General features: G+C 48.9%; 1 protein-coding gene across 2 annotated transcripts; it reads left to right on the top strand.

Annotated features, from left to right (window-relative positions):
* Nucleotides 1-20,210: 20,210 nt before the first annotated feature.
* Nucleotides 20,211-120,031, top strand: LOC134965743 (anoctamin-7-like). Of its 2 annotated transcripts, none has more exons than XM_063942090.1 (24): nucleotides 20,211-20,355; nucleotides 26,388-26,571; nucleotides 29,881-29,986; nucleotides 33,141-33,316; nucleotides 35,094-35,201; nucleotides 35,407-35,543; nucleotides 37,203-37,260; nucleotides 38,754-38,864; nucleotides 39,785-39,950; nucleotides 40,332-40,422; nucleotides 40,513-40,609; nucleotides 40,700-40,843; nucleotides 41,141-41,278; nucleotides 57,996-58,094; nucleotides 59,229-59,331; nucleotides 65,096-65,207; nucleotides 65,761-65,815; nucleotides 73,132-73,229; nucleotides 74,675-74,811; nucleotides 96,738-96,943; nucleotides 97,049-97,191; nucleotides 97,980-98,070; nucleotides 98,520-98,654; nucleotides 113,341-120,031. In XM_063942090.1, exons 2-24 carry the CDS (start codon nucleotides 26,446-26,448, stop codon nucleotides 113,365-113,367), a joined length of 2,664 nt encoding a protein of 887 aa, XP_063798160.1. In that variant the 5' UTR covers nucleotides 20,211-20,355; nucleotides 26,388-26,445; the 3' UTR covers nucleotides 113,368-120,031. The 2 variants fall into 2 exon arrangements, with proteins under 2 accessions (XP_063798160.1, XP_063798159.1); XM_063942089.1 differs by having other exon boundaries at nucleotides 98,520-98,679.
* Nucleotides 120,032-124,913: the final 4,882 nt, after the last annotated feature.

The following is a 124,913-nucleotide window of genomic DNA, read 5'->3' as shown; positions in this document are numbered from 1 at the left end:
GGACTGTGACATGTCATACAGGGGTGCGGAGCGCAGGACGGGACTGTGACATGTCATACAGGGGTGCAGGAGGGGACTGTGACATGTCATACAGGGGTGCAGAGCGCAGGAGAGGACTGTGACATGTCATACAGGGGTGCGGAGCGCAGGAGAGGACTGTGACATATCATACAGGGGTGCGGAGGGCAGGAGAGGAGTGTGACATGTCATACAGGGGTGCAGAGCGCAGGAGAGGACTGTGACATGTCATACAGGGGTGCAGAGCGCAGGAGAGGACTGTGACATGTCATACAGGGGTGCGGAGCGCAGGACGGGACTGTGACGTCATACAGGGGTGCAGGAGAGGAGTGTGACATGTCATACAGGGGTGCAGAGTGCAGGAGAGGACTGTGACATGTCATACAGGGGTGCGGAGCGCAGGAGGGGACTGTGACATGTCATACAGGGGTGCGGAGCGCAGGAGAGGACTGTGACATGTCATACAGGGGTGCGGAGCGCAGGACGGGACTGTGACATGTCATACAGGGGTGCAGAGTGCAGGAGGGGACTGTGACATGTCATACAGTGGTGCGGAGCGCAGGAGGGGACTGTGACATGTCATACAGGGGTGCGGAGCGCAGGAGGGGACTGTGACATGTCATGTAGGGGTGCGGAGTGCAGGAGAGGACTGTGACATGTCATACAGGGGTGCGGAGTGCAGGAGAGGACTGTGACATGTCATACAGGGGTGCGGAGCGCAGAAGGGGACTGTGACATGTCATGCAGGGGTGCGGAGTGCAGGAGAGGACTGTGACATGTCATACAGTGGTGCGGAGCGCAGAAGGGGACTGTGACATGTCATGCAGGGGTGCGGAGTGCAGGAGAGGACTGTGACATGTCATACAGGGGTGCGGAGTGCAGGAGAGGACTGTGACATGTCATACAGGGGTGTGGAGCGCAGGACGGGACTGTGACATGTCATACAGGGGTGCAGGAGAGGACTGTGACATGTTATACAGTACTGCGGAGCGCAGGAGGGGACTGTGACATGTTATACAGTACTGCGGAGCGCAGGAGGGGACTGTGACATGTCATACAGGGGTGCGTAGCACAGGAGGGGAATGTGACATGTCATACAGGGGTGCGGAGCGCAGGAGAGGACTGTGACATGTCATACAGGGGTGCGGAGCGCAGGAGAGGACTGTGACATGTCATACAGGGGTGCGGAGCGCAGGAGGGGACTGTGACATGTCATACAGGGGTGCAGGAGAGGAGTGTGACATGTCATACAGGGGTGCGGAGCGCAGGAGAGGACTGTGACATGTCATACAGGGGTGCGGAGCGCAGGAGGGGACTGTGACATGTCATACAGGGGTGCGGAGGGCAGGAGGGGACTGTGACATGTCATACAGGGGTGCGGAGCGCAGGAGAGGACTGTGACATGTCATACAGGGGTGGGGAGTGCAGGAGAGGACTGTGACATGTCATACAGGGGTGCGGAGCGCAGGACGGGACTGTGACATGTCATACAGGGGTGCAGGAGAGGAGTGTGACATGTCATACAGGGGTGCAGAGCGCAGGAGAGGACTGTGACATGTCATACAGGGGTGCAGAGTGCAGGAGAGGACTGTGACATGTCATACAGGGGTGCAGAGTGCAGGAGAGGACTGTGACATGTCATGCAGGGGTGCGGAGCGCAGGAGGGGACTGTGACATGTCATACAGGGGTGTGGAGCGCAGGACGGGACTGTGACATGTCATACAGGGGTGCAGGAGAGGACTGTGACATGTTATACAGGGGTGCAGAGTGCAGGAGAGGACTGTGACATGTCATACAGGGGTGCGGAGCGCAGGAGAGGACTGTGACATGTCATACAGGGGTGCAGAGTGCAGGAGAGGACTGTGACATGTCATACAGGGGTGCGGAGCGCAGGAGGGGACTGTGACATGTCATACAGGGGTGCGGAGCGCAGGAGAGGACTGTGACATGTCATACAGGGGTGCGGAGCGCAGGACGGGACTGTGACATGTCATACAGGGGTGCAGAGTGCAGGAGGGGACTGTGACATGTCATACAGGGGTGCGGAGCGCAGGAGGGGACTGTGACATGTCATACAGGGGTGCGGAGCGCAGGAGGGGACTGTGACATGTCATACAGGGGTGCGGAGCGCAGGAGAGGACTGTGACATGTCATACAGGGGTGCGGAGCGCAGGAGGGGACTGTGACATGTCATACAGGGGTGCAGAGTGCAGGAGAGGACTGTGACATGTCATACAGGGGTGCGGAGCGCAGGAGAGGACTGTGACATGTCATACAGGGGTGCAGAGTGCAGGAGAGGACTGTGACATGTCATACAGGGGTGCGGAGCGCAGGAGGGGACTGTGACATGTCATACAGGGGTGCGGAGCACAGGAGGGGACTGTGACATGTCATACAGGGGTGCGGAGCGCAGGAGAGGACTGTGACATGTCATACAGGGGTGCAGGAGAGGACTGTGACATGTTATACAGTACTGCGGAGCGCAGGAGGGGACTGTGACATGTCATGCAGGGGTGCGGAGTGCAGGAGGGGACTGTGACATGTCATACAGGGGTGCGGAGCGCAGGAGAGGACTGTGACATGTCATACAGGGGTGCGGAGCGCAGGAGAGGACTGTGACATGTCATACAGGGGTGCGGAGCGCAGGAGGGGACTGTGACATGTCATACAGGGGTGCGGAGCGCAGGAGAGGACTGTGACATGTCATACAGGGGTGCGGAGGGCAGGAGGGGACTGTGACATGTCATACAGGGGTGGGGAGTGCAGGAGAGGACTGTGACATGTCATACAGGGGTGCGGAGCGCAGGACGGGACTGTGACATGTCATACAGGGGTGCAGGAGGGGACTGTGACATGTCATACAGGGGTGCAGAGCGCAGGAGAGGACTGTGACATGTCATACAGGGGTGCGGAGCGCAGGAGAGGACTGTGACATGTCATACAGGGGTGCGGAGGGCAGGAGAGGAGTGTGACATGTCATACAGGGGTGCAGAGCGCAGGAGAGGACTGTGACATGTCATACAGGGGTGCAGAGCGCAGGAGAGGACTGTGACATGTCATACAGGGGTGCGGAGCGCAGGACGGGACTGTGACATGTCATACAGGGGTGCAGGAGAGGAGTGTGACATGTCATACAGGGGTACAGAGTGCAGGAGAGGACTGTGACATGTCATACAGGGGTGCGGAGCGCAGGAGGGGACTGTGACATGTCATACAGGGGTGCGGAGCGCAGGAGAGGACTGTGACATGTCATACAGGGGTGCGGAGCGCAGGACGGGACTGTGACATGTCATACAGGGGTGCAGAGTGCAGGAGGGGACTGTGACATGTCATACAGTGGTGCGGAGCGCAGGAGGGGACTGTGACATGTCATACAGGGGTGCGGAGCGCAGGAGGGGACTGTGACATGTCATACAGGGGTGCGGAGCGCAGGAGAGGACTGTGACATGTCATACAGGGGTGCGGAGGGCAGGAGGGGACTGTGACATGTCATACAGGGGTGGGGAGTGCAGGAGAGGACTGTGACATGTCATACAGGGGTGCGGAGCGCAGGACGGGACTGTGACATGTCATACAGGGGTGCAGGAGGGGACTGTGACATGTCATACAGGGGTGCAGAGCGCAGGAGAGGACTGTGACATGTCATACAGGGGTGCGGAGCGCAGGAGAGGACTGTGACATATCATACAGGGGTGCGGAGGGCAGGAGAGGAGTGTGACATGTCATACAGGGGTGCAGAGCGCAGGAGAGGACTGTGACATGTCATACAGGGGTGCAGAGCGCAGGAGAGGACTGTGACATGTCATACAGGGGTGCGGAGCGCAGGACGGGACTGTGACGTCATACAGGGGTGCAGGAGAGGAGTGTGACATGTCATACAGGGGTGCAGAGTGCAGGAGAGGACTGTGACATGTCATACAGGGGTGCGGAGCGCAGGAGGGGACTGTGACATGTCATACAGGGGTGCGGAGCGCAGGAGAGGACTGTGACATGTCATACAGGGGTGCGGAGCGCAGGACGGGACTGTGACATGTCATACAGGGGTGCAGAGTGCAGGAGGGGACTGTGACATGTCATACAGTGGTGCGGAGCGCAGGAGGGGACTGTGACATGTCATACAGGGGTGCGGAGCGCAGGAGGGGACTGTGACATGTCATGTAGGGGTGCGGAGTGCAGGAGAGGACTGTGACATGTCATACAGGGGTGCGGAGTGCAGGAGAGGACTGTGACATGTCATACAGGGGTGCGGAGCGCAGAAGGGGACTGTGACATGTCATGCAGGGGTGCGGAGTGCAGGAGAGGACTGTGACATGTCATACAGTGGTGCGGAGCGCAGAAGGGGACTGTGACATGTCATGCAGGGGTGCGGAGTGCAGGAGAGGACTGTGACATGTCATACAGGGGTGCGGAGTGCAGGAGAGGACTGTGACATGTCATACAGGGGTGTGGAGCGCAGGACGGGACTGTGACATGTCATACAGGGGTGCAGGAGAGGACTGTGACATGTTATACAGTACTGCGGAGCGCAGGAGGGGACTGTGACATGTTATACAGTACTGCGGAGCGCAGGAGGGGACTGTGACATGTCATACAGGGGTGCGGAGCACAGGAGGGGAATGTGACATGTCATACAGGGGTGCGGAGCGCAGGAGAGGACTGTGACATGTCATACAGGGGTGCGGAGCGCAGGAGAGGACTGTGACATGTCATACAGGGGTGCGGAGCGCAGGAGGGGACTGTGACATGTCATACAGGGGTGCAGGAGAGGAGTGTGACATGTCATACAGGGGTGCGGAGCGCAGGAGAGGACTGTGACATGTCATACAGGGGTGCGGAGCGCAGGAGGGGACTGTGACATGTCATACAGGGGTGCGGAGGGCAGGAGGGGACTGTGACATGTCATACAGGGGTGCGGAGCGCAGGAGAGGACTGTGACATGTCATACAGGGGTGGGGAGTGCAGGAGAGGACTGTGACATGTCATACAGGGGTGCGGAGCGCAGGACGGGACTGTGACATGTCATACAGGGGTGCAGGAGAGGAGTGTGACATGTCATACAGGGGTGCAGAGCGCAGGAGAGGACTGTGACATGTCATACAGGGGTGCAGAGTGCAGGAGAGGACTGTGACATGTCATACAGGGGTGCAGAGTGCAGGAGAGGACTGTGACATGTCATGCAGGGGTGCGGAGCGCAGGAGGGGACTGTGACATGTCATACAGGGGTGTGGAGCGCAGGACGGGACTGTGACATGTCATACAGGGGTGCAGGAGAGGACTGTGACATGTTATACAGGGGTGCAGAGTGCAGGAGAGGACTGTGACATGTCATACAGGGGTGCGGAGCGCAGGAGAGGACTGTGACATGTCATACAGGGGTGCAGAGTGCAGGAGAGGACTGTGACATGTCATACAGGGGTGCGGAGCGCAGGAGGGGACTGTGACATGTCATACAGGGGTGCGGAGCGCAGGAGAGGACTGTGACATGTCATACAGGGGTGCGGAGCGCAGGACGGGACTGTGACATGTCATACAGGGGTGCAGAGTGCAGGAGGGGACTGTGACATGTCATACAGGGGTGCGGAGCGCAGGAGGGGACTGTGACATGTCATACAGGGGTGCGGAGCGCAGGAGGGGACTGTGACATGTCATACAGGGGTGCGGAGCGCAGGAGAGGACTGTGACATGTCATACAGGGGTGCGGAGCGCAGGAGGGGACTGTGACATGTCATACAGGGGTGCAGAGTGCAGGAGAGGACTGTGACATGTCATACAGGGGTGCGGAGCGCAGGAGAGGACTGTGACATGTCATACAGGGGTGCAGAGTGCAGGAGAGGACTGTGACATGTCATACAGGGGTGCGGAGCGCAGGAGGGGACTGTGACATGTCATACAGGGGTGCGGAGCGCAGGAGAGGACTGTGACATGTCATACAGGGGTGCGGAGCGCAGGACGGGACTGTGACATGTCATACAGGGGTGCAGAGTGCAGGAGGGGACTGTGACATGTCATACAGTGGTGCGGAGCGCAGGAGGGGACTGTGACATGTCATACAGGGGTGCGGAGCGCAGGAGGGGACTGTGACATGTCATGTAGGGGTGCGGAGTGCAGGAGAGGACTGTGACATGTCATACAGTGGTGCGGAGCGCAGAAGAGGACTGTGACATGTCATGCAGGTGTGCGGAGTGCAGGAGAGGACTGTGACATGTCATACAGGGGTGCGGAGCGCAGGAGGGGACTGTGACATGTCATGCAGGGGTGCGGAGTGCAGGAGAGGACTGTGACATGTCATACAGGGGTGCGGAGCGCAGGAGGGGACTGTGACATGTCATGCAGGGGTGCGGAGAGCAGGAGAGGACTGTGACATGTCATACAGGGGTGCGGAGCGCAGGAGGGGACTGTGACATGTCATACAGGGGTGCGGAGCGCAGGACGGGACTGTGACATGTCATACAGGGGTGCAGGAGAGGACTGTGACATGTTATACAGTACTGCGGAGCGCAGGAGGGGACTGTGACATGTTATACAGTACTGCGGAGCGCAGGAGGGGACTGTGACATGTCATACAGGGGTGCGGAGCACAGGAGGGGACTGTGACATGTCATACAGGGGTGCGGAGCGCAGGAGAGGACTGTGACATGTCATACAGGGGTGCAGGAGAGGACTGTGATATGTTATACAGTACTGCGGAGCGCAGGAGGGGACTGTGACATGTCATGCAGGGGTGCGGAGTGCAGGAGAGGACTGTGACATGTCATACAGGGTGCGGAGCGCAGGAGGGGACTGTGACATGTCATGCAGGGGTGCGGAGTGCAGGAGAGGACTGTGACATGTCATACAAGGGTGCGGAGCGCAGGAGGGGACTGTGACATGTCATACAGGAGTGCAGGAGAGGACTGTGACATGTCATACAGGGGTGCAGAGCGCAGGAGAGTACTGTGACATGTCATACAGGGGTGCAGGAGAGGACTGTGACATGTTATACAGTACTGCGGAGCGCAGGAGGGGACTGTGACATGTCATGCAGGGGTGCGGAGTGCAGGAGAGGACTGTGACATGTCATACAAGGGTGCGGAGCGCAGGAGGGTACTGTGACATGTCATACAGGGGTGCAGAGCGCAGGAGGGGACTGTGACATTTCATGCAGGGGTGCGGAGCGCAGGAGGGGACTGTGACATGTCATGCAGGGGTGCGGAGCGCGGGAGGGGACGGTAACATGTCATACATGTTAGGATATGGTACCCTCTGTACTTGTCTCGTTCTGAATAACAGTCTACGGGAGCATTCCCTAATGTCAGACCTCTAGTGCCAGGAGTCACTGGGAGGCGGAGTTATATTATGATGCAGTTCATGTTCCGCCATCTCAGAGAGAGTGAGGAGAGTGTGACACACACACAGAGACTGAGAGACAGAGGCCTGGTGTACAAGTGTGCAGAGCTGACACTGGGAGCAGATCTCAGCTACAGAGACTCCAGTGCATGCATCATCTTCTCTGCAGTAGGAGTCAGACTGCACGGCTCTGCAGTCCTCCATGCTTCACCACCACAGACACCTCCTGATAAGTACCACTACCTAATGCTGTTACCTTGTGTGATATATGGGCTCCTGATTACCGCTATCAGTGTTACATCCGATTCACCTGTGTACACTAAATAAACCTGCGTTACTGTTCAAGTCACAAAGTGTGTGGACTGACGTCACTGCACCAGATAGCCCAGAACACCCTGCCAACAATACAGGGGTGCGGAGCGTATGACGGGACGGAGACATGTCATACAGGGGTGCGGAGCACAGGAGAGGACTGTGACATGTCATACAGGGGTGCGGAGCGCAGGAGGGGACTGTGACATGTCATGCAGGGGTGCGGAGCGCAGGAGGGGACTGTGACATGTCATACAGGGGTGCAGAGCGCAGGAGAGGACTGTGACATGTCATGCAGGGGTGCGGAGCGCAGGAGGGGACTGTGACATGTCATACAGGGGTGCGGAGCGCAGGAGAGGACTGTGACATGTCATACAGTGCTGCGGAGCGCAGGAGGGGACTGTGACATGTCATGCAGGGGTGCGGAGCGCAGGAGGGGACTGTGACATGTCATACAGGGGTGCGGAGCGCAGGAGAGGACTGTGACATGTCATACAGTGCTGCGGAGCACAGGAGGGGACTGTGACATGTCATACAGGGGTGCGGAGCGCAGGAGGGGACTGTGACATGTCATACAGGGATTGCAGAGTGCAGGACGGGGCGGTGACAAGTCATACAGGGGTGCGGAGCGCAGGAGGTGACTGTGACATGTTCTACAGGGATGCAGAGCGCAGGAGGGGCCTGTGACATTTCATACAGGGGTGCGGAGCATAGGAGGGGACTGTGACATGTCATACAGTGGTGCGGAGCGCAGGATGATACGGTCACGTCATACAGGGGTGCGGAGCGCAGGATGGGATGATGACATGCCATGCTGGGGTGCAGAGCACAGGAGGGGACTGTGACATGTCATGCTGGGGTGCAGAGCACAGATCTCCCTGGCTTGGACGGTGACATGTCATACAGGGGTGCAGAGCGTAGGACGGGATGGTGGCATGTCATACAGGGGTGCGGAGCGTAGGACGGGACAGTGACAGCTCATGCAGGAGGTGGAGTGTAGGACGGGATGGTGACATGTCATGCAGGGGTGCGTTGCGTAGGACGGGACGGTGACATGTCATACAGGGGTGTGGAGTGTAGGACGGGACGGTGACAGGTCATGCTGGGGTGTGCAGCGTAGGACAGGACGGTGACAGGTCATGCTGGGGTGTGCAGCGTAGGACGGTGACAGGTCACGCTTTGGTGCGGAGCATAGGACGGTGACAAGTTATGCTGGGGTGCGCAGCGTAGGACAGGATGGTGGCAGGTCATGCTGGGGAGCGGAGCATAGGACAGAATGGTGACAGGTCATGCTGGGGTGCGGAGCGTAGGACGGTACGGTGACTGGTCATGCTTGGGTGCACAGCGTAGGACGGAATGGTGACAGGTCATGCTGGGGTGCGGAGCGTAGGGCGGGACGGTGACAGGTCATGCTGGGGTGTGGAGCGTAGGACGGGATGGTGACATGTCATACAGGGGTGCGGAGCGTAGGACGAGACAGTGACAGGTCAGGCTGGGGTGCGGAGCGCAGGACGGGATGGTGACATGTCATACAGGGGTGCGGAGCGTAGGACAGGACGGTGACAGGTCATGCTGGGGAGCGGAGCGTAGGATGGAACGGTGACAGATCATGCTGAGGTGTGGAGCTTAGGATGGTATGGTGACAGGTCATGCTGGGGTGCGGAGCGTAGGATGTCGTGGTGACATGTTATGCTGGGCTGCGGAGCGTAGGATGGGACTGATAAAGCTAAATATTTATCTTATATAATACCCTTTATGAGGTCTAAGAACACTGTACGCTATTTACATATGGAGTACCGTAAGGGTACGCACGTTGCGTAACAATCGCTTAGCCGTAGTCGAGACGCTCAAGCGTCACGTTCGCTCACGGCCAAGAGATCACAGGCAGGCACGCTATTGGCTGCCGACTAACGTAATGATTCGCTATAGCGTAGCGGACGCTCGGGACCACGAGGAGATCACCAGCGGCGCTGACGCTCACAATGTTAAACCTTTATATCTAAACCATAAACAGTGTATTATGCAGTAAGACCTTAGTGTAGTGATAGAGTGTAAATGCAGCACAGTATAACCTTATTAACTTAAAAGCTGTTCGAGCGTCACCGACGCTCTGAGAATACTTAACACTATAAGAAATACACAGATACCGTGCTTAGGGTCCAACGCCTTATATATATATATTATGAATGTTATACTTGCAAAAGAATTAATACAATACAAGTCATACACTACAATATAACATAGACTAACTAACCAAATAACTACACGGGAAATACAATACAATACAATTACATTTTAAGGGAAAATAAGAGAGAAAGAGGAGAAGAGAGAGAGAGAGAGAAATGGCTCACAATAACAGTAAGATCAATATGATTGCGGAGAAAACTTACGCACAAAGGGGAACGATCGCATGCGCCTCTGGACATCCAGCTCCCGATTATCAGCAATGAGCACCGTTGAAGAGTGAGCTGGATGTGATCGGCTTGTCTATTTATGCCCCACACACAATACAATTCAATGGTCCCTACAATCTCATTGTTCATTGGACACAGGAATTCCTCCTCGCATTATAACAAAAGGTCATAGGTTGATTCATACAGGTGGGCTGTGACAATTTCCAACTGCTCAGGTGGGTGGGAAACTAGGTTTCCCGCCGCATGGATAAGTAAGTGCAAATAATAGTAAATGGACATAAACTTCTTATGTCCATAACTATTCGCACGAGCGATTAATCCGCTCCAAACCAACACCGGAATATTGCTAATTAAATACTCTTCCGAGGGATACTAAACATCACTGTATGACCTCTGTTGGACCCTTCGTACAATACAAAGAGGGATCTCTCTGTCCAGGAACATGCTACATTAACTAAACTTTCAGAATCTATCAAAGGGACCATGATCTACAAAATACATTATATAGTGAAAATATGTAACGATTGAGTCGCACGCTACGATCACATAAACTCTACCGTAAATGCGCACATCGTGCGCCTGCGGGTGCACGCGACAGCGAGTATGCGCACGCACGGGAGAGTGTACGCATGCGCAGCACGGACCTGTATGAGGTGCAAATATGGTAGTGTGCATAGAGATATTTTTCTGACTTTGACAGTCCACCCTTTGGCAGTCAACAATAACTGCCACCTTCTAAAACATTTCAAAAAGAGACAAAATATATGTCAGGGGTTAATACATTTCCATGGTTGGGTAAGGGAGGAGAGAGGAGAAGGTGTGAAGAGGGTATGACCTAGTGAGATAGCCGAAGCATGTGTGTATGAATCCATGTTTGGGGGGGTCGTGTATCATCGTGCCGTACGTGTTGTACATCAAGCTTCGAGGTATTGCGAAGTATACATTTGAATTCCTTCTTATCCCGTGGTACGGGTCTGTGGATGGGCTGTCAAACTTTACCGAGCTCTTTTCGGCTGTGGTTGTAACAAAATGGGGAGCACATTTTAGTTGATGATACATGAATGGGGGAATATGTGATTGCTGATATCTGTGCCTGTATTCCCTATCGGCTATGTGTGTAATTACCTGAAGGTTGTAGAGATGAAGAAAAGACATAATTACGGTAAATGCAGTGGTATTCTATGTCAGGTTAATGTACATTTGTTGGTTGAGGTCTTGTTCGGTGTCTGTTGATTGCAGTCTTCTTTGTGCTTTTGCCCATAAGGTGCGAGCAAAAACTTTGTTAATGTCCATAGATTTACAAAAGTGTTGGGCTAGCGTAATTTTAAAATTTCTAGGGAAACTGGGGATCTATGGCATAGTTCATCAAAAATCTGTGTATAAGGTTGTCAAAACTTCTTCTTTAATCCATCTGTTGTCTGTATATCGGCTCATCAAATTCCTCGTCCAAGTGGGTCTTTTTACCTTGGAGGAAAACGGAAAAACAGGTGAAAGAAACGGACCGTAGAAATCGCATTTTCATCACATCATTGTTTCTACATTTGGGTCATAAATCAAATCCATTGGAATTACAATTTCCTCACTCCTTAAACTCATCACCCTGGTACTTCGTTTACACTTCGTTAAAGCCTGACCGCATCTAAATATCAAGCCAAACGTTATGATAACACCTAAGATACATAGGAGAAACTTCCCAACATCCATTATGACTCCTTGAGCCCATTCTCCTAAACCAGAGAACCAATTTCGCGGGTTCAACCATGACACCCAACCAGTCAGCTCATTACCTACAGCAGCAAGAGTGAGATTGTGTCTCCTGCGAAATTCCCACTTCAATTGGAGAATATCGTCCATCTTTTGGTCTATGACCTCGACCGGGTCCTCGGTACTATTTGTAATATATGTGCAACATTTCACGCCGTACTGCGTTGCCAGTGTGACACAATATCCACCTGTCACTGCCGTGAGATAATTGAGAATCATTCTATGCTGAACCAGTTCTGTTTTATAAGCTTGAAGTTCTCTTCCAGTATACCTAAACGTGTCATCATACATTTCTGTGATATTGTCTAACAAATTTGCGAGCGCAGATATGTATTTATAATTCAGCACTCCTCTAGCGGTGCGAGTGATGTCTAACGCGATTAGAAACTGAATCCCGGTGGATTCATGGATCATGTCAGAGGCCGGATGCTCTGTTCTTTCTATCAGGTGCCGTTTAACTACGTGCTCGTAATGGGTGTGAGTATAAGGAGCTTGGGCAACACGGTGTATATCTTTCATTTTGGCATGTGATACAGTCATTACTTCAGGCAATACTTTTCCAATATAACACAATCCTTCAGAGTTTGGGGCAAGCCACTTATACGCCTTCCTCCCGCATATGAAATATGCATCATCGGGGAGAACATATGGGACGGAGTAAGACATAACCATATTACACATCCTCCATGTGAAATCTCCTACCCCTAATTCTCCCATTTGTTTAGTACACGTATCAGTTTGTACGATATGTGCGCAGTATCCTGGTGATACCTCTCCAACTCTCGTAATCCTACTTCCTAGGGTATACCTATATCGGAAAGATTTTTCTCTACTGGCTATGTGGCGTATAAGCTCTGTATCTGTCGGCATTCTATCTGCTCTATATGAAAAGGTCATGGTTTGGTTACTCCATGACACTTCCCAATTTCCCGGCTTTCGGGGATTGGAAATGTTAAAACATATGAGGGATCTATCCACATGATATTGGTGGAGCTTCAAACTAGGAGGACTGGAGATATTAAACCTCCTGTCCACCGGCCTCCCACCACTTAGCTCAAGTACCTCCCCTATCGGTAAAGGAAATGGTACTAGTCCTGATTTGCTATGACCTTGAGGTACTTGAGAGCATACCCAACAATCTGTTTGATTTAGCACACTACCCACTAAGGAGTGATAGTCACTCAAGGGATGCCGGTCCATGTGGATATTAAAACTGGATTGGCATTTCTTGATGCATCCATCCTCAACTACATTGTCACAGAGCCTACAGATACAGTTTTCTTCAGCTAACAATCCTTCACAATTCCTTCTATGGTCAATGCTATCGGATCGTTTTCTGATACTCGCCTTTGCTTGTTGATTATGTTGTTCTCGGAAAACTACGCCTCCATCTCTGTCATCAGAACCCATTCCAGAACCTCTCTCGACCTCCATGGTACTCTCGCCGGAACAGACTGCTCTGGTCAACGTCATGGTCAACAGGAAAATCCATATCACAGTCTCTTGTGGCAAGTCCATCTTACAGGAGGAGAAAAGAAGAAATTTGTAATGGGGTACAGAAAAACAGTTTGAGGGGGAGAGAAACTTGTTACGATAATTAAGTTGTTGTTCTTCTTTTTCTGCTGTCATCTCAAAGGTGCTGTCTCTCAGTCTTCCAAACGAACATTCCGGTGATGCAATATTTCTTCCAAGCCAGCGATCTTTCTGTAAGGAGCAAAAATCTTGCATTACCATTTGTCTAGCTGATGTATGACATACCATCTTTAAACCATGAAAACATGAGTGAGAAGAGAGGAAAATAAAAAACAAAAGAGAGAGAACAATTCATATGCATATATATATTACATAAATCAACAATAACCAGCAATAGGAAAAGAGAAAAAAAAAAAATTTTTCGAACATTTTTTTTTTAAACATTGTCAGATCATCAGGCTGTCATATCTACATGTCCAATGGTTTCCTTGCGCAGTCCCTCCCCACCAGCACCTGCATTACTCCACTGTCTGTATCTGGCCAGGATACATTGATGCGGATAGGTCATGCTGGGGTTTGGTAGACTTCTGCAAAGACCAAGCGGATATGCAATGTTTAAGTCCTTACTAATAATCGTCAGAGATGGGGAGAGAGAGAGAAAAAAAACATTTTTCACAAATACATTTACAACGTTTCACCTTGTCATTCCTGTGTCTTCAGTGAATGACCTCCCAATTTATTAACCGTTACCTCAGGCTTACCATCAGTCCTAATGATCACCTTTCCTGACTACATATCATGGGTGTGGCCCAAAATTCTTCCTAAAAGATCCCTGATTATAATTGTGTGTGTTATAATTTTGCTCATTTCTTGGTCTAGGGGGTCTGACTTTATGTGGGTTATTACAGTTGCTGGCATAATGCCCTTCTCTTCTACAATGATAACAAATCCTTGGCTTTCTCCATGTGCTAGGGGCCTGGGGTTCCGGTCGACTTGATGCCTCCTCTAGTGCTTGGATGCTCAGTACCATCAACCGCTCTCCCTGTGCTTCCCTGGTTCTTTGGATATTTTGGTCATGCTCGATAGCGGACTCTCTTAATGCAGCCACCGAGATACCTCTCCAATGAGGTATAGAGGTTTGTACCCTAATTTTTAGTGTGTCTTTTAAGCTGTCCATTAATACAGACACAGCTACCTCTCTGTGGTGTACGTTAGTTTCAATGTCATCTATACCAGTGTACCTAGCCATATCCTGCAGAGCCCGGTGAAAATACTCTGATGCGGATTCACCTTCTTTTTGTTTTATTGTAAAGATTTTATTCCACTTTACTACTGCAGGAAAATATTCTTTCAACTGTAGATTGATTCTTTTTACATTATCTTGGTTATACTTGTCTGTTAGTGGTACTTCCTCATCTAGCTTACAATCAGCGATAAATTTCAATGAATCAACATCGGGGGGTAAACATGCCCTCAAAACTGTCCTCCAATCTTTGTTATTTGGCTCTGCAGTGTTTCCTAGCACTCTAATGTATTTTTGACAAGCAACTAAGTCTTTCCTGGGATCAGGAAATTCAGACAGAATTGTTCTTAATTCTGTTCGGGAAAAGGGGCAGTACATGGCGATGTTCCTGACAGGAGTGACTCCTGAAGAGTCAGTTTTCCCATTTGGTACTGCAATTACCCTGACAGGATTAAGTCCAGTAACGTCATTCTGAATTGATTCCACGATATGAGGTACATTTGTTTGTGCGTGATGTATAATACCATACGTACCTGTGGACACGACCTCACCTGACCCTCCGTTAGGGGGTTTGATTACAGTCTTTACCGATTTGGTCGCGTCCACCTGGATGTCCTGTGTGATGGCTGCTGGAAAAGGCTCCGACATTGTGCTGGGCTCACTTTCTTGTTGGTGTTCCTGAGGAAAGTTTAACAAGGGGTGCGACTTGCATGGGTTAATAGTTGTCCATTTAACACTTTCATTTTTATAAACCTTATTACGTTTGTTACATTCATTCTTAATATAGTTACTAAGTGCACTTTTATCGCACCCCATTGTGCCTTTCTCCGCAACCTTAATCCTCTCCATTGCCATGTCTCTCCTCTCAAGATGAAAGTTAGGTATGTAAGTTACATTTCTTTGCATGTCACTTTCCTGTAGCCATAACTGCAAACAATCATCATGTTTAACTCGTTGTTTCCAGGATTTTATGAGACAGATCCTTTGCCTTAAATAATGCAATACCTCTAAGTCAAAACTACCTATCCCGGGAAATGGTGCCTTATCCCCCGCAGTCATTCGTGTCCATTCATCACAAAAGGTCTCAGTGTGGGGACCATACCTCCTCCACATTACTAACCGAGCAGACCCTCGGGGTCTGCAAGCCTCTGCAGTCTGAACCCTGACTGCTGAACGTCCCTGTGTTGTGCACTTGGCTTCCATTGTGGACCTTACACAGAAAAACTTCCTAAAATGCACCAAACACAGTCTACGGTGGGAGTTTTCCAAGCTCTTCCACCAGCTTCTTCTGCTCCGGGTATCTCCGGTCCGCCTTCTAGCAGACACGTGTAACCGTTGCAGGCCCTATCTCTAGAGATTTTCCTGTGACCAGTGAAAATTCCCTTCCTTTTTCTTTACACAAATCACGCTTGCATGTGCTTCCCACAACACGTATGAGGGCAATTTACCTCGTATCACGTTGCGTTATTGGTCACACCTACAACCGTGCGGTCCAATCGTACCACTTATAAACACTTGTTGCCCATAAATGGTAGGATCATTGGAGTCTCCCTACTGTGCTCCAAAACAGCCAGAGCGTAATACAACGAAAACTTTATCACACTCTGTTGCACGTTTTCACTCAGACCGTGCTCATCACGTTCCACCAAGATCACCCAGATCACTCAGTTCACAAAGCGGGATTCAATACACTCATACCGTTTTCAACCCACTATCATTCTTATAGTTTTCTGATCAGAAAAAATCATTTCCCGTAGTCTGATAGCTGTCCCCAGAGGCATTACAGTAAAGTAAGGTATTTAAACTAAGTTTTGGAAAAACTGAAATCAATTTGTGCTATTATCACGTGGCTATGCTATACCGCCCCCACTAAAACAATGCTATTGTGCGATTTGAGTTTCGGTGGGCGTACCCAGACGCTCCGTTGCGTAATATACGCTGCGTGCGCCGGCCTTTGGGTTGTGTTCGCGAGTCTCAGCCTTTTGTTAGAGACACGTGTACGCTGGCCACAAAATACAATTAGCACGTTTATCAATTATACAATGGCAAACAGGAGAGTGATATGAATATACACAAAAAAGGAATGCAGATATATGCGTGTGTATACAAAACAGAAATAAACAGTTTTAAAAGACACTAGTGTGTTGTTCTTACCTCCGGTTCCGGATTCCTTCAGCACCCTTTACTAAGAGAAGCAGACGCTTATCCCGTCAGCACTGCGAAGAATATGATCTCCCGCCCTTTGCTGATGGATAATGTCTGCTGAAATTACCTAGCAGAGATATGTGAAGGACTGGACGAGCAGCCAATTGATAAAGCTAAATATTTATCTTATATAATACCCTTTATGAGGTCTAAGAACACTGTACGCTATTTACGTATGGAGTACCGTAAGGGTACGCACGTTGCGTAACAATCGCTTAGCCGTAGTCGAGACGCTGAAGCATCACGTTCGCTCACGGCCAAGAGATCACAGGCAGGCACGCTATTGGCTGCCGACTAACGTAATGATTCGCTATAGCGTAGCGGACGCTCGGGACCACGAGGAGATCACCAGCGGCGCTGACGCTCACAATGTTAAACCTTTGTATCTAAACCATAAACAGTGTATTATGCAGTAAGACCTTAGTGTAGTGATAGAGTGTAAATGCAGCACAGTGTAACCTTATTAACTTAAAAGCTGTTCGAGCGTCACCGACGCTCTGAGAATACTTAACACTATAAGAAATACACAGATACCGTGCTTAGGGTCCAACGCCTTATATATATATTATGAATGTTATACTTGCAAAAGAATTAATACAATACAAGTCATACACTACAATATAACATAGACTAACTAACCAGATAACTACACGGGAAATACAATACAATACAATTACATTTTAAGGGAAAATAAGAGAGAAAGAGGAGAAGAGAGAGAGAGAGAAATGGCTCACAATAACAGTAAGATCAATATGATTGCGGAGAAAACTTACGCACAAAGGGGAACGATCGCATGCGCCTCTGGACATCCAGCTCCCGATTATCAGCAATGAGAACCGTTGAAGAGTGAGCTGGATGTGATCGGCCTGTCTATTTATGCCCCACACACAATACAATTCAATGGTCCCTACAATCTCATTGTTCATTGGACACAGGAATTCCTCCTCGCATTATAACAAAAGGTCATAGGTTGATTCATACAGGTGGGCTGTGACGATTTCCAACTGCTCAGGTGGGTGGGGAACTGGGTTTCCCGCCGCATGGATAATTAAGTGCAAATAATAGTAAATGGACATAAACTTCTTATGTCCATAACTATTCGCACGAGCGATTAATACGCTCCAAACCAACACCGGAATATTGCTAATTAAATACTCTTCCGATGGATACTAAACATCACTGTATGACCTCTGTTGGACCCTTCGTACAATACAAAGAGGGATCTCTCTGTCCAGGAACATGCTATATTAACTAAACTTTCAGAATCTATCACAGGGACCATGATCTACAAAATACATTATATAGTGAAATATGTAACGAACGAGTCGCACGCTACGATCACATAAACTCTACCGTAAATGCGCACATCGTGCGCCTGCGGGTGCACGCGACAGCGAGTATGCGCACGCACGGGAGAGTGTACGCATGCGCAGCGCAGACCTGTGTGAGGTGCAAATATGGTAGTGTGCATAGAGATATTTTTCTGACTTTGACAGGACGGTGACAGGTCATGCAGGGGTACGGAGCGTTGGACGGGACGGTGACAGGTCATGCTGGAGTGCGGAGCGTAGGACTGGATGGTGACAGGTCATGCTGGGGAGCAGAGCGTAGGACGGAACGGTGACAGATCATGCTAGGGTGCGGAGCGTTGGACGGGACGGTGACAGTTCATGCTGGGGGTGCGGAGCATAGGACTGGACCGTTACAGGTCATGCTGGGGAGCGGAGCGTAGGGCGGGACAGTGAGAGGTCATGCTGGGATGCGGAGCGTAGGACGGGACAGTGACAGGTCATGCTGGGGTGCGGAGCGTAAGACGGGACAGTGACAGGTCATACTGGGGTGCGGAGCGTAAGACGGGACAGTGACAGGTCATGCTGGGATGCGGAGCGTAGGACGGGACAGTGACAGGTCATGCTGGGATGCGGAGCGTAGGACGGGACAGTGACAGGTCATGCTGGGGTGCGGAGCGTAAGACGGGACAGTGACAGGTCATACTGGGGTTCGGAGTGTGGGACGGTGACATGTCACGCTGGGGTGCGGAGCGTAGGACGGCGTGGTGACATGTTATGCTGGGGTGCGGAGCATAGGATGGGACGGTGACAGATCATGCTAGGGTGCGGAGCGTTGGACGGGACGGTGACAGTTCATGCTGGGGTGCGGAGCATAGGACTGGACCGTTACAGGTCATGCTGGGGAGCGGAGCGTAGGGCGGGACAGTGAGAGGTCATGCTGGGATGCGGAGCGTAGGGCGGGACAGTGAGAGGTCATGCTGGGATGCGGAGCGTAGGACGGGACAGTGACAGGTCATGCTGGGATGCGGAGCGTAGGACGGGACAGTGACAGGTCATGCTGGGATGCGGAGCGTAGGACGGGACAGTGACAGGTCATGCTGGGATGCGGAGCGTAGGACGGGACAGTGACAGGTCATGCTGGGGTGCGGAGCGTAAGACGGGACAGTGACAGGTCATACTGGGGTTCGGAGTGTGGGACGGTGACATGTCACGCTGGGGTGCGGAGCGTAGGACGGCGTGGTGACATGTTATGCTGGGGTGCGGAGCATAGGATGGGACGGTGACAGGTCATGCTGGGGTACGGAGCGTAGGACGGGACAGTAACAGGTCATGCAGGGGTGCGGAGCGTGGGACGGTGACAGGTCATGCTGGGATGCGGAGCGTAGGGCGGGACAGTGACAGGTCATGCTGGGGTTCGGAGTGTGGGACGGTGACATGTCACGCTGGGGTGCGGAGCGTAGGATGGCGTGGTGACATGTTATGCTGGGGTGCGGAGCGTAGGATGGCGTGGTGACATGTTATGCTGGGGTACGGAGCGTGGGACGGTGACATGTCACGCTGGGGTGCGGAGCGTAGGACGGCGTGGTGACATGTTATGCTGGGGTGCGGAGCGTAGGATGGCGTGGTGACATGTTATGCTGGGGTACGGAGCGTGGGACGGTGACATGTCACGCTGGGGTGCGGAGCGTAGGATGGCGTGGTGACATGTTATGCTGGGGTGCGGAGCGTAGGATGGCGTGGTGACATGTTATGCTGGGGTACGGAGCGTGGGACGGTGACATGTCACGCTGGGGTGCGGAGCGTAGGACGGCGTGGTGACATGTTATGCTAGGGTGCGGAGCAGGATCTCTCTACAGTCTGATAATACTGAAGTATTGTTACTGAGATAAGATGCTGCAGCAATGACACCTGAGGGCGCACTCGCCTTCCTGCAACATGAACACCAGCTGCTCACATACCAGTCCCATAGGCCTGTGGCCCTGATTCCCTGACATGCCGAGGGTCACTCCTGCAATAATATAAGGGAATGGGATATTCTTCTTCCCACCATAGCAGGCCTGGCCTGCGCAGACATCTGCTGGTGATATGTGCAGTACCACAGGAAGAGGTGACTATTGTAATGAGGCTGCAGATCATTGTGCAGAGAGAGGAGGGGGCTCATCTGCTGACACACCGAGGTCTCCTCCTCCAGCGGTGCTGGGAATACTCCCTGCTGTAGTATCTCTGCAATTACTGAGCTGCTGCCTCCAGAGACAGGACTGCAGCAGACGCATCGCAGATACATACTTCTCCATCGCTGGATCCCAGGTGAGGAAGATACAGGACTGCGAGTATTATCTCCTGTCACCCCCCCCCCCCCTATCACCCTGTCCTATCCCCCACACCCCTATCACCCTGTCCTGTCACCGCCCTATCACCCTGTCCTGTCACCCCCACCCCTATCACCCTGTCCTGTCACCCCCCCCCATCCTGTCATCCCCTCCTATCACCTTGTCCTGTCCCCCACACCCCTATCACCCTGTCCTGTCACCCACACCCCTATCACCCTGTCCTGTCACCCCACACCCCTATCACCCTGTCCTGTCACCCCCCATCATCCTGTCCTGTCCCCCACACCCCTATCACCCTGTCCTGTCACCCTCTCCAATCACCCTGTCCTGTCACCCCCCATCACCCTGTCCTGTCATCCACACCCCTATCACCCTGTCCTGTCACCCCCCCATCACCCTGTCCTGTCCCCCCCAACACCCTGTCCTGTCACCCCCCTATCACCCTGTCCTGTCCCCCACACCCCTATCACCCTGTCCTGTCACCCCCCATCACCCTGTCCTGTCCCCCACACCCCTATCACCCTGTCCTGTCACCCCCCATCACCCTGTCCTGTCCCCCACACCCCTATCACCCTGTCCTGTCACCCCCCCATCACCCTGTTCTGTCACCCCCCCCCCCCCATCACCCTGTCCTGTCACCCCCCTATCACCCTGTCCTGTCACCCCCCCTATCACCCTGTCCTGTCACCCCCCCATCACCCTGTCCTGTCCCCCCCAACACCCTGTCCTGTCACCCCCCTATCACCCTGTCCTGTCACCCCCCTATCACCCTGTCCTGTCACCCCCCCATCACCCGGTCCTGTCACCCCCCCCATCACCCTGTCCTGTCACCCCCCCATCAACCTATCCTGTCATTCCCTCCTATCACACTGTCCTGTCACCCCCCATCACCCTGTCCTGTCCCCCCCAACACCCTGTCCTGTCACCCCCCTATCACCCTGTCCTGTCACCCCCCATCACCCTGTCCTGTCACCCACACCCCATTCACCCTGTCCTGTCACCCCCCCATCACCCTGTCCTGTCCCCCCCCAACACCCTGTCCTGTCACCCCCCTATCACCCTGTCCTGTCACCCCCCCTATCACCCTGTCCTGTCACCCCCCCCATCACCCTGTCCTGTCCCCCCCAACACCCTGTCCTGTCACCCCCCTATCACCCTGTCCTGTCACCCCCCCATCACCCTGTCCTGTCATCCGCTCCTATCACACTGCCCTATCACCCCCTCCTGTCACCCTCTCCTATCACCCTGTCCTGTCATCCCCTCCTATCACACTGTCCTATCACCCCCTCCTGTCACCCTCTCCTATCACCCCTCCTATCACCCCCCCATCACCCTGTCCTGTCACCCCCCATCACCCTGTCCTGTCATCCGCTCCTATCACACTGCCCTATCACCCCCTCCTGTCACCCTCTCCTATCACCCTGTCCTGTCACCCCTCCTATCACACTGTCCTATCACCCCCTCCTGTCACCCTCTCCTATCACCCTGTCCTGTCATCCCCTCCTATCACACTGTCCTATCACCCCCTCCTGTCACCCTCTCCTATCATCCTGTCCTGTCATCCCTTCCTATCACACTGTCCTATCACCCCCTCCTGTCACCCTCTCCTATCACCCTGTCCTGTCACCCCCCCATCACCCTGTCCTGTCCCCCCCAACACCCTGTCCTGTCACCCTCCTATCACCCTGTCCTGTCACCCCCCTATCACCCTGTCCTGTCACCCCCCATCACCCTGTCCTGTCACCCCCTATCACCCTGTCCTGTCCCCCACACCCCTATCACCCTGTCCTGTCACCCCCCATCACCCTGTCCTGTCCCCCACACCCCTATCACCCTGTCCTGTCACCCCCCCTATCACCCTGTCCTGTCACCCCCCTATCACCCTGTCCTGTCACCCCCCATCACCCTGTCCTGTCATCCGCTCCTATCACACTGCCCTATCACCCCCTCCTGTCACCCTCTCCTATCACCCTGTCCTGTCACCCCCCCATCACCCTGTCCTGTCCCCCCCAACACCCTGTCCTGTCACCCCCCTATCACCCTGTCCTGTCCCCCACACCCCTATCACCCTGTCCTGTCACCCCCCCATCACCCTGTCCTGTCACCCCCCCCCCCATCACCCTGTCCTGTCACCCCCTATCACCCTGTCCTGTCCCCCACACCCCTATCACCCTGTCCTGTCACCCCCCATCACCCTGTCCTGTCCCCCACACCCCTATCACCCTGTCCTGTCACCCCCCCATCACCCTGTCCTGTCACCCCCCCCATCACCCTGTCCTGTCCCCCCCAACACCCTGTCCTGTCACCCCCCCCATCACCCTGTCCTGTCACCCCCCTATCACCCTGTCCTGTCCCCCACACCCCTATCACCCTGTCCTGTCACCCCCTCATCACCCTGTCCTGGCCCCCCCAACACCCTGTCCTGTCCCCCACACCCCTATCACCCTGTCCTGTCACCCCCTATCACCCTGTCCTGTCCCCCACACCCCATTCACCCTGTCCTGTCACCCCCCCATCACCCTGTCCTGTCCCCCACACCCCTATCACCCTGTCCTGTCACCCCCCCATCACCCTGTCCTGTCCCCCCCAACACCCTGTCCTGTCACCCCCCTATCACCCTGTCCTGTCCCCACACCCCTATCACCCTGTCCTGTCACCCCCCCATCACCCTGTCCTGTCCCCCCCCTATCACCCTGTCCTGTCCCTCACACCCCTATCACCCTGTCCTGTCAGCCCCCCCATCACCCTGTCCTGTCACCCCCCCATCACCCTGTCCTGTCACCCTGTCCTGTCATCCCCTCCTGTCTCCCTCTCCTATCACCCTGTCCTATCACCCCCACCCCTATCACCCTGTCCTGTCACCCTCTCCTATCACCCTGTTCTGTCACCCCCTCTATCCTGTCATCCCCTCCTATCAGACTGTCCTATCACCCCCTCCTGTCACCCTGTCCTGTCCCCCCCAACACCCTGTCCTGTCACCCCCCTATCACCCTGTCCTGTCACCCCCCTATCACCCTGTCCTGTCACCCCCCCATCACCCTGTCCTGTCACCCCCCCCTATCACCCTGTCCTGTCACCCCCCCATCAACCTATCCTGTCATTCCATCCTATCACACTGTCCTGTCACCCCCCATCACCCTGTCCTGTCCCCCCCAACACCCTGTCCTGTCACCCCCCTATCACCCTGTCCTGTCACCCCCCATCACCCTGTCCTGTCATCCGCTCCTATCACACTGCCCTATCACCCCCTCCTGTCACCCTCTCCTATCACCCTGTCCTGTCATCCCCTCCTATCACACTGTCCTATCACCCCCTCCTGTCACCCTCTCCTATCACCCCTCTATCACCCTGTCCTGTCACCCCTCCTATCCCACTGTCCTGTCACCCTCTCCTATCACCCTGTCCTGTCACCCCCACCCCTATCACCCTGTCCTGTCACCCCCCATCCTGTCATCCCCTCCTATCACCTTGTCCTGTCCCCCACACCCCTATCACCCTGTCCTGTCACCCACACCCCTATCACCCTGTCCTGTCACCCACACCCCTATCACCCTGTCCTGTCACCCCCCATCATCCTGTCCTGTCCCCCACACCCCTATCACCCTGTCCTGTCTCCCTCTCCTATCACCCTGTCCTATCACCCCCACCCCTATCACCCTGTCCTGTCACCCTCTCCTATCACCCTGTTCTGTCACCCCCTCTATCCTGTCATCCCCTCCTATCAGACTGTCCTATCACCCCCTCCTGTCACCCTGTCCTGTCCCCCCCAACACCCTGTCCTGTCACCCCCCTATCACCCTGTCCTGTCACCCCCCTATCACCCTGTCCTGTCACCCCCCCATCACCCTGTCCTGTCAACCCCCCCTATCACCCTGTCCTGTCACCCCCCCATCAACCTATCCTGTCATTCCCTCCTATCACACTGTCCTGTCACCCCCCATCACCCTGTCCTGTCCCCCCCAACACCCTGTCCTGTCACCCCCCTATCACCCTGTCCTGTCACCCCCCCATCACCCTGTCCTGTCATCCGCTCCTATCACACTGCCCTATCACCCCCTCCTGTCACCCTCTCCTATCACCCTGTCCTGTCATCCCCTCCTATCACACTGTCCTATCACCCCCTCCTGTCACCCTCTCCTATCACCCCTCTATCACCCTGTCCTGTCACCCCTCCTATCCCACTGTCCTGTCACCCTCTCCTATCACCCTGTCCTGTCACCCCCACCCCTATCACCCTGTCCTGTCACCCCCCATCCTGTCATCCCCTCCTATCACCCTGTCCTGTCACCCCCTCCTGTCACCCTGTTCTGTCACCCCCTCTATCCTGTCATCCCCTCCTATCAGACTGTCCTATCACCCCCTCCTATCAGCCTGTCCTATCACCCCCCCATCACCATGTCCTGTTACCCCCCACCCCTATCACCCTGTTCTGTCACCCCCTCTATCACACTGTCCTATCACCACCTCCTGTCACCCTGTCCTATCACCCCCTATCACCATGTCCTGTCACCCCCACCCCTATCACCCTGTCCTGTCACCCCCCCCCATCCTGTCATCCCCTCCTATCACCCTGTCCTGTCACCCTCTCATATCACCCCCCCCCCATCACCCTGTCCTGTCACCCCCCCCCATCACCCAGTCCTGTCACCCCCCATCACCCTGTTCTGTCACCCTGTCCTGTCATCCCCTCCTATCTCCCACTCCTATCACCCCCACCCCTATCACCCTGTCCTGTCACCCCTCCCCCCATCCTGTCATCCCCTCCTATCACCCTGTCCTGTCACCTTCTACTATCACCCCCCCATCACCCTGTCCTGTCATCCCCTCCTATCACCCTGTTCTGTCACCCCCTCCTGTCACACTCTCCTATCACCCTGTCCTATCACCCCTCCTGTCACCCTGTCCTGTCACCCCCCCTATCACCGTCCTGTCACCCCCTATCATCCTGTCCTGTCACCCCCCTATCTCCCTCTCCAATCACCCCCTCCTGTCATCCCCCCCTATCACCCTGTCCTGTCATCCCACCTATCACCCCCCAGTCACCCCCCCCCCCTATCTCCCTCCCCTATCACACTGTCCTGTCACCCTATCCTGTCACCCCCCTATCACCCTGTCCTGTCATCCCCTCCTATCTCCCTCTCTTATCATCCAGTCCTATCACCCCCTCCTGACCTGTCACCCCCCCTATCACCCTGTCCTGTCATCCCCTCCTGTCACCCTGTCCTGTCACCCCATCTCCCTCTTCTATCTCCCTCTCCTATCACCCCCTCCTGTCACCCTGTCCTGTCACCCCCCTATCACCCTGTCCTGTCACCCCCCCCCCATCACCCTGTCCTATCACCCCCTCCTGTCACCCCCCCCATCACCCTGTCCTGTCACCCCCTCTATCACCCTGTCCTATCACCCTGTCCTGTCACTCCCCATCACCCTGTCCTGTCAACCCTCCTATCTCCCTCTCCTGTTACCCTCTCCTGTCACCCCTCCTATATCCCTGTCCTGTCACCCCTTCTGTCACCCCTCCTATCTCCCTCACCTATTACCCCTCCTATCACCCTCTCCTGTCATCCTCCCCTGACACCCACTCCTGGTGCCCTCCCCTGACACCCTCTCCTGGTTCCCTCCCCCGACACCCTCTCCTGGTGCCCTCCCCTGACACCCTCTCCTGGTGCCATCACCCGACACCCTCTCCTGGTGCCCTCACCCGACACCCTCTCCTGGTGTCCTCACCCGACACCCTTTCCTGGTGCCCTCACCTGACACCCTCTCCTGGTGCCCTCACCTGACATCCTCTCCTGGTGCCCTCACCAGACACCCACTCCTGGTGCCCTCCCCTGACATCCTCTCCTTGTGCCCTCCCATGACACCCTCTCCTTGTGCCCTCCCCTGACACCCTCTCCTGATGCCCTCCCCTGACACCGTCTCCTGGTGCCCTCCCCTGACACCCACTCCTGGTGCCCTCACCAGACACCACACTGCTTCTCTCAGCCAGATTATCTCCTTCCTACCCAGCTGGCGCCCCATCTGCCCCCGGCTCTCATATGCAGGGCATGTAGCAGAGCTGGTGGAAATGTATCGGAGGAAGCTCTCAGACTGGTCGGACCTTGACACAAGTTCTTTGGTGGATTTGGAGACAGAGGAAACAGAAATTCTTGGGGAATCCCCTGGCTGTGTCCAAAATGGTGCCAGCGGCTATGTAAGGATGCTTATTCTATGTACAATTATAGAGAGGGCAGGAGACAGGAGAGGGGTATCAGTACTCCTATGTAAGCACTATGCTGGGGTGGGGAAGCATCACTGCCCCTTATAAGTACTAGGTGGGGAGGCCTCAGTACTCCTGTATAAGCACTAGGCAAGGAAGCATCAGTACTCCTGTGTAGGCACTAGGCAAGGAAGCATCAGTACTCCTGTGTAGGCACTAGGCAAGGAAGCATCAGTACTCCTGTGTAAGCACTAGGCAAGGAAGCATCAGTACTCCTGTGTAAGCACTAGGCAAGGAAGCATCAGTACTCCTATGTAAGCACTAGGCAAGGAAGCATCAGTACTCCTATGTAAGCACTATGCGGGGAAGCATCAGTACTCCTATGTAAGCTCTAGGCAAGGAAGCATCAGTACTCCTGTGTAAGAACTAGGCAAGGAAGCATCAGTACTCCTGTGTAAGCACTAGGTGGAGAAGCAACACTACTCCTATATAAGCATTAGGTATCAGTACTCCTATATAAGCACTGGGCAGGGAAGTATCAGTACTCCTATATTAGCACTGGGCAGGGAAGTATCAGTACTCCTTTATTAGCACTGGGCAGGTAAGCATCAGTACTCCTATATATGCATTGGGCAGGGAAGTATCAGTACTCCTATATATGCATTGGGCAGGGAAGCATCAGTACTCCATACTTGTCTACCCTCCCGGAATGGCCGGGAGGTTCCCGAAAATCGGGTGACCCTCCCGGCCCCCCGGAAAGGTGGGCAAGCCTCCCGTTCTCCCCCTCGGCCGCCCGCAGCAGAGAACGTGCGGGCGGCCCGAGGGGGTCCGATGACGCGATTCGCGCTGAATCGCGTCATCGTAGCTCCGCCCCCCGCTATGCAGCGCCTCGTTTCTCGGCACAGCACAGCGGGGGGCGGAGTCACGATGACGCGAACGCGAAGCCACGCCCCGGACCGCCCATTCTACTGCCGGCCACGCCTCCGAACCGGCTCTCCTGCTGCCAGCTACGCCCCCCATACACCTACAACGCTTCCTCCTCCTGGAGGAGGAGGCAGCAAAGTAGGTAAGTATGCAGTACTCCAATATAATCACTGGGCAGGGAAGTATCAGTACTCCTATATATGCATTGGGCAGGGAAGTATCAGTACTCCTATATTAGCACTGGGCAGGGAAGTATCAGTACTCCTATATATGCATTTAGCTGGGAAGTATCAGTACTCCTATATTAGCACTGGGCAGGGAAGTATCAGTACTCCTATATAAGCACTAGGTAGAGAGTATCAGTACTCCTATATAAGCACGGGATCCGGTCTCTAGGTCGACAGTAACTAGGTCTACAGGGTTTCTAGGTCGACAGGGTCTTTAGGTTGACAAGTCAAAAGGTCGACATGAGTTTTTCACATTTTTATTCTTTTTTGAACTTTTTCATACTTTTTCATACATGTCGACCTAAAGACCCTGTCAACCTAACATCCCTGTCAACCTACTTACTGTCGACCAATAGTGGTTGACCTAGGCATTGTCGACCTAGTTACTGTCGACCTTACATACCACACCCATAAGCACTGGTCAGGGAAGTATCAGTACTCCTGTATAAGCACTGGGCAGGGAAGTATCAGTACTCCAATATAAGTACTAGGTAGGGGAGTATCAGTACTCCAATATAAGCACTGGTCAGGGAAGTATCAGTACTCCAATATAAGCACTGGTCAGGGAAGTATCAGTACTCCAATATAAGCACTGGGCAGGGAAGTATCAGTACGCCAATATAAGTACTGGTCAGGGAAGTATCAGTACTCCAATATAAGCACTGGTCAGGGAAGTATCAGTACTCCAATATAAGCACTGGGCAGGGAAGTATCAGTACGCCAATATAAGTACTGGTCAGGGAAGTATCAGTACTCCAATATAAGCACTGGTCAGGGAAGAATCAGTACTCCAGTATAAGCACTGGTCAGGGAAGTATCAGTACTCCAATATAAGTACTGGTCAGGGAACTATCAGTACTCCAATATAAGCACTGGTCAGGGAAGTATCAGTACTCCAATATAAGTACTGGTCAGGGAAGTATCATTACTCCAATATAAGCACTGGCCAGGGAAGTATCAATACTCCAATATAAGCACTGGTTAGGGAAGTATCAGTACTCCAATATAAGCACTGGACAGTGAAGTATCAATACTCCAATATAAGCACTGGTTAGGGAAGTATCAGTACTCCAATATAAGCACTGGTCAGGGAAGTATCAGTTCTATATTAGCACTGGTCAGGGAAGTATCAGTTCTCCTATATAACCACTGGTCAGGGAAGTATCAGTACTCCAATGTAAGCACTGGTCAGGGAAGTATCTGTTCTCCTATATAAGCACTAGGTAGGGGGAGTATCAGTACTCCTATATAAGCACTAGGTAGGGGGAGTATCAGTACTCCTGTATAAGCACTGGGAAGGGAAGTATCAGTACTCCTACATAAGCACTAGTTGGGGAAGTATCAGTACTCCTATATAAGTACTAGTTAGGTGAGTATCAGTACTCCTATATAAGCATTAGGTAGGGAAGTATCAGTACTCCTATATAAGTGCTGGGCAGGGAAGTATCAGTACTCCTATATTTACACTGGGTGGGAAAGTATCAGTACTCCTATATAAGTACTGGGCAGGGAAGTATCAGTACTCCAATATAAGTACTGGGCAGGGAAGTATCAGTACTCCTATATATACACTGGTCAGGAAAGTATCAGTACTCCTATATAAGCACTGAGCAGGGAAGTATCAGTAGTCCAATATAAGCACTGAGCAGGGAAGTATCAGTAATCCAATATAAGCACTGGGCAGGGAAGTATCAGTACTCCAATATAAGCACTGGTCAGGGAAGTATCAGTACTCCTATATTTACACTGGGTGGGAAAGTATCAGTACTCCTATATAAGTACTGGGCAGGGAAGTATCAGTACTCCAATATAAGTACTGGGCAGGGAAGTATCAGTACTCCTATATATACACTGGTCAGGAAAGTATCAGTACTCCTATATAAGCACTGAGCAGGGAAGTATCAGTAGTCCAATATAAGCACTGAGCAGGGAAGTATCAGTAATCCAATATAAGCACTGGGCAGGGAAGTATCAGTACTCCAATATAAGCATTAGGTAGGGAAGTATCAGTACTCCAATATAAGCATTAGGCAGGGAAGTATCAGTACTCCAATATAAGCACTGGGCAGGGAAGTATCAGTACTCCAATATAAGCACTGGGCAGGGAAGTATCAGTACTCCTTATCACACTCACGCTGTCTTCTGTGCACAGAACAGAGAGAATGATGATGATGAAGATCCGATATACATCCCATGTTCAGATCTTTACATTCCTGACTTCATCAGCAACGTGTTCAAAGATGGGAATACCCCAGTCGGTAAGATGATGAAATATAATTGAGGTATACTGTAGAGATGCTTGTATATAGAAAGATACTGAGAATTGCATACAGATAGGATAAGAGTGGTACTGTGCGTGTTGTCTATCAATAAAGAATAAAAATGGGTGTAGTATGGTATGCCGACGGCCGGGATCCCGGCGCACAGTATACCGGCGCCGGAATCTCGACCGCCGGCATACCGACAGCTGGGCGAGTGCAAATGAGCCCCTTGCGGGCTTACTGCGCTTGCCACGCTGCGGGCACAGTGGTGTGCTACGTTATTTATTCTCCCTCCAGGGGGATCGTGTACCCTCAAGAGGGAAAAAAAGTGTCGTAATGCCGGCTGTCGGGATTCCGGCGCCGGTATACTGTGCGCCGGGATCCCGACAGCCGGCATACTGAAGACCAACCATAATAACATATCCCAAGAGTTACATTCAGCATACAGATAGAACAACATCAGTGGTACTATGCGTGATGTCTACCCATGCAGATCAAATAGGACACGAGGAGTGGTACTGTGTATGTTGTCCATCTGTACAGAATAAGAACAGATCCTGAGAATTACCCCCAACATACACCTAGGACACGAGGAGTGGTACTATGCATGTTGTCTTTCCATACAAAATAAGAACAGATCCTGAGAATTACCCCCAGCATACACTTAGGACACGAGGAGTGGTACTGTGCATGTTGTCTATCCATATAGAGTAAGAACAGATCCTGAGAATTACCCCCAGCATACACTTAGGACACGAGGAGTGGTACTGTGCATGTTGTCTATCCATACAGAGTAAGAACAGATCCTGAGAATTACCCCCAGCATACACCTAGGACACGAGGAGTGGTACTGTGCATGTTGTGTATCCATACAGAGTAAGAACAGATCCTGAGAATTACCCCCAACATACACCTAGAACACAGGAGTGGTACTGTGCATGTTGTCTATCCATATAGAGTAAGAACATATCCTGAGAATTACCCCCAACATACACCTAGGACATGAGGAGTGGTACTGTGCATGTTGTCTATCCATACAGAGTAAGAACAGATCCTGAGAATTACCCCCAACATACACCTAGGGCACGAGGAGTGGTACTGTGCATGTTGTCTATCCATATAGAGTAAGAACATATCCTGAGAATTACCCCCAACATACACCTAGGACGTGAGGAGTGGTACTGTGCATGTTGTCTATCCATATAGAGTAAGAACATATCCTAAGAACTACCCCCAACATACACCTAGGACATGAGGAGTGGTACTGTGCATGTTGTCTATCCATACAGAGTAAGAACAGATCCTGAGAATTACCCCCAACATACACCTAGGACATGAGGAGTGGTACTGTGCATGTTGTCTATCCGTACAGAATAAGAACATATCCTGAGAATTACCCCCAGCATACACCTAGGACACGAGGAGTGGTACTGTGCATGATGTCTATCCATACAGAGTAAGAACAGATCCTGAGAATTACCTCCAGCATACACCTAGGACACGAGGAGTGGTACTGTGCATGTTGTGTATCCATACAGAGTGAGAACAGAGCCTGAGAATTACCCCCAGCATACACTTAGGACACGAGGAGTGGTACTGTGCATGTTGTCTATCCATATAGAGTAAGAACATATCCTGAGAATTACCCCCAACATACACCTAGGACATGAGGAGTGGTACTGTGCATGATGTCTATCCATACAGAGTAAGAACATACCCTCAGAATTACCCCCAACATACACCTAGGACATGAGGAGTGGTACTGTGCATGTTGTCTATCCGTACAGAATAAGAACAGATCCTGGGAATTACCCCCAGCATACACCTAGGACACGAGGAGTGGTACTGTGCATGATGTCTATCCATACAGAGTAAGAACAGATCCTGAGAATTACCCCCAGCATACACCTAGGACACGAGGAGTGGTACTGTGCATGTTGTGTATCCATACAGAGTGAGAACAGAGCCTGAGAATTACCCCCAGCATACACCTAGGACATGAGGAGTGGTACTGTGCATGTTGTCTATCCATATAGAGTAAGAACAGATCCTGGGAATTACCCCCAGCATGCACTTAGGACACGAGGAGTGGTACTGTGCATGTTGTCTATCCATATAGAGTAAGAACAGATCCTGAGAATTACCCCCAGCATACACCTAGAACACAGGAGTGGTACTGTGCATGTTGTCCGTCTGTACAGAATAAGAACAGATCCTGAGAATTACCCCCAGCATACACTTAGGACACGAGGAGTGGTACTGTGCATGTTGTGTATCCATACAGAGTGAGAACAGATCCTGAGAATTACCCCCAGCATACACTTAGGACACGAGGAGTGGTACTGTGCATGTTGTGTATCCATACAGAGTGAGAACAGATCCTGAGAATTACCCCCAGCATACACTTAGGACACGAGGAGTGGTACTGTGCATGTTGTCTATCCATACAGAGTGAGAACAGATCCTGAGAATTACTCCCAGCATACACCTAGGACACGAGGAGTGGTACTGTGCATGTTGTGTATCCATACAGAGTGAGAACAGATCTTGAGAATTACCCCCAGCATACACTTAGGACACGAGGAGTAAGAACAGATCCTGAGAATTACCCCCAGCATACACTTAGGACACGAGGAGTGGTACTGTGCATGTTGTGTATCCATACAGAGTAAGAACAGATCCTGAGAATTACCCCCAGCATACACCTAGGACACGAGGAGTGGTACTGTGCATGTTGTCTATCCATACAGAGTGAGAACAGATCTTGAGAATTACCCCCAGCATACACCTAGGACACGAGGAGTGGTACTGTGCATGTTGTCTATCCATACAGAGTGAGAACAGAGCCTGAGAATTACCCCCAGCACACACTCAGGACATGAGGAGTGGTACTGTGCATGTTGTCTATCCATACAGAGTGAGAACAGATCTTGAGAATTACCCCCAGCATACACTTAGGATACGAGGAGTGGTACTGTGCATGTTGTCTATCCATATAGAGTAAGAACAGATCCTGAGAATTACCCCCAGCATACACCTAGGACATGATGAGGAGTGGTACTGTGCACACATACAGATCAGGAACAGGCATGTTGTGTTGGCCTATTACGGCATTGCGTGTACATGTTGCGCTCCTTGTGCTCCTGTACAGACTTTGTTCTGGTTTGGGAAGAGAAACTTCATTCCAAGAAGCAGAAGACAAAGAGCTCAGCACACGGGTCGGAGCAGCGAGAGCCGCACGCCAGAGGACGGGGTAAAGTCGCGTATGATAATTTCCGCAGACGTTTTCACCGCAACTTGCTGAAAGCTGGACTGCTCTGTGAGAAGGTGAGACTGCCAGTATACTCTTATGTAGTGTATTACACATCTGTACTGAGCTATCTCCTATATAATAGCCCAGATCTGTGACTCTGTGCCTGTGTGGATAACGCTGGCCGTGGCTAGGAGCTCTCATTGGGTTAGCAGCAGGTCTATCACACCCAGTCCCCATCTGATTGGGCGAGAAACGCCCTCCCACACAGGTTACATCCAATGGGAGGCTCTGCCCTTTGGCTGCTGTGTGTTCTCAGAGCAGGATTAGCAATGGGGCTGGTGGAGCTGCAGCTCCAGGCCCACACTCCAAAATAGGCCCACTGCATCTGCAGCAACATACCCTCCAACAATTTACACATAAAAATCGCTACAAATGCCAAAAGGGTGCGTGGCCATGGGTGCAGTGGCGTGGCCTCGCCCCTTTTCCTATACTTTCCATTTAAGTTTGGAGAGCCAAAAATCGGTACAGGCCATAAAAAAAAGGTCCTGTACCTGCCAAATAGGTGCAGCTGGAGGGTATGCCACTACATCTGCAGCAAGTCTCTGCGCTGTACATAGGGAAAAACATCCTTTTACTGCAGCGTCCTATGTCCTGCTGCCAGTCCGCCTGCCCCCTCCGGCATCAACAATCCCCACTCCCTAGCTGCGGCGCAGGTGGAACAAAAGCTGCTGCAGCCACCGGCATAGATGTGTATGAAAGCGGCGGAAAGCTTTCATAGCCCTCCCTGCGCCGGTCTGCGCGTGATGTCACAGAAGTGCCTCCCCGCAACAGCCGCGCCCAGATCTCCAGAGGCCCTGACTCCGCAACACAGCACCTGGCCTGCCGGCCTGGAAGCCCAGGCCCCATCCGCGGCCCCCCCCTTCCCTTCACCACCCGCGGTGTCGCCAAACCCCCTCCCACCCGCAACCGCTCCTCCCCCACCGGTGGTGACTCCGGACCCCCTCCTCCACCCACGGCACCACCGCACCAGCCCCACAACCACCTGTGGCACCCCTGAAACCGCCCCTCCCCCACCCGCATCTCCCCTGGACCCCCTCTCCCATCTGCATCTCCCCCGCACCCGCCACTCCCCCAACCACAGCACCTACTAGGTGATTCATCAGGCCCTGCGTGCGCTGTTCACGCCGTTGCAAGGGGCTACGACCCCTTAACTATCGCACGCCCTTTGTCCGTGCAATATTTAACCACTCACACAATTATGATTGGAGGTAATACTCCATATAATAAAAATATTGCACGCCACAAGGGCGTGCAAGGGTTAAGAGGGCATAGCCCCTTACGACGGTGTGAAGAGCGCCCGTAGGGCGCGATGAATCACCTAGTATCTCCATATACTGCAGTCTGTATCCCTTTACTCACTCCTATCATCCACATGTGTACTGAGATATACCGCCATTTACTAGGGCCATATATCTATTTATACCCTTCTGCCATCCACATATCTACTATGCTGTGCCTCCATATACAGTATACTATATCCGTGTATTCGCCCCTATGAATCTACACAAGTACTGGACTATGCCTCCATATACTGCCTACTAGATTATTTCATTCACGCCTACCATCCATAGGTGTGAATAAATTGATCTAGTAGACAGTGCTGTACCTCCATATACTGTTTGCTGTATCCTTTTATTCATACTTTCATAAATTAGCTCTGTTTACACCTATCAAGCCACATGTGAACTGAGCCGTACGTCCATATACTGTATAATGAATCCCTTTATCCGCAGTTGTGTGACATCACGGGAGGTGTATTTATTGGCGCACGTCTGTCTGTCTGTCCCGCAGGAGCAGACACTGAGTGAGCGGAGGTCTCTGCATTACCTGAAGGTCAGCGCCCCCTGGGAGGTGTTGGTGTACTACGCGGAGGAGCTGTGTATGAGAGCCCCCCTCCAGGTCTGCTCCCACAAACACCTTACCATAGCGATACACACATCCTGTCACCCATATACCTGGGAAATCAGGGCGTCCAGGTGTAGCCATGCTCATCTTACTGCGATGCGGCACGCTGCGTGCTACATGGAAAATCGCAACCCCCATCCCCGCGTTTCCTCCTCTGAAAGTTCCACTTTTATTTCCTTCTCTCTATCTCGTCCCATAGGCTCAGCCCAACCCGGACAGCAACACTTCCGACCGGTTCCTTCAGAAACTGCACATCCCCAACCCCATGTACCAGCGTGTGCCCAACAAGCCGCTGGATTACTACACGTGCGCCTTCCGCAGATCCAAGCTGCAGAGGTGAGAGGGACAGAATGAGGTACCGGGACACACGTGGCATGCCGCAGACACGTGACCTGAATTCCATATACATTTGTAAGGGCGACATATGTATAATGCGCCAAATACTCATTTTACCTGAATTACTGAAGCTCCCTCTACCCATCAGCCCAACACCGCTCTCATAGTAACCAGGAGGCACCTGATCACCGGCCTCCCATTGGTTATTATGCCGGCAGTAGCACCTGATCACAGGCCTCCCATTGGTTATTATGCCGGCAGTAGCACCTGATCACAGGCCTCCCATTGGTTATTATGCCGGCAGTAGCACCTGATCACAGGCCTCCCATTGGTTATTATGCCGGCAGTAGCACCTGATCACAGTCCTCCCATTGGTTATTATGCCGGCAGCACCTGATCACAGGCCTCCCATTGGTTATTATGCCGGCAGCACCTGATCACAGACCTCCCATTGGTTATTATGCCGGCAGCAGCACCTGATCACCGGCCTCCCATTGGTTATTATGCCGGCAGCAGCACCTGATCACTGTCCTCCCATTGGTTATTATGCCGGCAGTAGCACCTGATCACAGGCCTCCCATTGGTTATTATGCCGGCAGCACCTGATCACAGACCTCCCATTGGTTATTATGCCGGCAGCAGCACCTGATCACCGACCTCCCATTGGTTATTATGCCGGCAGTAGCACCTGATCACCGGCCTCCCATTGGTTATTCTGCCGGCAGTAGCACCTGATCACAGGCCTCCCATTGGTTATTATGCCGGCAGCACCTGATCACAGACCTCCCATTGGTTATTATGCCGGCAGCAGCACCTGATCACCGGCCTCCCATTGGTTATTATGCCGGCAGTAGCACCTGATCACAGGCCTCCCATTGGTTATTATGCCGGCAGCAGCACCTGATCACAGGCCTCCAATTGGTTATTATGCCGGCACTAGCACCTGATCACAAGCCTTTCATTGGTTATTATGCCAGCAGTAGCACCTGATCACAGGCCTCCCATTGGTTATTATGCCGGCAGCACCTGATCACAGGCCTCCCATTGGTTATTATGCCGGCAGCAGCACCTGATCACAGGCCTCCCATTGGTTATTATGCCGGCAGCAGCACCTGATCACAGGCCTCCCATTGGTCATTATGCCAGCAGTAGCACCTGATCACCGGCCTCCCATTGGTTATTATGCCGGCAGCAGCACCTGATCACAGGCCTCCCATTGGTCATTATGCCGGCAGTAGCACCTGATCACAGGCCTCCGATTAGTCATTATGCCGGCAGTAGCACCTGATCACAGGCCTCCCATTGGTTATTATGCCAGCAGCAGCACCTGATCACAGGCCTCCCATTGGTCACTATGCCGGCAGTAGCACCTGATCACAGGCCTGCCATTGGTTATTATGCCGGCAGCACTTGATCACAGGCCTCCCATTGGTCACTATGCCGGCAGTAGCACCTGATCACAGGCCTGCCATTGGTTATTATGCCGGCAGCACCTGATCGCAGGCTTTCCATTGGTTTTTATGTAGTCTTGTAACAAACTGTCCTCCAATTACAGACGTAACTACAATCACCGCCGTGTGTAATGTGAGACCAGTTTGGGCTCAATATGTTGGAGCAAAGTGATAGAGAGACGTGTTTCATCTTCCATGTGTCTTTCAGGTTCCTGGGCAGCGAGAGTCACGCCACATATTTCACAAACACCCAGAGAAGTCGCATCGTAAGTAGCCATGTCTGAGATCCGGAGGGACCGCCATTCCGACCAGACGCATTTCACCTTAGGAACCAACACTGTCTGATTAAGGGGTAGGGGGAATTAAATCTGCACGACGCCAGACGCACTTTACGGCGGCGGGATCTCACTCAAATCTGGGAATAGAGGAGTGAATCAGCCGGGTGAAGGGTTTGCTGTTGCCGGCGCTAAAAAAATACAGCTGCCACAGCGATTCGCACCCCTCGCCCACAATTGAATTCCCCCTGTAGAATCTAACATTAAAATACAAAAATATACTAATTGTGCTGCACTGTGTAATAATAGTGCAGCGCTGCGTAATATAATATAATGTAATGTAATATTAGATAATAGAAAAATATTGCATAATATAATTAAATAATAATTGTACAGGACTTTTTAATATAATATACGGTAATAATGGTATTTCACTGTGGAATATAATAATATAATAATCGTACAGTGCTGCATAATAATTATAGTAATAATAATAACAACAACGTAGCAATAATAACAGCAAAGTACTGCAGTATATAAATTAGAATCTAATATATAATAATGGTATCTCACTACATATAACGATATAAATATATAATATAAGAATATAACAGATTATACAATGAACACTGTCCATATCATGCTAGATTATATATATATATTTGGGAAATAGTTATGTTTTAGACATCATCCCTCTCACGTAATAACAGGGTCAGAGGAAGCAACAGACAAAAGTTCCGTTCCTCTCTCATTATGGGCGGCACCCAATTAGCTGCGATAGTGCCACGGGCGCAAAAAATTAGTGGTTTTTGCAGGTTTTTCGCAGACCTATAAATCTTCACAGAATTTTTCACATAAAAAATTGTCACTTATTGGGGATTTGGCCCTGTCTGCCTGAGGCAAGCGAAACCAATTCCGTTACGTGCCAGCATCTCGGGATAAGACGGTTATCGAGACCCCTGGAGAACCAATTAGCTAATTGGAAACCGCCATATAGGGGTTATTCAGGGTTGTTAGCAAACCAAAAAAAGTTATCAATTGGGCAAAACCATGTGCACTGCACGTGGGGCAGATGTAACATGTGCAGAGAGAGTTAGATTTGGGTGGGTTATTTTGTTTCTGTGCAGGGTAAATACTGGCTGCTTTATTTTTACACTGCAATTTAGATTACAGTTTGAACACACCCCACCCAAATCTACCTCTCTCTGCACATGTTACATCTGCCCCACCTGCAGTGCACCCACCTGCAGTTACATCTGCCCCACCATGGTGTCACCCAGTTGCTAATAAACCCATATGTGACACTTTATAGTGCGCGGCCCTCCATACACCTTATTATGGAACATGTGCTGCACTCTCCCTGACATGTGACAGGAACAAACGCCATTTTAGAGCAGGTTTTGTGCTGCTACATAGAACCACCTGAATAAATGATAAACCAGCGGGTAATTTCCCCTGTACCCCTCTTCTGCTCCACCATGCAGCTCTATGAGATCCTGTCACGCACTCAGTACGGGAAGCGCAAGCACGCAGAGGTTGGCATTGAGCGGATGCTGAAGGATGGAATTTACACTGCGGCCTTCCCCCTACATGAGGTGAGAGGCACCACAGAGTACCTCGGGGGAGGAGAGGCAGACTGGTAGCTGACTGACAATGCCAGGGAGACCGCCGTATCTGGATGTCAACGAAAAATGTGCTGCTGCCACCCTGCAGAATTATACGCAGCAATGTGGAGTGTTAGCTTCTTGGGCCTATACTGATCATTAGGCCTGGTTACACTGCTGTTCCGGCCCCTTCCTTGTAGTAACTAAGGGGCGACGCCAACCCAATTTTAAAAAAATGATCATGTTACTGGCACCCGGAACCCGTTTGCAAAGCACGTAGAATTTATGGAGTAATGTGTTTGGGCCTTTCCATTGATAGGAAGGGTAATAACGGCCCATCGTTCTAACCCGGGGTAATTGCCCTTTTATTAATGTGGCTCTGGTCTTCCTCTCTGGCTCGTCCCTATGTCCCCAGTTTTGGCAGTGGGCAGAGCTAGAACAATCTGTAACCCACCACAGCAGCACAGAATATGTCAGGAGATGAGTGTTCTGATCTTGTGTGAGGCAGTGACCTTAATTACTAAGGTGCGCTAGGTGGGCGCTGTGGGCGGAGACACATGACTTCAGTACTAGGGTGGTAGATAGGTAATAGAGGCCCTCTGAGTGATAATAGTTATTTACATATCATTAATCACAATTAACATATGCTGGAATATGGCTTTATTGGGTCAGTTTATTCCTGCATACAGGGTGTGTATTGCGTAGGTGAGCCGAAGGAGGGGGCTGCAAAGAACAACTGGTCTGTTGGTGCCAAAAGCATCAATCTGGGTCTGGGTGTTGAGGCGCGAGGTGAGAGGTGGCATGTCACTCAGTTTAGGCCAGCAGGACTCTGTTCCAGCGCTAACAGTTCAGACAGGAGCGGTTCTATAGCACAAATTATTGGATGTGACTTTCTCCCCCCTCCTATACAGGGCCCTTATGAATTGCCGGAGTACGATGTGGCCCCCGAGAGACTCAATCCACGCCAGATCCTCTACCGGTACTGGGCACGGTGGTCCCAGTGGTACAAGTATCAGCCGCTGGACCACATTCGGGAGTATTTTGGGGAGAAGGTGGCCATATACTTTGCCTGGTTAGGTAGGTGTCATGTAATAATTCTGCAGGTGACATATGTAGCAGCAAGCAGGGCAGGGATGTTATATTATGTCTGTAGAATTCACCAGTCATGCACATGTAATACTGCGTAGCTCCCACTAGATGGCGCTATGTACTAAAGTAAAGCAACACCTAATATGGACACCTAAGGGAAGCTGTAGGGGCCAGTTGTTGCCCAGTTTGTGTGTGTGTGTTATGGGGTCTCTGAATGTCCCCCTTGCTACGTATAATTGGGTAAGTATGAAGTGATGGGAGGACAATGCGCTTACTGCATCCAGCTAATGGCCCGGCAGAGCTAGCAAGGTTATGGTCAGGAGAAATATATCATTGTCCATTCCAGTCAGTCCATCCCTCCTCCTCTAGGGTTCTACACGACCTGGTTACTTCCAGCGGCTGTCGTCGGCACCTGTGTCTTTCTCTCCGGCCTCTTGACCATGGGCAGTAACACAGCAGCGTGAGTGTGAAGGATCTGCCATGTCTTGCATGACTCCGACGGCTGCTACAGGTGAGAGAGTAACAGAGGACTCTACGTTATGCCCTGCAGGCAGGAGGTCTGTCAGAGTGAGAAGAAGTACCTGATGTGCCCATTGTGCGACACCTGCGACACTTGGTACATCTCTGAGATCTGCCCCATGGCCAAGGTAGGTGCGTTCTGGCCGCTCGTAGGGCCTGAGCTCCCTGTGTGTCTCTCCTGCAGAGCCACCTCATGTCTCACACATTGTGCTCCACAGGTGGGGTATCTGTTTGATCATCCAGGGACCGTGTTCTTCAGCATCTTCATGTCCTTCTGGGCTGTCACTTTCTTGGAGTACTGGAAGAGGAAGAACGCAACGTTGGCCCACCACTGGGACTGCATGGACTACCAAGAGGATGAGGCAAGTCTGACATTTATTCTCGCCTGCTCCTGAGGAGGTTATAGACTGCTTTCCAAGCCACTACCTGGCCAACGCCACCACCACATGGGGGTGATAAGTACGATTTACAGACCACTAATGACTGAGGTAAGGTAGGCACCTGGAAATAAGGTGGAGACGTTATCAGCTAGGGGTAACTATGGAGGCCTAGGAGGTACATACCCAAGGATGGTGATGACCTCCTGCAGTGTGAGTGGTATATCCCGCGCTTTCAGTTTGGTTGAACCTCACGTGATCTTCTTGTCTCCCCATGTCCAGGAACGTCCCCGCCCGGAGTTTGCTGCTATGGCTCCACAGATGGAACAGAACCCGGTGACAGGAGTGAAGGAACCATACTTCCCAGAGAAGGACCGTCTCTCCAGAATCCTCACTGGGTCCATGGTGATTGTGATCATGGTGAGACTGTTACAACCTCTTCCACCAGAGTAATTAGTGATCCAGGGGGAGGTGTATCAAGCCTTGGACAGAGATAAAGTGGAGAAGTTTCACAAAGCAGCCGATTAGCTAGTAACTCATTGGCTGCTGTGGGCAATCTCTTCACTTTATCTCTCTCCCAGCTTTGATACATCTCCCCTCCTACAGCGTTACCAACAAGACTATGAGCCAGGGTGGTGACACTAAATCTACAGCAGAGTTTTAGGACATAATTTAGAGGGCGATTATTGAGATGTAATAATGGGGGCATGAGACAGAACTGAGGGTCCCAGACATAAACCTTACTAGTGATGAGGGTTAGGGGCGGCAGCTATGTATGAAGTGCCAGCATATTAATGTGTCCTTGCAACACTGTGACGTATGTTTTGTCAGCATGTCCCCATGTTCATAGTGTGGAAATGCTAGGCATCTTGACATTGACCACGTCGACATTCATTGTGTCAACACTAATGAAATGTAATCGAAAAGTTCCTGGTGCTCTCGCAGTGACTTACCTGGTTCGGCGGCGATAGCGACTCCAGCAGTATTTCCTGGGGCAGCAGTGACTACCTGTTGACCTAACCTCCCCTCCCGCAGCCTAACCCCCCATAGTGTAACCCCTATATATAACCCCTCCCCATAGTGACTAACCATAACCTAACCTCCCGCAGCCTAACCCTCCCCCTAGTGACTAAACCTAACCTAACCTCCCACACCCTAACGCTCTACCTAGTGACTAATCCTAACCTCCCCTCCCGCAGCCTAACCCTAACCCTCCCCTTAGTGACTAACCCTAACCTCCCCCCCCACAGCCTAACCCTCCCCCTAGTGACTAACCCAAACCTAACCTCCCGCTGCCTAACCCTCCCCCTAGTGACTAACCCTAACCTCCCCTCCGGCAGCCTAACCCTAACCCTCCCCTTAGTGACTAACCCTAACCTCCCCCCCGCAGCCTAACCCTCCCCCTAGTGACTAAACCTAACCTAACCTGCCACACCCTAACCCTCTACCTAGTGACTAACCCTAACCTCCCCTCCCGCAGGCTAACCCTCCCCCTAGTGACTAACCCAAACCTAACCTCCTGCATCCTAACCCTCCCCCTAGTGACTAACCCTAACCTAACCTCCCGCATCCTAACCCTTCCCCTAGTGACTAAACCTAATCTCTTGCATCCTAACCCTTCCCCTAGTTACTAACCTTAATCTAACCTCCCCGCATCCTAACCCTCCCCCTAATGACTAACCCTAACCTCCCCTCCTGCAGCCTAACCCTCCCCCTAGTGACTAACCCAAACCTAACCTCCCGCAGCCTAACCCTCCCCCTAGTGACTAACCCTAACCTAACCTCCCACACCCTAACCCTCTCCCTAGTGTCTAACCCTAACCTCCCCTCCCGCAGCCTAACCCTCCCCCTAGTGACTAACCCAAACCTAACCTCCCGCAGCCTAACCCTCCCCCTAGTGACTAACCCAAACCTAACCTCCCACACCCTAACCCTCTCCCTAGTGTCTAACCCTAACCTCCCCTCCCGCAGCCTAACCCTTCCCCTAGTGACTAACCCAAACCTAACCTCTCGCAGCCTAACCCCTAACCCTCCCCATAGTGATTAACCCTAACCTAACCTCCCGCTGCCTAACCCTACCCCTAGTGACTAACCATAACCTAACCTCCCGCAGCCTAACCCTGACCCTCTCCCTAGTGACTAACCCTAACCTAACCTCCCACATCCTAACCCTCTCCCTAGTGACTAACTCTAACCTAACCCTCCCCTTAGTGACTATCCCTAACCTAACCTCCTGCAGCCTAACCCTCCCCCTAGTGACTAACCATAACCTAACCTCCCTCAGCCTAACCCTAACCCTCTCCCTAGTGACTAACCCTAACCTAACCTCCCACAGCCTAACCCTAACCCTCTCCCTAGTGACTAACCCTAACCTAACCCTCCCCTTAGTGACTAACCCTAACCTCCCCCCCCGCAGCCTAACCCTCCCCCTAGTGACTAACCCAAACCTAACCTCCCGCTGCCTAACCCTCCCCCTAGTGACTAACCTTAACCTCCCCTCCCGCAGCCTAACCCTCCCCTTAGTGGCTAACCCTAACCTCCCCCCGCAGCCTAACCCTCCCCCTAGTGACTAAACCTAACCCAACCTACCACACCCTAACCCTCTACCTAGTGACTAACCCTAACCTCCCCTCCCGCAGCCTAACCACCCCCCCCTAGTGACTAACCCAAACCTAACCTCCCGCTGCCTAACCCTCCCCCTAGTGACTAACCCAAACTTAACCTCCCGCTGCCTAACCCTCCCCCTAGTGACTAACCCTAACCTAACCTCCTGCATCCTAACCCTCCCCCTAGTGACTAACCCTAACCTAACCTCCCGCATCCTAACCCTTCCCCTAGTGACTAAACCTAATTTCCTGCATCCTAACCCTTCCCCTAGTGACTAACCTTAATGTAACCTCCCGCATCCTAACCCTCCCCCTAATGACTAACCCTAACCTCCCCTCCTGCAGCCTAACCCTCCCCCTAGTGACTAACCCAAACCTAACCTCCCGCAGCCTAACCCTCCCCCTAGTGACTAACCCTAACCTAACCTCCCACACCCTAACCCTCTCCCTAGTGTCTAACCCTAACCTCCCCTCCCGCAGCCTAACCCCCCCTAGTGACTAACCCAAACCTAACCTCCTGCAGCCTAACCCTCCCCCTAGTGACTAACCCTAACCTAACCTCCCACACCCTAACCCTCTCCCTAGTGTCTAACCCTAACCTCCCCTCCCGCAGCCTAACCCTTCCCCTAGTGACTAACCCAAACCTAACCTCTCGCAGCCTAACCCCTAACCCTCCCCCTAGTGATTAACCCTAACCTAACTTCCCGCAGCCTAATCCTACCCCTAGTGACTAACCATAACCTAACCTCCCCCAGCCTAACCCTGACCCTCTCCCTAGTGACTAACCCTAACCTAACCTCCCACAACCTCCCCTTAGTGACTAACCCTAACCTAACCTCCCGCAGGCTAACCCTAACCCTTCCTCTAGTGACTAACCCAAACCTAACCTCCCGCAGCCTAACCCAAACCCTCCCCTAGTGACTAACCCAAACCTAACCTCCCGCAGCCTAACCCTAACCCCTTCCCCTAGTGACTAACCCTAACCTAACCTCCCGCAGCCTAACCCTAACCCTCTCCCTAGTAACTAACGCTAACCTAACCTCCCGCAGCTTAACTCTAACCCTCCCCCTAGTGACTAACCTTAACCATCCCTCCCACAGCCTAACCCTCCCCCTAGTGACTAACCATAACCTAACCCCCCGCAGCCTAACCCTCCCCCTAGTGACTAACCCTAACTTCCCCTCCCGCAGCCTAACTCTAACCCTCCCCCTAGTGACTAACCTTAAACATCCCTCCAACAGCCTAACCCTCCCCCTAGTGACTAACCATAACCTACCCTCCCGCATCTAACCCTATCCCTCCCCCTAGTGACTGACCCTAACCTCCCCTCCCGCAGCCTAACCCTCCCCGTAGTGACTAACCCTAACCTCCCCTCCCGCAGCCTAACCCTAACCCTTCCCCTAGGGCCTAACCCTAACCTCCCCTCCCACAGCCTAACCCTAACCTTAGTGCCTAACCCTAACCTCCCCTCTCGCATCCTAACCCTCCCCCTAGTGCCTAACCCTAACCTCCCCTCCAGCAGCCTAATCCAAACCTCCCCTACTGCATCCTAACTCTCCCCTAGTGCCTGCCCCTAACCTCCCCTCCCGCAACCTAACCCTAAACCTAGTGCCTAACCCTAACCTCCCCTCCCGCAGCCTAACCCTAACCCTAGTGCCTAACCCTAACCTCCCCTCCCGCAGCCTAACCCTAACCCTAGTGCCTAACCTTAACCTCCCCTCCCGCAGCCTAACCCTCCCCTAGTGCCTAACCCTAACCTCCCCTCCCGCAGCCTAACCCTAACCCTAGTGCCTGCCCCTAACCTCCCCTCCCGCAGCCTAACCCTCCCCTAGTGCCTAACCCTAACCTCCCCTCCCGCATCCTAACCCTCCCCTAGTGCCTAACCCTAACCTCCCCTCCCGCAGCCTAACCCTCCCCTAGTTCCTAACCCTAACCTCACCTCCAGCAGCCTAATCCAAACCTCCCCTACTGCATCCTAACCCTCCCCTAGTGCCTGCCCCTAACCTCCCCTCCCGCAGCCTAACCCTAAACCTAGTGCCTAACTCTAACCTCCCCTCCCGCATCCTAACCCTCCCCTAGTGCCTAACCCTAACCTCCCCTCCCGCAGCCTAACCCTAACCCTAGTGCCTAACCCTAACCTCCCCTCCCGCAGCCTAACCCTCCCCTAGTGCCTAACCCTAACCTCCCCTCCCGCAGCCTAACCCTAGTGCCTAACCCTAACCTCCCCTCCCGCAGCCTAACCCTCCCCTAGTGCCTAACCCTAACCTCCCCTCCCGCAGCCTAACCCTCCCCTACTACCTAACCCTAACCTCCCCTCCCGCAGCCTAACCCTCCCCTAGTGCCTAACCCTTACCTCCCCTCCCGCAGCCTAACCCTCCCCTACTGCCTAACCCTAACCTCCCCTCCCGCAGCCTAACCCTAACCTCCCCTCCCACAGCCTAACCCTAACCCTAGTGCCTAACCCTAACCTCCCCTCTCGCATCCTAACCCTCCCCCTAGTGCCTAACCCTAACCTCTCCTCCCGCAGCCTAACCCTAACCCTAGTGCCTAACCCTAACCTCCCCTCCCGCAGCCTAACCCTCCCCTAGTGCCTAACCCTAACCTCCCCTCCCGCAGCCTAACCCTAGTGCCTGCCCCTAACCTCCCCTCCCGCAGCCTAACCCTCCCCTAGTGCCTAACCCTAACCTCCCCTCCCGCATCCTAACCCTCCCCTAGTGCCTAACCCTAACCTCCCCTCCCGCAGCCTAACCCTCCCCTAGTGACTAACCCTAACCTCCCCTCCAGCAGCCTAATCCAAACCTCCCCTACTGCATCCTAACCCTCCCCTAATGCCTGCCCCTAACCTCCCCTCCCGCAGCCTAACCCTAAACCTAGTGCCTAACCCTAACCTCCCCTCCCGCATCCTAACCCTCCCCTAGTGCCTAACCCTAACCTCCCCTCCCGCAGCCTAACCCTAACCCTAGTGCCTAACCCTAACCTCCCCTCCCGCAGCCTAACCCTCCCCTAGTGCCTAACCCTAACCTCCCCTCCCGCAGCCTAACCCTCCCCTAGTGCCTAACCCTAACCTCCCCTCCCGCATCCTAACCCTCCCCTAGTTCCTAACCCTAACCTCCCCTCCCGCAGCCTAACCCTCCCCTAGTGCCTAACCCTAACCTCCCCTCCCGCAGCCTAACCCTCCCCTAGTGCCTAACCCTAACCTCCCCTCCCGCAGCCTAACCCTCCCCTAGTGCCTAACCCTAACCTCCCCTCCCGCAGCCTAACCCTAAACCTAGTGCCTAACCCTAACCTCCCCTCCCGCAGCCTAACCCTAACGCTAGTGCCTAACCCTAACCTCCCCTCCCGCAGCCTAACCCTAACCCTAGTGCCTAACCCTAACCTCCCCTCCCGCAGCCTAACCCTCCCCTAGTGCCTAACCCTAACCTCCCCTCCCGCATCCTAACCCTAGTGCCTGCCCCTAACCTCCCCTCCCGCAGCCTAACCCTCCCCTAGTGCCTAACCCTAACCTCCCCTCCCGCATCCTAACCCTCCCCTAGTGCCTAACCCTAACCTCCCCTCCCGCAGCCTAACCCTCCCCTAGTTCCTAACCCTAACCTCCCCTCCAGCAGCCTAATCCAAACCTCCCCTACTGCATCCTAACCCTCCCCTAGTGCCTGCCCCTAACCTCCCCTCCCGCAGCCTAACCCTAAACCTAGTGCCTAACCCTAACCTCCCCTCCCGCATCCTAAGCCTCCCCTAGTGCCTAACCCTAACCTCCCCTCCCGCAGCCTAACCCTAACCCTAGTGCCTAACCCTAACCTCCCCTCCCACAGCCTAACCCTCCCCTAGTGCCTAACCCTAACCTCCCCTCCCGCAGCCTAACCCTAGTGCCTAACCCTAACCTCCCCTCCCGCAGCCTAACCCTCCCCTAGTGCCTAACCCTAACCTCCCCTCCCGCAGCCTAACCCTCCCCTAGTGCCTAACCCTAACCTCCCCTCCCGCAGCCTAACCCTCCCCTAGTGCCTAACCCTAACCTCCCCTCCCGCAGCCTAACCCTAACCTCCCCTCCCACAGCCTAACCCTAACCCTAGTGCCTAACCCTAACCTCCCCTCTCGCATCCTAACCCTCCCCCTAGTGCCTAACCCTAACCTCCCCTCCAGCAGCCTAATCCAAACCTCCCCTACTGCATCCTAACTCTCCCCTAGTGCCTGCCCCTAACCTCCCCTCCCGCAGCCTAACCCTAAACCTAGTGCCTAACCATAACCTCCCCTCCCGCAGCCTAACCCTAACCCTAGTGCCTAACCCTAACCTCCCCTCCCGCAGCCTAACCCTAACCCTAGTGCCTAACCCTAACCTCCCCTCCCGCAGCCTAACCCTCCCCTAGTGCCTAACCCTAACCTCCCCTACCGCAGCCTAACCCTAGTGCCTGCCCCTAACCTCCCCTCCCGCAGCCTAACCCTCCCATAGTGCCTAACCCTAACCTCCCCTCCCGCAGCCTAACCCTCCCCTAGTGACTAACCCTAACCTCCCCTCCAGCAGCCTAATCCAAACCTCCCCTACTGCATCCTAACCCTCCCCTAGTGCCTGCCCCTAACCTCCCCTCCCGCAGCCTAACCCTAAACCTAGTGCCTAACCCTAACCTCCCCTCCCGCATCCTAACCCTCCCCTAGTGCCTAACCCTAACCTCCCCTCCCGCAGCCTAACCCTAACCCTAGTGCCTAACCCTAACCTCCCCTCCCACAGCCTAACCCTCCCCTAGTGCCTAACCATAACCTCCCCTCCCGCAGCCTAACCCTCCCCTAGTGCCTATCCCTAACCTCCCCTCCCGCATCCTAACCTTCCCCTAGTGCCTAACCCTAACCTCCCCTCCCGCAGCCTAACCCTCCCCTAGTGCCTAACCCTAACCTCCCCTCCCGCAGCCTAACCCTCCCCTAGTGCCTAACCCTAACCTCCCCTCCCGCATCCTAACCCTCCCCTAGTTCCTAACCCTAACCTCCCCTCCCGCAGCCTAACCCTCCCCTAGTGCCTAACCCTAACCTCCCCTCCCGCAGCCTAACCCTCCCCTAGTGCCTAACCCTAACCTCCCCTCCCGCAGCCTAACCCTAGTGCCTGCCCCTAACCTCCCCTCCCGCAGCCTAACCCTCCCCTAGTGCCTAACCCTAACCTCCCCTCCCGCATCCTAACCCTCCCCTAGTGCCTAACCCTAACCTCCCCTCCCGCAGCCTAACCCTCCCCTAGTGACTAACCCTAACCTCCCCTCCCGCAGCCTAATCCAAACCTCCCCTACTGCATCCTAACCCTCCCCTAGTGCCTGCCCCTAACCTCCCCTCCCGCAGCCTAACCCTAAACCTAGTGCCTAACCCTAACCTCCCCTCCCGCATCCTAACCCTCCCCTAGTGCCTAACCCTAACCTCCCCTCCCGCAGCCTAACCCTAACCCTAGTGCCTAACCCTAACCTCCCCTCCCGCAGCCTAACCCTCCCCTAGTGCCTAACCCTAACCTCCCCTCCCGCAGCCTAACCCTCCCCTAGTGCCTAACCCTAACCTCCCCTCCCGCATCCTAACCCTCCCCTAGTTCCTAACCCTAACCTCCCCTCCCGCAGCCTAACCCTCCCCTAGTGCCTAACCCTAACCTCCCCTCCCGCAGCCTAACCCTCCCCTAGTGCCTAACCCTAACCTCCCCTCCCGCAGCCTAACCCTCCCCTAGTGCCTAACCCTAACCTCCCCTCCCGCAGCCTAACCCTAACCCTAGTGCCTAACCCTAACCTCCCCTCCCGCAGCCTAACCCTCCCCTAGTGCCTAACCCTAACCTCCCCTCCCGCATCCTAACCCTCCCCTAGTTCCTAACCCTAACCTCCCCTCCCGCAGCTTAACCCTCCCCTAGTGCCTAACCCTAACCTCCCCTCCCGCAGCCTAACCCTCCCCTAGTGCCTAACCCTAACCTCCCCTCCCGCAGCCTAACCCTCCCCTAGTGCCTAACCCTAACCTCCCCTCCCGCAGCCTAACCCTAACCCTAGTGCCTAACCCTAACCTCCCCTCCCGCAGCCTAACCCTCCCCTAGTGCCTAACCCTAACCTCCCCTCCCGCATCCTAACCCTCCCCTAGTGCCTAACCCTAACCTCCCCTCCCGCAGCCTAACCCTCCCCTAGTGCCTAACCCTAACCTCCCCTCCCGCAGCCTAACCCTCCCCTAGTGCCTAACCCTAACCTCCCCTCCCGCAGCCTAATCCTAACCCTAGTGCCTAACCCTAACCTCCCCTCCCGCAGTCTAACCCTCCCCTAGTGCCTAACCCTAACCTCCCCTCCCGCATCCTAACCCTCCCCTAGTTCCTAACCCTAACCTCCCCTCCCGCAGCCTAACCCTCCCCTAGTGCCTAACCCTAACCTCCCCTCCCGCAGCCTAACCCTCCCCTAGTGCCTAACCCTAACCTTCCCTCCCGCAGCCTAACCCTCCCCTAGTGCCTAACCCTAACCTCCCCTCCCGCAGCCTAACCCTCCCCTAGTGCCTAACCCTAACCTCCCCTCCCGCATCCTAACCCTCCCCTAGTGCCTAACCCTAACCTCCCCTCCCGCAGCCTAACCCTCCCCTAGTGCCTAACCCTAACCTCCCCTCCCGCAGCCTAACCCTCTCCAGAGGCGGAACTACCATTGGGCAGCAGGTGCATTGCACCTGGACTCCTGAGGATTAAGGGGCCCCCTGCTGCCCAGACCAGCAATGAGTTACCCCCTGGCCCCCCTGCAGACCATTTAGAGCAATGTGGGATGAATGGTCAGTGCAGAGAGCAGGGTGGGCCCAGCTGTCTGAGGGACCTGACCCTTACCTTAGGTAGGTGGGGCTGACCTTGTGTGTGCTGGACTGATAGAGGAGTCCTGCCACCTATCATCACTGATGATCACAGCCACTTACTGTCTCTAATTACCAGTCTGCTGTACATGATCCTGACTCACTGCTGTCTGTGTATTACAGGCAGCTCACACCCACTGTAACTGGCACTGTCAGAGTCTTCCTTTCCAAGTGCCAAACTGAGGAAAGTACAAGGGACGGGGGTCCCTGTCACAGACTGTGTTCCTGCCCACACCAAGGAACTTGCCCCCTGTTCTCCACACCGTGCAAGACATTTTGCTTGTACCCCAGTCACCCACTGTCTCTCCCTGCCGCCCACTGCCTCCTGTCACTCACTGCCACCCACTTCCTCTCCTTGCCTTCCTCTGTCATTCTCTGAATCCTCTTGCCTTCCGTTGTCACCCTCTGCTGTTCTATGTCACTCTCTGCCTCTCCCTGTCACCCTCTGCCTCGCCCTGTCACCCTCTGCCTCCCGCTGTCACCCACTGCCTCGCCTTGTCACCCTCTGCCATTCTATGTCACTCTCTGCCTCTCCCTGTCACCCTCTGCCTCGCCCTGTCACCCTCTGCCTCGCCCTGTCACCCTCTGCCTCCCGCTGTCACCCACTGCCTCCCCGTATTTCTGCTGTCACCCACTGCCTCTCTATGTCAACCTCTGCCTTCCATTGTCTTGCTGTCACCGTATTTCTGCTGTCACCCACTGCCTCTCTCTGTCACTCTCTGCCTCTCCCTGTCACCCTCTGCCTAGCCCTGTCACCCTCTGCCTCCCGCTGTCACCCACTGCCTCGCCTTGTCACCCTCTGCCATTCTATGTCACTCTCTGCCTCTCCCTGTCACCCTCTGCCTCCCGCTGTCACCCACTGCCTCCCCGTATTTCTGCTGTCACCCACTGCCTCTCTATGTCAACTTCTGCCTTCCATTGTCTTGCTGTCACCGTACTTCTGCTGTCACCCACTGCCTCTCTCTGTCACTCTCTGCCTTTCCCTGTCACCCTCTGACTATAGTGGCATATTTTGAATTTGGGCTGGGGTGCAGGAGGGGGGCCCAAATTATATTTTTGCACCTGGGCTCAGCACTCACAAGTTGCGCCACTGACCCTCCCCTCCTCTCCCAAAGTCTATCACCTATCCTCCTCCCCTTACCCTCCCCTTCTGAAGCCAGACCCTAACCTTCCCCCTAGTGCCCACCCCTGAGCCCCCTCCCCCTAGTTCTTTACCCACTGGGGGGCATATTTTAGCAATTGGTGAGAACAATGATTTGCACACGTGCATGTGGCTAATTTGTAGTAATGACCTCGCAATAAGCATTGGATTTTCTACATATTAGCTCTGCCCCGTTCATACGCCATGTAAAACAACACAGACGATGGCAGTAGAGTCACGTACACACATTATCATGCAGTATATAGTATGTAATTATAGCCCAGGACCAGTGTGTACAAGCAATGCAATCAGGCCGCCAGCGGCTGGCTGCTATATAAGGCATTGGACCTCATTCAGATTCAATAGCAGACACTGCTACTGGTCCCGCCCAGCACAGGGCAAGACTGCCAATTCAATTGTGATTGCATCGTAGATCAGGCAGACTAAAGAAGCCCCCTGCATGATGCAGCCCACTTGCGTATGTAGGTGCTCCGCCACCATATTTTGCCTGTGACATCACGCAGCTGCCTGGAAATGGTCCGGACACACCTGCGTTGTCCGGACCACTCCCCCAAAACGCTGCGTCAATGCCCCCCAGCGGCTGCCGCTGTCAACCATACTACGATCGCATCTTTCCAGGATACAATCGCACCGTGAAGGTCCGCGCACGCCCGCTGCGGACGCTGTGCATGTGCAGACGGCTGGAACACAACTGTCTGCATTAGTTGCAGTTTTGTATCTCTTACTGAATGATGCCCATAGGACGCTCTCCTCTATAGAAGCACAAATAGTATTTCATCTCTTAGAGCAGAAAGAATGCATGTAACATATACAAGCACATAATATATAATAATAATACTGGCATGTAACATATACAAGCACATAATATATAATAATAATACTGGCATGTAACATATACAAGCACATAATATATAATAATAATAATACTGGCATGTAACATATACAAGCACATAATATATAATAATAATACTGGCATGTAACATATACAAGCACATAATATATAATAATAATACTGGCATGTAACATATACAAGCACATAATATATAATAATAATACTGGCATGTAACATATACAAGCACCCGGTATATAGGCGGCTTGTGTGATAATAATAATACTGGCATGTAACATACACAAACACCCGGTATATAGGCGGCTCATGTGATAATACTAGCATGTAACATATACAAGCACATAAAATCTAATAATAATACTGGCATGTAACATATACAAGCACCCGGTATATAGGCGGCTCATGTGATAAAAATACTGGCATGTAACATATACAAGCACCCGGTATATAGGCGGCTCATGGGATAATAATAATACTGGCATGTAACATATACAAGCACCCGGTATATAGGCGGCTCATGTAATAATAATACTGGCATGTAACATATACAAGCACCTGGTATATAGGCGGCTCATGTAATAATAATAGTACTGGCAAGTAACATATACAAGCACCCGGTATATAGGCGGCTCATGTGATGATAATAATACTGGCGTGTAACATATACAAACACCCGGTATATAGGCGGCTCATGTGATAATAATAATACTGGCATGTAACATATACAAACACCCGGTATATAGGCGGCTCATGTAATAATAATAGTACTGGCAAGTAACATATACAAACACCCGGTATATAGGCGGCTCATGTGATAATAATAATACTGGCATGTAACATATACAAACACCCGGTATATAGGCGGCTCATGTGATGATAATAATAATACTGGCATGTAACATATACAGACACCCGGTATATAGGCGGCTCATGTGATAATAATAATAATACTGGCATGTAACATATACAGACACCCGGTATATAGGCGGCTCATGTGATAATAAAACTGGCATGTAACATATACAATCACCCGGTATATAGGCGGCTCATGTGATAATAATAATACTGGCATGTAACATATACAAGCACCCGGTATATAGGCGGCTCATGTGATAAAAATACTGGCATGTAACATATACAGACACCCGGTATATAGGCGGCTCATGTAATAATAATACTGGCATGTAACATATACAAGCACCCGGTATATAGGCGGCTCATGTAATAATAATACTGGCATGTAACACATACAAGCACCCAGTATATAGGTGGCTCATGTGATTAATAATACTGGCATGTAACATATACAAGCACCCGGTATATAGGCGGCTCATGTAATAATAATACTGGCATGTAACATATACAAGCACCCGGTATATAGGCGGCTCATTTGACAATAATACTGGCATGTAACATATACAAGCACCCGGTATATAGGTGGCTCATGTAATAATAATACTGGCATGTAACATATACAAACACCCGGTATATAGGCAGCTCATGTGATAATAATAATAATACTGGCATGTAACATATACAAGCACCCGGTATATCGGCGACTCATGTGATAATAATACTGGCATGTAACATATACAAGCACCTGGTATATAGGCGGCTCATGTAATAATAATAATACTGGCATGTAACATATACAAACACCTGGTATATTGGCGGCTCATGTAATAATAATACTGGCATGTAGGTTCAGGGGAAATTTAAGGAAAAATTACTTCACAGAAAGGGTAGTGGATAAGTGGAATAGCCTCCCATCAGAGGTGGTAGAGGCTAAGACTGTAGAGCAATGTAACATGCTTGGGACAGGCATATGAATATCCTTACAAAGAATTAAGGTTAAAAAAGGGTTGAGATTGCCTAAAGGATAAAAAAAAGGGGCAGACTAGATGGGCCAAGTGGTTCTTATCTGCCGTCACATTCTATGTTTCTATGTTTCTATGTAACATATACAAGCACCCGGTATATAGGCGGCTCATGTGATAATAATAATACTGGCGTGTAACATATACAAGCACCTGGTATATAGGCGGCTCATGTGATGATAATAATACTGGCATGTAACATATACAGACACCCGGTATATAGGCGGCTCATGTGATAATAATAATACTGGCGTGTAACATATACAAGCACCTGGTATATAGGCGGCTCATGTGATAATAATAATACTGGCGTGTAACATATACAAGCACCTGGTATATAGGCGGCTCATGTGATGATAATAATACTGGCATGTAACATATACAGACACCCGGTATATAGGCGGCTCATGTGATGATAATAATACTGGCATGTAACATATACAGACACCCGGTATATAGGCGGCTCATGTGATAATAATAATACTGGCGTGTAACATATACAGACACCTGGTATATAGGCGGCTCATGTGATAATAATAATACTGGCATGTAACATATACAGACACCCGGTATATAGGCGGCTCATGTGATAATAATAATACTGGCGTGTAACATATACAAGCACCTGGTATATAGGCGGCTCATGTGATGATAATAATACTGGCATGTAACATATACAGACACCCGGTATATAGGCGGCTCATGTGATAATAATAATACTGGCGTGTAACATATACAAGCACCTGGTATATAGGCGGCTCATGTGATGATAATAATACTGGCGTGTAACATATACAAGCACCTGGTATATAGGCGGCTCATGTGATGATAATAATACTGGCGTGTAACATATACAAGCACCTGGTATATAGGCGGCTCATGTGATGATAATAATACTGGCATGTAACATATACAGACACCCGGTATATAGGCGGCTCATGTGATAATAATAATACTGGCATGTAACATATACAAACACCCGGTATATAGGCGGCTCATGTGATAATAATACTGGCATGTAACATATACAAGCACCCGGTATATAGGCGGCTCATGTGATAATAATAATAATACTGGCATGTAACATATACAAGCACCTGGTGTATAGGCGGCTCATGTGATGATAATAATACTGGCATGTAACATATACAAGCACTCGGTATATAGGCGGCTCATGTGATGATAATAATACTGGCATGTAACATATACAAGCACCCGGTATATAGGCGGCTCATGTAATAATAATACTAGCATGTAACATATACAGACACCCGGTATATAGGCGGTTCATGTGATAATAATACTAGCATGTAACATATACAGACACCCGGTATATAGGCGGCTCATATGATAATAATACTGGCATGTAACATATACAGACACCCGGTATATAGGCGGCTCATGTGATGATAATAATACTGGCATGTAACATATACAAGCACCCGGTATATAGGCGGCTCATGTGATAATAATAATACTGGCATGTAACATATACAAGCACCCGGTATATAGGCGGCTCATGTAATAATAATACTAGCATGTAACATATACAGACACCCGGTATATAGGCGGCTCATGTGATAATAATACTGGCATGTAACATATACAGACACCCGGTATATAGGCGGCTCATGTGATAATAATAATACTGGCATGTAACATATACAAGCACCCGGTATATAGGCGGCTCATGTGATAATAATAATACTGGCATGTAACATATACAAGCACCCGGTATATAGGCGGCTCATGTGATAATAATACTGGCATGTAACATATACAAGCACCTGGTATATAGGCGGCTCATGTAATAATAATACTGACATGTAACATATACAGACACCCGGTATATAGGCGGCTCATGTAATAATAATAATACTGGCATGTAACATATACAGACACCCGGTATATAGGCGGCTCATGTAATAATAATACTGGCATGTAACATATACAGACACCTGGTATATAGGCGGCTCATGTGATGATAATAATACTGGCATGTAACATATACAGACACCTGGTATATAGGCTGCTCATGTGATGATAATAATACTGGCATGTAACATATACAGACACCTGGTATATAGGCGGCTCATGTAATAATAATACTAGCATGTAACATATACAGACACCCGGTATATAGGCGGCTCATGTAATAATAATAATACTGGCATGTAACATATACAGACACCCGGTATATAGGCGGCTCATGTAATAATAATACTGGCATGTAACATATACAAGCACCTGGTATATAGGCGGCTCATGTGATGATAATAATACTGGCATGTAACATATACAGACACCTGGTATATAGGCTGCTCATGTGATGATAATAATACTGGCATGTAACATATACAGACACCTGGTATATAGGCTGCTCATGTGATGATAATAATACTGGCATGTAACATATACAGACACTTGGTATATAGGCGGCTCATGTGATAATAATAATACTGGGATGTAACATATACAGACACCTGGTATATAGGCTGCTCATGTGATGATAATAATACTGGCATGTAACATATACAGACACTTGGTATATAGGCGGCTCATGTGATAATAATAATACTGGGATGTAACATATACAGACACCTGGTATATAGGCTGCTCATGTGATGATAATAATACTGGCATGTAACATATACAGACACCTGGTATATAGGCTGCTCATGTGATGATAATAATACTGGCATGTAACATATACAGACACCTGGTATATAGGCGGCTCATGTGATAATAATACTGGCATGTAACATATACAGACACCTGGTATATAGGCTGCTCATGTGATGATAATAATACTGGCATGTAACATATACAGACACCCGGTATATAGGCGGCTCATGTGATGATAATAATACTGGCATGTAACATATACAGACACCTGGTATATAGGCTGCTCATGTGATGATAATAATACTGGCATGTAACATATACAGACACCTGGTATATAGGCGGCTCATGTGATGATAATAATACTGGCATGTAACATATACAGACACCTGGTATATAGGCGGCTCATGTGATGATAATAATACTGGCATGTAACATATACAGACACCTGGTATATAGGCTGCTCATGTGATGATAATAATACTGGCATGTAACATATACAGACACCTGGTATATAGGCGGCTCATGTGATAATAATACTGGCATGTAACATATACAGACACCCGGTATATAGGCGGCTCATGTGATGATAATAATACTGGCATGTAACATATACAGACACCTGGTATATAGGCGGCTCATGTGATGATAATAATACTGGCATGTAACATATACAGACACCTGGTATATAGGCTGCTCATGTGATAATAATACTGGCATGTAACATATACAGACACCCGGTATATAGGCTGCTCATGTGATAATAATACTGGCATGTAACATATACAGACACCTGGTATATAGGCTGCTCATGTGATAATAATACTGGCATGTAACATATACAGACACCCGGTATATAGGCGGCTCATGTGATGATAATAATACTGGCATGTAACATATACAGACACTTGGTATATAGGCGGCTCATGTGATAATAATAATACTGGCATGTAACATATACAGACACCCGGTATAGAGGCGGCTCATGTGATAATAATACTGGCATGTAACATATACAGACACCCGGTATATAGGCGGCTCATGTGATAATAATACTGGCATGTAACATATACAGACACCCGGTATATAGGCGGCTCATGTGATAATAATACTGGCATGTAACATATACAGACACCCGGTATATAGGCGGCTCATGTGATAATAATACTGGCATGTAATAATGAGACTCCTTCTCTCCCAGCTATGTGTGGTGATGATCTTCCTCGTCTCCGTCATCATGTACCGTGGGATAGTAAGCATGATGATGTACCACACGGGAAACATCATCCTCATGACACAGGTATGACACACGGGCACAGCCACATATAGATTTGTTGGTAGCATGGACTGGGCCAAATAGAATATACCAGTCACTTACCTTCCTGTGCAACAGGTAGCATACCTTTATCCTGGTGCATATCACCCCATATGAATCAGTGCTATATTGTCTCTTATATAGATACACAGTTATATCACCCCCATATGAATCAGTGTTATATCGCCCCCTAGATAGATACAGTTATATTACCCCCAGATGAATACAGTGTTATATCGTCTCTTAGATAGATACACAGTTATATCACCCCCATATGAATCTGTGTTATATCGCCCCCTAAATAGATACAGTTATATTACCCCCAGATGAATACAGTGTTATATCGTCTCTTAAATAGAAACACAGTTATATCACCCCCATATGAATCAGTGTTATATCACCCCAATATGAATCAGTGTTATATCACCCCATATGAATCAGTGTTATATCACTCCATATGAATCAGTGTTATATCGTCCCCATATGAATCAGTGTTATATCACCCCAATATGAATCAGTGTTATATCACCCCCATATGAATCAGTGTTATATCACCCCCATATGAATCAGTGTTATATCACCCCATATGAATCAGTGTTATATCACCCCATATGAATCAGTGTTATATTGCCCCCATATGAATCAGTATTATATCGCCCCCATATGAATCAGTGTTATATCACCCCTATATGAATCAGTGTTATATCGCCCCCATATGAATCAGTGTTATATCACCCCTATATGAATCAGTGTTATATCGCCCCCATATGAATCAGTGTTATATCACCCCTATATGAATCAGTGTTATATCACCCCTATATGAATCAGTGTTATATCGCCCCCATATGAATCAGTGTTATATCACCCCAATATGAATCAGTGTTATATCACCCCTATATGAATCAGTGTTTTATTGCTCCATAGATAGTTATCTCACCCCCTAGATGAATGTAAGCATTTGGATTTATTTTTAACAGTTATTTCTATAATGCCTACATATAACAGTTCTATAATTCCCCAGATGAATGTATTGTTATTATATCGCTCCCGGGTCAGTGCAGCGTTATATTCCCCCTAGATCAGCGCTTCCTGTGATGTATTATCTCTGTGTATGTTTAGGCTGGGAACATTGCTAATATCAGCAGCTCAATGGTGAATTTAGTCCTTATCCTCCTGATGAGCCAGGTCTACACCTCGCTGGCAGAGAAGCTGACACGATGGGGTGAGTAGTGCCCAGCTGCCGTGTGATTGGGGTGAGTAGTGCCCAGCTGCCGTGTGATTGGGGTGAGTAGTGCCCAGCTGCCGTGTGATTGGGGTGAGTAGTGCCCAGCTGCCGTGTGATTGGGGTGAGTAGTGCCCAGCTGCCGTGTGATTGGGGTGAGTAGTGCCCAGCTGCCGTGTGATTGGGGTGAGTAGTGCCCAGCTGGCGTGTGATTGGGGTTAGTCATATATATTTTACCGATAATGACGTATTACACATTTCATACAAGATGGTATTTGTAGTATACATATCAGACACGGTGGGATGAGTAGTCAGAGCTGATGGTGATAGTAGTATACAGTCCCTGCCAGACCCATTAGAGGGAGGAGTATCAGCACCCACCACTACGTTGTGCTGCGTTGTCTTGGAGGAGATTCCGGGTCCCCTGTGCTCAGCGCGGTGTCCCCAGTGTGTTTGCCGTTCAAGGGGGTTTGGGGGTTCGTGTGTTGGCCCGCCATGTTGGATTGGGTCAGCTGACCACATAAGCACCAATGGGAATCCAGCTCTTTCTCATGTGACCTTCTCTATCAATACCAGTGCAGCTCAGGGGATAAAAGGACAGCAGAGGCACTAATGAATGGCCAGAACAACGTTGCTTATCCAGCCACGTCCTTGGCTTCCTGATATCTGGTAGTCAGGCTCTGTTTCCGGCTTCATTGGTTCCTTTATGCAGAGTGCTATAGACATTTCAAGCATGCTGATTCTACTGCTTGTGGAACTACTAGTCCCAGCCATCCATCAACACTCCTTGTGCCTCACACCATCTGTGTTTTGATTACAGGATTCTACCAGGTGGCAGTACTACCTAAGTGGTTCCAGTGTCCATTGCCATTGTGCTTGTAGCATTAACCGGTCCCAGCCCGGTGTTCATGTTACTGCCGCTCCGGTCCGGCTCCAGTAACATTAACCGGTCCCAGCCTGGAGTCTGAGTTACAACCAGTTCCAGTTTGTACCATACCTGTCATCATTGCCAGTTCAACCTATGAGCAGGAAGTATATACGTCCACCCCGCTTCCTGCACACCAGCGACTGACACCGTTTCGCATACGCCATGTGCGGAAATATAGTTTTGCTGGCACTTTTTAGTAATTTATGCCCATTCTGCTACCAGCCCCGCACCTGCGCCAGTATGTTCTACGCTGTGAATTCCTGCACCCCCATGGCAGCGTAAATACCAGACACACAAACGCAGGTGACGGCACTCACAGAGGAGACCGCGGCCAGCTATGTGCGGGATGACAGAATATAGACACAGACAGGTCTAGGTTAGTAAATCTGGCTGCATCATCTGCTATCGGCTCACAGCGCTCACCTCTCAGAGATGGAGGGCGGATGGGGCTCCATTACTCTCAAGATTCCCCTGACGTGCAACCCCCAGACACACGACTCTCAGCTGTTAGCGTCTGATATTTACAGGGACATCCACAGGCAGGTCCAGCTAACCGGGAGTAGCAGCGCAGCGTGACCGCCAAGGGGTAGCTGTCCATTATACAGCCTGGTGCTGCTGTAATAACTCACAATGAGGGTGTTATAGTCCCGCCCACACACAAGTCCTCCATGACCCTTAAAATGGACCCTAGAAACCTGTCCTGAAATTATGTTCAGGCTCTCCCACTGAATTAGTTTACTGGGCCTGATTCAGAAATGGAAGCAGAGGTAGCCGCAGCTGCAATTATTGGCGGTCATCAGCCTGCGCCTTTATGCAAATGCTGCTACAAAGCCCCTCCCTGCTGTACATCTGTGCGCAATAATGCTCTAGGCCTGAGACGCCCCCATGAGCATCTGTAGACGCAGCTATACCGCTTGCTAGGGTGGCCAATTTCGGGCCATTTTTTCAATCCTGGGAATCGGGATTAAAAAATGATTGATCCCAGGATACCCGGGATTGGTTTCTTTTCAATATGTGAACCCCCCCCCCCCCCCCCTGCCCTGCCCACATAACTCACCTCATCCTGATGGGTGGGAGGGTAAGTCTACTTGCTGCGGGGAGGTGAGGGGTGGTGCAGTGCTGGCGGTGAGGTCCGGGCGGCGAGCGGCTTCACGTCACGCTGCGTAGTGCGCACAGTCGGGAGCAGGGGGAGCCGGGCAGCGTCTGATCCTCCTGAGGACGCTCAATGCTGCCCGGTGTTGACAAAACAAAGGGGCTGGCTAATCCCGAAATCCCCGGGATTGGAGCTTTCCAATCCCGGGAATGTATCCTGGACAATTTTTGGACAAAATCCCGGGATCTCACCAATCCCGATCCCGGGATTGGCCACCATACCGCCTGCTGTATCCACCATCGAAACTTCCACATGCCCCATTGCTGATGCAGATTCTCCATCTGAGTATGGCCTCCAATGTGAACGATGTAGCGTCTGTGTATGCGACACACTTCCATCAGTTCCGTGTCACTCCCATACCACGCCCATAACACGGAGCATCTCCATGCATCAGCCACCTCCCAGTCACTGCCAAGGAATGCCCAGTATATTTTACACCCCGTGCATGTGAATCGCTGCTGCGCCTCTGTACGTGTACAGCGCACAACGCATGCGCCGTAGAAACAATCGCTCAACTCCATGAACATCAGCGTTGCGTCGGCTCTGTATCAGTGCTTCCATATTAAGGGAAGGCGCAGCTTCTACCAAACGACACTCGGGTGGTCATTCCGAGTTGTTCGCTCGCTAGCTGTTTTTAGCAGCCGTGCAAACGCTATGCCGCCGCCCACTGGGAGTGTATTTTAGCTTAGCAGAAGTGCGAACGAAAGAATCGCAGAGCGGCTACAAAGATTTTTTGTGCAGTGTCAGAGTAGCTTCAGACCTACTCAGCGTTTGCGATCACTTTAGACTGTTTAGTTCCGGATTTGACGTCACACACCCGCCCTGCGTTCGCCCAGCCACGCCTGCGTTTTTCTGGGCACGCCTGCGTTTTTTCGAACACTCCCTGAGAACGGTCAGTTGACACCCAGAAACGCCCACTTCATGTCAATCACTCTGCGGCCACCAGTGCGACTGAAAAGCTTCGCTAGACCTTGTGTGAAACGACATAGTTCGTTGTAATAGTACGTCGCACGTGCGCATTGCACCGCATACGCATGCGCAGAAGTGCCATTTTTTTGCCTCATCGCTGCACAGCGAACAAATGCAGCTAGCGATCAACTCGGAATGACCACCTCAATCCAATAATATCAGTAACCTCAGCTGTATTGGGAGTGTCAGTGGTCTTGGTGTCCCTGTGGTAGATTATTGTACATAGACGTGCTGAGGGCGTGTTATGCGTTTCGTAGCTGCGCTGCCCACATCCTCAGCCCGTGGTAGGAGCAACTCCCACGTCCGTGTTTGAACTTTAATCCCGGCACAATCAGAGTGGATGATGCATCTTTCTGTGTTCAGATCAGCGGCCGTGCAAAGGGTCAAACAATGTAATATTACTATCTCTCTCCTCTCACTTAGCTGATCATCAGGTTTGCAGGGCATGCTAGGACTTGTAGTTCACCACAGACAGTTGACCAAGCTGTGCTGGAAAGGGAATCAGCAAAACATGAGACCTGATTGTATATTGTACATCACGTGTGAGTGTGACATGTAACACCCAGCTGGGGAGAGCACTGTGACATTCCGGCATGACTGCGTATCCCCAGCTGGCGCAGTGTGACTGCACAGTGATATGACCATGTAATGTCCTTGTGCAGTGAATTAGGATAGTCTTCCCTGCTCTGGGCAGTGGCAGAAGCTGATTATGCCAATTCTAATGAATAACTGGATAATACCCAGGAACCAGAATAATGGAGATATAAAATACAGGTACACAATCAGGTGGAACCGCACAGAGGTTACTATTGGTTCCAGCCATTAGATGGCGCTACTCATTATTGCTGTGAATGGAGGCACAGACAGATAGGGTTGGAAATGACGACAGATGGGAGTGTGAAGTTTATTCTGCAGGAACCTCTTGCGTCACTGCAGACACTCTGGATCCTCCGGGTTGTGGCTCCAGGTTTGTTCTTCACTTTCACACTGCGCTGCGATCTCAGCCTTTGCTAAGTGGTAAATGTCAATAACGCAGAGGGGAAGGGCAGAGACTGGAAAGGGCCGACAGGTCACACAAATGGGGCCCAGGCCAGTCAGTGAGCAGAAAGACTCACTAACATGACATTTATAGAGATGACACCAAACACCAGTATTTATACACATACCCTTAATCCGCTGAAAAAGTAAAATAAAAATAACACATCTTACACACTTAATGTATTGCCTCGGCAGATGCCACCCTGAAACGTGCATTAAATGCTATTTTATCTTCTCTCTTTGTTTATTGTTGTGCTTAGATATGACACAGGTCAGATCTGTTTACTAGAAACAACGTTGTTAATGGAACGATTATGGGGGTCATTCCGAGTTGATCGCTCGCTAGCTGTTTTTAGCAGCCGTGCAAACGCTAAGCCGCCGCCCACTGGGAGTGTATTTTAGCTTAGCAGAAGTGCGAACGAAAGGATCGCAGAGCGGCTACTAAAAAAAAAATTGTGCAGTTTCAGAGTAGCTCCAGACCTACTCAGCACTTGCGATCACTTCAGACCGTTCAGTTCCGGATTTGACGTCACAAACACACCCTGCGTTCGGCCAGCCACGCCTGCGTTTTTCCGGGCACGCCTGCGTTTTTTCGATCACTCCCTGAAAACGGTCAGTTGACACCTAGAAACGCCCACTTCATGTCAATCACTCTGCGGCCAGCAGTGCGACTGAAAAACTTCGCTAGACCCTGTGTGAAACTACTTCGGCTGTTGTGAAAGTACGTCGCGCGTGCGCATTGTGCCGCATACGCATGCGCAGAAGTGCAGGTTTTTTGCATCATCGCAACGCAGCGAACATTTTCAGCTGGTGATCAACTCGGAATGACCCCCTATGTGTGGTATCCAAGACCTTTGTGAAAAACCTTGGAGGAGATCAGATACAGTGAAGGTTGCACAAACCAATAAGCTAAAGTTGTCCGAAGGCGGAATGATGATGTGGTATCACTGTGCTCTGTGCAGATAACTGGATGGCCGTGTAGGTCACTAGTGTTCTAGATGACTGTGCAGGTCACTAGTCTTGGATGCTGGTTCTGGATGGCCATGCAGGTCTTGTTTAGGAATGCTGGTTCTGAATAGTGATGCTAGGTCTACTTTAGGAAAGCTGGTTCTGGATGGCCATGCAGGTCACTAGCGTAGGAATGCTGGTTCTGGATAGTGATGCTAGGTCTAGTTTAGGAACGCTGGTTCTGGATGGCCATGCAGGTCACTAGCGTAGGAATGCTGGTTCTGGATAGTGATGCTAGGTCTAGTTTAGGAACGCTGGTTCTGGATGTCCATACAAATCACTAGTGTAGGAATGCTGGTTTTGGATGGCCATGCAGGTCACTAGTCTTAAAATGCTGGTTCTGGATATTGATGCAGACCATTAGTCTTGGAACACTGGATCTGGATGGCCATGCAGGTCACTAGTCTAGGAATGCTGGTTCTGGATAGTGATGCAGATCACTAGTCTTGGAATGCTGATTCTGGATGGCCATGCAGGTCACTAGTCTTGTAATCCTGGTTCTGGATAGCCATGCAGGTCACTAGTCTTGCAACCCTTGTTCTGGATGGCCATGCAGGTTATAGTGATGCAGGTTGGTGGTCTTGGATGCATAGTCTTGGAGGAACCTGCAGATGATGTGATTAGGCCACTGGTCACCTTGTATAATATTCAGTTCTCCTGCATTACAGAGATGCATCGTACTCAGTCCTTACATGAAGACGCCTTCACCTTCAAGGTTTTCATCTTTCAGTTTGTGAATTTTTACTCATCTCCATTCTACGTGGCCTTCTTCAAAGGCAGGTGAGTTGGGTCTACATCTGTGTATCATTGGGAATGGACAGGCAGACAGAGGACGGGGTAAAGAGACAGTCTTACCAACGCAGTCACAGCTTTAGTAACTTTGCTAATGAGCAGTGATATCTGTCTTATTGTATTTCATGTGTTTTGGTGGCATTGGCTTGTGCTCCTTATGATTTGGATGAGGTGGCCCTATAAGCGTGGCCCTGTATGCTTGTCAGTTTATAGAAATTGAGCAGGCGTGTTCCTCCTTACTATATTCAGGTGCTGATTACAGAGTGCGCTTATAGACTTACCTAGAGCAGACCCAGTGAGTGGTGTTGGGTTTATTAAGCTGGGACACGGGTCCCGCCTTTTGTGGGTCATTGCTTTCAGCACTCTATAACTCTAGTATAAGAAATGCGCTGAAACATCAGTTCAGAATGAAGCGCCAATTTCACGTTGTATACAAATGACAGGAATTAGCTGAGTGACATTTGGTTATGAAGAAGGAACCGTGTAGTCACATCTAAAGAGGAATAGCGCCAAGTGTTAACTATCTGCCTGTGCCCCGCAGGTTTGTGGGATACCCCGGACAGTACGGCAAACTGATGGGCATGAGAAACGAGGACGTGAGTAACGCTAGATTTTCTCTATTTGTCTAATAAGAGATGAGCAGATAAATGATTCTTATTACAGGACGTTACCTAGCGTATCCAGGGGATAAGTATTATGGATTGTGGCCTAAGTCATGTATGTATACAATGGCGGTGTTCACGCAACAAGGCGATTATCAGCAGACTGCCCATGTGATCGCACAGCGCACGGGCCGAGGTGCCTTTGCTCGCACTGAGATTTCAATTCATACGCAGAGTGATTGACAGGAAGGGACCGTTTGTGGGCGATAACTAGGAGGGGTGTCAAAAACGCAGAGGTGTCTGGGCCGTTTTCGAAGCATGTACCTGCCGTCGGCTGTGATCGTGTACGTAGAGAAACATGGCGCCAGCATCGCTACTGCCGCGGCCAGTCTGCCTAGCCATAGGCCAACCCTTGGAGTAGATTTTCCTCGTAGTTGCATCAGTGCTGCACATAAGCGCGCAATTGCTGAGACTTCGCGATGGCTCCGGTGGGCATCTATCTTCTGGATGACAGCATCCGGCACCACACAGCCCGGGATCCCTGCTCAGCAAGCCGAGCTTTCTGTCAGATGGCCTGGCCAGAGCAGCTCCACCCTCCACCTCAGGCACCTACAGATCCCAATGGTCATTGCAGTTCCTCTGTAGCCTGCAGTCAGTGACGGTCCGCTTCCCGCCGGCAGTACAGCGCACGCACCGCCTCTCTTCCCCACACTTACTGAATCCAAAACACATGTCCCTCTTTCTGTGCCCGAATGGAATAGTCTTTTCCTGCTTGCCCGCACCGCAGTCCCATCGGACCAGCCTGCACCAATTCCCCTCTGTGAGGGGGCACATATTTGCCACACCTCCCTTCCATGAGGGGTACGTGTACATATATACAAATGAATGTTACCATGGCGGCAGTGCCAGTATCTGTATACAGTAATTGTTATGCACACCAGTGCCTGCAGGAAAGTACTGGTGTCAGAACTGTTATGCACTCCAGTGCCTGCAGGAATGCACTGGTGTCTGAACTGTTATGCAAAACAAATGGACTCACAGACAGACTGGGGAATATGACACAACGCACACAGAAGGTGATAGGGTAACAAAATACACACAAGGTGAACAGAGAAGCCCAGAGGCTAAGGAACTGGGTATCTCCCTTGTATTAGAACTGCTCAGATGGGAAAAGCAAGATGTTGTGTTTTAATACGTAGAGAACCCGAAATGCTGTTGCTAAGGGCAACAGCAAAACCCTAAAGGGTTACCAACGGGTGTGGCAGTAAACTCCTTGGTCAGAGATGGAATGATAGACACAAGGAGAGTCTCCACAATCCTAATTCTCACTTGCAGTGCACAGGTTCAGCTTACTGCCACTAAACTGACCCCTGACACCTAGCACAGTGAGACAGGATTAGACAGGCAAGTCTTAGAATACAGCCGCAAACTTGCTAAGTTCACAGAGTAGTAACAGAACCCCAGCAAGCTAAACGACTGACTCCAGTCTTACTGCTAGGTCTGGATTGGCAGAGTGTAATACCAAATCCCCAGGCCTATTTGCAGTAAGCAACAAACAAATACAAAGCTACACAGTACTGGTTAACTTTCAGGAACTGACTAACCAACAAAGATTCAGCAGCATCTGCTTACCCTGAGAAGAGGCCTTATAAAGCAGGTGCTGTCCACGCCCCACTCAGACCTCACAGACTGTGAGCACAAAAACCAGCACCGGATCCCCTGCCGTGCACAGAGCCTATAACCACTGCACAGCAAAAGACCCGAACCGGAGTATCAGCTGCGCTCAGGTTACTCCGCTAGCACTTGTCTCCCGGTTGCCATGACGACGTGGCAGCACAGGGCAGGAGACCCTAACAGTACCCCCCCTCTGACGAGGGGTCAAAGAACCCCTACCACCGGGTTTATCGGGGAACTGCGAGAAGAAAGAGCGTATCAGTCTGGGGGCATGAAGATCACAACTGCGCACCCACGACCGCTCCTCCGGGCCATACCCCTTCCAGTGCACCAAAAATGACAGCCGACCCCGAACCACCTTGGAGTCAAGAATCCTTTCAACAACAAACTCCCTCTGGCCACGTATCAGAAGAGGAGAAGGTCTTCCACTGGAAGAAGGATTACTAATCGCCCGTTTTAAAAGGGAACAATGAAATGTTTTATTGATACCCAAAGAACGGGGCAGATCTAACTGAAATGCCACCGGATTGATAACCCTGGTGATCTTATAAGGGCCGATGAGGATGAACCGGGGGCCTAACTTATGAGATGGCTGTCTCAACTTCAAATTCTTGGTAGACAACCAGACGAAGTCTCCTAATTTGAAGCTGCAGGGTCTTTTCCGCTTATCAAAAACCCTTTTGGTCACTAATGACACAGACACAAGGGCTTTCTTCACTTTCCGCCAAATACCTCTAAGGACCGAAACCACAGAGGAACCACCAGGCGTGGAGTCCAGGGGGTCAAAAGAATTGGCCTTAGGATGATGCCCATACACACAAAGGAAGGGAGAGATCCCTGTAGCAGAGTGAGCCGCGTTGTTATAGGCAAACTCCGCCATGGACAGATGAGCAACCCAGTCAGTCTGACACTTGGAGACATAACACCTGAGGAACTGCTCCAAGGACTGGTTCACCCTTTCAGTCTGCCCATTAGACTGCGGATGGTAGCCTGACGACAAGCTGACAGAAATCTGGAGATCGGAACAAAATGCCCTCCAGAATTTGGCCACAAACTGGGATCCGCGGTCAGAGACCACATCAAGTGGCAACCCGTGGAGACGCACAACATGCAGCATAAATAATTCAGACAGGCGTCTGGCCGATGGCAGCCCAACCAGTGGAACGAAGTGCGCCATCTTCGAAAACCTGTCAACAACAACCCAGATGGCTGTCATCCCCGAGGATTTGGGCAAGTCCACCACAAAATCCATTGAAATGTGGGTCCATGGCTTAGATGGGATAGAGAGTGGATGTAATGGGCCAACAGGAACCCCTCTAGGAGTCTTATTTCGGGCACAGATGTCACATGCCCGAACCCACTGATCCACATCCTTAGCCACCGAGGGCCACCACACCGCCCTAGATAGCAACTCCCGAGTTCTGGCAATACCCGGGTGACCTGACGACTTCTTGGCATGGAATTCCAGGAACACTCGCTGTCTTAACCTAGGAGGCACAAACAAAAGACCTACCGGAAGGTCTGGAGGAGCCTGCTCCTGTGCTCTAAGGACTAATGATAAGAGGTCCTGGGTAATGCCCACTTTAATACATGATGGGGAAACAATGGGCAACGGCTCCTCGGGGGTCTCCTGGATTGGAGCAAAACTCCGCGAGAGCGCATCAGCCTTGATGTTTTTTGACCCAGGGCGATATGTTATCAAAAAATTAAAGCGAGCAAAAAACAAAGCCCATCGTGCCTGCCTGGCATTGAGACGCTTTGCTGACTCTAAATATGCCAGATTCTTATGGTCAGTGAGAATTGAGACCACAAACTTAGCCCCCTCAAGCCAGTGTCTCCACTCCTCGAGTGCATCCTTAATAGCCAACAATTCCCGGTTACCCACGTCATAATTCATCTCGGCAGGCGAAAATTTACGGGAAAAGTAAGCACAGGGATGAAGGCGATTATCAGACACTCCCATCTGAGAAAGCACTGCCCCAATACCCATCTCAGAGGCATCCACCTCCACCACAAAAGGACGCTCTGGATCTGGGTGTCGCAGCACCTTGGCCGAAACAAATGCCCTTTTGAGACGGGCAAAAGCCGCTTTAGCCTCACAAGACCAGTGAGCAACATCCGCCCCTTTCTTAGTGAGTGCCACCAAGGGCGCCACTATAGACGAAAATCCAGCGATAAATCGTCTATAAAAATTCGCAAAGCCCAGGAAACGCTGAAGCGCCTTCAAACTAGTGGGCTGCACCCAATCCAGGACTGCCTGTACCTTGGAACCCTCCATTTGGAAACCTTCTGGGGAGATAATATATCCTAGAAATGCGATTTGCTGAACTTCAAATTCGCACTTCTCCAGCTTCGCCCCAAGCCGGTGGTCTCTGAGTTTCTGGAGGACTAAGCGTACATGCTTCCGATGTTCCTCCAGGGAATGGGAGAAGATTAGGATGTCATCTAAGTATACAACTAAGAATCTATCCAAATATTCCCTGAGCACATCATTCATGAAATCCTGGAAGACTGCCGGGGCATTACAGAGCCCAAAAGGCATCACCAAATATTCATAATGCCCTGAGTGGGTATTAAAGGCAGTCTTCCATTCATCCCCCTCTCTTATTCGGATTAGATTGTACGCACCGCGTAGGTCAATCTTAGAAAAAATGGTGGCAGTACGAAGCTGGTCAAACAAGACCGAAATGAGAGGCAGTGGGTATGAGTTTTTAATCGTGATACGGTTCAATTCCCTGAAGTCGATGCAGGGTCGCAACGAACCGTCCTTTTTACCCACGAAGAAGAACCCCGACCCAACTGGAGACTGTGAAGGTCTGATAAATCCCTTAGCCAAGTTCTCCTGAATGTACTCTGCCATAGCCTGAGTCTCAGGACGTGACAGGGAGTACAACCTGCTCTTGGGAAGCTTAGCATTTGGCAACAAATCAATGGCACAGTCATAGGGGCGATGGGGAGGTAGTACCTCTGCAACTTTTTTGGAGAACACGTCCGCAAAATCTGCATAACACCCTGGCAATCCTGGCAAACTTAGCTGCGAGAGCCTGACTGGAAGGCTCAAGCAACTCCTGAAACAATCAGTACCCCAACTAAGAATCTCCCCAGAGACCCAGTCAAATTGAGGATTGTGGGCCCTTAACCAGGGTAACCCCAACACCAATGGGGCAAAAGTACAGACAGTCACATAAAAGGACAATTTTTCAGAGTGTGTGGCTCCAATAAACAAAGAAATCTGGCTAGTGCAAGAGGTAATTTTACCTTGGGATAATGGTTCCCCGTTTAACCCACAAATCTCAATTTCCGATGCCAAGGGTACTGTGGGAACAGAGTGTTTCAGGGCGAATTGGCGGTCCATAAAAACCCCGTCGGCCCCACTGTCCACAAAGGCCTCAGTCTTGACAGTTTGACCGAGGATCTTCAAGGTCACCGGAATGATAAAAGTCTTCTTGGGAAATTCTGACTTCTGGCCTGACAGGATATTTCCCATCACCCTCAGGCCCTGAAGTTTTCCGGCTTTTCTGGGCATGATACTACCACATGACCTTTATTCCCACAGTACAAACACAACCCCTGCTGTCTCCTCCGCGTCTTCTCACGCGAGGAGAGGCGGGTAGCCCCAATCTGCATAGGCTCCTCGGAAAATTCCTCAGAGTCTGAGGTTCCCTTGGGAAGGAAGGAAATCTCAGTCTCCCTTTCAAGCCTACGCTCTCTCAACCGTCTATCCACCCGGATGGATAACTGCATGAGCTGATCCAAGCTATCAGGCAAGGGATATTGTACCAGTTGGTCCTTTATCTGGTTAGAAAGACCTCTTCGGTACTGGTGTCTCAGGGCTGGGTCATTCCACTGGGTATCATGGGCCAACCTCCGAAACTCCGTACAGTAAACCTCAACTGGCCTTCGCCCTTGCTTAAGGATCGAAATCTGAGCCTCGGCTGAGGCCGTCTTGTCAGGGTCATCATACAACATGCCCAGTGCCGTAAAAAAAGCATCAACACTTTTAAGCGACGGACAGTCAGGCTGCAACCCATATGCCCAGACCTGTGGGTCTCCTTGTAGCAAGGAAATCACTATGCCCACCCGCTGAATCTCCGACCCAGAAGACTGAGGCCTAAGCCGGAAGTATAGCTTGCAGCTCTCCTTGAAACAAAAGAACTGCGAGCGATCTCCAGAGAAACGATCCGGGAGATTTACTTTCGGCTCCTTAACCCCTGCAGGTGCTGCTGCTGCGGGAGCTCCGCCAGCAGCCTGGGAGGTGTGCATTTTAATGGACAAATCATTAAATTGTCGAGTCAGGACCTGCACCTGATCGACCACCTGTTGCAACGTATTTTGAGGGGTATGCTCCATATTCCCACAAAATTTCAACAGGAGTATGAGGCTGCTGAATATGTTATGCACACCAGTGCCTGCAGGAAAGTACTGGTGTCAGAACTGTTATGCACTCCAGTGCCTGCAGGAATGCACTGGTGTCTGAACTGTTATGCAAAACAAATGGACTCACAGACAGACTGGGGAATATGACACAACGCACACAGAAGGTGATAGGGTAACAAAATACACACAAGGTGAACAGAGAAGCCCAGAGGCTAAGGAACTGGGTATCTCCCTTGTATTAGAACTGCTCAGATGGGAAAAGCAAGATGTTGTGTTTTAATACGTAGAGAACCCGAAATGCTGTTGCTAAGGGCAACAGCAAAACCCTAAAGGGTTACCAACGGGTGTGGCAGTAAACTCCTTGGTCAGAGATGGAATGATAGACACAAGGAGAGTCTCCACAATCCTAATTCTCACTTGCAGTGCACAGGTTCAGCTTACTGCCACTAAACTGACCCCTGACACCTAGCACAGTGAGACAGGATTAGACAGGCAAGTCTTAGAATACAGCCGCAAACTTGCTAAGTTCACAGAGTAGTAACAGAACCCCAGCAAGCTAAACGACTGACTCCAGTCTTACTGCTAGGTCTGGATTGGCAGAGTGTAATACCAAATCCCCAGGCCTATTTGCAGTAAGCAACAAACAAATACAAAGCTACACAGTACTGGTTAACTTTCAGGAACTGACTAACCAACAAAGATTCAGCAGCATCTGCTTACCCTGAGAAGAGGCCTTATAAAGCAGGTGCTGTCCACGCCCCACTCAGACCTCACAGACTGTGAGCACAAAAACCAGCACCGGATCCCCTGCCGTGCACAGAGCCTATAACCACTGCACAGCAAAAGACCCGAACCGGAGTATCAGCTGCGCTCAGGTTACTCCGCTAGCACTTGTCTCCCGGTTGCCATGACGACGTGGCAGCACAGGGCAGGAGACCCTAACAGTAATGCCCTATATGTGTGCTTACTTAGTGGTCTATATGTAACAATGCTATAGATCTATTGTGTATACTCACCTGTTATCTGTGTCACGGATCTGCGGCCAGGTAATATCTGGGTAGGGGACTCCAGGTCGACACCAAAAAGGGGCGACACACCTTAGGTCGACACCAATTGGTGTCGACCTAAAGTGTGTTGACCAATTAATGTCGACCTAAGTTGTGTCAACCTTTTTGGTGTCGACCTGGTATCCGGATACCGTAATATCTCGGGGTAATGGATGTGGCATACTCGTCTTACTGCGTCTTTCTCCCCGGCAGTGTGGTCCGGGCGGGTGTCTGATAGAACTTGCCCAGCAGCTGTTCATCATAATGGTTGGGAAGCAGATTGTCAGTAACATCCAGGAGTTCTTCATCCCGTAAGTAGGAGTAACACTTATTACACACATACAAGGGCTGGTTCTGAATCATATGCGTCAGCGGCTGCTTATTCCGTACGCCCTGGGAGCCTCCCTGCTGCCTCATGTGTGTGTCCGCCCGTCCTATGCTGGCGCTATAGATCTGTCAGAGACAGGTGCCCCATTTCCACCTGCACGCTCCAGGCGTGCCCGGATGTACACAAATACAGAGGTAGCCGCTCCATCACTCTGGCAATACTTATCAGACGCATGGAAAGGGAGGGGTCACAGCAAACAGAAAGGGGGGGGCAGGCTTGGACTGGCCCACAGGGGTACAGGGGAAACCACCGGTGGCCCCCACTGCCTGGGGCCCCACCTCCTGCTCTAAGGATCAGGTTCCAGTCTGTGCACTTGAATTATACATCATACATATGTTACCTTATACTGGACTATGGTGTATTCTCTACAGTGCATTGCTGTTATTAATCTGGTACATTATCAGGCATGCAGCAGCTGAATTTACTGTATATATGTATGAAGGGGCCCAGACGTTGCACTCTCTAATGGTTAGTCACACCAATGAGGTGGCAGGCCACACCCCCTCGGCAGACTGGCCACACCCCTAACATAGGCCCCTACCACTGCATCCCCCCGGTGGGCCCTACATGCCCCAGTCCGACACTGGGGGGGGGGGGGGTATCCCATCACAATGAATAATACCTGTGATAATACTTGAAAACAATATGGTGATAGAATTTCAGAGACATTTGTTACATATATTTGCAAATACATGATAAGCTGCTTAGCCCCTTCACGCCTTCTCTGATATCAACAGTCCTTATACTACATGATAATACTGCCCACTAGGGCCATGGAATTATCTCTAGTAAGGCCTCATGATAAAGACCCATACACGGGCCTACATGCCCACCGCACTCCAACGGTACAGAACTGTTGCATGAGCCTGCGAGTACAGATTGCCATAGTCGTGGCATATAAATGATGGCGATGGCCCCACATCTTGCACCCATCACCCGGCCAAATAGGCCCAAAATTGCTCGCTACCCTATGGGACAGCAACACTTTTGTGCGAGAACGGGCTGCCATACAGCGCGGCGTTTGCCACTCTGATTCAGCCAGGCGAAGGATTCGCTGGTAACTGAATTCCCCCCTATGTGCATATGCATAGTATGGCGCATGCAAAGTGTGTGATTGCATTCTGCGGCGCTTCCACAGTTTACAGATACCCGCCGGATCCGTCTGCATTTGGACTGGCATCCGAGTAGCGTCAGGCCCATAATGTCCAGTGCATCTCTATGCATGTATAACATATATAACGCTACGTAATGTGTGCGCACAGCTTGCAGCGACCTACGGTTATATAGCTACTGCGCAGGATAATATGTATGCAGTGTATAATTAGTATATTATACACTCTATAATCCCGCTTCTGTCCGTGTGCGCAGGAAAGTTAAATCTTGGCGGCAGAGGAGGCAGCTGGCGAAGGTTCGGGGGACCCAGATCTCGGAGGAGCCTAAGCGATGGGAGGAGGATTATGAGCTCATTGAGTGTGAGGGTCTCTTTGAGGAGTATCTGGAGATGGGTGAGTAGTGAGTGTCTGTATGAGTACGAGGATATAGAATGTGTACAGTATATAGGGGTAACTATCTCTGTGCCCCCTGTCAGTCACACATGAGGGTATAGAATGTGTACAGTATATAGGGGTAACTATCTCTGTGCCCCCTGTCAGTCACACATGAGGATATAGATTGTGTACAGTATATAGGGGTAACTATCTCTGTGCCCCCTGTCAGTCACACATGAGGGTATAGAATGTGTACAGTATATAGGGGTAACTATCTCTGTGCCCCCTGTCAGTCACACATGAGGGTATAGAATGTGTACAGTATATAGGGGTAACTATCTCTGTGCCCCCTGTCAGTCACACATGAGGATATAGAATGTGTACAGTATATAGGGGTAACTATCTCTGTCAGTCACACATGAGGATATAGAATGTGTACAGTATATAGGGGTAACTATCTCTGTGCCCCCTGTCAGTCACACATGAGGATATAGAATGTGTACAGTATATAGGGGTAACTATCTCTGTGCCCTCTGTCAGTCACACATGAGGGTATAGAATGTGTACAGTATATAGGGGTAACTATCTCTGTGCCCTCTGTCAGTCACATATGAGGTTATAGAATGTGTACAGTATATAGGGGTAACTATCTCTGTTCCCCCTGTCAGTCACACATGAGGGTATAGAATGTGTACAGTATATACGGGTAACTATCTCTGTGCCCTCTGTCAGTCACACATGAGGATATAGAATGTGTACAGTATATAGGGGTAACTATCTCTGTGCCCCCTGTCAGTCACACATGAGGATATAGAATGTGTACAGTATATAGGGGTAACTATCTCTGTGCCCCCTGTCAGTCACACATGAGGATATAGAATGTGTACAGTATATACGGGTAACTATCTCTGTGCCCTCTGTCAGTCACACATGAGGATATAGAAAGTGTACAGTATATAGGGGTAACTATCTCTGTGCCCCTTGTCAGTCACACATGAGGGTATAGAATGTGTACAGTATATACGGGTAACTATCTCTGTGCCCTCTGTCAGTCACACATGAGGATATAGAATGTGTACAGTATATAGGGGTAACTATCTCTGTGCCCCCTGTCAGTCACACATGAGGATATAGAATGTGTACAGTATATAGGGGTAACTATCTCTGTTCTCTCTGTCAGTCACACATGAGGGTATAGAATATGTACAGTATATACGGGTAACTATCTCTGTGCCCTCTGTCAGTCACACATGAGGGTATAGAATGTGTACAGTATATACGGGTAACTATCTCTGTGCCCTCTGTCAGTCACACATGAGGATATAGAATGTGTACAGTATATAGGGGTAACTATCTCTGTGCCCCCTGTCAGTCACACATGAGGGTATAGAATGTGTACAGTATATACGGGTAACTATCTCTGTGCCCTCTGTCAGTCACACATGAGGATATAGAATGTGTACAGTATATAGGGGTAACTATCTCTGTGCCCTCTGTCAGTCACACATGAGGATATAGAATGTGTACAGTATATAGGGGTAACTATCTCTGTGCCCCCTGTCAGTCATACATGAGGATATAGAATGTGTACAGTATATAGGGGTAACTATTTCTGTTCTCTCTGTCAGTCACACATGAGGATATAGAATGTGTACAGTATATAGGGGTAACTATCTCTGTGCCCCCTGTCAGTCACACATGAGGATATAGAATGTGTACAGTATATAGGGGTAACTATTTCTGTTCTCTCTGTCAGTCACACATGAGGATATAGAATGTGTACAGTATATAGGGGTAACTATCTCTGTGCCCTCTGTCAGTCACACATGAGGGTATAGAATGTGTACAGTATATAGGGGTAACTATCTCTGTGCCCTCTGTCAGTCACACATGAGGATATAGAATGTGTACAGTATATAGGGGTAACTATCTCTGTGCCCCCTGTCAGTCACACATGAGGATATAGAATGTGTACAGTATATAGGGGTAACTATCTCTGTGCCCCCTGTCAGTCACACATGAGTATATAGAATGTGTACAGTATATAGGGGTAACTATCTCTGTGCCCTCTGTCAGTCACACATGAGGATATAGAATGTGTACAGTATATAGGGGTAACTATCTCTGTGCCCCCTGTCAGTCACACATGAGGATATAGAAAGTGTACAGTATATAGGGGTAACTATCTCTGTGCCCTCTGTCAGTCACACATGAGGGTATAGAATGTGTACAGTATATAGGGGTAACTATCTCTGTGCCCCCTGTCAGTCACACATGAGGATATAGAATGTGTACAGTATATAGGGGTAACTATCTCTGTGCCCTCTGTCAGTCACACATGAGGATATAGAATGTGTACAGTATATAGGGGTAACTATCTCTGTGCCCTCTGTCAGTCAAACATGAGGGTATAGAATGTGTACAGTATATAGGGGTAACTATCTCTGTGCCCTCTGTCAGTCACACATGAGGTTATAGAATGTGTAGAGTATATAGGGGTAACTATCTTTGTTCCCCCTGTCAGTCACACATGAGGGTATAGAATGTGTACAGTATATACGGGTAACTATCTCTGTGCCCTCTGTCAGTCACACATGAGGATATAGAATGTGTACAGTATATAGGGGTAACTATCTCTGTGCCCCCTGTCAGTCACACATGAGGATATAGAATGTGTACAGTATATAGGGGTATCTATCTCTGTGCCCCCTGTCAGTCACACATGAGGATATAGAATGTGTACAGTATATAGGGGTAACTATCTCTGTGCCCCCTGTCAGTCACACATGAGGATATAGAATGTGTACAGTATATACGGGTAACTATCTCTGTGCCCTCTGTCAGTCACACATGAGGATATAGAATGTGTACAGTATATAGGGGTAACTATTTCGGTGCCCCCTGTCAGTCACACATGAGGGTATAGAATGTGTACAGTATATACGGGTAACTATCTCTGTGCCCTCTGTCAGTCACACATGAGGATATAGAATGTGTACAGTATATAGGGGTAACTATCTCTGTGCCCTCTGTCAGTCAATCATGAGGGTATAGAATGTGTACAGTATATAGGGGTAACTATCTCTGTTCTCTCTGTCAGTCACACATGAGGATATAGAATGTGTACAGTATATAGGGGTAACTATCTCTGTGCCCTCTGTCAGTCACACATGAGGATATAGAATGTGTACAGTATATAGGGGTAACTATCTCTGTTCTCTCTGTCAGTCACACAGGAGGATATAGAATGTGTACAGTATATAGGGGTAACTATCTCTGTGCCCCCTGACAGTCACACATGAGGATATAGAATGTGTACAGTATATAGGGGTAACTATCTCTGTGCCCCCTGTCAGTCACACATGAGGATATAGAATGTGTACAGTATATACGGGTAACTATCTCTGTGCCCCCTGTCAGTCACACATGAGGGTATAGAATGTGTACAGTATATAGGGGTAACTTTCTCTGTGCCCTCTGTCAGTCACACATGAGGATATAGAATGTGTACAGTATATAGGGGTAACTATTTCTGTGTCCTCTGTCAGTCACACATGAGGATATAGAATGTGTACAGTATAGAGGGGTAACTATCTCTGTGCCCTTTGTCAGTCACACATGAGTATATAGAATGTGTACAGTATATAGGGGTAACTATCTCTGTGCCCTCTGTCAGTCACACATGAGGATATAGAATGTGTACAGTATATAGGGGTAACTATCTCTGTTCTCTCTGTCAGTCACACAGGAGGATATAGAATGTGTACAGTATATTGGGGTAACTATCTCTGTGCCCCCTGTCAGTCACACAAGAGGATATAGAATGTGTACAGTATATAGGGGTAACTATCTCTGTGCCCCCTCTGTCAGTCACACATGAGGATATAGAATGTGTACAGTATATAGGGGTAACTATCTCTGTTCTCTCTGTGAGTCACACAGGAGGATATAGAATGTGTACAGTATATAGGAGTAACTATCTCTGTGCCCCCTGTCAGTCACACATGAGGATATAGAATGTGTACAGTATATAGGGGTAACTATCTCTGTGCCCCCTGTCAGTCACACATGAGGATATAGAATGTGTACAGTATATAGGGGTAACTATCTCTGTGCCCTCTGTCAGTCACACATGAGGGTATAGAATGTGTACAGTATATAGGGGTAACTATCTCTGTGCCCCCTGTCAGTCACACATGAGGATATAGAATGTGTACAGTATATAGGGGTAACTATCTCTGTGCCCCCTGTCAGTCACACATGAGGATATAGAATGTGTACAGTATATAGGGGTAACTATCTCTGTGCTCTCTGTCAGTCACACATGAGGGTATAGAATGTGTACAGTATAGAGGGGTAACTATCTCTGTGCCCTTTGTCAGTCAAACATGAGGATATAGAATGTGTACAGTATATAGGGGTAACTATCTCTGTGCCCTCTGTCAGTCACACATGAGGATATAGAATGTGTACAGTATATAGGGGTAACTATCTCTGTGCCCTCTGTCAGTCACACATGAGGATATAGAATGTGTACAGTATATAGGGGTAACTATCTCTGTGCCCCCTGTCAGTCACACATGAGGATATAGAATGTGTACAGTATATAGGGGTAACTATCTCTGTGCCCTCTGTCAGTCACACATGAGGGTATAGAATGTGTACAGTATATAGGGGTAACTATCTCTGTGCCCTCTGTCAGTCACACATGAGGATATAGAATGTGTACAGTATATAGGGGTAACTATCTCTGTTCTCTCTGTCAGTCACACAGGAGGATATAGAATGTGTACAGTATATAGGAGTAACTATCTCTGTGCCCCCTGTCAGTCACACATGAGGATATAGAATGTGTACAGTATATAGGGGTAACTATCTCTGTGCCCCCTGTCAGTCACACATGAGGATATAGAATGTGTACAGTATATAGGGGTAACTATCTCTGTGCCCTCTGTCAGTCACACATGAGGATATAGAATGTGTACAGTATATAGGGGTAACTATCTCTGTGCCCTCTGTCAGTCACACAGGAGGATATAGAATGTGTACAGTATATAGGGGTAACTATCTCTGTGCCCTCTGTCAGTCACACATGAGGATATAGTATGTGTACAGTATATAGGGGTAACTATCTCTGTGCCCCCTGTCAGTCACACATGAGGGTATAGAATGTGTACAGTATATAGGGGTATCTATCTCTGTGCTCTCTGTCAGTCACACATGAGGATATAGAATGTGTACAGTATATAGGGGTAACTATCTCTGTGCCCTCTGTCAGTCACACATGAGGATATAGTATGTGTACAGTATATAGGGGTAACTATCTCTGTGCCCTCTGTCAGTCACACATGAGGGTATAGAATGTGTACAGTATATAGGGGTATCTATCTCTGTGCTCTCTGTCAGTCACACATGAGGATATAGAATGTGTACAGTATATAGGGGTAACTATCTCTGTGCCCTCTGTCAGTCACACATGAGGATATAGTATGTGTACAGTATATAGGGGTAACTATCTCTGGGCCCCCTGTCAGTCACACATGAGGGTATAGAATGTGTACAGTATATAGGGGTATCTATCTCTGTGCTCTCTGTCAGTCACACATGAGGATATAGAATGTGCACAGTATATAGGGGTAACTATCTCTGTGCTCTCTGTCAGTCACACATGAGGCTATAGAATGTGTACAGTATATAGGGGTAACTTTCTCTGTGCCCCCTCTGTCAGTCACACATGAGCATATAGAATGTGTACAGTATATAGGGGTAACTATCTCTGTGCCCCCTGTCAGTCACACATGAGGATATAGAATGTGTACAGTATATAGGAGTAACTATCTCTGTGCCCTCTGTCAGTCACACATGAGGATATAGAATGTGTACAGTATATAGGAGTAACTATCTCTGTGCCCTCTGTCAGTCACACATGAGGATATAGAATGTGTACAGTATATAGGGGTAACTATCTCTGTGCCCCCTGTCAGTCACACATGAGGGTATAGAATGTGTACAGTATATAGGGGTAACTATCTCTGTGCCCCCTGTCAGTCACACATGAGGATATAGAATGTGTACAGTATATAGGGGTAACTATCTCTGTGCTCTCTGTCAGTCACACATGAGGGTATAGAATGTGTACAGTATAGAGGGGTAACTATCTCTGTGCCCTCTGTCAGTCACACATGAGGATATAGAATGTGTACAGTATATAGGGGTAACTATCTCTGTTCTCTCTGTCAGTCACACAGGAGGATATAGAATGTGTACAGTATATAGGAGTAACTATCTCTGTGCCCCCTGTCAGTCACACATGAGGATATAGAATGTGTACAGTATATAGGGGTAACTATCTCTGTGCCCCCTGTCAGTCACACATGAGGATATAGAATGTGTACAGTATATAGGGGTAACTATCTCTGTGTCCTCTGTCAGTCACACATGAGGATATAGAATGTGTACAGTATATAGGGGTAACTATCTCTGTGCCCTCTGTCAGTCACACATGAGGATATAGAATGTGTACAGTATATAGGGGTAACTATCTCTGTTCTCTCTGTCAGTCACACATGAGGATATAGAATGTGTACAGTATATAGGAGTAACTATCTCTGTGCCCCCTGTCAGTCACACATGAGGATATAGAATGTGTACAGTATATAGGGGTAACTATCTCTGTGCCCCCTGTCAGTCACACATGAGGATATAGAATGTGTACAGTATATAGGGGTAACTATCTCTGTGCCCTCTGTCAGTCACACATGAGGATATAGAATGTGTACAGTATATAGGGGTAACTATCTCTGTGCCCCCTGTCAGTCACACATGAGGATATAGAATGTGTACAGTATATACGGGTAACTATCTCTGTGCCCCCTGTCAGTCACACATGAGGGTATAGAATGTGTACAGTATATAGGGGTAACTATCTCTGTGCCCTCTGTCAGTCACACAGGAGGATATAGAATGTGTACAGTATATAGGGGTAACTATCTCGGTGCCCTCTGTCAGTCACACATGAGGATATAGTATGTGTACAGTATATAGGGGTAACTATCTCTGTGCCCCCTGTCAGTCACACATGAGGGTATAGAATGTGTACAGTATATAGGGGTATCTATCTCTGTGCTCTCTGTCAGTCACACATGAGGATATAGAATGTGTACAGTATATAGGGGTAACTATCTCTGTGCTCTCTGTCAGTCACACATGAGGATATAGAATGTGTACAGTATATAGGGGTATCTATCTCTGTGCTCTCTGTCAGTCACACATGAGGATATAAAATGTGTACAGTATATAGGGGTAACTATCTCTGTGCTCTCTGTCAGTCACACATGAGGATATAGAATGTGTACAGTATATAGGGGTATCTATCTCTGTGCTCTCTGTCAGTCACACATGAGGATATAAAATGTGTACAGTATATAGGGGTAACTATCTCTGTGCCCCCTCTGTCAGTCACACATGAGGATATGGAATGTGTACAGTATATAGGGGTAACTATCTCTGTGCCCCCTCTGTCAGTCACACATGAGGATATAGAATGTGTACAGTATATAGGGGTAACTATCTCTGTGCCCCCTGTCAGTCACACATGAGGATATAGAATGTGTACAGTATATAGGGGTAACTATCTCTGTGCCCCCTGTCAGTCACACATGAGGATATAGAATGTGTACAGTATATAGGGGTAACTATCTCTGTGCCCCCTGTCAGTCACACATGAGGATATAGAATGTGTACAGTATATAGGGGTAACTATCTCTGTGCCCCCTGTCAGTCACACATGAGGATATAGAATGTGTACAGTATAGAGGGGTAACTATCTCTGTGCCCTCTGTCAGTCACACATGAGGATATAGAATGTGTACAGTATATAGGGGTAACTATCTCTGTGCCCCCTGTCAGTCACACATGAGGATATAGAATGTGTACAGTATATAGGGGTAACTATCTCTGTGCCCCCTATCAGTCACACATGAGGATATGGAATGTGTACAGTATATAGGGGTAACTATCTCTGTGCCCCCTGTCAGTCACACATGAGGATATAGAATGTGTACAGTATATAGGGGTAACTATCTCTGTGCCCCCTGTCAGTCACACATGAGGATATAGAATGTGTACAGTATATAGGGGTAACTATCTCTGTACCCCCTATCAGTCACACATGAGGATATAGAATGTGTACAGTATAGAGGGGTAACTATCTCTGTACCCCCTATCAGTCACACATGAGGATATAGAATGTGTACAGTATATAGGGGTAACTATCTCTGTGCCCCCTGTCAGTCACACATGAGGGTATAGAATGTGTACAGTATATAGGGGTAACTATCTCTGTGCCCCCTGTCAGTCACACATGAGGATATAGAATGTGTACAGTATATACGGGTAACTATCTCTGTGCCCTCTGTCAGTCACACATGAGGGTATATAATGTGTACAGTATATAGGGGTAACTATCTCTGTGCCCCCTTTCAGTCACACATGAGGATATAGAATGTGTACAGTATATAGGGGTAACTATCTCGGTGCCCTCTGTCAGTCACACAGGAGGATATAGAATGTGTACAGTATATAGGGGTAACTATCTCGGTGCCCCCTGTCAGTCACACATGAGGATATAGAATGTGTACAGTATATAGGAGTAACTATCTCTGTGCCCTCTGTCAGTCACACATGAGGATATAGAATGTGTACAGTATATAGGAGTAACTATCTCTGTGCCCTCTGTCAGTCACACATGAGGATATAGAATGTGTACAGTATATAGGGGTAACTATCTCTGTGCCCCCTGTCAGTCACACATGAGGGTATAGAATGTGTACAGTATATAGGGGTAACTATCTCTGTGCCCCCTGTCAGTCACACATGAGGATATAGAATGTGTACAGTATATAGGGGTAACTATCTCTGTGCTCTCTGTCAGTCACACATGAGGGTATAGAATGTGTACAGTATAGAGGGGTAACTATCTCTGTGCCCTCTGTCAGTCACACATGAGGATATAGAATGTGTACAGTATATAGGGGTAACTATCTCTGTTCTCTCTGTCAGTCACACAGGAGGATATAGAATGTGTACAGTATATAGGAGTAACTATCTCTGTGCCCCCTGTCAGTCACACATGAGGATATAGAATGTGTACAGTATATAGGGGTAACTATCTCTGTGCCCCCTGTCAGTCACACATGAGGATATAGAATGTGTACAGTATATAGGGGTAACTATCTCTGTGTCCTCTGTCAGTCACACATGAGGATATAGAATGTGTACAGTATATAGGGGTAACTATCTCTGTGCCCTCTGTCAGTCACACATGAGGATATAGAATGTGTACAGTATATAGGGGTAACTATCTCTGTTCTCTCTGTCAGTCACACATGAGGATATAGAATGTGTACAGTATATAGGAGTAACTATCTCTGTGCCCCCTGTCAGTCACACATGAGGATATAGAATGTGTACAGTATATAGGGGTAACTATCTCTGTGCCCCCTGTCAGTCACACATGAGGATATAGAATGTGTACAGTATATAGGGGTAACTATCTCTGTGCCCTCTGTCAGTCACACATGAGGATATAGAATGTGTACAGTATATAGGGGTAACTATCTCTGTGCCCCCTGTCAGTCACACATGAGGATATAGAATGTGTACAGTATATACGGGTAACTATCTCTGTGCCCCCTGTCAGTCACACATGAGGGTATAGAATGTGTACAGTATATAGGGGTAACTATCTCTGTGCCCTCTGTCAGTCACACAGGAGGATATAGAATGTGTACAGTATATAGGGGTAACTATCTCTGTGCCCTCTGTCAGTCACACATGAGGATATAGTATGTGTACAGTATATAGGGGTAACTATCTCTGTGCCCCCTGTCAGTCACACATGAGGGTATAGAATGTGTACAGTATATAGGGGTATCTATCTCTGTGCTCTCTGTCAGTCACACATGAGGATATAGAATGTGTACAGTATATAGGGGTAACTATCTCTGTGCTCTCTGTCAGTCACACATGAGGATATAGAATGTGTACAGTATATAGGGGTATCTATCTCTGTGCTCTCTGTCAGTCACACATGAGGATATAAAATGTGTACAGTATATAGGGGTAACTATCTCTGTGCTCTCTGTCAGTCACACATGAGGATATAGAATGTGTACAGTATATAGGGGTATCTATCTCTGTGCTCTCTGTCAGTCACACATGAGGATATAAAATGTGTACAGTATATAGGGGTAACTATCTCTGTGCCCCCTCTGTCAGTCACACATGAGGATATGGAATGTGTACAGTATATAGGGGTAACTATCTCTGTGCCCCCTCTGTCAGTCACACATGAGGATATAGAATGTGTACAGTATATAGGGGTAACTATCTCTGTGCCCCCTGTCAGTCACACATGAGGATATAGAATGTGTACAGTATATAGGGGTAACTATCTCTGTGCCCCCTGTCAGTCACACATGAGGATATAGAATGTGTACAGTATATAGGGGTAACTATCTCTGTGCCCCCTGTCAGTCACACATGAGGATATAGAATGTGTACAGTATATAGGGGTAACTATCTCTGTGCCCCCTGTCAGTCACACATGAGGATATAGAATGTGTACAGTATAGAGGGGTAACTATCTCTGTGCCCTCTGTCAGTCACACATGAGGATATAGAATGTGTACAGTATATAGGGGTAACTATCTCTGTGCCCCCTGTCAGTCACACATGAGGATATAGAATGTGTACAGTATATAGGGGTAACTATCTCTGTGCCCCCTATCAGTCACACATGAGGATATGGAATGTGTACAGTATATAGGGGTAACTATCTCTGTGCCCCCTGTCAGTCACACATGAGGATATAGAATGTGTACAGTATATAGGGGTAACTATCTCTGTGCCCCCTGTCAGTCACACATGAGGATATAGAATGTGTACAGTATATAGGGGTAACTATCTCTGTACCCCCTATCAGTCACACATGAGGATATAGAATGTGTACAGTATAGAGGGGTAACTATCTCTGTACCCCCTATCAGTCACACATGAGGATATAGAATGTGTACAGTATATAGGGGTAACTATCTCTGTGCCCCCTGTCAGTCACACATGAGGGTATAGAATGTGTACAGTATATAGGGGTAACTATCTCTGTGCCCCCTGTCAGTCACACATGAGGATATAGAATGTGTACAGTATATACGGGTAACTATCTCTGTGCCCTCTGTCAGTCACACATGAGGGTATATAATGTGTTCAGTATATAGGGGTAACTATCTCTGTGCCCCCTTTCAGTCACACATGAGGATATAGAATGTGTACAGTATATAGGGGTAACTATCTCGGTGCCCTCTGTCAGTCACACAGGAGGATATAGAATGTGTACAGTATATAGGGGTAACTATCTCGGTGCCCCCTGTCAGTCACACATGAGGATATAGAATGTGTACAGTATATAGGGGTAACTATCTCTGTGCCCTCTGTCAGTCACACATGAGGATATAGAATGTGTACAGTATATAGGGGTAACTATCTCTGTGCCCCCTTTCAGTCACACATGAGGATATAGAATGTGTACAGTATATAGGGGTAACTATCTCTGTGCCCTCTGTCAGTCACACATGAGGATATAGAATGTGTACAGTATATACGGGTAACTATCTCTGTGCCCTCTGTCAGTCACACATGAGGGTATAGAATGTGTACAGTATATAGGGGTAACTATCTCTGTGCCCTCTGTCAGTCACACAGGAGGATATAGAATGTGTACAGTATATAGGGGTAACTATCTCTGTGCCCTCTGTCAGTCACACATGAGGATATAGAATGTGTACAGTATATAGGGGTAACTATCTCTGTGCCCCCTCTGTCAGTCACACATGAGGATATAGAATGTGTACAGTATATAGGGGTAACTATCTCTGTGCCCCCTCTGTCAGTCACACATGAGGATATAGAATGTGTACAGTATATAGGGGTAACTATCTCTGTGCCCCCTGTCAGTCACACATGAGGATATAGAATGTGTACAGTATATAGGGGTAACTATCTCTGTGCCCTCTGTCAGTCACACATGAGGATATAGAATGTGTACAGTATATAGGGGTAACTATCTCTGTGCCCTCTGTCAGTCACACATGAGGATATAGAATGTGTACAGTATATAGGGGTAACTATCTCTGTGCCCTCTGTCAGTCACACATGAGGGTATAGAATGTGTACAGTATATAGGGGTAACTATCTCTGTGCCCTCTGTCAATCACACATGAGGATATAGAATGTGTACAGTATATAGGGGTAACTATCTCTGTGCTCTCTGTCAGTCACACATGAGGATATAGAATGTGTACAGTATATAGGGGTAACTATCTCTGTGCCCTCTGTCAGTCACACATGAGGATATAGAATGTGTACAGTATATAGGGGTAACTATCTCTGTTCTCTCTGTCAGTCACACATGAGGATAAAGAATGTGTACAGTATATAGGGGTAACTATCTCTGTGCCCCCTGTCAGTCACACATGAGGGTATAGAATGTGTACAGTATATAGGGGTAACTATCTCTGTGCCCCCTGTCAGTCACACATGAGGGTATAGAATGTGTACAGTATATAGGGGTAACTATCTCTGTGCATTATGTCAGTCACACATGAGGATATAGAATGTGTACAGTATATAGGGGTAACTATCTCTGTTGTCTCTGTCAGTCACACATGAGGGTATAGAATGTGTACAGTATATAGGGGTAACTATCTCTGTGCCCTCTGTCAGTCACACATGAGGATATAGAATGTGTACAGTATATAGGGGTAACTATCTCTGTTCTCTCTGTCAGTCACACATGAGGGTATAGAATGTGTACAGTATATAGGGGTAACTATCTCTGTGCCCCCTGTCAGTCACACATGAGGGTATAGAATGTGTACAGTATATAGGGGTAACTATCTCTGTGCATTATGTCAGTCACACATGAGGATATAGAATGTGTACAGTATATAGGGGTAACTATCTCTGTTGTCTCTGTCAGTCACACATGAGGGTATAGAATGTGTACAGTATATAGGGGTAACTATCTCTGTGCCCTCTGTCAGTCACACATGAGGATATAGAATGTGTACAGTATATAGGGGTAACTATCTCTGTTCTCTCTGTCAGTCACACATGAGGGTATAAAATGTGTACAGTATATAGGGGTAACTATCTCTGTGCATTATGTCAGTCACACATGAGGATATAGAATGTGTACAGTATATAGGGGTAACTATCTCTGTTCTCTCTGTCAGTCACACATGAGGATATAGAATGTGTACAGTATATAGGGGTAACTATCTCTGTTCCCTCTGTCAGTCACACATGAGGATATAGAATGTGTACAGTATATAGGAGTAACTATCTCTGTGCCCCCTGTCAGTCACACATGAGGATATAGAATGTGTACAGTATATAGGGGTAACTATCTCTGTGCTCTCTGTCAGTCACACATGAGGATATAGAATGTGTACAGTATATAGGGGTAACTATCTCTGTGCCCTCTGTCAGTCACACATGAGGATATAGAATGTGTACAGTATAGAGGGGTAACTATCTCTGTGCCCTCTGTCAGTCACACATGAGGATATAGAATGTGTACAGTATATAGGGGTAACTATCTCTGTGCCCCCTGTCAGTCACACATGAGGATATAGAATGTGTACAGTATATAGGGGTAACTATCTCTGTGCCCCCTGTCAGTCACACATGAGGATAAAGAATGTGTACAGTATATAGGGGTAACTATCTCTGTGCCCTCTGTCAGTCACACATGAGGATATAGAATGTGTACAGTATATAGGGGTAACTATCTCTGTGCCCCCTGTCAGTCACACATGAGGATATAGAATGTGTACAGTATATAGGGGTAACTATCTCTGTTCTCTCTGTCAGTCACACATGAGGATATAGAATGTGTACAGTATATAGGGGTAACTATCTCTGTGCCCCCTGTCAGTCACACATGAGGATATAGAATGTGTACAGTATATAGGGGTAACTATCTCTGTTCTCTCTGTTAGTCACACATGAGGATATAGAATGTGTACAGTATATAGGGGTAACTATCTCTGTGCCCTCTGTCAGTCACACATGAGGATATAGAATGTGTACAGTATATAGGGGTAACTATCTTTGTTCTCTCTGTCAGTCACACATGAGGGTATAGAATGTGTACAGTATATAGGGGTAACTATCTCTGTTCTCTCTGTCAGTCACACATGAGGGTATAGAATGTGTACAGTATATAGGGGTAACTATCTCTGTTCTCTCTGTCAGTCACACATGAGGGTATAGAATGTGTACAGTATATAGGGGTAACTATCTCTGTGCCCCCTGTCAGTCACACATGAGGGTATAGAATGTGTACAGTATATAGGGGTAACTATCTCTGTGCCCCCTGTCAGTCACACATGAGGATATAGAATGTGTACAGTATATAGGGGTAACTATCTCTGTGCATTATGTCAGTCACACATGAGGATATAGAATGTGTACAGTATATAGGGGTAACTATCTCTGTTGTCTCTGTCAGTCACACATGAGGGTATAGAATGTGTACAGTATATAGGGGTAACTATCTCTGTGCCCTTTGTCAGTCATACATGAGGATATAGAATGTGTACAGTATATAGGGGTAACTATCTCTGTGCATTATGTCAGTCACACATGAGGGTATAGAATGTGTACAGTATATAGGGGTAACTATCTCTGTTCTCTCTGTCAGTCACACATGAGGGTATAGAATGTGTACAGTATATAGGGGTAACTATCTCTGTGCATTATGTCAGTCACACATGAGGATATAGAATGTGTACAGTATATAGGGGTAACTATCTCTGTTCTCTCTGTCAGTCACACATGAGGATATAGAATGTGTACAGTATATACGGGTAACTATCTCTGTTCTCTCTGTCAGTCACACATGAGGATATAGAATGTGTACAGTATATAGGGGTAACTATCTCTGTTCTCTCTGTCAGTCACACATGAGGATATAGAATGTGTACAGTATATAGGGGTAACTATCTCTGTTCTCTCTGTCAGTCACACATGAGGGTATAGAATGTGTACAGTATATAGGGGTAACTATCTCTGTTCTCTCTGTCAGTCACACATGAGGATATAGAATGTGTACAGTATATAGGGGTAACTATCTCTGTGCCCTCTGTCAGTCACACATGAGGATATAGAATGTGTACAGTATATAGGGGTAACTATCTCTGTGCCCCCTGTCAGTCACACATGAGGATATAGAATGTGTACAGTATATACGGGTAACTATCTCTGTGCCCCCTGTCAGTCACACATGAGGGTATAGAATGTGTACAGTATATAGGGGTAACTATCTCTGTGCCCTCTGTCAGTCACACAGGAGGATATAGAATGTGTACAGTATATAGGGGTAACTATCTCTGTGCCCTCTGTCAGTCACACATGAGGATATAGTATGTGTACAGTATATAGGGGTAACTATCTCTGTGCCCCCTGTCAGTCACACATGAGGGTATAGAATGTGTACAGTATATAGGGGTATCTATCTCTGTGCTCTCTGTCAGTCACACATGAGGATATAGAATGTGTACAGTATATAGGGGTAACTATCTCTGTGCTCTCTGTCAGTCACACATGAGGATATAGAATGTGTACAGTATATAGGGGTATCTATCTCTGTGCTCTCTGTCAGTCACACATGAGGATATAAAATGTGTACAGTATATAGGGGTAACTATCTCTGTGCTCTCTGTCAGTCACACATGAGGATATAGAATGTGTACAGTATATAGGGGTATCTATCTCTGTGCTCTCTGTCAGTCACACATGAGGATATAAAATGTGTACAGTATATAGGGGTAACTATCTCTGTGCCCCCTCTGTCAGTCACACATGAGGATATGGAATGTGTACAGTATATAGGGGTAACTATCTCTGTGCCCCCTCTGTCAGTCACACATGAGGATATAGAATGTGTACAGTATATAGGGGTAACTATCTCTGTGCCCCCTGTCAGTCACACATGAGGATATAGAATGTGTACAGTATATAGGGGTAACTATCTCTGTGCCCCCTGTCAGTCACACATGAGGATATAGAATGTGTACAGTATATAGGGGTAACTATCTCTGTGCCCCCTGTCAGTCACACATGAGGATATAGAATGTGTACAGTATATAGGGGTAACTATCTCTGTGCCCCCTGTCAGTCACACATGAGGATATAGAATGTGTACAGTATAGAGGGGTAACTATCTCTGTGCCCTCTGTCAGTCACACATGAGGATATAGAATGTGTACAGTATATAGGGGTAACTATCTCTGTGCCCCCTGTCAGTCACACATGAGGATATAGAATGTGTACAGTATATAGGGGTAACTATCTCTGTGCCCCCTATCAGTCACACATGAGGATATGGAATGTGTACAGTATATAGGGGTAACTATCTCTGTGCCCCCTGTCAGTCACACATGAGGATATAGAATGTGTACAGTATATAGGGGTAACTATCTCTGTGCCCCCTGTCAGTCACACATGAGGATATAGAATGTGTACAGTATATAGGGGTAACTATCTCTGTACCCCCTATCAGTCACACATGAGGATATAGAATGTGTACAGTATAGAGGGGTAACTATCTCTGTACCCCCTATCAGTCACACATGAGGATATAGAATGTGTACAGTATATAGGGGTAACTATCTCTGTGCCCCCTGTCAGTCACACATGAGGATATAGAATGTGTACAGTATATAGGGGTAACTATCTCTGTGCCCTCTGTCAGTCACACATGAGGGTATAGAATGTGTACAGTATATAGGGGTAACTATCTCTGTGCCCCCTGTCAGTCACACATGAGGATATAGAATGTGTACAGTATATACGGGTAACTATCTCTGTGCCCTCTGTCAGTCACACATGAGGGTATATAATGTGTACAGTATATAGGGGTAACTATCTCTGTGCCCCCTTTCAGTCACACATGAGGATATAGAATGTGTACAGTATATAGGGGTAACTATCTCGGTGCCCTCTGTCAGTCACACAGGAGGATATAGAATGTGTACAGTATATAGGGGTAACTATCTCGGTGCCCCCTGTCAGTCACACATGAGGATATAGAATGTGTACAGTATATAGGGGTAACTATCTCTGTGCCCTCTGTCAGTCACACATGAGGATATAGAATGTGTACAGTATATAGGGGTAACTATCTCTGTGCCCCCTTTCAGTCACACATGAGGATATAGAATGTGTACAGTATATAGGGGTAACTATCTCTGTGCCCTCTGTCAGTCACACATGAGGATATAGAATGTGTACAGTATATACGGGTAACTATCTCTGTGCCCTCTGTCAGTCACACATGAGGGTATAGAATGTGTACAGTATATAGGGGTAACTATCTCTGTGCCCTCTGTCAGTCACACAGGAGGATATAGAATGTGTACAGTATATAGGGGTAACTATCTCTGTGCCCTCTGTCAGTCACACATGAGGATATAGAATGTGTACAGTATATAGGGGTAACTATCTCTGTGCCCCCTCTGTCAGTCACACATGAGGATATAGAATGTGTACAGTATATAGGGGTAACTATCTCTGTGCCCCCTCTGTCAGTCACACATGAGGATATAGAATGTGTACAGTATATAGGGGTAACTATCTCTGTGCCCTCTGTCAGTCACACATGAGGATATAGAATGTGTACAGTATATAGGGGTAACTATCTCTGTGCCCTCTGTCAGTCACACATGAGGATATAGAATGTGTACAGTATATAGGGGTAACTATCTCTGTGCCCTCTGTCAGTCACACATGAGGATATAGAATGTGTACAGTATATAGGGGTAACTATCTCTGTGCCCTCTGTCAGTCACACATGAGGGTATAGAATGTGTACAGTATATAGGGGTAACTATCTCTGTGCCCTCTGTCAATCACACATGAGGATATAGAATGTGTACAGTATATAGGGGTAACTATCTCTGTGCTCTCTGTCAGTCACACATGAGGATATAGAATGTGTACAGTATATAGGGGTAACTATCTCTGTGCCCTCTGTCAGTCACACATGAGGATATAGAATGTGTACAGTATATAGGGGTAACTATCTCTGTTCTCTCTGTCAGTCACACATGAGGATAAAGAATGTGTACAGTATATAGGGGTAACTATCTCTGTGCCCCCTGTCAGTCACACATGAGGGTATAGAATGTGTACAGTATATAGGGGTAACTATCTCTGTGCCCCCTGTCAGTCACACATGAGGATATAGAATGTGTACAGTATATAGGGGTAACTATCTCTGTGCCCTCTGTCAGTCACACATGAGGATATAGAATGTGTACAGTATATAGGGGTAACTATCTCTGTGCCCCCTTTCAGTCACACATGAGGATATAGAATGTGTACAGTATATAGGGGTAACTATCTCTGTGCCCTCTGTCAGTCACACATGAGGATATAGAATGTGTACAGTATATACGGGTAACTATCTCTGTGCCCTCTGTCAGTCACACATGAGGGTATAGAATGTGTACAGTATATAGGGGTAACTATCTCTGTGCCCTCTGTCAGTCACACAGGAGGATATAGAATGTGTACAGTATATAGGGGTAACTATCTCTGTGCCCTCTGTCAGTCACACATGAGGATATAGAATGTGTACAGTATATAGGGGTAACTATCTCTGTGCCCCCTCTGTCAGTCACACATGAGGATGTAGAATGTGTACAGTATATAGGGGTAACTATCTCTGTGCCCCCTCTGTCAGTCACACATGAGGATATAGAATGTGTACAGTATATAGGGGTAACTATCTCTGTGCCCTCTGTCAGTCACACATGAGGATATAGAATGTGTACAGTATATAGGGGTAACTATCTCTGTGCCCTCTGTCAGTCACACATGAGGATATAGAATGTGTACAGTATATAGGGGTAACTATCTCTGTGCCCTCTGTCAGTCACACATGAGGATATAGAATGTGTACAGTATATAGGGGTAACTATCTCTGTGCCCTCTGTCAGTCACACATGAGGGTATAGAATGTGTACAGTATATAGGGGTAACTATCTCTGTGCCCTCTGTCAATCACACATGAGGATATAGAATGTGTACAGTATATAGGGGTAACTATCTCTGTGCTCTCTGTCAGTCACACATGAGGATATAGAATGTGTACAGTATATAGGGGTAACTATCTCTGTGCCCTCTGTCAGTCACACATGAGGATATAGAATGTGTACAGTATATAGGGGTAACTATCTCTGTTCTCTCTGTCAGTCACACATGAGGATAAAGAATGTGTACAGTATATAGGGGTAACTATCTCTGTGCCCCCTGTCAGTCACACATGAGGGTATAGAATGTGTACAGTATATAGGGGTAACTATCTCTGTGCCCCCTGTCAGTCACACATGAGGGTATAGAATGTGTACAGTATATAGGGGTAACTATCTCTGTGCATTATGTCAGTCACACATGAGGATATAGAATGTGTACAGTATATAGGGGTAACTATCTCTGTTGTCTCTGTCAGTCACACATGAGGGTATAGAATGTGTACAGTATATAGGGGTAACTATCTCTGTGCCCTCTGTCAGTCACACATGAGGATATAGAATGTGTACAGTATATAGGGGTAACTATCTCTGTTCTCTCTGTCAGTCACACATGAGGGTATAGAATGTGTACAGTATATAGGGGTAACTATCTCTGTGCCCCCTGTCAGTCACACATGAGGGTATAGAATGTGTACAGTATATAGGGGTAACTATCTCTGTGCATTATGTCAGTCACACATGAGGATATAGAATGTGTACAGTATATAGGGGTAACTATCTCTGTTGTCTCTGTCAGTCACACATGAGGGTATAGAATGTGTACAGTATATAGGGGTAACTATCTCTGTGCCCTCTGTCAGTCACACATGAGGATATAGAATGTGTACAGTATATAGGGGTAACTATCTCTGTTCTCTCTGTCAGTCACACATGAGGGTATAAAATGTGTACAGTATATAGGGGTAACTATCTCTGTGCATTATGTCAGTCACACATGAGGATATAGAATGTGTACAGTATATAGGGGTAACTATCTCTGTTCTCTCTGTCAGTCACACATGAGGATATAGAATGTGTACAGTATATAGGGGTAACTATCTCTGTTCCCTCTGTCAGTCACACATGAGGATATAGAATGTGTACAGTATATAGGAGTAACTATCTCTGTGCCCCCTGTCAGTCACACATGAGGATATAGAATGTGTACAGTATATAGGGGTAACTATCTCTGTGCTCTCTGTCAGTCACACATGAGGATATAGAATGTGTACAGTATATAGGGGTAACTATCTCTGTGCCCTCTGTCAGTCACACATGAGGATATAGAATGTGTACAGTATATAGGGGTAACTATCTCTGTGCCCCCTGTCAGTCACACATGAGGATAAAGAATGTGTACAGTATATAGGGGTAACTATCTCTGTGCCCTCTGTCAGTCACACATGAGGATATAGAATGTGTACAGTATATAGGGGTAACTATCTCTGTGCCCCCTGTCAGTCACACATGAGGATATAGAATGTGTACAGTATATAGGGGTAACTATCTCTGTTCTCTCTGTCAGTCACACATGAGGATATAGAATGTGTACAGTATATAGGGGTAACTATCTCTGTGCCCCCTGTCAGTCACACATGAGGATATAGAATGTGTACAGTATATAGGGGTAACTATCTCTGTTCTCTCTGTTAGTCACACATGAGGATATAGAATGTGTACAGTATATAGGGGTAACTATCTCTGTGCCCTCTGTCAGTCACACATGAGGATATAGAATGTGTACAGTATATAGGGGTAACTATCTTTGTTCTCTCTGTCAGTCACACATGAGGGTATAGAATGTGTACAGTATATAGGGGTAAGTATCTCTGTTCTCTCTGTCAGTCACACATGAGGGTATAGAATGTGTACAGTATATAGGGGTAACTATCTCTGTTCTCTCTGTCAGTCACACATGAGGGTATAGAATGTGTACAGTATATAGGGGTAACTATCTCTGTGCCCCCTGTCAGTCACACATGAGGGTATAGAATGTGTACAGTATATAGGGGTAACTATCTCTGTGCCCCCTGTCAGTCACACATGAGGATATAGAATGTGTACAGTATATAGGGGTAACTATCTCTGTGCATTATGTCAGTCACACATGAGGATATAGAATGTGTACAGTATATAGGGGTAACTATCTCTGTTGTCTCTGTCAGTCACACATGAGGGTATAGAATGTGTACAGTATATAGGGGTAACTATCTCTGTGCCCTTTGTCAGTCATACATGAGGATATAGAATGTGTACAGTATATAGGGGTAACTATCTCTGTGCATTATGTCAGTCACACATGAGGGTATAGAATGTGTACAGTATATAGGGGTAACTATCTCTGTTCTCTCTGTCAGTCACACATGAGGATATAGAATGTGTACAGTATATACGGGTAACTATCTCTGTTCTCTCTGTCAGTCACACATGAGGATATAGAATGTGTACAGTATATAGGGGTAACTATCTCTGTTCTCTCTGTCAGTCACACATGAGGGTATAGAATGTGTACAGTATATAGGGGTAACTATCTCTGTTCTCTCTGTCAGTCACACATGAGGATATAGAATGTGTACAGTATATAGGGGTAACTATCTCTGTTCTCTCTGTCAGTCACACATGAGGATATAGAATGTGTACAGTATATAGGGGTAACTATCTCTGTGCCCTCTGTCAGTCACACATGAGGATATAGAATGTGTACAGTATATAGGGGTAACTATCTCTGTTCTCTCTGTCAGTCACACATGAGGATATAGAATGTGTACAGTATATAGGGGTAACTATCTCTGTTCTCTCTGTCAGTTATACAGTTCGGCTTCATCACCATTTTCGTGGCTGCGTTCCCGCTGGCTCCTCTCTTCGCTCTTCTCAATAACTGGGTGGAGATTCGGCTGGATGCCCAGAAATTTGTGTGCGAATACCGGCGTCCAGTGGCGGAGAGGGCGCAACATATCGGGGTCTGGTTTCTCATCCTGAAAGCTTTGGCCCAACTTTCCGTCATTGTCAACGTAAGTGATCGCGACTGGCGCTTAAGGGCCGGCGCGATGGGCCAAGAGGGTTCTTATCTGCCGACAGTTCTGAGGTGTCACCAGGTATTTCTGTGCCCACTGTAGGCCTTCCTCATCGCCTTCACCTCGGACTTCCTGCCACGTCTCCTCTACCAGTACGAGTATAACAACCACCTGGAGGGGTACCTGAACTTCACTCTGTCCTACTCTCCACACAGCTACGTGTCGGGAAACCACACCCTGTGCAGGTGAGAGGGGCCTGGTTACAGGTTGTGAATATAGCAATATTCCAGGGAATCCGGTCTATAGATCTACACTCAATAGGTCAACCACTAAGGGTAGACATGGATTAGGGCGACATGGAATAGGTAGACAGTAGAAAGGATTTAGTATGTTATGCCGGCGGTCGGGCTCCCGGCGGCCAGCATACCGGCACCGGAATCCCGACCGCCGGCATACCGACAGCTGGGTGAGCGCAAATGAGCCCCTTGTGGACTTGCTGCACTCGCCACGCTGCGGGCACAGTGGCCCGCTACGCGCGCCACGCTATTTATTCTCCCTCCAGGGGGGTCGTGGACCCCCAAGAGGGAGAAAAGCTGTCAGTATGCCGGCTGTCGGGATTCCGGCTCCGGTATGCTGGTCGCCGGGAGCCCGGTCGTCTGCAAACTGAAGACCACCCCAGTAGAAAATGTCGACAAGGTCAAAGGGTCAACATTTCCTTTCAACCTTTTGACCCTGTTGACCTTTTCTACTGTCTACCTATTCCATGTTGACCTTTTGACCCCGTTGACCTAATGTATGTTGACCCATTTCACAGGCGGAGAGGCGCGGCCATGCACTGGAGCTGTTCCGCTATCCTCTGTGCATGTGTATGGCGTTGGGACTGCGCAGTCTGCGATTGCTTTCTACAGTGCATGGCAATCTGCTGGTAATTGCCGGATGCGTCCGCTTTAGCTCTTGTGCCCAACTCAGAATCAGGCCCTCAGCGATGACCTCAGAGGACGTCTTCCATGTCCTGTATCGGTATGTCTTCCAGATACAAAGCCTTCCGGGATGAGGAGGGTCGATACACCCTGTTCTACTGGAAGCTGCTGGCCGTCAGGCTCGGATTCATCATCGCTTTCGAGGTGAGACCAAGACACCACTGCAAACACTAAAACCAGATTACAGAATACCGGTCCATCGAGGTCCTTAAATCCTCTGTGGAGGCATAGTGGAATGTAAGATGGCCATTCGCCGCACTGTAAACGTGAAAAGCCCAACAGACCTGTGGCTGGAATGAATAGCGCTCAGTGTATGGACCGGCACGATGATCATTCACAGCCTGAAAATGGCTGAAAGATGGCCGGGATCATTTGGTCTGGTTATCAAACCTGTCTGACCCACCCGACAGTAAATAGCTATCAGCATTCTGATTGGTGGATGGCTGGAGCTATGTACCAATCAGAGTGCTGACTGCCCCTCACTGTATGTGGAGAGACGGCACAGGACCATAGTATTTCATGATATTTTCCATATGTGCCCTCAACGTCTGTCACTCTTCTTGGTGATGAGCCTCCTACGCCTCTTCCCCCAGCACGTGGTCTTCTTCAGCCTGCGCTGCATAGACTGGATGGTGCCGGACATCCCAGAGACGGTGGAGATCAAAGTGAAGAGAGAGCGATACTTGGCGAAGCAGGCACTGGCCGATAATCAGGACGTGCTCCTGACGGTGAGTCCGGCCTCCAGCTCTCCAGGTCAGTCAGCCACACGATGGGTGTGTCGGTGTTGTGTCGCGTGGTTGTGGCCTGCCATGTGACGGTGATGTCCTGTTGTCTGTTGCATGACAGTGTGAGGTGCGTCACAGTGCTGTGTCATTGTGTTGTCTGTCGCACTCCTCCACAGGTACCAGGTAGGTTTCTATATGGACTCAGAGTTTATCCCTTTATCTCACCCGTCTGACAAACTATCTGCACCTGGGTGACCGGGAAATGTCATCTTATATCTCCTACCGACGTAACCTCTCCCCACACTATATACCGACGTAGCCTCTCCCCACACTATATACCGACGTAGCCTCTCCCCACACTATATACCGACATAACCTCTCCCCACACTATATACCAACATAGCCTATCCCCACATTATATACCAACGTAGCCTCTCCCCACACTATATACCGACGTAGCCTCTCCCCACACTATATACCGACGTAGCCTCTCCCCACACTATATACCGACGTAGCCTATCCCCACATTATATACCAACGTAGCCTCTCCCCACACTATATACCGACGTAGCCTCTCAACACGCTATATAACGTCGTAGCCTCCCACCACGCTATATACAGACATAGCCTCTCACCGCGCTATATAACGACGTAGCCTCTCACCACACTATATACCGACATAGCCTCTCCCCACACTATGTGCCGACGTAGCCTCTCATCACGCTAGATACCAACATAGCCTCTCACCACGCTATATACACCGACGTAGCTTCTCCCCACACTATATACTGACATAGCCTCTCACCACGCTATATACCGACGTAGCCTCTCAACACGCTATATAACAACGTAGCCTCTCCCCACACTGTATACCGACATAGCCTCTCCCCACACTATATACCGACGTAGCCTCTCCCCACACTATATACCGACGTAACCTCTCCCCACACTATATACCAACATAGCCTATCCCCACACTATATACCAACGTAGCCTCTCCCCAAACTATATACCGACGTAGCCTCTCCCCACACTATATACCGACGTAGCCTCTCCACACGCTATATAACGTCGTAGCCTCCCACCACGCTATATACAGACATAGCCTCTCACCGCGCTATATAACGACGTAGCCTCTCACCACACTATATACCGACATAGCCTCTCCCCACACTATGTGCCGACGTAGCCTCTCATCACGCTAGATACCAACATAGCCTCTCACCACGCTATATACACCGACGTAGCCTCTCCCCACACTATATACTGACATAGCCTCTCACCACGCTATATACCGACGTAGCCTCTCAACACGCTATATAACAACGTAGCCTCTCCCCACACTGTATACCGACATAGCCTCTCCCCACACTATATACCGACATAGCCTCTCCCCACACTATATACCGACATAGCCTCTAACCACACTGTATACCGACGTAGCCTCTCACCACACTATATACCGACATAGCCTCTCCCCACACTATATAACGACATAGCCTCTAACCACACTGTATACCAACGTAGCCTCTCACCACACTATATACCGACAAAGCCTTTCCCCACACTATATACCGACATAGCCTCTCACCACGCTATATACCGACGTAGCCTCTCCCCACACTATATACCGACATAGCCTCTCCCCACACTATATACCGACATAGCCTCTCCCCACACTATATACCAACATAGCCTCTAACCACACTGTATACCAACGTAGCCTCTCACCACACTATATACGACATATCCTCTCCCCACACTATATACCGACATAGCCTCTAACCACACTTTATACCAACGTAGCCTCTCACCACACTATATACCGACATAGCCTCTCCCCACACTATATACCGACATAGCCTCTCACCACGCTATATACCGACGTAGCCTCTCCCCACACTATATACCGACGTAACCTCTCCCCACACTATATACCAACATAGCCTATCCCCACACTATATACCAACGTAGCCTCTCCCCAAACTATATACCGACGTAGCCTCTCCCCACACTATATACCGACGTAGCCTCTCCACACGCTATATAACGTCGTAGCCTCCCACCACGCTATATACAGACATAGCCTCTCACCGCGCTATATAACGACGTAGCCTCTCACCACACTATATACCGACATAGCCTCTCCCCACACTATGTGCCGACGTAGCCTCTCATCACGCTAGATACCAACATAGCCTCTCACCACGCTATATACACCGACGTAGCCTCTCCCCACACTATATACTGACATAGCCTCTCACCACGCTATATACCGACGTAGCCTCTCAACACGCTATATAACAACGTAGCCTCTCCCCACACTGTATACCGACATAGCCTCTCCCCACACTATATACCGACATAGCCTCTCCCCACACTATATACCGACATAGCCTCTAACCACACTGTATACCGACGTAGCCTCTCACCACACTATATACCGACATAGCCTCTCCCCACACTATATAACGACATAGCCTCTAACCACACTGTATACCAACGTAGCCTCTCACCACACTATATACCGACAAAGCCTTTCCCCACACTATATACCGACATAGCCTCTCACCACGCTATATACCGACGTAGCCTCTCCCCACACTATATACCGACATAGCCTCTCCCCACACTATATACCGACATAGCCTCTCCCCACACTATATACCAACATAGCCTCTAACCACACTGTATACCAACGTAGCCTCTCACCACACTATATACGACATATCCTCTCCCCACACTATATACCGACATAGCCTCTAACCACACTGTATACCAACGTAGCCTCTCACCACACTATATACCGACATAGCCTCTCCCCACACTATATACCGACATAGCCTCTCACCACGCTATATACCGACGTAGCCTCTCCCCACACTATATACCGACATAGCCTCTCCCCACACTATATACCGACATAGCCTCTCCCCACACTATATACCGACATAGCCTCTCCCCACACTGTATACCAACGTAGCCTCTCACCACATTATATACCGACATAGCCTCTCCCCACACTATATACCGACATAGCCTCTCACCACGCTTTATACCGACGTAGCCTCTCACCACACTATATACCGACATAGCCTCTCCCCACACTATATACCGACATAGCCTCTCCCCACACTATATACCGACATAGCCTCTAACCACACTGTATACCAACGTAGCCTCTCACCACACTATATACCGACATAGCCTCTCCCCACACTATATACCGACATAGCCTCTAACCACACTGTATACCAATGTAGCCTCTCACCACACTATATACCGACATAGCCTCTCCCCACACTATATACCGACATTACCTCTCACCACGCTATATACCGACGTAGCCTCTCCCCACACTATATACCGACATAGCCTCTCCCCACACTATATACCGACATAGCCTCTTCCCACACTATATACCGACATAGCCTCTAACCACACTGTATGCCAACATAGCCTCTCACCACACTATTTACCGACATAGCCTCTCCCCACACTATATACCGAGATAGCCTCTAACCACACTGTATACCAACGTAGCCTCTCACCACACTATATACCGACATAGCCTCTCCCCACACTATATACCGACATTACCTCTCACCACGCTATATACCGACGTAGCCTCTCCCCACACTATATACCGACATAGCCTCTCCCCACACTATATACCGACATAGCCTCTCCTCACACTATATACCGACATAGCCTCTAACCACACTGTATATCAACATAGCCTCTCACCACACTATTTACCGACATAGCCTCTCCCCACACTATATACCGAGATAGCTTCTCACCACGCTATATACCGACACAGCCTCTCCCCACACTATATCCCAACGTAGCCTCTCATCACACTATATACTGACATAGCCTCTCACCATACTCTATACCGACGTAGCCTCTCCCCACACTATATCCCAACGTAGCCTCTCATCACACTATATACTGACATAGCCTCTCCCCACACTATATACCGATATAGCCTCTCACCACGCTATATACCGACATAGCCTTTCCCCACACTATATACCAACATAGCCTCTCCCCACACTGTATACTAACGTAGCCTCTCACCACACTGTATACCGACGTAGCCTCTTACCACACTGTATACCGACGGTTCCTCTCCCCACACTATATACCAACATAGCCTCTCCCCACACTGTATACCGACGTAGCCTCTTACCACACTGTATACCGACGGTTCCTCTCCCCACACTATATACCGACATAGCCTTTCCCACACTGCATTCCGACGTAGCCTCTCCCCACACTGTATACCGACGGTTCCTCTCCCCACACTATATACCGATGTAGCCTCTCCCCACACTGTATACCGACGGTTCCTCTCCCCACACTATATACCGATGTAGCCTTTCCCCACACTATATACCGATGTAGCCTCTCCCCACACTGTATACCGACGGTTCCTCTCCCCACACTATATACCGACGTAGCCTCTCCCCACACTGTATACCGACGTAGCCTCCCGCCACACTGTATACTGACGGTTCTCTCCCTACACTGTATACCGACGGTTCCTCTCCCCACACTGTATACCGACGGTTCCTCTCCCCACACTATATACCGACATAGTATCTCCCCACACTGTATACCGACATAGCCTCTCCCCACACTGTATACCGACGCAGCCTCTCCCCACACTGTATACCGACGTAGCCTCTCCCCACACTGTATACCGACGTAGCCTCTCCCCACACTGTATACCGATGTAGCCTCTCCCCACACTATGGGGGTAATTCAGACCTGATCACTAGAGTGCGTTTTTTGCATCCCTGCGATCAGGTAGTCGCCGCCTACAGGGGGAGAGGAATTAGCTGTGCAGGGTGCGTTCGGATGTGTAGCGGAGCTACAGTCTCTGCGCAGCCCAGGACTTACTCTCCCAGTGCGAAGATCGGGGCCGGGAGCTGACGTCAGGAACCCTCCCTCCAAATGCCTGGTCCGTCCTGCGTTCTTCTGGACGCTGCTTGAAAACGGTCAGTTGCCACCCACAAACGCCCTCTTCCTGTCAATCTCCTTGCGATCGCCCGTGGGTTCGGAATTTTTGCACCATCCCGTCGCTGCCTGGCGATTCCCATTGCTGCGGTCCGTCGCGCCGGTGCATTGCGGTGCATACGCATGCGCAGTTCAGATCTGATCGCCCGCTGTGAGAAGACGCATCAGGTCTGAATCGGCCCCATTGTTAGAGAGGTCGGATCCTTTCAGTTCATTGTTATATAACATCTAGATGACTTATCTGGACTGGAAAGCGAAACAAGACCCCCGGAAGCTTCCGCCCATTTACCTGACAGGGGGAAGAGAGTGACCAGGATGGCGATTAGATAGATTTCTCTGGATCAATCACCCCCTATGTGTTTCATTGTAACAATGGCGACTGATGCAATTCCTTGTCAGAGAGGCTTCCACTCCGCTTATTCCTCTATCCAGTGATTCTGCCATTAATTACCCCTGCGCAGTATAAACGACGGTCTCACTGATTGTCCCCGTATCACCGGCACAGCTCTGGGTATAGATAGTTTGTCAGACGAGTCTTTGTATTGTCCTTATATATATTTCTGGATAGTGATTAGGTCACTTCTACAATGTCTTCCCATTAGTCATTCCCAGTTATCCGTCCAGTCCTGTTATTAGTGAGACAGGGATACATTTACCATGCAGCGCTTTACATTCCCAGTTATCCGTCCAGTCCTGTTATTAGTGAGACAGGGATACATTTACCATGCAGCGCTTTACATTCCCAGTTATCCGTCCAGTCCTGTTATTAGTGAGACAGGGATACATTTACCATGCAGCGCTTTACATTCCCAGTTATCCGTCCAGTCCTGTTATTAGTGAGACAGGGATACATTTACCATGCAGCGCTTTACATTCCCAGTTATCCGTCCAGTCCTGTTATTAGTGAGACAGGGATACATTTACCATGCAGCGCTTTACATTCCCAGTTATCCGTCCAGTCCTGTTATTAGTGAGACAGGGATACATTTACCATGCAGCGCTTTACATTCCCAGTTATCCGTCCAGTCCTGTTATTAGTGAGACAGGGATACATTTACCATGCAGCGCTTTACATTCCCAGTTATCCGTCCAGTCCTGTTATTAGTGAGACAGGGATACATTTACCATGCAGCGCTTTACATTCCCAGTTATCCGTCCAGTCCAGTTATTAGTGAGACAGGGATACATTTACCATGCAGCGCTTTACATTCCCAGTTATCCATCCAGTCCTGTTATTAGTGAGACAGGGATACATTTACCATGCAGCGCTTTACATTCCCAGTTATCCGTCCAGTCCTGTTATTAGTGAGACAGGGATACATTTACCATGCAGCGCTTTACATTCCCAGTTATCCGTCCAGTCCTGTTATTAGTGAGACAGGGATACATTTACCATGCAGCGCTTTACATTCCCAGTTATCCGTCCAGTCCTGTTATTAGTGAGACAGGGATACATTTACCATGCAGCGCTTTATGGGGGTCATTCCGAGTTGTTCGCTCTGTATTTTTTTCTCGCAACGGAGCGATTAGTCGCTAATGCGCATGCGCAATGTCCGCAGTGCGATTGCGCCAAGTAAATTTGCGATGCAGTTAGGAATTTTACTCACGGCATTACGAGGTTTTTTCTTCGTTCTGGTGTTCGGAGTGTGATTGACAGGAAGTGGGTGTTTCTGGGCGGAAACTGGCCGTTTTATGGGAGTGTGCGAAAAAACGCTACCGTTTCCGTGAAAAACGCGAGAGTGGCTGGAGAAACGGGGGAGTGTCTGGGCGAACGCTGGGTGTGTTTGTGACGTCAAACCAGGAACGACAAGCACTGAACTGATCGCAGATGCCGAGTAAGTTTGAAGTTACTCAGAAACTGCTAAGAAGTGTCTATTCTCAATTCTGCTAATCTTTCGTTCGCAATTTTGATAAGCTAAGATTCACTCCCAGTAGGCGGCGGCTTAGCGTGTGCAAAGCTGCTAAAAGCAGCTTGCGAGCGAACAACTCGGAATGACCCCCTATATTCCCAGTTATCCGTCCAGTCCTGTTATTAGTGAGGTAGGGATACATTTACCATGCAGCGCTTTACATTCCCAGTTATCCGTCCAGTCCTGTTATTAGTGAGACAGGGATACATTTACCATGCAGCGCTTTACATTCCCAGTTATCCGTCCAGTCCTGTTATTAGTGAGGTAGGGATACATTTACCATGCAGCGCTTTACATTCCCAGTTATCCGTCCAGTCCTGTTATTAGTGAGGTAGGGATACATTTACCATGCAGCGCTTTACATTCCCAGTTATCCGTCCAGTCCTGTCATTAGTGAGACAGGGATACATTTACCATGCAGCGCTTTACATTCCCAGTTATCCGTCCAGTCCTGTTATTAGTGAGACAGGGATACATTTACCATGCAGCGCTTTACATTCCCAGTTATCCGTCCAGTCCCGTTATTAGTGAGGTAGGGATACATTTACCATGCAGCGCTTTACATTCCCAGTTATCCGTCCAGTCCTGTTATTAGTGAGACAGGTATACATTTACCATGCAGCGCTTTACATTCCCAGTTATCCGTCCAGTCCTGTTATTAGTGAGACAGGGATACATTTACCATGCAGCGCTTTACATTCCCAGTTATCCGTCCCGTCCTGTTATTAGTGAGACAGGGATACATTTACCATGCAGCGCTTTACATTCCCAGTTATCCGTCCAGTCCTGTTATTAGTGAGTCAGGGATACATTTACCATGCAGCGCTTTACATTCCCAGTTATCCGTCCAGTCCTGTTATTAGTGAGACAGGGATACATTTACCATGCAGCGCTTTACATTCCCAGTTATCCGTCCAGTCCTGTTATTAGTGAGGTAGGGATACATTTACCATGCAGCGCTTTACATTCCCAGTTATCCGTCCAGTCCTGTTATTAGTGAGGTAGGGATACATTTACCATGCAGCGCTTTACATTCCCAGTTATCCGTCCAGTCCTGTTATTAGTGAGACAGGGATACATTTACCATGCAGCGCTTTACATTCCCAGTTATCCGTCCAGTCCTGTTATTAGTGAGACAGGGATACATTTACCATGCAGCGCTTTACATTCCCAGTTATCCGTCCAGTCCTGTTATTAGTGAGACAGGGATACATTTACCATGCAGCGCTTTACATTCCCAGTTATCCGTCCAGTCCTGTTATTAGTGAGACAGGGATACATTTACCATGCAGCGCTTTACATTCCCAGTTATCCGTCCAGTCCTGTTATTAGTGAGACAGGGATACATTTACCATGCAGCGCTTTACATTCCCAGTTATCCGTCCAGTCCTGTTATTAGTGAGACAGGGATACATTTACCATGCAGCGCTTTACATTCCCAGTTATCCGTCCAGTCCTGTTATTAGTGAGACAGGGATACATTTACCATGCAGCGCTTTACATTCCCAGTTATCCATCCAGTCCTGTTATTAGTGAGACAGGGATACATTTACCATGCAGCGCTTTACATTCCCAGTTATCTGTCCTGTCCTGTTATTAGTGAGACAGGGATGCATTTACCATGCAGCGCTTTACATTCCCAGTTATCCGTCCAGTCCTGTTATTAGTGAGACAGGGATACATTTACCATGCAGCGCTTTACATTCCCAGTTATCCGTCCAGTCCTGTTATTAGTGAGACAGGGATACATTTACCATGCAGCGCTTTACATTCCCAGTTATCCGTCCAGTCCTGTTATTAGTGAGACAGGGATACATTTACCATGCAGCGCTTTACATTCCCAGTTATCCGTCCAGTCCTGTTATTAGTGACACAGGGATACATTTACCATGCAGCGCTTTACATTCCCAGTTATCCGTCCAGTCCTGTTATTAGTGAGACAGGGATACATTTACCATGCAGCGCTTTACATTCCCAGTTATCCGTCCAGTCCTGTTATTAGTGAGACAGGGATACATTTACCATGCAGCGCTTTACATTCCCAGTTATCCGTCCAGTCCTGTTATTAGTGAGACAGGGATACATTTACCATGCAGCGCTTTACATTCCCAGTTATCCGTCCAGTCCTGTTATTAGTGAGACAGGGATACATTTACCATGCAGCGCTTTACATTCCCAGTTTTCCATCCAGTCCTGTTATTAGTGAGGTAGGGATACATTTACCATGCAGCGCTTTACATTCCCAGTTATCCGTCCAGTCCTGTTATTAGTGAGGTAGGGATACATTTACCATGCAGCGCTTTACATTCCCAGTTATCCGTCCAGTCCTGTTATTAGTGAGACAGGTATACATTTACCATGCAGCGCTTTACATTCCCAGTTATCCGTCCAGTCCTGTTATTAGTGAGACAGGGATACATTTACCATGCAGCGCTTTACATTCCCAGTTATCCGTCCCGTCCTGTTATTAGTGAGACAGGGATACATTTACCATGCAGCGCTTTACATTCCCAGTTATCCGTCCAGTCCTGTTATTAGTGAGACAGGGATACATTTACCATGCAGCGCTTTACATTCCCAGTTATCCGTCCAGTCCTGTTATTAGTGAGACAGGGATACATTTACCATGCAGCGCTTTACATTCCCAGTTATCCATCCAGTCCTGTTATTAGTGAGACAGGGATACATTTACCATGCAGCGCTTTACATTCCCAGTTATCCGTCCAGTCCTGTTATTAGTGAGACAGGGATACATTTACCATGCAGCGCTTTACATTCCCAGTTATCCGTCCAGTCCTGTTATTAGTGAGACAGGGATACATTTACCATGCAGCGCTTTACATTCCCAGTTATCCGTCCAGTCCTGTTATTAGTGAGACAGGGATACATTTACCATGCAGCGCTTTACATTCCCAGTTATCCGTCCAGTCCTGTTATTAGTGAGACAGGGATACATTTACCATGCAGCGCTTTACATTCCCAGTTATCCGTCCAGTCCTGTTATTAGTGACACAGGGATACATTTACCATGCAGCGCTTTACATTCCCAGTTATCCGTGCAGTCCTGTTATTAGTGAGACAGGGATACATTTACCATGCAGCGCTTTACATTCCCAGTTATCCGTCCAGTCCTGTTATTAGTGAGACAGGGATACATTTACCATGCAGCGCTTTACATTCCCAGTTATCCGTCCAGTCCTGTTATTAGTGAGACAGGGATACATTTACCATGCAGGGCTTTACATTCCCAGTTATCCGTCCAGTCCTGTTATTAGTGAGACAGGGATACATTTACCATGCAGCGCTTTACATTCCCAGTTTTCCGTCCAGTCCTGTTATTAGTGAGGTAGGGATACATTTACCATGCAGCGCTTTACATTCCCAGTTATCCGTCCAGTCCTGTTATTAGTGAGGTAGGGATACATTTACCATGCAGCGCTTTACATTCCCAGTTATCCGTCCAGTCCTGTTATTAGTGAGACAGGTATACATTTACCATGCAGCGCTTTACATTCCCAGTTATCCGTCCAGTCCTGTTATTAGTGAGACAGGTATACATTTACCATGCAGCGCTTTACATTCCCAGTTATCCGTCCAGTCCTGTTATTAGTGAGACAGGGATACATTTACCATGCAGCGCTTTACATTCCCAGTTATCCGTCCAGTCCTGTTATTAGTGAGACAGGGATACATTTACCATGCAGCGCTTTACATTCCCAGTTATCCGTCCAGTCCTGTTATTAGTGAGACAGGGATACATTTACCATGCAGCGCTTTACATTCCCAGTTATCCGTCCAGTCCTGTTATTAGTGAGGTAGGGATACATTTACCATGCAGCGCTTTACATTCCCAGTTATCCGTCCAGTCCTGTTATTAGTGAGACAGGTATACATTTACCATGCAGCGCTTTACATTCCCAGTTATCCGTCCAGTCCTGTTATTAGTGAGACAGGGATACATTTACCATGCAGCGCTTTACATTCCCAGTTATCCGTCCCGTCCTGTTATTAGTGAGACAGGGATACATTTACCATGCAGCGCTTTACATTCCCAGTTATCCGTCCAGTCCTGTTATTAGTGAGACAGGGATACATTTACCATGCAGCGCTTTACATTCCCAGTTATCCGTCCAGTCCTGTTATTAGTGAGACAGGGATACATTTACCATGCAGCGCTTTACATTCCCAGTTATCCGTCCAGTCCTGTTATTAGTGAGGTAGGGATACATTTACCATGCAGCGCTTTACATTCCCAGTTATCCGTCCAGTCCTGTTATTAGTGAGGTAGGGATACATTTACCATGCAGCGCTTTACATTCCCAGTTATCCGTCCAGTCCTGTTATTAGTGAGGTAGGGATACATTTACCATGCAGCGCTTTACATTCCCAGTTATCCGTCCAGTCCTGTTATTAGTGAGACAGGGATACATTTACCATGCAGCGCTTTACATTCCCAGTTATCCGTCCAGTCCTGTTATTAGTGAGACAGGGATACATTTACCATGCAGCGCTTTACATTCCCAGTTATCCGTCCAGTCCTGTTATTAGTGAGACAGGGATACATTTACCATGCAGCGCTTTACATTCCCAGTTATCCGTCCAGTCCTGTTATTAGTGAGACAGGGATACATTTACCATGCAGCGCTTTACATTCCCAGTTATCCGTCCAGTCCTGTTATTAGTGAGACAGGGATACATTTACCATGCAGCGCTTTACATTCCCAGTTATCCGTCCAGTCCTGTTATTAGTGAGACAGGGATACATTTACCATGCAGCGCTTTACATTCCCAGTTATCCGTCCAGTCCTGTTATTAGTGAGACAGGGATACATTTACCATGCAGCGCTTTACATTCCCAGTTATCCTTCCAGTCCTGTTATTAGTGAGACAGGGATACATTTACCATGCAGCGCTTTACATTCCCAGTTATCCGTCCTGTCCTGTTATTAGTGAGACAGGGATACATTTACCATGCAGCGCTTTACATTCCCAGTTATCCGTCCAGTCCTGTTATTAGTGAGACAGGGATACATTTACCATGCAGCGCTTTACATTCCCAGTTATCCGTCCAGTCCTGTTATTAGTGAGACAGGGATACATTTACCATGCAGCGCTTTACATTCCCAGTTATCCGTCCAGTCCTGTTATTAGTGAGACAGGGATACATTTACCATGCAGCGCTTTACATTCCCAGTTATCCGTCCAGTCCTGTTATTAGTGAGACAGGGATACATTTACCATGCAGCGCTTTACATTCCCAGTTATCCGTCCAGTCCTGTTATTAGTGAGACAGGGATACATTTACCATGCAGCGCTTTACATTCCCAGTTATCCGTCCAGTCCTGTTATTAGTGAGACAGGGATACATTTACCATGCAGCGCTTTCACAGCTGCCATTTTTTTCAGCAGTTTCGGCCACTAGATTTAAAGAGCATCACGAGCCTTATCCAGTATGCTTCACTACTGCGATCGCATTTTCCCAAGCGGCCCCTGCGCACTGGGCAGGTAATTGGGAAAATCCGGCCCAGGAAATGTAATCACATTGTAGAGATGCGAACGCCTCTGCCTGAGTGACAGGCGTTCGCGGGGAGGTCGGGGAGTGCAACACACCATTGTAGAGGCGTGTCACCAAAAACGCGGCGGGTCTGGTCCATTTTCAAGTCGGCTGCGTGATGTCACATGTGGCCGCTGTAAAACAAAACATGGCGGCGGTGCACCTGCCCTCGCAGTCAGGGGTCGCCCCTAGTTGGTGCAATCGCAATCTAATTGCAATGCGATTCCAATTAGATTGCGATTGCAGCACTGGGTGTCACTTAGCACTCTGGGGGGGCTCCCAGAATGCGATCGCAGCCAGTTGCAGTTTTGCTAATTCAGCAAAACTGCAAATGAAGCTGAATAAGGTCCATTATTCAATACAAACCATAACTAGTTCTGTAATGAGTGTATCTGCCCCTTCACATCCAGAAGCGCTGCAGAGTAAATATAAGCCAGGGCCTCTGAACGGGTGTGGTATTGAACGTCGACAGTAACTAGGTCGACAATGTCTAGGTCGACCACTATTGGTCGACAGTAACTATGGCGACAGGGTGTCTAGGTCGACAGGGTCTTTAGGTCGACATGTTCTAGGTCGAAAGGTCAACAGGTCGACATGATTTTTTTTATGTTATTTTGGTGTTGTTTTCTTCGTAGAGTGATCGGGAACCCCAATTAGTGCACCGCGTCCCCTCGCATGGCTCGCTTCGCTCAGCACAATTACCATTTCAATCGTAGTCCACGTGGATCGTAAAGTATGAAAAGGTTCAAAAAAAGATAAAATTGTGAAAAACTCATGTCGACCTTTTGACCTATCGACCTAGAACATGTCGACCTAAAGACCCTGTCGACCTAGACACCCTGTCGACCTAGTTACTGTCGACCAATAGTGGTCGACCTAGACATTGTCGACCTATTTACTGTCGACTTTCAATCCGGATCCCCCTCTGAACATGGGGGTAATTCAGACTCTATCGAGGCAGCGGCAGCGATTGCAGTCTGAATCCTTCTGCGGAGTGCGCACCCCGGGAGCCCAGTGACATGCTAAAAGCATATCAGGGCTGCGATCAGGCAGAGGCGGTGGCGGGGCGGGAGGGGCGTGCCAATGGCGTCAGAACGCCGTTGGCGGGGCGCTTTCCGGACAATGCAGGTGTGTCCTGGCCGTTGCGGGGGCGGACAGCGGCAGCTGCATGACATCACACGCAGCCACTGCGTCCCGGGACGCGGTGGGTAGCTCCCTGCCAGCACGCAGGAGATGCACAGGTAGGGAGCTACTCGCCTGGTGCAAAAGCATCGCCTCCGTGCGATGCTTTTGCACCTGTGCGGGGGTGTCTGAAAAACTGATCGTAGAGGTGCTAAATTTAGCACCTCTATGATCAGATCTGAATTAGGCCCTATGGGGTCATTCCGACCCGATCGCTCGCTGAAGTTTGTCGCAGCGCAGCGAACGGGTCGAAACTCCACATGCGCCGGTGCCACATGCGGGGAAGATGTTGTAGTTTATGACTTGCCCTAAACCTGATCGTTTGTCTTTATGGTTTTCTCTTTCTTTTCCCACTATCCCCGCTTCTCCTTGCTGAAACCCTAGAAGTTCCCGGGATTCCAGCCCCGTCCCCGGCTCTGCTCAGAGTTCGCTGGTTCCTAAGATCGCCGCTTTGAGGCATCCATGGACACTTTCCGAACAAATAGATTACCATAAATTAAATGTGAAGGCTCGTCTGACAAAGAGGGCTCTCAGGCCGTCCTGCCACGGACGGGTTAGGGATTCCCAGCAGAGCCTAATGGCATTCTCCAACTAATCCTATTCTTTCCACTGAATACGGGGAAAAAATGGGGCTGTTTCATTCCCGCACACTTTATTTTAAAACATAATGCGTTTTCATCTGGTCCACGTGTAGGGGGAACAATGGTCCAGGACAAGAAAAGAATTGTGGACTGTGCACATTTTTGGCCGACTCTTTTGTTTTCTGTGAATTTAAACATTCGGTTTCTCCCTTTTCCAAATGGTATAATGGAGCCGCATTCCTGTCACCCAGCACTGGGGGCTGGGGGGAGGACGAGAGCCTCTGATCTGATGTTAGAACGGGGTCTCGCGTCCTGGCCTCTCACTGGTGTACGCAGTCAGCGGCCTCCTCTGGAGGACAGATATGATAAGGTCTAGGAACACAGCCATAGTGCGAGTAAACCTCTAACCAGCTCTCTTCCATTCCCCTCCCTGACAGCAAGTAGCGTTTCACCCTGCGGCCTGAACGACTGAATCCGCGGCGCTGGAGATCACGCTGAGTCCTCCGCAGACAAAGCAATGACTGGAATTTGGGTCACTATCATTGCACCAGATCAGCGTTGTATAAAGGCCGCCGATGAGATCAGAGATGGAGTCGTTGGCTGATGTTCATCGGGAGAGATGTTTGTGACACAGATGCAGCAAATCGTATTCTCCGTCTTCCATCCGAGTCGCCGGACATGCCAATAGCTGAGCTAGCCGGCGCGCGGACAATTATTTTAAACGTTGACGTTTTAACTTGGAACAAACATTTGGGGAACAGACTTTGGCCGATGAATTTGTACAAAGCACACAGCTCCGCCGTTGTACCGGTCGTGGATCATCCGCTTCTGCAGAGAGGGCCTGAAATTGAGCTGTATGGGGGCTCGTTACTGTTACGCCACATTGCGGCTTGTTATAAGCACAGATGTATATACAAAGCACAAATACACAACAGTTGCATCATCCTACGACACTGGCAGGCTGACACGTCACACAGAGAATCTGCGGGCAGCTGGAAAATTTGGGGCAAAATATAAAAATATAAAATTTTACGTTTCTATGTCTGCATAGCTGTACCCCAATAAAGGCTCACCTCTATCGGAGAGAAGGGTCCATGTAACAGTGGTCCCCGTGACCATGGCTTCCCCTGGGAGATGGGGTGTAAATTGTTCCTTGTACTACCCGCTACTAGTGCTGGGCTTCCTGTCACATGATGCATGAGTTTGCACCCCTGAGACAGGGGATCCAGCCAGTATATACAGACCCCAATGATACCATGATCCCAGCTGTTAGGGCCTCTCCCCTGACTCTGGAACCTGTCTTTGGGGGTCACTAGCCTGTCTGCTATGCATGTGATTGGCTGCGCCAGAGAATGATGCAATACCTAGGAGTATGTATTACACACGGGGAATGAAGGGCCCACACCCACCTCACTATATTGTTACACTATAGAACACATTACAGATATTGTAAAGAAACTCATATTTAAATGTTAATGATTTATTCATAATTTGTAGAAAGAGCAATTTGGTGCTACTGCATGACAAATAATGCCGCCATCCATCACGTGTAAGTATAAGCCAGCGCTGACTGAGGTGATGTCACTGTATGAGGTCACCAGCACAACACTGGTACATCCAGCACTGACTGAGGTGATGTCACTGTATGATGTCACCAGCACAACACTGGTACATCCAGCACTGACTGAGGTGATGTCACTGTATGATGTCACCAGCACAACACTGGTACATCCAGCACTGACTGAGGTGATGTCACTGTATGATGTCACCAGCCCCTGCATTGTGCACAACACTGGTACATCCAGCACTGACTAAGGTGATGTCACTGTATGATGTCACCAGCACAACACTGGTACATCCAGCACTGACTGAGGTGATGTCACTGTATGATGTCACCAGCACAACACTGGTACATCCAGCACTGACTGAGGTGATGTCACTGTATGATGTCACCAGCCCCTGCATTGTGCACAACACTGGTACATCCAGCACTGACTAAGGTGATGTCACTGTATGATGTCACCAGCACAACACTGGTACATCCAGCACTGACTGAGGTGATGTCACTGTATGATGTCACCAGCACAACACTGGTACATCCAGCACTGACTGAGGTTATGTCACTGTATGATGTCACCAGCCCCTGCATTGTGCACAACACTGGTACATCCAGCACTGACTGAGGTGATGTCACTGTATGATGTCACCAGCACAACACTGGTACATCCAGCACTGACTGAGGTGATGTCACTGTATGATGTCACCAGCACAACACTGGTACATCCAGCACTGACTGAGGTGATGTCACTGTATGATGTCACCAGCACAACACTGGTACATCCAGCACTGACTGAGGTGATGTCACTATGATGTCACCAGCACAACACTGGTACATCCAGCACTGACTGAGGTGATGTCACTTTATGATGTCACCAGCCCCTGCATTGTGCACAACACTGGTACATCCAGCACTGACTGAGGTGATGTCACTGTATGATGTCACCAGCCCCTTGTCTTGTACACAACACTGGTACATCCAGCACTGACTGAGGTGATGTCACTGTATGATGTCACCAGCCCCTTGTCTTGTACACAACACTGGTACATCCAGCACTGACTGAGGTGATGTCACTGTATGATGTCACCAGCCCCTGCATTGTGCACAACACTGGTACATCCAGCACTGACTGAGGTGATGTCACTATGATGTCACCAGCACAACACTGGTACATCCAGCACTGACTGAGGTGATGTCACTTTATGATGTCACCAGCCCCTGCATTGTGCACAACACTGGTACATCCAGCACTGACTGAGGTGATGTCACTGTATGATGTCACCAGCCCCTTGTCTTGTACACAACACTGGTACATCCAGCACTGACTGAGGTGATGTCACTGTATGATGTCACCAGCCCCTTGTCTTGTACACAACACTGGTACATCCAGCACTGACTGAGGTGATGTCACTGTATGATGAAACCAGCACAACACTGGTACATCCAGCACTGGTTGAGGTGATGTCACTGTATGATGTCACCAGCTCCTGCATTGTGCACAACACTGGTTGTTGTTCGGTCCAGTGATGTCATACGTATTGGCTCATATCATAAGATATCGTGCCAGAAATTGTCATCGGTATCCTGGCGCCCTGCAGGCTGAGTGCGGCCCGTGTGGGTCTTCCTGCTGATATCTGGAATTGTTAGTACATTGTGTGTAATTGTGCAGCCCAGCGGCCATCCAGCGCTTCATTTTCTTACCTCAGGAAAAAGTTGGACAGAATTTATTGAAGAATTTTTTTAAAATTAATTATTATGTTGTAAGGTTCTCGCTTCTTACCGAGAGGCAGAAGGAAACATGCACAGATCTGTAGCCACCTCATTCTCATGCAGAACTCAGAGAGTACATAGTGTAACGCTGCAGCGACACAAGGCTTCCTGCCTTACATAAATGTGTCATATGCAGCACACAGTATAAACCAGGAGCTGCACCTTCCAGTCTTACACTACTGACCTCTCTAGTCATCTGCAGAACATTGCTCTGTCCCATCTACCCCCTGACAGATACATAGTGATATATCCTGCAGATTATTACACTACTGACCTCTCTAGTCATCTGCAGAACATTGCTCTGTCCCATCTACCCCCTGACAGATACATAGTGATATATCCTGCAGATTATTACACTACTGACCTCTCTAGTCATCTGCAGAACATTGCTCTGTCCCATCTACCCCCTGACAGATACATAGTGATATATCCTGCAGATTATTACACTACTGACCTCTCTAGTGATCTGCAGAACATTGCTCTGTACCATCTACCCCCTGACAGATACATAGTGATATATCCTGCAGATTATTACACTACTGACCTCTCTAGTGATCTGCAGAACATTGCTCTGCCCCATCTACCCCCTGACAGATACATAGTGATATATCCTGCAGATTATTACACTACTGACCTCTCTAGTCATCTGCAGAACATTGCTCTGTCCCATCTACCCCCTGACAGATACATAGTGATATATCCTGCAGATTATTACACTACTGACCTCTCTAGTGATCTGCAGAACATTGCTCTGTACCATCTACCCCCTGACAGATACATAGTGATATATCCTGCAGATTATTACACTACTGACCTCTCTAGTCATCTGCAGAACATTGCTCTGTCCCATCCACCCCCTGACAGGTACATAGTGATATATCCTGCAGATTATTACACTACTGACCTCTCTAGTCATCTGCAGAACATTGCTCTGTACCATCTACCCCTGACAGATACATAGTGATATATCCTGCAGATTATTACACTACTGACCTCTCTAGTGATCTACAGAACATTGCTCTGTCCCATCTACCCCCTGACAGATACATAGTGATATATCCTGCAGATTATTACACTACTGACCTCTCTAGTCATCTGCAGAACATTGCTCTGTCCCATCTACCCCCTGACAGATACATAGTGATATATCCTGCAGATTATTACACTACTGACCTCTCTAGTGATCTGCAGAACATTGCTCTGTACCATCTACCCCCTGACAGATACATAGTGATATATCCTGCAGATTATTACACTACTGACCTCTCTAGTGATCTGCAGAACATTGCTCTGTCCCATCTACCCCCTGACAGATACATAGTGATATATCCTGCAGATTATTACATTACTGACCTCTCTAGTCATCTGCAGAACATTGCTCTGTCCCATCTACCCCCTGACAGATACATAGTGATATATCCTGCAGATTATTACACTACTGACCTCTCTAGTGATCTGCAGAACATTGCTCTGTACCATCTACCCCCTGACAGATACATAGTGATATATCCTGCAGATTATTACACTACTGACCTCTCTAGTGATCTGCAGAACATTGCTCTGTCCCATCTACCCCCTGACAGATACATAGTGATATATCCTGCAGATTATTACACTACTGACCTCTCTAGTCATCTGCAGAACATTGCTCTGTCCCATCTACCCCCTGACAGATACATAGTGATATATCCTGCAGATTATTACACTACTGACCTCTCTAGTCATCTGCAGAACATTGCTCTGTCCCATCCACCCCCTGACAAGTACATAGTGATATATCCTGCAGATTATTACACTACTGACCTCTCTAGTCATCTGCAGAACATTGCTCTGTACCATCTACCCCTGACAGATACATAGTGATATATCCTGCAGATTATTACACTACTGACCTCTCTAGTGATCTACAGAACATTGCTCTGTCCCATCTACCCCCTGACAGATACATAGTGATATATCCTGCAGATAATTACATTACTGACCTCTCTAGTGATCTACAGAACATTGCTCTGTCGCATCTACCCCCTGACAGGTACATAGTGATATATCCTGCAGATTATTACATTACTGACCTCTCTAGTGATCTACAGAACATTGCTCTGTCCCATCTACCCCTGACAGATACATAGTGACATATCCTGCAGATTATTACATTACTGACCTCTCTAGTGATCTGCAGAACATTGCTCTATCCCATCTACCCCCTGACAGATACATAGTGATATATCCTGCAGATTATTACATTACTGACCTCTCTAGTGATCTGCAGAACATTGCTCTGTCCCATCTACCCCCCGACAGGTACATAGTGATATATCCTGCAGATTATTACATTACTGACCTCTCTAGCGACAGGTACATAGTGATATATCCTGCAGATTATTACACTACTGACCTCTCTAGTGATCTGCAGAACATTGCTCTGTCCCATCCACCCCCTGACAGGTACATAGTGATCTATTCTGCAGATTATTACATTACTGACCTCTCTAGTGATCTGCAGAACATTGCTCTGTCCCATCTACCCCCTGACAGGTACATAGTGATGTATTCTGCAGATTATTACATTACTGACCTCTCTAGTGATCTACAGAACATTGCTCTGTCCCATCTACCCACTGACAGGTACATAATGATATATCCTGCAGATTATTACACTACTGACCTCTCTAGTGATCTGCAGAACATTGCTCTGTCCCATCTACCCACTGACAGGTACATAATGATCTATTCTGCAGATTATTACATTAATCATACCTCCCAACTGTCCCGATTTTCGTGGGACAGTCCCGTTTTTTGGGGACTGTCCCGCTGTCCTACCCGCGGGCCGCAGTGTCCCGCGGTGGGGGGGGGGGGCAGTTGAGAGACTCTGTCTCTCGCTGCCCTGCTTAGCAGAGCAGCGGGGAATAGACGCTGTGCGCATGCGCACAGCGTCTATTCAGGGGAGAGAGGAGGAGAGGGGGCATGCCAGCAGCTCACAGAGCGCTGGGCATGCCCCCTCAGTGACGAAAACGGGGGCGTGGCTAGCGATCGTGGGTCCTTCCGCGAAGCCACGCCTCCTTTTCATAGGCCACACCCTCTTTTCAGGAGCACGCGCGGCGAAGCCGCGCGTGTGTCCCTCCTTAGAACACTAGACAGTTGGGAGGTATGCATTAATGATCTCTCTAGTGATCTGCAGAACATTGCTCTGTCCCACCTACCTTCAGAATAAAGGCTGGTTGTTGTTTGGTTGCAGTCACCTCTTACATTATGCAATATACAAAAACACATTTCACCTTTAGCTAAAGTGTTTTTTTGCAGCAGCCATCGGTTAAAATGTAGCATCCAATAATTCCTGTCTGTGATTCCCAAAAACAGACCCCCCCCCAATCTCTGTCCAGCATGTGCACTTTATCCTGGTAAGGGTCACCTGCCCTCATCTTCTAGCTGTGCCAGATATGCCGCTGTAGGGATAGATATGTATATATATATATATATATATGTAGTTATTTATATATATATATGTACACAGATAATGACATGAGGCTTTAATTGTTATACTTTGATGTTTGTGATACTGAGAGGGATATAAGACTTTTTAGAGTAACGTTATTATCATAATCAGAGTCGTTTGGACGCAAGGTGATATTCGGAGAGAGAGTGCGATATGCTGGGAGCTGTGTCGCCTCTATATACAGTAACATCGTTTTATTATCAATGCAGGAAATGGGTGATGCTAATTTATCATAATAGAAATGCAAAATATCTTTAGGAATTGCCCGGAAATGCTGAATGTTATTGAATAAACCTGCGGTGTCTGACGTCACTGTGTCCTGTCATTGATCGCACATACAGGAATATATAGTATCATTGGTTTTCTTAGTTGGGGTGATTATTATAATTTGGGTACCTTACGCCATCCTCTCTGACTCGCTATGGCGGTGTGCGTTTATTGACCTGGACGTTGTGTTATGTATGTATTACTTCTATTAGATTCGCAGATTTGTAAAAACACTGTGAGACATATTAAGGGGTCTATTCATGAAGCAGTGAAAAGAGTGGAGAAGTGAGCCAGTGGAGAAGTTGTCCATGGCAACCAATCAGCATTGAAGTAACATTTATAATTTGCATACATTACAATTGTACGGAGCAGCTGATTGGTTGTCATGGGCAACTTCTCCAATGGCTCACTTCTCCACTCTTGTCACTGCTTCATGAATAGACCCCTAATAATGAAGAGGTTTCGGCTCCTTCACTTCACTGATCACATATACTTATGGCAGATATATCCCCAAATCCTAGAACTGCAGCGCAGGATGAACCGTCTTCCGACCGTGTCTGGTAGATATGCTTCTTCATATGAAGGCATTGCAGTGTTATCGCCGGCGGTAACCGTTGGTTGCACAGGGGAATTACACAGTGCCCCCTGCAGGTCTGCAACAGACGGGGGATCCAGCCAACCATACAGGCTGAGTGAGACATCACTATACGCCGCTGCTCCGCCTGACACAAGCTATCCTGACACCCTGTCACACATTCAGGGCTAATTTACCGCTTTTGATCTTGATACAGGCTGTGCGGACAGGGAGCCACAGACAGGTTGTGACAGGGCCCCCGCTGGGCCACATTCTGCCCCCCGCCCTGAGATGTCACTGATGTTACTCTGGGCTCCGTAATCACACAAATGATGTAAACTTGGACAGCAGAGCTCACAATTGGCAAATAGCGGGTACAGTAGTGAATGCATGGTGGCAGCGAGTATACGGACGGCTACGCTGCTGCCTGTAATAGTAGTATACATTCTGTGCTCAGTACGTGTTCCTGCGGAGTCCCCACGGCAGGTGCTGCTCCCTGCGTCTCTCAGGTGGCCGCCCCGGGCACATACTTCTCTAAAATAGGAATAGAGATTCACTGGACTGGAGGCGGCGCAGACTGTTACCAAACAGCTCCCTCACACGTGCTTCACCCCTGTACAGTGCTATCACCTGTGTACTTATATAGCAGCACAGCTTACTGACACCTAGCAGTGCTATCACCTGTGTACTTATATAGCAGCACAGCTTACTGACACCTAGCAGTGCTATCACCTGTGTACTTATATAGCAGCACAGCTTACTGACACCTAGCAGTGCTATCACCTGTGTACATATATAGCAGCACAGCTTACTGACACCTAGCAGTGCTATCACCTGTGTACTTATATAGCAGCACAGCTTACTGACACCTAGCAGTGCTATCACCTGTGTACATATATAGCAGCACAGCTTACTGACACCTAGCAGTGCTATCACCTGTGTACATATATAGCAGCACAGCTTACTGACACCTAGCAGTGCTATCACCTGTGTACTTATATAGCAGCACAGCTTACTGACACCTAGCAGTGCTATCACCTGTGTACATATATAGCAGCACAGCTTACTGACACCTAGCAGTGCTATCACCTGTGTACATATATAGCAGCACAGCTTACTGACACCTAGCAGTGCTATCACCTGTGTACATATATAGCAGCACAGCTTACTGACACCTAGCAGTGCTATCACCTGTGTACTTATATAGCAGCACAGCTTACTGACACCTAGCAGTGCTATCACCTGTGTACTTATATAGCAGCACAGCTTACTGACACCTAGCAGTGCTATCACCTGTGTACTTATATAGCAGTGCTATCACCTGTGTACATATATAGCAGCACAGCTTACTGACACCTAGCAGTGCTATCACCTGTGTACTTATATAGCAGCACAGCTTACTGACACCTAGCAGTGCTATCACCTGTGTACTTATATAGCAGCACAGCTTACTGACACCTAGCAGTGCTATCACCTGTATACTTATATAGCAGCACCGCTTACTGACACCTAGCAGTGCTATCACCTGTGTACTTATATAGCAGCACAGCTTACTGACACCTAGCAGTGCTATCACCTGTGTACTTATATAGCAGCACAGCTTACTGACACCTAGCAGTGCTATCACCTGTGTACATATATAGCAGCACAGCTTACTGACACCTAGCAGTGCTATCACCTGTGTACTTATATAGCAGCACAGCTTACTGACACCTAGCAGTGCTATCACCTGTGTACATGTATAGCAGCACAGCTTACTGACACCTAGCAGTGCTATCACCTGTGTACTTATATAGCAGCACAGCTTACTGACACCTAGCAGTGCTATCACCTGTGTACTTATATAGCAGCACAGCTTACTGACACCTAGCAGTGCTATCACCTGTGTACTTATATAGCAGCACAGCTTACTGACACCTAGCAGTGCTATCACCTGTGTACTTATATAGCAGCACAGCTTACTGACACCTAGCAGTGCTATCACCTGTGTACATATATAGCAGCACAGCTTACTGACACCTAGCAGTGCTATCACCTGTATACTTATATAGCAGCACAGCTTACTGACACCTAGCAGTGCTATCACCTGTGTACATATATAGCAGCACAGCTTACTGACACCTAGCAGTGCTATCACCTGTGTACTTATATAGCAGCACAGCTTACTGACACCTAGCAGTGCTATCACCTGTGTACTTATATAGCAGCACAGCTTACTGACACCTAGCAGTGCTATCACCTGTGTACATATATAGCAGCACAGCTTACTGACACCTAGCAGTGCTATCACCTGTGTACATATATAGCAGCACAGCTTACTGACACCTAGCAGTGCTATCACCTGTGTACATATATAGCAGCACAGCTTACTGACACCTAGCAGTGCTATCACCTGTGTACATATATAGCAGCACAGCTTACTGACACATAGCAGTACTATAGCAGCACCCAGGGGAGAAGGGGACTGTATCTACCACTGTGTACATATATAGCAGCACAGCTTACTGACACCTAGCAGTACTATAGCAGCACCCAGGGGAGAAGGGGACTGTATCTACCACTGTGTACATATATAGCAGCACAGCTTACTGACACCTAGCAGTACTATTGCAGCACCCAGGGGAGAAGGGGACTGTACCTATCACTGTGTACATATATAGCAGCACAGCTTACTGACACATAGCAGTACTATAGCAGCACCCAGGGGAGAAGGGGACTGTACCTACCACTGTGTACATATATAGCAGCACAGCTTACTGACACATAGCAGTACTATAGCAGCACCCAGGGGAGAAGGGGACTGTACCTACCACTGTGTACATATATAGCAGCACATCTTACTGACACCTAGCAGTACTATAGCAGCACCCAGGGGAGAAGGGGACTGTACCTACCACTGTGTACATATATAGCAGCACAGCTTACTGACACCTAGCAGTGCTATTGCATACCTTCCAACTTGAAAATCCGGGGGAGAGGGTGTAAATCTCGCACCGGGCCGTACCCATATCCGCAGCAGGTCTCCAAGGTGAACAGCCTCTGGCATGTTAGGACAATGTAGGTAAGGGAAGTCGGCAAGTCAGATCCGTAACTTCGGGATAAGGATTGGCTCTAAGGGCTGGGTCGGTCGGGCTGGGGCGCGAAGCGGGGCTGGGCGCGCGCCGCGGCGGGACTATTCGTTTTTTGGGGACTGTCCTACTATCCCACCCGCAGGGGCCACAGTGTCCCACGATGGGGAGGGAGGGGGAGGCGGGCAGTTGAGAAGGCTCCTGTCACTTGCTGCAGTTGAGAATAGGCGCCGTAGCACCCAGGGGAGAAGGGGATCAGTACTGTACCTATCAATGTGTTCTTCATATGTAGGGAAGTTATGTCAGGATAAACCCCTAACCATAAACACAGTATTACTTAAAGGTCCTGTAATACTCACTATTATACACTGCAATACACTGACACCAGCCAGGGGGCGCCACCACAGGGTATAGTTACTGATTCCCCATCACACAGCGCAGTACACTGACACCAGACAGGGGGCACCAACACAGGGTATAATAACTGAATCCCCATCACACAGCGCAGTACACTGACACCAGCCAGGGGGCGCCAACACAGGGTATAATAACTGATTCCCCATCACACAGCGCAGTACACTGACACCAGCCAGGGGGCGCCAACACAGGGTATAGTAACTGATTCCCCATCACAGAGCGCAGTACACTGACACCAGACAGGGGGCACCAACACAGGGTATAATAACTGATTCCCCATCACAGAGCGCAGTACACTGACACCAGACAGGGGGCACCAACTCAGGGTATAATAACTGAATCCCCATCACACAGCGCAGTACACTGACACCAGCCAGGGGGCGCCAACACAGGGTATTGTAACTGATTCCCCATCACACAGCGCAGTACACTGACACCAGCCAGGGGGCGCCAACACAGGGTATAATAACTGATTCCCCATCACACAGCGCAGTACACTGACACCAGCCAGGGGGCGCCACCACAGGGTATAATAACTGATTCCCCATCACACAGCGCAGTACACTGACACCAGCCAGGGGGCGCCAACACAGGGTATAATAACTGATTCCCCATCACACAGCGCAGTACACTGACACCAGCCAGGGGGCGCCAACACAGGGTATAATAACTGATTCCCCATCACACAGCGCAGTACACTGACACCAGCCAGGGGGCGCCAACACAGGGTATTGTAACTGATTCCCCATCACACAGCGCAGTACACTGACACCAGCCAGGGGGCGCCACCACAGGGTATAATAACTGATTCCCCATCACACAGCGCAGTACACTGACACCAGCCAGGGGGCGCCACCACAGGG

The sequence above is a fragment of the Pseudophryne corroboree genome, chromosome 10, assembly GCF_028390025.1.
Source record: "Pseudophryne corroboree isolate aPseCor3 chromosome 10, aPseCor3.hap2, whole genome shotgun sequence".
NCBI classification, from domain to species: Eukaryota; Metazoa; Chordata; class Amphibia; order Anura; family Myobatrachidae; genus Pseudophryne; species Pseudophryne corroboree.
This window is presented reverse-complemented; position numbering and strand designations above follow the sequence as displayed.

Coding starts and splice junctions, on each gene's coding strand:
- LOC134965743 (XM_063942089.1), top strand. CDS start 26,446: ATGTATCGGAGGAAGCTCTCAGACTGGTCGGACCTTGACACAAGTTCT. Junction 65,208..65,760: donor GTGGCCTTCTTCAAAGGCAG/GTGAGTTGGGTC, acceptor TGTGCCCCGCAG/GTTTGTGGGATACCCCGGAC. Junction 98,071..98,519: donor GATTCATCATCGCTTTCGAG/GTGAGACCAAGA, acceptor CTCTTCCCCCAG/CACGTGGTCTTCTTCAGCCT.